Consider the following 119,132-nt stretch of genomic DNA (forward strand, 5'->3'; position numbering starts at 1 on the left):
ATTTAAATCAATAATGTCAACAGCAAAATTATATTGGGGTGGCCAAAGGGGTGGCCAGAGTTTACCGAGGGGTGGCCGTGGCCACCCCTGGCCACCCCTTGGGGGCGCCCCTGATTTAAAGTAGTAAATCCTGTTTTGGAAATATTAGATTTAGTTCAAATAATTATCTATTGTTTGCCATGATATGTCCCAAGTTAATCTCAATATTCTTTAAGAAATCTTAATACCATATACAGTATTTTATTTAAAAAAAATCTTAATTCATACTAAGATGTTGATGTGAAAACATTAGCTTGTGAAATGATTTGCAGATAAGTCATGCGATAAGAGTATTAGATGAATAATATGAAGCTTTGCAGCAGGTAAACCAGTGGCAGCATGTTTAATCTAAGCAGATGTTCTTTATAGCGCAGATAAGACTGTCTTATTTCATCAATCCCTCAGTAATTGTAGCCTAGCCTCTTTCTGCTGGTGCTCCTGATGACCTGCTTGTTTATCAAGCACCTGCATAGCATTTCCGTTGCGTAAGGGATTTCACATGTAATCCTCGTCCCAGGACAGCTATTCCAGGTTACAGCCGAGGGGAATGTGGAGAAAACAAAATTAAGTCCTTCAGGAGATCTTCTGAAGTGACTTCCTTGATGCTACTACAATTCAAATGTACAGTTAAAATTATTAGCTCTCCTGTTCATATTTCCCAAACAATGTTTAGCAGATTAAGGAATTTTTTCACAGTATTTCCTATAATATTTTTTCTTCTGGAGAAAGTCTTATTTGTTTTATTTCGACTACAGTAAAAGCAGTTTTTAATTTTATTTAAAGCCATTTTAAAGTCAATATTATTAGCCCTCATAAGCAATATTATTTTTTCTACAGAACAAACCATCGTTATACAATGACTTGCCTAATTACTCTAAGTACTCTAAATAACCCAGTTAAGCCTTTAAATGTCACTTTTGCTGTCTTGAAAAATATTTAGTCAACTATGATGTGCTGTCATCATGGCAAAGATAAAAGAAATCAGTTATTACACTGGAAAAAAAGCTTTTATTCATTCAATGAAAAAAATAGGGTAATGATCTAAATCTAAATTTTATTACTTGACCTAATGAAAAATAAATAATTTGCTTTAAACATTATTTCATTATATCTCCATGAGAACAATTTAAAAAACCTAATACAAAGCGTATTTGTCATGTTGAAGAAAGTCAATTAATTTAAAGTCTCTTTTTATACTAAACGAGAAGAAATAGCTTTCAATTAAAACAACAATTTCCATAAAATGTTCATTCATCCAATTAAAAAAATGTAGAATGATGATTTCACATCTACATTTGATCACTTGAGCCAATGAAAACTAAATAATTTGCCTTAATCGATATTTAAGTCTATGAAAGTTCAAAGCATATTGAGTTTCTGTTTAATACGCATACACTTGTCTTGCTTGTGTGAATAACCTTAAAATTTTACATTGGCTTATTCATTCGTTTTCTTTTTGGCTTAGTCCCTTTATTAATCTGTGGTTGCCACAGTGGAATGAACCGCCAACTTATCCAGCAAATGTTTTACACAGTGGATGCCCTTCCAGCTGCAACCCATCACTGGGAAACACCCATACACTCTCATTCACATGCATATACTATGGTCAATTTAGCCTACCCAATCAGCGCATGTCTTTAGACTGTGGGGGAAACTGGAGGAAACCCACATGAACATGGGGAGAACATGCTAACACATGAGAAATGCCAACTGACCCAGCCAAGGCTTGAACTAGCGACCTTCTTGCTGTGAGGAGACATCACTACTCACTCAGCCACCATGCCACCCAAATTTTACATTGATCAAAGCAAATATTTCTTAGTTGAGCTCTTAATTAAAAACATTTATTAACTATATTTTGAACTTAAAATAAACAGAAATATATAGTGGGTGTTGTCTGATTAAACACTGGGGGGTGTTTGTGGTGGTGATAAATTTACTATGGACAGGGTTTCGGGTGATGGCAGCAGCAATTGGATACTATCCGCTTGTTAAGTGGTGACGTATAGAATACTGTTTCTGGATCCGAGCCGCTACTCATTTGAATTGAGAAAATATTTGTTTATGGCCACTTTTTAGTCCTGTCACAAATTAAAGTGAAGTTTTTTAAATAAAATAATAGTGTACACAACAGTATCTGGGCTTGCTGCATCACAAATACCACAATTTAAACAATTTATAAAAAAAAAATTATCACTTTCTAGCCATCGAATATTAGGCATATATATATATATATATATATATATATATATATATATATATATATATATATATATATATATATATATATAGCGATCATGATTTTTCAAAAGTGTTACATCACTTTGTAAACATTTATTATTACTATTTAATGAGTCTCCCCATTCAGTTTGATAGAGCGCTTGGACCCGGAAGCCACGTCACATTTAACAAGCGGATACTAAAGATGATGAACGAGGTGGGTTGGGAGTAAGGTGTTGGAGACTGTACCAAAAAGATAGTAGGACCAAGAATTGCAAGAGTTTTCCAGGAGAAATAACAAACGGGAGGTTGGCGGGAGGAAATACTGGAGACTCCGGGGAAAAACAGGAGTGTATGGTTGTTTTTAAATAGTTGCTGAACGATCTGAGAGTTATTGTTGTAAGTATAAAAATATATATGCTCATTGAAAGAAAGTTAAAATTAAATCAAATGAAAAGATAAACTGAATGAAAAATGTAAACGTTGCCGAAGTTTATACACAAAGATTTTTAAGACATTTCTAAAGATAATGGTTTTAATAACTCATTTCTATTAACTGATTTCTTTTATCTTTGCTAAGAAAACGGTACATAATATTTGACTAGATATTTTATACTAGTATTCAGCTTAAAGTGACATTTAAAGGCATAACTAGGTTAATTAGGCAAGTTAAAGTAATCAGGCATGTCATTGTTTAATGATGGTTTGTTCTGTAGACAATCAAAAAATAAATATAGCTTAAAGGGGCTATTAATATTGACCTTAAAATGGTCTTAAAATTTTAAAAACTGCTTTTATTTTAGCCAAAATAAAACAAATAAGACTTTCTCCACAAAAAAAAAATATCATCAGACATACTGTTAAAATTCCCTTTCTCTGTTAATCATCATTTGTGGTCAGCTCCAATAGCCTAGTTGTACTCTGCGCCGAGATATATCACCGACGTGCTCCCGGCGACTTGAATTCAATTCCCGGCTTGAGGTCCTTTGCCGATCTTTCCCCTCTGTCTCTGCTCCCAATGCTTTTCTGTCTGTAATCTCTACTGTCCTATCTTAATAAAGGTGAAAATTCCCTATTTAAAAAAAAATAATAATAAAATAAAATAAAACATAATTTGGGAAATATTTGAAAAATAAAAATCACAGGAGGACGAATAATTTTGACTTCAACTGTATATGAAACAAGCTAAAATAAAACCTGAAAATATAACAGTAATAACAGTCTACAGGATTTTTGAATCTATTATCATATGTGTTTGACTGGTAAAATCAATTACAGTACACTAATATTAATTGTACACACAAATATTCTCCCTGATTCCCCTTTCACACGCTGGCGATGCCACGAGCAGTTCTGGCTCTCATTAAATGTCTCTCTTGCCAGGTGGCATTGAAGGTTTAAAAGGTCACATCCTCACCTTCATTAAAATCTGCTTTAGTCTCAGAGGGAAGAGTCGCATAAACCAGGATCATGCTCTTCCTCAGATCCGCAGATATAAACATAATCCCAGGTAATTGCTGATCTGACCTTCCCCATTCTGCTTTCTCTAGGGGAGCCTTTTCCGAGGTCTTCATGGTGAAGGAGAGGAAAACAGGCAAGCTTTTCGCCATGAAGTGTGTGAAGAAGAAGAACAAAAGAGACATCAACCTTGAGAATGAAATCGCGGTGTTGAGAAAGTAAGACTGAATGAAGCTACAATATCTTTTTATAGCTCTTTTTACTGTTGCCACACAACTGTTTAAACCCCTTAAAAAAGTCACTTTTGCATGATAGCTCCCCTTTAAAACAACAAAAGTCTTCATCTAATTCTTCTAACTTCTTATTCATTGGCTTTTCCTCAGGATCAAACATGAAAACGTGGTTTGCCTGGAGGACTTCTATGAAAGTCGGACACATTATTACCTCGTCATGCAGCTGTAAGCTCCTCTATTTATATACACTCTTTGGGTTTTGTCTTTAAAGCATGGTTTTGAACTGCTGCGGTCTCATCAGAGTTTCAGGCGGTGAGCTGTTTGATCGTATCCTGGACCGCGGCATGTACTCAGAGATGGATGCTAGTTCGGTTATCAGACAGGTGCTTGAGGCTGTCAGCTACCTGCACAATAACGGCATCGTCCACCGAGACCTCAAGGTACAGACGCACCACTTTCACAGTGCCAATTCACTAATATTGATGTTTGATGATGTTTAAGAGGGCAGGGAATTTTTTTTAGAGTATTTCCTATAATTTATTTCTTCTGGAGAAAGTCTTATTTGTTTTATTTCGGCTAGAATAAAAGCAGTTTTTATTTTTTTAAAAACCATTTTAAGGTCAAAATTTGTAGCCCCCTTAAGCTATATATTTTTCTGATTGTCTATAGCAGTGGTTCTCAAAGTGGGGGTCGGGACCCCTTGAGGGGTCGCGGATCAATGAAGGGGGGTCGCCTGGTGATTTCCAAAAATCTACTTATTATTATTAGACCATACGAATTACCATATTTTATCCATAACCAACTGAAGAGAAAAAAACAGCCGTTTATAGTTACTATAGTAGCTTATTTACTTGTTCTATTGTATTGCGACCACTGGGGTAAATACATTATTTCAAAAACAGCAATAGCGTCAGATGCAGCAGATTGATTTTATAACACCAGGTTAAACTTTCTGGCCCATTTACAGCACTGAAATACATTTAAAAAATTAAACGAAGAATAGACTTTGGTCTATTGGTGTGTGTGTGCGCCATTGCATGCAAGTTTTCTGTATTTATAACCACCTCAGGGGATATTGGGGGTCGCGAGTCACTGGCATTGTTATTTTAGGGGTTGCGTGCTGAAAAGTTTGGGAACCCCTGGTCTACAGAACCATTGTTAAACAATGAATTGCCTAATTACACTAACCTGCCTAATTAACTTTAAATTGCCTAGTTAAGCCTTTAAATGTCTCATTAAGCTGAATATTAGTATTTTGAAATATATCCAGTAAAATATTATTGGTATGGCCCTGGTCTAGGATCAAGAACATAACATAAAAGAACACTGGACAATTAAATAATTTTTATGAACCCTCATGGTTGGTTTTTTTTTCTTTTTTTTCTTTTTTTTAAATACCCAAAACGTGAAGCATTTTTCTATGTTTCATGAGTTCACACTTAGCTGATGATTGGTTATAAACCTTGTTTGGCATGCTGTCCTGGGAGAGAGCCCTAAGCTTATGAGATCCTTGAGCCCGGGGCTCCCTCCCGTTGCAAGGCGGGAGGGGAGTTTGAGCTCAGGTAGATCTCGAGAACTCCCCTGCTGTAGTAACCAGTGAACAGTAAGTGATTGCTCTTGGAGATAACTATATACTAGGAGCATGTCTATGGTGCCGATTTGGATTAGTCAATTAACTTGCATGCTTTTGGACAGTGGGAGGAAACCGGGGAATCCGGGGGAAACCCACGTGAGCAGGGGGAGAAAGTGCAAACTCCACACAGAATTGTCTGCTGGTTTGGTAAAGCTTAAAACCACAGACATTCTTGCTGTGAGGCAACAGTGCTACGCACTGGGCCACCGTGTCACCCATTTAGGAAGGAGGAGGAGTAGGGGTGGAAGGGGGTACTCTTCAACACGAAGATAGCAGTGGAATGAAGCCCAGGGTATTTATAGAAGTTTAGGAGTCGTCTGATTGGAGCATTGTGAATTGGATAATGCAGATCCAGCCGCTAGCAATCAAGCACGTGATCCTCTCGAAATTAATTTATACATAAACTTCATTCATTCATTCATTTTCTTGTTGGCTTAGTCCCTTTATTAATCCGGGGTCACCACAGCGGAATGAACCGCCAACTTATCCAGCAAGTTTTTACGCAGCCCTTCCAGCCGCAACCCATCTCTGGGAAACTTATACATAAACTTCAGTTAGCAAAATAATAAACAAGAATATCCGCTTGTTAAGTGTGACGTCACGCGAAGCGGCTTCCGGGTCCAAGCGCTCTATTCAACTGAACGGGGAGACTCGTGAAATGGTAATAATAAACGTTTACAAAGCGATTTGATACTTTCGCAAGTTATGATTGCAATATATATGTCCATGCCTAATATCCAATGGCCAGAAATAATTCATTTTTTTATAAATTGTTAGAATGTTGGTATGTGTAATACAGCAAGCCCAGAGATTGTTGTGTACACTATGACTTTATATAAAATTAACTTTAATGTGTGATATGAATAAAAAGTGAGCATAAACAAATGATTTCTCAACTCAAATGAGTGGCGGCTTGGACCCGGAATCAGTATTACATACGTCATCAACACATCACCACTTAACAAGCGGATATCCCCTACCTAAACACCCTAATAAAACTAAATACACCTAACAAAATAACAGAAATACAAATACAAAATCTACTCCTACCTCCCTGACTATATATAAAAAAACAGGAGAAAATATTTACAAATCTAAATTTATACACACACCAAAATGGGAAAAAATGTTTTTTTATATTTACCAAATGATGTTTAACAGAGCAAGGAAATTTTCACAGTATGTCTGATAATATTTTTTCTTCTAGAGAAAGTCTTATTTGTTTTATTTTGGCTAGAATAAAATCAGTTTTACATTTTTTAAACACAATTTTAAGGTCAATATTATCACCCCCCTTAGCTAAATTTTTTAATAGTCTAAAAAACAAACCATCATTATATAAAAACTTGCCTAATTACCCTATCCTGCCTAGTCAACCTAGTTAAGCCTTCAAATGTCACTTTAAGCTGTATAGAAGTGTCTTGAAAAATATCTAGTCAAATATTATTTACTGTCATCATGGCAAACATAAAAGAAATCAGTTATTAGAGATGAGTTATTAAAACTGTTATGTTTAGAAATGTGTTGAAAAAATAATCTCCTTACTGTTAAAAAGAAATTGGGGAACAAAATATACAAGGAGGCTGATAATTCAGGGTGGCTTCTAATTCTGACTTCAACTCTATATTCATGAACAACTGCTCACAGATGATTGATATTAGGTTATGTAGAGTCATCTGAATAAGCTTTTCTCTCTGCAGCCAGAAAATCTGCTCTACTACAGCCCTGATGAAAACTCCAAGATCATGATCAGTGATTTCGGCCTGTCCAAGATGGAGGATAACGGGGTCATGTCTACAGCCTGTGGGACGCCAGGATATGTGGGTAAGAATGAGCTCAAATCTTGTTCTCTTTACATGCATGTGATTCTGGTCTGGTGAAATGTATTGTGGTTTTTATATGAGTGACACTCAGTATTTGGTTCATTTTATCTATTGAGGTTTGTTTAATGATGAGAAGCGTACTGTAATTTGATTGGTTAATGTTATTTTATAATATTGCTACAGTTTCATTAGCAGAATTGTTGTGTATTAAATGTGTATTACAATGGTTGGAAGATTACTGTATTTTATTATCAAAAAAGAGTTTTAATTTTTTTATATTTATTAAATCAGTATTTCATGAAAATGTGAACATGCTTTTGTTCTTATATTTTCAATGTCATTTTAATTTTCGGTTACATTTATAAAAACATTTGTGCTTTTGTTCTTATAAATTGCTTTATATAAATAGTTTTATTTAAAATACTTTTTCATTTATTTTAAATGTAAAAAATAAATAAATAAATAAGATGTAGAAATGTAGAATGGCACTTTTTACTTAAAAGTATAAAAAATAAATAAATAAAAGATGTATATATATATATATATATATATATATATATATATATATATATATATATAGAGAGAGAGAGAGAGAGAGAGAGAGAGAGAGAGAGAGAGATACACACACACACACACACACACACAAACTGGCCACTTTATTAGGTATACCTTACTAGTATGGTGTTGGACCCCCTTTAGCCTTCAGAACTGCTTTAATCCTTCGTTGCATAGATTCAACAAGGTACTGGAAATATTCCTCAGAGATTTTGGTCCATATTGACATGATAGCATCAAGCAGTTGCTGCAGATTTGTCGGCCTCACATTCATAATGCGAATCTCCTGTTCCATCACATCCCAAAAGTGCTCTATTGGTTTGAGATCTGGTAATTGTGGAGGCCACTTGAGTGCAGTGAACTCATTGTCATGTTCAAGAAACCAGTCTGAGATGATTTTCGCTTTATGATCAGAAGATGGGTACACTGTGGTCATAAAGGGATGGACATGGTCAGCAACAATACTCCGGTAGGCTGTGGTGTTGACACAATTGGTACTAATGGACCCAAAGTGTGCCAAGAAAAAATCCCCAACACCATTACACCACCACCACCAGCCTGAACCATTGAAACAAGGCAGGATGGATCCAAGCTTTCATGGCTGATTAGAAGTTTGCGGTAACGAGCAGTTGGACAGGTGTACCTAATAAAGTGGCCAGAGAGTGTATATTTATATTAAACTTTACTTCAACTACAGTTTAAACTATTTTAGTACTTAACATTTTTTTTTTGGTTTTGTTTTTGTTTCAAGTTTAAGGCATTCATATCTATAAGATATTCATATTTCATTTGTCTAGTTGGTTATTGTTAAATGATAATATTGCTATAGTTTCATCAGCAAGACTGATGTTTCTGAGGGTTAAACGGTTACACAATTACTATTTTATTATAGTAGAAAATGTTTCATATTTCTTACAATAGTCTTTCCTAATATATGAATAACCTTTTGTTTTCATTTTTTTTGTGTGTCACTTTGATATTCGGGCACATTTTACATTTTTTGTGCTTTTGTTATTATATTTAGCTTTTTATAATACGTTTTTTTTAGAATACTTACAGTTTTATTTCACTTATTTTGAAATAAAAAAAAAATGCAAAAAAAAAAGTAGATTTTGAAATTGTATTTAAACCAGAATTTAATTGACACACTTGTTGTTGTTTTATATATATATATATATATATATATATATATAATTTATTTTACTGCTCGTATTTAGCTTTTATTTCAAATATAGCTTGTATCTTGTTAGGCATTCAAAAGTTTTTTTTTCAAATTTAAGTCTGTATTTCATATTTCATTTAATTAACAATTAATTAACAAACTTTTTAGCATTTAGTACTATTTTACATAAATTTACAAAAGCACTATTTTAAACCGAATGCATTAATGAACCACAATAAGCAAGCTCTATATTAATATCATGCTGTGTCTTTGCCCACAGCTCCTGAAGTGTTGGCTCAGAAACCCTACAGTAAAGCTGTTGACTGCTGGTCTATTGGAGTCATCACTTATATCCTGTAAGTCACTCTCTAGTGCACATGACTTTCGCAAGAATCTGATTCTGACCCTAAAGCGCTCCACATCACTGAGTGAACTGGACTGTAAACATCACTGTTGTTTACAGAGGGAGATACACAGATACCAAGTTCTTAATTTAGAAACCTTAAGCTTACTGTTTGTCAAAACCAACAGATTAGCAATTGAGTCAGAACTTGTCACTGGTTAAACAAACACCAATTGGCATTTCTGTTAAAGTCCACTGGAAATCTGAATTCACCATGTTTTTTTGGTAACACTTTATTTTGATGGCCTATTTGAGTATTAGTTGTATGCTTAATATCTGTTGATGCTAAACAGATATTTTACTGACTATAAGAAACTTTGCAAGTACATGTCAACTTACCCTAACCCTAACCCCAACCCTTACCCAAAAGTCTAAAAATAATCTAATGAGAATTAGTTGGCATGTAGATGCAATGTAACTTAAATTCCATAAACACACCATCAAAAGAAAGTGTGACTGTTTTTTCTGTAACGCACATTGTTAGACTTGATTTTAACAATTAATCTGAGCACTGTTTTGATAATCTTCTATCAAAATCTCTCAATTTTCTACCTACACGGTAGAACGAGTGATCATGACATAATGGTGGATGTACTACATTTATGTTACGTTCGAGTTCCATTTATACTACTAGCTTTCAAGTAGTAAATATAAATTCAAACGCTGTACCTACTGAGTAGTCGGCAAATTCCGACATAGTCTATATTAAATTTCAGTCACAAAAACTGCCATAACTTATGCAGGAAATGTGACCTCTGGAGGACAGTAGCATAAGACGCAGATTCATATAAAACTCTACAAGAGGTGGCTTTTATTTTGCTAACAATACAAATATGACATTGTAAACATTAGCAGAGCTCAACGTGTGCGTGAAGCTGAAAAAAAAAACCTTTCTAATATTTTGAAGTTGGACCGCAATACCTAATTCAACCACTAGCTGACCATCCTACAAAGTCCACCTTTACATACCTAGAATAAGCTGAAGTCTGTCAAATAAACAGCGCCCTCTCCTGGATGACTGTGTTTTTTTTTCATTCATTTGTTTTTGCTTTTTTTTCTCTTCAGTCTCTGTGGTTATCCTCCTTTCTATGAAGAAACTGAGACGCGTCTGTTTTCTAAGATCATGAAGGGGCAGTATGAGTTTGATTCACCCTTCTGGGACGACATCTCTGAGTCTGGTGAGCACAAACATTCAGTTCTTCCCTAAATCTCTGTGTAAACACATCTGTAAGCAGAGTTCCTGAGGCTTATGTATTGTGCAATCGATGTGTCTCTAGCAAAGGACTTCATTCGCAACATGATGCAGAAAAATCCTAAGATGCGTTTTAACACCGAACAGGCCCTCAGACACCCCTGGTGAGTCACAGGGTTCATTTGCATACTGTATAAATAAAAAAATAAAAAGGTTGACGCAGTAATATTTCATACAATATGCAGTGAGTGAAATGTGCTATAAGGCACATATATTTCTAAGTGTCATATCTGCATACAAAATCTTAATCAATTAAAGAAAACACTTTATGTCTATGTATATAATGTGTATAGGCTATATACATATACGAGTTCAAATGCAAAAACTTCTAAGTGCCGTCTGAAATTTCCATCAAAAATTTTAATTTTTCTCAGCCTCCTTTGTTTATGTTGATATATTTCACTTTAAAGACCAGGAAAAGGACTTATTCCTTGCCATAAAAGTGATATTACTGAACATGCACAGTAGCCTGATAAAAATGCTCATTTTAGAGGAAAATTTCAGACAGCATTAAGAGGTTTTTGCATCTAAACTCTTCATATAAAAATGTTTAAAGCAAATTAAAATAAAAATTTAAATTCAAAAGAAGTAAATAAAATAAAAATATTAGAGAACAAGTGTAGACATAAAATACTTATTGTAAAACTGTTTATGAAAAATTATTTTAGCTATATATAAAAAAACTATTAACTGAAATTAAATATAAATATTAGATGAAAATGTACATTTAAACATTAGATTTCATATTCAGATTTAAAATAAACAAATTATAAATTTTTAAAAATATAATTATTATAAAATGTAATTATAAATAAATATAATAAATAATATAAATAAATTACTATTAAATGTTAAATATTAAATATACATTTTTTAAAAATGTAAACGTTAATGAAATATTTATTAGAAAAAAATTATTATATTATTAGAAACTGAAATACAGTGAAAAAATTATGAATTAAGTTTAAAATTAGAAATGTTTATTTAACAACTAACTGTAAATAAGTTATTTAAAAATAGGTTTAAGTCAAATTAATAAAACTGAAATGAAATAAAGCTAAAAATAATAAAAACATTACCTAAAACTTAAATAAAACTGATCAAATTAAAAACAAAGCAAATTACAATTATCAAGAAATACTATAATATTCATTCAATCATTTTCTTGTCGGCTTAGTCCCTTTATTAATCTGGGGTCACCACAGCGGAATGAACCGCCAACTTATCCAGCATATGTTTTACGCAGTGGATGCCCTTCCAGCTGCAACCCATCACTGGCAAACATCCATACACTCTCGTTCACACACAAGCACTACGGCCAATTTAGCTTACAGAATTCAGCTAAAGCACATGTCTTTGGACTGTGGGGGAAACCCGAGCACCCGGAGGAAACCCACAACAGCACGGGGAGAACATGCAAACTCCACACAGAAATGCCAACTGACCCAGCCTAGACTCAAACCAGCGACCTTCTTGCTGTAAGGCGATCGTGCTACCCGCTGCGCCACGTGAAATAAGAAGCAAATTAAATATAAATATTAGAGAACAAGTGTAGCGATTAAAATACTTCAAGTAAAACTATTCATGAGATGAAAATCCTAAACTTAAAATAATTTAAAACTATATTAGTTAACAATTAAAATTAATTATAAATATTAGATGAAAAATGTACACTTAAATATTAGATTTAATATTCAGATTTTAAAAAAATAAATTGAAAAAAAAAACTAAGAAAATTATTCAATTTAGAAAATAGAATTATTATTAAATCTAATTTATGATGTAATATTAAATCTAATGTATACAAATTACTAGTAAATGTTAAATATTAAATATACATAAAAATAAATACAAAAATTTGATTAAATATTTAATTAGAAAGATTCATTATAATGTTTTATCAAATTAAATAAAGAGGGGGGTGACACGGTGGCTCAGTGGTTAGCACGTTCGCCTCACAGCAAGAAAGTTGCTGGTTCGAGTCCCGGGTGGATGCTTTCTGTGTGGAGTTTGCATGTTCTCCCTTTGTTCGCGTGGGTTTCCTGCTCCAAGCTAAATTGACCATAGTGTATGAGTTTGTGTGAATGAAAGTGTATGGGTGTTTCCCAGTACTGGGTTGCAGCTGGGACGGCATACGCTGTGTAAAATAAAAGCTGGATAAGTTGGCGGTTCATTCCGCTGTGGCGACCCCTGATGAATAAATGGACTAAGCTGAAGAAAAATGAATAGATTAATGAATGAAATAAAATGGAAAAAAAATAATGAATTAAAAACTCCAAATTAGACATGTTGCCTTGGCAACAAAACGTAAATAAGTTTATTTTAAAATAAGTTTACGTAAAACAAATGAAGAGGAAATTAAACAAAGCTAAATAGAATAAAAATTAAAAATAGCTAAAAATAAAGCTAATCAAAAATATTAAGAAGTACTATAACGGTATAAAAATAATATAAAATAACACAAGTTCATAAAGTTCAAATTAAAAATCTTTAGCTTGTCATTTTAGTAAATGTGAGCCCAGTTTAAGACTATATGTTAGGGTCACTGCAGCTCTTTTTTTGTCAGGTTTAACCTTTTGCTCTCCATTTAATCCTATTGTTATGTGGGAGAAGCGAAATCCCAAATTGTTAGATTAACCAAGATTAAAGTTCTCGCTGTCTAAATCCCAGTGTTTTCCTGCAGGATTATCGGGAAGACGGCACGCAGTCAGGACATCTACCACTCGGTCAGCGAGCAGATGCAGAAAAACTTCGCCAAGTCCAAGTGGAAGGTAAGGTCCCGTTTCATAACTCGCTATATTCTCGGCTCAGGGTGGTTTAGTCTCACTTGGGTTTTCAGATGATCTCTGGCCCGTTTGCTCAATCCAGCTGTAAAGAGGAGTCACTGATTTGCTCATCCGTCTTGCCTGTAATTGCTTCATCTGAGTCGATTTCTGGAACAGACCAGTTTTGATTAGATTTAGATATCTGCTTCATGCTTTGAGAGAGAACTGCACAATATTCATGATTCGCGAATGTTCATTAGACCTTTTTACGATCACAACTGTGTGCTGTTATCTACAGTTGAAGAATTATTAGCCTTAGGCCCCGTTTACACTAATGCGTTTTAGTTTGAAAAAGTTTTCCTACGGTTCCACCATCCGTCCACACTGCGCCGGAGTTTTCGAGCGCCGAAAACGGAGCGTTTTGAAAACGCCCGTTTTCAAACTGAAATGCTGCTGCTCTGTCTCAGTGTGGATGGGGGAAAACAGAGACATCTGAAAACGGAGGCGGGGCTGCTGAGATTCACTACCTGATTGGGGCTTTTTGTGTCATTGCGTATCCTTCCCTTATTCGTCAAGCCCCTATCACATGACAATAACACATGGCTTTAACGCTACCAAAAGGCAGACCAGCCTTCACTTTAAACAACAACATGGACACAGAAAAGGGAGCATTGTTTGCACTATTGTCTGTTTTAGGTGCCATTGTGCAGTTATTCATTTGTTACATTTAGTAACAACTAGACCTCGTCATCTGTCCACAAAAATACCTGTCTTGCTTTCTTTGCCATCGCGTTCATTGTTCAACCGGCGTTTGTTGACTAACAGTAACCAAATGCCGAGCGAGACACATGCTTCCTGTTTATACTTGAACATGCATGTCCAGAGTACGCGAATGGTCACGTGATATACGTTTTTGGTGGCGTAGTGTGGAGGAAGATAGTTCAGAAACGCTAGTGTGGGCGCGGATCGTTTTTGATCTAAAACGCACTAGTGTAAACAGGGCCTCAGTATCTTGCAAATGTAAAAAAAGATACCAAGTATCTTAATTATTAGTATCTTGAAAAATATCTAGTAAAATATTCTTTACTGTCATCATGGCAAAGGTAAAATATATCAGTTATTAGAAATGAGTTCATTAAACTATGATGTTTACAAATGTGTTGAAAAATCTTCTCTTCGTTAAACAGAAATATAGTGGAGGGGCTAATAATACTGACTTCAACTGTATCAGATTTCTACATGGACAAATTGTCTCTTTGTTGGTAGCTTCATTCCTGCAGTAATACTAATACTAACGAAACCCTGATCTGATCTCTCCAGCAAGCCTTCAACGCCACAGTGGCCATTAACCACATGAAGAAGCTCCAGCAGGCTCATTCTGAGGCCTGTGTGCGCCTCAAAGACAGCCCTCGAGATGTGCCCGAAATCAAAGTCATCGCCTCCTCCACACCTGAATCCGTCCGCAAGAAGCTGCTCTCTGAGACCCCCGAGCCCAACGGCAGCATGAACGTCCCATGTGGATCCACAGAGGCCAAGAGTCAGTATCACCCAATGCGGGTCAGTCACAGCGAGACCACTCACGTTGGCACCCTCACCATAGCGGAGAAGGGCAAACACGTGTACCACTCGGAGCCAGCCGATCTCAATGGGTACGTGAAATGAAATCAAAACTAACCACGTTGATTTTGTAAGCCCACATTGCTAGTTTTGTGGTGAACCATTCATCTGTGCATGATATTAAGAAAAAAGATACTTTTCCCCTGTGATCTTTAATTGAAAGCTGAAAATGTACTTCCTGTTTGTTTTCAGTTAAATTTTCAGATTAGGTCTGTCTGAGGTAAAGGGCGTGGCTAACATACTTAACCACGCCCCTCCAGCTGTCAGTTTTGAGAACAAAAGAAATGTTGAGGAGGCGGCGTCTGTTACGTTGTGATAATTCTCCTGAAACCCTCCTCCCAATCTTTCCGAATGAAATGCCTACATTCCAACAATCCAATCAGCTCACAGTAGAAAAAAACAAGCCACACCCACTGTTTACTCATTTTATTATAATAATTAATAATAAAAGAAAAAAATAGAGTGGGAGAGTTTAGCTGATGCGATTAACACAGTTGGGTCTGAACATCGCAGAGTGGATTAAAAAAGAAATAGTGCGATGTAAAGGTGTAAAATTTTATAGTGTCTTTAACAGCATGAGTGGCGTAGCTTGTAAAGTGCATAGCCACATGTTTTGACACATTCGAAGGTAACCTGGGTTTGAATCCAGCACCTGATGAAGACGTTCTTCTTTTTTTTCCCCACTACATATCAGATTTTGGCTACTCCTCATCACGAGGAAGACAAGTAGGAATCATTAATAAGTGTGTGCATCATATATTATTTGCACATTTATTAAATGGAAATGTTTCTAATTCACGTATACAATTTCATCTTCAGATGGTGCCTTTATAGCAATGTGCGTGCAGTCAATCGCTCCGATTACACTGGACAAACTGGCGATCGCTGCGAATTGCGCTTTAATGTTTGGCTGGTCAACTGCATGGTATGGAAACCTTGTATACCTGCTAGACATGCAGATGATCCCGTCCCATACAGCTGCCCTTACACGGCTCAAAGACTTTTTGAATTGTGCAATTTAACACAATTGCCTCTAGGAGTCGCCAATAGAAATAAAACAGACACACACAAGAAATGCACGTAGGCATGAAGTTGGCTTGGACCAACGCACATTCTCACATTCATTTCATCGTTAGTAAATCCAAACGTGAGCATGAAATCTGGCGTACGCAAAGTTTTTGTGCATACGCAGCGTTTATACATGAGACTCCAGCTTTTTGTTTAGAGCACCTCAGTTGGAGTTTCTAATTTCACATTTGTTAAGTTAAGCCAATCAAAATCAAGGTCATTTACATCTTAAAGATACAGAAGCAAAATTTTTATATAAAGAGAGAGAGAGAGAGAGAGAGAGAGAGAGATGCATACATACAGAAGGCTTGTAGAAATGACAAGCAAATCACAAAACTAATACTAAAACAAAAAACTTAATTTGAAATATTATTAAATACAATCATGGTACATAAACAGTACTATAAATATGGGCAAAAATTTTATTAAACAGCAATTTGTACGTGAAATAATGTAAACAGAAAATAAAATGAAATAAATAAATAATCAAAAAATCAAATATATAATAAAAACTAAAATAAAAAATATAATAAAAAATAAATAATATGACAATAGAGAAATAGTACTAAAATATCACTGCTGTTTGTTTCTGTAATGTTAAAGGGAACAATGCTAGGGACTTTTCTGTGTTTATTCTAATTCCACCAATGCACCTATGAATTTGAAAATAAACGAATAAGTTAAAAAAACTGTACTTTACCAAAGGAAAAAAAAATATCATACTAACTGTTCCTACTTCTTGCTTTTTTCCTCTCCTTTAAGTTGTTTTAGATAAAATTGTCTGCTAAATACATTCATGTAGCCTACATTTACTTATTCACTTTAACATCTTCTTCAGGTATGCAAAAAGAAGCTCCAATCGTCCTGGGCAGAACCTGCAGACTGGTGTTTGCTCTGTCATGTGATCGGCTGCACTGTAAAAGCATGATTTTTGACAGGTAGAGATGATCTATTGATTGTTTCATAATACAAACACAATTGAAGTCAAAATTATTAGCCATCCTGTGATTTATTTTATTTTATTTATTTATTAAATTTTTTTTATTTTGTAAAATATTTTCCAGACAATGTTTAACAGATTCAGGAAATTTTTACAGTATTTCCTATAATATTTTTTCTTCTGGAGAAAGTCTTGTTTGTTTTATTTCGGCTAGAATAAAAGCAGCTTTAACTAAATAAAAGCTGACTTTAACTGTACTTGCAAATGTGCAAATGCTGAATGTCTGTTTCTCTTGTTCGCCGCAGGTCTGTGACCTCTTACCGGCCGCTGGCTGCTTTCTGTGGGCAGATCCCGCTGCTCTGCCCCGGTCAAAAGTGTTGTCAGGACAGTTGGCCACCGGCCCGCACCGTCCTCCAATCCTGAAGTTTAGGAGAGTGCCTCCAAATTCTGCAAACAGAGCACAAATACAGCCCTTCACACACTCACAAACAATGCAGTATCCTTGTACCATGATTGGTGCCGAACATCAAAACTCTGTATTTTTCATTTGACGAAGCAGTTTTACATGATCAAGGTCAATTAATCTCTCTGTATTACCACACATTTGGAGCAGGGGTCCGTGTTACTGGACTCTTGAGTATTATTTTGTGCTTTTGTACATATTATTCTCCGTGATGCATGGCTAGTTGGTAAAATGTGCAATAATGTGTCATTTTAGTGTGTAAAAACCTCAGTACACTTCACTGTAAGACATATTAGATTGTAGGGCTGCACAATATTGGGCAAAAAAATAAATATTATCTCTATTTCGGACAATTTAGATTATTTTGGATTGGGATTATTCTGTAGGGCAATGAATCTGCATAAAATATAATAAACAATCTACAAGCATGGATAAATTCGATATAAAAAAAAGATACAAATGAAATAAACAATGCTTTACGGGTTTTCTGAGGAGTCCAACAGTATTCTGGTGTACAGTAACTGAATGAGCAAATGTCAAATAATACTGTGTAGTCTTCGTTGTATAATTAATTTTATCAAATTAATCATTATGAAAGTTACAAACAGTAAAATAAAATCTTTTTAAAATCCTCATGCAATCACAGCCCTAAAAAAAACGCATGCAAACTATAATCCAGACTCCACATTGCATATATTGCGATGTGAGTATTGCAAATGGTCACATTGAAATATCCATGATGAACTGATATATTGTGCAGCTCTACTAGGGGCCGATCACACCGAACGTGCTTTTTGCAATGAGAGGCACCTTTTTTGAATGGTTTTCTAATGGGGCGTTCACATCTGATGCGGCTTGCATAAATAAAATTGCACTATTCGCGCATGATGCATGATCATTTTGATTTTATTCGCCTCATTCACGCATCAAATTCGCTTTATTCATGTATCAAATTCATTTCACAATACTTCTGTGTGCCCAGTGACTCTAGTTTCTTTGCTAAATGGCTACTATGGATGTTATTGAGAGAGTAGCTGTGCTTCAGGTGCTTTAGTAAGGCTGAAAAACAGCGTAGATTTATTTGGTGCTATATCTGAGTCCACTAGATCCTTTCACATGTGCACCCATCTCTGTAAGTTTACCACTCCTCCAGAAACTATACCTAGATGATAGAAGCTTTCAGGGGTACTTCGGACTGAGCCGAGCCCAGTTTGATGAGCTGTTGTCCGGTGTCAGCAGCAGGATTTCCCCTCGGGACACGCATTACAGGCACTGCGTTATAATCATACCCATACTAGAACAAGCTTCTGTTTGATTGACACGTCGTGAATGTCTGCTAAAGTTCAGATTTTCCAACTTGAGTGATTTGTGTGTTAAGCGCATTAAACCGTTCAATTTGCACCGCTTCATTCAAATGAATCGCATCATTTGTACCGTTTTATTCGCACCAATTGCGTTATTTTATTGCATTTATTTGTGCAAATAGTGTCATTTGTACCGCTTTGTTTGTGCGAATTGCGTCATTTGCAACACTTCATATGTATGAATCGTGACATTTGCAACGATTCATTCGCACGAATCACGTCATTTGCACCGCTTCGTTTGCACGAATCGCATCATTTGCACAGCTTCATTCGCACGAACCGCATCATTTGCACCAATTTATTCTCACATATCCCGTCATTTGCACAGCTTCATTCACACAAATCGCGTCATTTGCACCGGGTCATTTGCACCGCTTCATTGGTGCGAATCATGTCATTCACACCGCTTCATTAACGCGAACCATTGCCACTGTTTTATTCGCACGAATTGCATCATTGGTATTGCTTCATACATGCGAATCGTGTCATTGGCATTGCTCCATTCACATGAATCGTTTCATTGGCATTGCTTCATTCGCGCGAGTCGTTTTATTGACATTGCTTCATTCACACGAATCGTGTCATTGGCATTGCTTCATTCACGCAAATTATTTTATTGGCATTGCTTCATTCGCGTGAATCGTTTTATTGACATTGCTTCGTTCACGCAAATTATTTTATTGGCATTGCTTCATTCGCGTGAATCGTTTTATTGACATTGCTTCATTCACGCAAATTATTTTATTGGCATTGCTTCATTCGCGTGAATCGTTTTATTGGCATTGCTTCATTCACGCAAATTATTTTATTGGCATTGCTTCATTCGCGTGAATCGTTTTATTGACATTGCTTCATTCACTCGAATCGTATCATTGGCATTGCTTCATTCACGCGAATTGTGTAATTTGCTCCACGTCATTTGCACCGCTTCATTCGCACGAATCATGTCGTTTGCACAGCTTTATTCACACGAATAGCAACGCAGGATGTCTATTTGTGTCTTTGCTTTGACAACATATGAATCACTTGTGCTTGGCGCTTTGAATGAGGTGACGTGAATGATGTAATTGAAGCAGTGCAAATGACGTGATACGTGCAAATGACGCATTCAGGATGTCTATTCGCATCTTTCCTTTGACTTTACATTTAAATCACTCGCGCATGACGCTTAATCCGCATCTGATGTGAAGGCATAATAATGCTCTCACATATATGCCATTGCATTCTGTGCGCCTGCAGTTGAAAAATAGGCAACTGAGAGGAAAAAGCCAGCTACGTTAGTCGCATCTTTTTTCATTCTCAAATGAAAGCAGAGGCAAAGGTTTTGTTGAGGTGACAGCAGTGTTTGTGTTGTCAAGATGACTAAAGAGTAAATACTGTATAAGCTTATATGAAAGTATACACAAGCTGCACAATACCAATGTCCCTTTCAGGCAAGTCGTTTCACTCAGGGGCCACCTTTTTTAATGCTTCTCAGGCTTGAATGGGGAAACATCAAATTCTCCAAAATTGCTTGCTTAATATTAAATTTCATATCAGGAATCACCAATAGAGTTAAACAACAGCTGTCGCTTTTGTCTAATTTCTAAACGTTCGAATCACAAAAAATCTGCAGAAATTTGCATCTAGTCCGAGCCCCTTCCACGGAGAATCCTCAGTCTATAGCGATCGCTGATTGGCTTCTGTACTTGAAGGCGGGGCTTCATTTGCTATATTGACGTTAAACTTTTCCCCATTCAAAACGATATGAGTGACATGTCTTGTGTATTCTATAGTCTGTGACAATACACAACTGATTGAGTAGTTGCCTAGCAACAAAAAAAGCGCAGCACACTACTTTTTTCTAGTCAACAATAAAAGGCAGCGCCTTGCTTTCTCAGATCAAAAAAGCGAATTGGGTATGATTGGCCCCTAAGCTGGAAGTTATTCGATAATTAGTTTTCTCTTTTTTCGGGTACTTTAACTAGAAAGGTTTATTTTTGTAATGTGTTTATCAATTATATATTTTTTTCGTAATGAAATGGATACAAATTGTTTATTGCCTTCTTCCACCACCATAGTTGTTTTGTGCACTGTAATGCAGTACTAATACCCGACACACATGAACTTTACTGTTAGAAATACGGTATTGTTACTAATTATCGTGTAAGAAACTGAAAATGAAGTGTCTTCTGAACTAGAGGAGGTTTATGTTTGTGTAGACAGCTATACTGTCAGTGCTTTGTGTGATATTTTTACTAATAAACCCTCATATGTAAATTTTTTGGTTTTCTTGTTGGTCTGATCCCACATGAAAAAAAAATACTGTATGAATTTATAGCAAGTACTAGGAATACTATAGGACATACATACGCCAATTATGACCCATTTAAAAGCTGCAATTTTCAGATAAACATGCACTTTAGGCAAGGTAAGTTTATTTATATAGCACATTTCATACACAATGGTAATTCAAAGTGCTTTACATAAACAGGAATAAAAGAAACAAGAAAATAAAAATAATTAAAAGCATTAAAATAAATTATTAAAATAAAATAAATAAAAATGATTAAAAATAGATTAAAATGTGTTAAAACATGTTTTAAAGGAAGGAAAAAGAAAAGAAAGACATAGTGCGATCTGTGGGACGCAGCACAGTGCTCATTCGGTAAAGGCACAGCTAAACAGATGTGTTTTCAGGCTTGATTTGAACGTGCCTAATGTTGGAGCACATCTGATCATTTCTGGAAGCTGATTTCTGCAGCAGGGGGCGCAGTAGCTGAAGGCGGATTCACCCTTTGTGTTCAGTGAGCATATCAGTAATGTATTGAGCAGTGGCGGAGCCAAAGGGGTGTCCGGGGTGGCACTGGACACCCCTGACATCTGATTGGCCACCCCAGGTGCCACCCCAAAATTTTATTTGCTGCTGGCAGGTCCTAAAGGCGATTGGCATCTCATTTGTCTAAAGACGTTACTGAACGCACAAGCAGTGTTGCCAGATTGGGCGGTTTTGATTTAGATTGTTTTTGCATTTCGGCGGGTTTTGGATAGTTTTTGGGCTGTAATCAGTCAGCTCTATCTGGCAACACTATTTTTAAATCAAAGCTATTTTTAAATCAAAGACGAGCCGAAGATAAGATCTTTGTTTTAAGTAAGACGAATAATAACACATCATAACATTACACTTGAAATATGTTTTATAGTTTAGCATAAGGTTTGTTTGCTTAGGAACCTTTATTATCCGCTCTGTAAGTTAATGAGGCACCGACGACATGAGTTAACTTAATGAGAAGGAGATCAGTACGCTCTTTAAACAGTTAACGCTATACTTAATCTATGCTAGTATTACATGCACATTCCATGTATGCAAGTTATTATGTACTATTATTATGTATTATTTATGCTCAAATATTTAGCTAATATGGGAAAGTGATGTTAGGCTAGCTGTTTGTGAGTTAAATTTGTTTGAAATGGATTAGCCACCTCATATACTTTGATTTTATGATGCTGATTTAGATGTGCAGGTATGATAATGGATATTTTTCATTAGGATATATGTGTTTCTAACTGGATCAGATGTAACCAGACTGTACTATTTTTGCACAGGGACAATTAAACATGAAAAGAAAGGTTGAAATGTCAGACTTCTTAATAAAGAAGCACAAACAGGAGGCAGATCAGGTTCAAACATACCCTAGCCTTTGCACTGGATCCCACAGCAGCTCCATACCTGAGACTAGTCAGAGTCAGAGTGGTCAGACTTCAGGTCCACCAGCAGGTCAGAGCATATACTGGGCATTTACATGTTTCAATCAATGTTAGAATTTAAGCTGAGCTTCAGGAATGCTCCACCCAAAAAATCAAATCCTGTCATTACTTATTAATTCACAAATAGTGAGTAGATGATGAGTAAATAATTATGTTTTCATATTTTGAATTATTTGTTGCTAATGAAATAGATTTTAGTTTTCTAAACACTTTCGTGTGAGTGTGTGTGTGTGGACCCCTTAAAATAGCAGTGGCCACCCTCTGGCCACCCATGTAAAAAATTCTGGCTCTGCAACTGGTATTGAGGTTATAAGCCATTTAGTGATTTATAGACCAGTAATAATGCTTCAAAATGTATTCTCAGTGTAACTGGGAGCCAGTGTAAAGACCTGAGGACAGGTGTGATGTGCTTTGATTTTTAGGCTCTGGTCAGAATCCTAGCAGCAGCGATCTGGATGAGCTGCAACTGTCTGACTATCTTTATGGGAAGGCCAGTGAGGAGTACATTACAGTAATCCACCCTGCTGCTGATAAAAGCATGAACAAGTTTCTCTAAATCCTCACTGGAAACAAAGCATCTGATTCTTGTGACCATTTTGTGGTATGCCTACTTTGTGTTTTAATTGTTTTTAAACTTATTTTTATTGTTCATTCATTTATTTTTAATAGTTTCAAGATCGTCCCAGTTGACAAATTCTGACCGGCTGACCTGAATACAGCGTCTGACCTGGACTGGTGACCGGAGAGTGGACGCTATGCAGGTCAGTCACCTGAGCTCAGATTAACACCAGACTCTTTAGTCATCATCACTACTGAGTGCAAACTAATGCCTGAAGGACGTGTTGATGTCATCGTAAGAGTCACTTCCTGTTTACTCATCATCTGCTGACTCATAACAAGGAAATCATTATTGGTAAAGTCTAGAAGACACATGCGATCGGAAGTTATTGATAATTATTGATATTATTACAACAATAAACTCACTGACAACAATCATTACTGTTTTTACTTTACTGTGAGGGTTGGTTTTAGTGTAGGGTAGATGTTAATAAAATACAATTAACGGGTAATTGATAAATAATGTAAATTATTCTCTGCATAATTACTGTTTTTACAATTACTGTAAGGGTTTTTTTAGGTTGTGGTAGGAATCAGGGTTAATAAAATGCAATTTAATTGTTAATTTAATAAATAATATGAATAATACTTTACATCATTACCGTTTTTACATTACAGTAAGGGTTGAGGTAGGGGTTTGGGTTAATAACACAGTTTAATGGGTAATTTAATACAAATTATGAATAATACTCTGTTTAATTACTTTAAGGATTGGGGTAGGCGTTTGGGTTAATAGCATACAATTTAATGGGTAATATAATACATAATATGAGTAATGCTTGGTATAATCACATGCTTCATGTGCATGCAGTAGTCTGGGTGGTGCACTTCTTTGGGGCTTCTCCACACTGTAATTCTTCTGGATGTGTGAAGATGGGCTCATCAGAGAACAATACAAGTTTCACATTATTCACAGCCTGAGATTTCACTGCTGGCACCATTTAAACTGACCTTTAGCATTGGTACGAGTGACTATGAGGCACAGGCTAGGCATTTAAAAAAAAATTAAACCTAAGGCACTTTGAACAGTATTTCCTTTGTTTGTGATAATAATCACAAGCTATTTTGCCGAAAAAAGACAAGTAACCAAATTTAATGTTATTTGGGCTAGAAGAAGGTTACACATCGCCAGACTAGATCTGGTCGATAGGCAACTTCGCCGAGACAGTGAAATGACAGAGGAAAATCTGATTACGAGCTAAATCAAGGCTAAGGTCAGGCTATGAATATAACATATTTTTAAAAATACTAAAACAAACACCTTATAAGCCCTATGGGCTTTGCTTATATGAAGGAATGCTCATTCATTCATTCATTTTCTTGTCGGCTTAGTCCCTTTATTAATCTGGGGTCACCACAGCGGAATGAACCGCCAACTTATCCAGCAAGTTTTTACGCAGCGGATGCCCTTCCAGCCGCAACCCATCTCTGGGAAGCATCCACACATACACACACACTCATACACTACGGACAATTTAGCCTACCCAATTTACCTGTACTGCATGTCTTTGGACTGTGGGGGAAACCGGAGAACCCGGAGGAAACCCATAGAAACGCCAACTAAGCCGAGGATCGAACCAGCGACCCAGTGACCTTCTTGCTGTGAGGTAAACGTGCTGCCCACTGTGCCACTGCGTCGCCAAGGAATGCTATACCACAAAATATTTAGCCAAAAAAGACAGGTAACCAAATTTAGATTTTTTTGGGCTAAAGATTGGTTACACATAACTGGACTAGATTGGGTCTATACTTCACAGAGAAAAGTGAAACTACGTCTATTACTTGCAGGTACGTCATAAACGTTTTTCACTTTGCTTACATGATGGAGTATCATACATATCATAAGCTTTATTTAGCCAAAAACAACATGCAACCTAATTTAAGGTTTTTCGAGCTAAAATTTGAATTACACTTAGCCGGACTAGATCTGGTCTATACTTCACCGAGAAACTGAAACTACGTCTATTACTTGCAGGTACGTCATAAACGTTATTCACTTCGCTTACATAATGGAGTATAATTCATATCATAAGCTTTATTTTGCAAAAAAAAAAATATGCAACCAAATTTAAGGTTATTCTGGCTAAAATTGGGTTACACATAGCCGGGCTAGATCTGGTCTATACTTCACCTAGCCAGTGAAATGACGGCTATTGCTTGCTGGGTAAGGTTTGACTATACCAGCCCAGCCATGTATATTGACCCCTTGGTATATATCTTAATATAATATCTTTTTTTTTTTTTTTTTACTTTTCGATCTGAATGAAACTATTTACCAAGTAAAACTAATTCATTTAAAAAAATCACCAAATAAAACTAATTAATTTTTTTAAATAGATAAAAAACAAGAAAAAGACCCAAAAACAAGCCATTAAGTTATTAAATTTAGCTTATAATGTCATTATTATATATTTATTTATTTAATTTTTTAATTTATTTTTATTTTATAGATTTTTTATTTAATTATAATATATTATATTGAATGATATATTATTATTATATATATTATATATTATTTTATTATTATATCATTGAGAAAAAAAAATCCAATTAAAAGCAATTAATTTACACTCAAACCCAAAACAAGTCACCTCACCGGTCTGATGAGTAGCAGTGCTAATGTGCAGTATATGTGATGATTGTGCATGGTGTTCTTGTCTAGTGAGTGTGTTCTGTGTACAGTGTGAACCGTCACGTCTGCTGCTTCAGCTGGGTTTCTCAACAGTGTCTGTGCATGTAGAGAAAAGAGCATTAGGACACACACACCAGAGCGAAGCGGGTCAGAAGTCCTCAATCAGCAGCACTACAGCCTGTGAATCTACAGTGAGTCCTTTAGCCAACATTCATCCGGCCTCTCACCTCATACGCAAACAGCCTCTCCAGAGACGCAGCAATCAGCCTTTTTACTCCAGTTTAAAGGATGTGCTTCTGAATGGCTGCTAAAGTGAAAGGTCAGCATGTTTGCTGTTTACGAACTCATTTAATGAACAATCACCGACTCGTGCAATGCTTTTAACCTGCTGATGAAAGTGCTTAATACTGTTGATCATATTTTAACATTATATACATCTACAGTTAAAGTCAGAATTATTCGCTCTCCCTTGAATTTTTGTTTTCTTTTTTGAATATTTCCCAAATGATGTTTAACAGAGCAAGGACATTTTCACAGTATGTCTGATAATATTTTTTCTTCTGGACAAAGTCTGATTTGTTTTAATTTGGCTAGAAAAAAAGCAGTTTTAAATTTTTTAAATGCCATTTTAAGATGAAATAAATCAGTTATTAGAGTTGAGTTATTAAAGCTATTATGTTTAGAAATGTGCTGAAAAAAAATCTTCCCTACGTTAAACAGAAATTGGGGAAAAAAATAATTCAGGGGGGTTAATAATTCTGACCAACTCAATATTAATGAAAAGCATAATAATTTAAAAATGTTATTTTTATTTGAAAGACTTCTTAAAGCAATGCTGTAATATAATAATAAGATAATAATAATATAAATGTGTGTGTGTTTAATTTTTAAAGCGTATATATTATTATTATTATTTTTACTATTATTATTCATTCTTTCATTTTCTTTTCGACATAGTCCCTTTATTAATCAGGGGACTAAGTCGAAGTGGAATGAACCGCTAACTTATCCAGCATATGTTTTATACAGCGGATGCTCTTCCAGCTGCAACCCATCACTGGGAAACATACAGACACACTCTTTCACACACACTGTACCACATGTTTTTATTTTTGGACTTGTGGGGGAAACCGGAGCACCCAGAAGAAACCCACGCAAACACGAGGAGAACATGCAAACTCCACACAGAAACGCCAACTGACCCAGTTGAGGCTTGAACCAGCGACCTTCTTGCTGTGAAGCGAACGTGCTACCCAATGCGCCATCGTGCAGCCCCAATCTTATTATTATTATTATTATAGAGATAATATATAGAGATGTTAATTAGTGTTATTAAAAAAATCTAATTAATTTGCCGTTAATATTTTATATAATACCCAATTTTTTTTTACTAACATTTTATATTAGCTTATATTATTATTATTATTATTATTATTATTATTATTATTATTATTATATGTATCTATTGTTATTTTTATTTTTATTATTATTATTATATGTATCTATTGTTATTTTTATTTTTATTATTATTATATGTATCTATTGTTGTTGTTGTTATTATTATTATTATATGTATCTATTGTTGTTGTTATTATTATTATTGTTATTATTATTATTATTATTATTATTATTATTATTATTATTATGGAGTTTGCATCTTCTCCCTGTGTTGGCGTGCTCTGGTTTCTCCCACAAGTCTAAAAAATATGCAGTACAGGTGAATTGGGTAGGCTAAATTGTCCATGGTGTATGTGTGTAAATGGGTGTGTATGGATGTTTCCCAGTGATGGGTTGCAGCTGGAAGAGCATCTGCTGCATAAAACATATGCCGGATAAGTTGGCGGTTCATTCCGCTGTAGCAAATCCAGATTAATAAACTGACATAGCGGAAAAGAAAATTAATTATTGAATGAATATTAATATAAAATGTACAAAAAATCATAAACTTCATTTTTGAGAGATTTAGTATTCATAAATATAAAACCTGCAAATAATATAACATGTAAATATTTTCTATAATGCCAAATTGTATTTAATTTGTTTATTTTATTCAAATTTAAAATGATCTCATTATTACTGTTATGATTATTATTAATAACAAGGATAATAATTTTCCTATTCACTGCTTTAAAGTACAACAAACATACAAAATGACAGAATATTCGATATAATATAAATTTTGTTCTTTATAATTTTCATTAAATATCTAGTGAAGGAGTAAAGGTCTGCAGTGAAGGTCTGCTGTGTGATTGCATGGTTCTCTAATTCAGCAGGTTGATGATGAGCAGAGGCCAGTGGAGGAAAGGTCATCAGTGATGTGGCAGAGTCTCCTGTCAGAGTCTCATTTGCTGTATAAACAAAAGAAACAATGGGATTTCCCATATTTATATATATAGAATAAAAGAAAAATACAGTCAAAATGATTCGCCCTCCTGTGAATTTTCTTTTTCAATTATTTTCCAAATGTTTTTTTTTACAGAGCAAGGAATTTTTAACCGTATTTCCAATAATATTTTTTTTTCTGGAGAAATTATTTGTTTTATTTCGGCTAGAATGAAAGCAGTTTTTTATTTTTAACATCAATATTATTAGCCCTCTTAAACTATTTTCGACTGTCTACAGAACAAACCATAGTTAAAATGACTTGCCTAATTACCCTAACTTACCTAATAATCTAGTTTAAACTTTGATGACAAGTATACATATTTTTGCAACTGTGAGACGCAACAACATATATAATTAAAAGCAAAAATATATTTATTTTTACTCTCTTATAATAAAATAATTTTTTTAAATGTATAAAAATCTTTTTTTTCCAGTGCCTTGGACTAATTTTTGCTGTTTGACCTGATGAATCTTTTACCCAAAGAGCACTGACATTATTTAAGCTACCCCTGAGCACTTTTTGTTTGATTTAGGATATTTTAAAATGTATTTCGGGGTAAATACTGTATATATAATCAATTTAATTTTTTACAGAAATTGCAATAATAAGTACCCGTTTTATTTGACACCATGGTATTATTCTTTTAACCCAAAAGCTCGATTTAGCCCAAGTCAACATACTATGTACAGTATGAGGTTTAGTAGTACCACCACAGTATATATTACTTCAGATTGCAGGTTCCTCACGTCTTGTTTACATATCATATCACGTCTTCATCTGAATAAATCAGCATTTGTTGTTAAACACGGCACTGTAAAGTGTTTCACCTCTCCTTATCACGCCATAAAACCGATCGGTGAACTGTGAAGCTGTAGATTTAGTATTAACCATATCGACTGTGTCATCGCGTCCTTAATAATAATAAAAACATATATCATACACGCTCCTCACGTACGGTGCGTTTATGGCGTCACGTGATCATAACACTGGCTTCGTCTGCTTTTTTTTTTTTTTTTTTTTTTTGGCTGACGGAGATTTTAATTTCGCCAGCAGCACTGAAATCACTCAGCGTTCACATGAAGCAAAAGGGGCAAAAGTTGCATCTGCTTTCCAGCCTCATTAATATTCATGAGGTGTGGGCGGAGTCAGAAGATCGCCAGCTTTAAAAAAGCAGAGTCTGAATGTTCGACACCCACAGAAACTCTGAGGATAACCACCGACAAACAAGGAATTATCATCCGAGCGGGTTCTTTAACCTTCGACAAGTGAGTATATGTACTTTATCTGAGTATAAATGAGTATATTTAACTGTTACACTATTATATCCGACATCGTGCTGTACTGTCTTTATTCAGACTTGCAAATTATACACCACAGGCTATTAGAAAGGGAATGATATTCAATTTTAACGTCTGTAGTGTTGTACGTATTTTATTGTGACAATTTCTTATTTTTATTTTATTATAACCTATATTTAAGGCTGAAAAATGTAGTTCTGTTTCCCTGAATCCTCTTTTGATGCATGAAGAGCCTTTTCTGTGTTTATGTTGAATTGATTTTCCACCTAATCATGCAAATGTTTGAGAAGGGAAAATTATGATCAGATATTCTCTGTATACTCAAAACAATATGAATAAATGAATATAAAAATATCAAAACTTAGTGTGATAGGGATTAAAATGCACTGCAAGTGCACTAAATATGGAAAACATTTTTTATGTATAATAATAATAACTATTATTACTGTTATAATAATAACTATTATTATTATTATTATTGTTATTATCATTATTATTAATTAGAAAAAAAATTAGTTTAATATTTTTATGAATTATTGTATTATTTTAATGATAAAATCTATGAATTTTTAAATAAATATGTAAATAAATATAAATAAAATAAAATAAATACAAAAATTTAGTTTTCTAAACAGCACATCAATTTTTTTCTTTTATATTTATATATAATTTACTACAGCGTATCAAACTAATTTAGTTTTATCTTCACATACTTACTTTTCCTTGCTTTCTCCCTTAGACAAAACTCCAGAATGGACACCATGCATGAGCTCATCCCTTTCGCCAAGGAAATGCTGAGCGCTGGTCCCTCAAAAGGCTCTCTGAAGATCTACCTGGTGGGCGGCACATTTGCGGTCCTGGGAATGGTGAGCGGAGTGGTCCAGGTGGCATCTTCCCTCTTCCCGGACCACGAGGAACCAGACTTTGACATGCTGAAGGTGCGGGAGGTCCTGCCAGTAAAGCAGCAGGTCCAGGAACCGCAGACCAGCATTCCTGAAGATGAAGAAATGGATGCGGTGATGGAGGCAAAAGCCAAGGAGCTTCCCTCAAACAGACAGCGGAGGATGAGCTTCAGAGCTCACGCGTCATAAAGCTCATGCATTTATGAAGGAAGTTGAACCGGAATGGAGGTCTGCTTGTGCACTGACTGGTGAAGCATGTCATTGAGGAACAACTGATGAACTGGGATAAATGACTTGATCGATTAGGACTGTTACGTATGTCTGCTCTGATGGTGTAATGATGTATTTTTTGTATGATAAAACAGATGATGTATTATTTATAAAGGATGTATAGAGTCGTGTGTAGAGTGTGCTAGATTTCACTGCTGTGAAATAAAGCTATATTTGCTCGATCTGTGTGGTCTGGGGTGGTCGTTTAATGCTATGATTTGTGTATTTTATTTGAATATGCACACACTAATGGTTACAGTTTTTCTCAGTCGCTTTGGTGCGTTTTATCGCAACACTATTTACATTTGCACAACAGTTAATGCATTTCTCAAAACAATTAGTCATTTGTGCACATCACAGTAGCAGTTTCTCATTCCTTCCAACACATTGCAAATGCTATTGGTCATGCATCAACTGCTTTCATACAACTCTCTGCTGTCTTAACATTATCATCTGCTTATGTCATGTCAGTCAAAATTAACTAAACTTGTAAATGCTGAATAGTCATTCCATATAAAAATAAAAGTCCTATTTTCATTAATTGAGAGATTACATACAAAAATGTTGAACTAGTTGTCAAAATCTGTCAAGCTAATTTTATTAACAAAAAATCTTTTTTTTTTCTCGAAAATGTCTTCTGAATTGAACAATTTAATAAATGATATACAGATCATTGTATGTTGTAGGTTCAGTTCCGATATGTATTGCACTATTGTTTACAGTTGTGCACAGCTCTACTCAAAGGAGGTTTGTGTTTGTTGTACAGTTTTTCTCAGTCGCTTTGGTGCATTTCTAACTGCACTATTTACATTTGCACAACAGTTAATGCATTTCTCAAAACAATTAGTCATTTGTGCACATCACAGTAGCAGTTTTTCATTCCTTCCAACACATTGCAAATGCTTTTGGACATGCATCAGTTGCTTTCATACAATTCTCTGATATTTATAGCATTCTCATTTGCTTATTTCATGTCAGTCAAAATGAACTAAACTTGTGAATGCTGAATAGTCATGCCATATAAAACTAATAGTACTCATTTCATTATTTGAGTCTTTACATACAAAAATGTTGAACTAGTTGTCAAAATCTGTCTAGCAAATTTTATCAAAAAAAATAAAAATCTTTATTTTACTGAAAATGTATGTTAAATTGAACAATTTCATGAATGATTTAGACCTACAGTTAAAGTCAGAATTATTAGCCCCGTTTATTTTTTTCCCCAATTTCTTTTTAAGGGAGAGTAGATGTATTCAACACATTTCTAAACATAATAGTTTTAATAACTCATTTCTAATAACTGATTTATCACGATGACAGTAAATAATATTTGACTAGATATTTTTCAAGACACTTCTATACAGCTTAAAGTGACATTTAAAGGCTAAACTAGGTTAATTAGGGAAACAGGTTAGGATAATTAAGCAAGTTAATGTATAATGATGGTTTGTTCAGACTATCAGAAAAAAATATTGCTTAAAGGAGCTAATAATTTTGTCCTTAAAATGGCTTTTAAAAAATTCCACTCCAGCCATAACTCACCTTATATCTGTTGTCAAGCATCTAAAAATACAGCTCCTGAGATGAAGAGCATCTGACAGTCAGGGCTAATGATGAAACTTCTGCTCAGACAATGATCTGAGGACAGCAGCGATGTTTACGAGCGAGCTAAATGCTGCATTGTGTAACTCAATGGTGGAGACGCCACTGTTACTTCATATGTGCTTTAATATATCTCTGAAATCACGCAAAGACTTTTAAAGTGCGTAAAAGAGTATTAAGAGTTGAGCATGATACGACGTAAATACTAGTTAGCGCCCATAGCTATATACATTAGATGTGAAAAAAAAAACAAAAAAAAAAACATTAGATGTCGCCTACCCTGATGTTGTCTATTGGAAGGAATGCGTCAATAGAGTCGCCATTTTAGTACAGGGTAGCGCTCCTTTGAAACGAACGCCATCTAGCGGTCACATAATCGAATGACTAAATATTATGACAACTTGATAAATATATATAACTCGACATTACTTTTTTTCCTCACCACCACACTGGTCTTTTTCACAAGACAAAATTTTGTTGTTGGAAACTGTATTTTATATACCTAAATGTGACTTTTGCATGCTAAAAGTACTTGAGTAAGAGACGTTTTACTTGATTTGGGTCATTAAATACTCCCTATGATGTATGTAGCCTATACCTGCTGAAGTCAACCTAAAACCTACAGTAGGTTGACATAAAACCTAAACAACACCTATTCTTGTCTTAGGACATTTTATTTGGCAAATTTTAAAATAACAGTAAGTTTATGACATGTTAAATATATAGTATAATTTGCTGTTTTTTAACATACAGAATAATAATAATAAAAACAGTTATGAAACAACCATAACATAACACCAAATGTTGACTAATGAAGATACATTTATAACAACTATTTATTTGTTAGACTACTGTATTGTCAAACCATGTTGCATACAAATGCATTCAACAGACTTATATGACAGTGCATTGCTGTAGAGGACAAATAAAACACGAGACAGGTGTTTAGAAAGAGTATAGTTTATTTAGTTTGATATGCAAACTTATCTAAACAAGACACACTTTCAGAAAACAGCCCCGAAACATTATAATGCGCGCGCTTGTGAATAGAACCCGCGGTAGTCTTCAACTGATGTCTTCAATAGTCCTTCTTTGCTCAACAGCTCAGCTGAAAAACAAAGCAAAACATTACAACAGTCAGACATAGAGCAAAGAGCATAGAATTACCAAGAGGCGACACTCTACAATTTGGAGAAACAATTACGCGCTTTTAGAATAAATTAAACAAAAACAAAGCAGCTGCTTTCCATCGCGACAGCAATGACGATCGATCGCGATCACTTCAAAATGGCGGAATCCGGGTCTGTTGCTCTTGGTCATTCTAAGCTCTTTTCACAAAGTTAAATAATAACAGTTACCATGGTTTCTATTTCAACTATAGTAAACTAAAGTTTGAAACTATAGTTTAAAAAAGAAGATGAGTGGGCCTCGCTACTCCCACCCACCATAACCCTCGCAGCGAGGTCCCACTACCGGCCCCCCGTGTTTCCCTGAGGGTCCTCAGGGGTTGTTTGCTCCCTGCCTAGGGCTCAAAGGCCGCCTCGCCCCAGGGAGTGCACGAGAAGACCGGGCGCCAGGCCGTGCCAGTATTCACTGGATGTTGCTCGGCGGCACATTTCGAGCAACAAACACGTAATGTTCTTCGCGATATTGCGTTTATGTACGCAAACCGCAAGGAACTACAGCACAGACGGGCCCGGGTGAAGCTTCACGAAGCGGACTTCGTGAGATTGGCGTGGCTCCACTCGTACCGTCGGTATTGAACTCACCTTGGTCAAGTACAAACTGCTACACCGGGCGAACTGACACCGCTGACTGAGAGCACACAAGCTTTATAGGAATACATATGCAAATTTTTACAAGGCACGTCACTGTTGTCTCGTTGTCATGGCGAGCGCTGAAGAGGGCTCACCTGATTGGAGGACACAGACTCGGGAATCTGCGTCACGGGGAGTTGCCGTCTGCTGTGGATAAAAATATAGTTTAGACTACAGCAAACCCTCCACTCACTGACAAACAGCCTCTTTCATAAAGATTTATTCCACAGGTCTGTCATAATCAGGCAAATATACATTACCATACAGAATATCGGCCTCTTCTGATGCGCCACACGTTAAATAACGCAATAGTTCAAGACACACGTTTGCTTTTTTTAACGCCCATTCAATCGATAACATTCGAATCAGCTGGTCCAGTCTACTGTGAGAAAAATCATGACATCTCAGTTATGAAGGCGTTATCCGTGTTACTGACAGAAATGAAAACTATTATTAAAATATAAGTACTAGATAAAATATTACCTGTTAAAAGTGACAAAAAATAAAAAATAAAAAATTATACAAAATTAAAATTAAATGAAAAAAAAAAATATATATATATATATATATATATATATATATATATATATATCTATATATATATATATATATATATATATATATATATATATATATATATATATATATATATATATATATATATATATATAATAGTAAATTAATAGTAATAGTAAAATAATAACACATATTAGTACAATAAAAGTAGAAAACCACCAACTTCAAACGTTCTATCACGACTGCACGACTGATCCGTGACTTTTATTTTAAAATCAAAGCCGGAACAGGAACTGAGGGCCGGGTTCTTCAGGGAAGTAAACAAACCCGAGTTTCTCAGGCTGAGTGAGATTCACCGGAGTGAGTGCTCAGATTGGCGAAACATACATTGTTCGTGTTTCTTACCGTCAGCAGAGAATGTGAGTACAACTGTTTGACAGACTTTAACTGTGTTTTTTCTTCATCAAACCTCTTTATTATGTCGTAAAAATGCTGACAAACAGTTTATGACGAGGTTTCTGACACATAACGCAGCTGTTTTTTATCACCGTTTGTCCGTTTGATATTTACGGTACGTTACTTTCAACCACGCATTGTTATTACTGTTTTTAAAAAGTGACCGACTGAAAACAAACAACGAGTTCACATTTGAAAACCTAATTCTTTTTTCTATCTATCTATCTATCTATCTATCTATCTATCTATCTATCTATCTATCTATCTATCTATCTATCTATCTTAAATGTATTCATTGCTTGATCAGCATCTTTCTAAATAACTAGTTTTGAGACTGTACATCCATGTAAAGTTTGTTTCCATCCATCCATCCATCCATCCATCCATCCATCTAGGTTTAACTTATCATCATTTTAATAATAGCTAGTTTTGAGACTGTACACTCATGTAAGGTATCTATCTATCTATCTATCTATCTATCTATCTATCTATCTATCTATCTATCTATCTATCTATCTATCTATCTGTCTATCTATCTGTCTGTGTGTCTGTGTTTCTATCATAATAATACCTTTTATTTATTTGCGCCTTTCAAAGCACTCAAGGACACCTTACAGCAGATCACAAGCACATCATAAAAATGCAAGTGAATGTGCAAAGGCAGAGAATTCCATAACTTTTGTGCTGCACAACTGAAAGCCCTGCCACGAAATGACTGTAACTAGTTTCTGTAAAAATTACTTTGTATTATGTGACCTCTTGTATTTTGTTAATCATGAACAATTTCATTTATTTACTTCTAAAGCACAAATAAACATCAATAGTTGGCCACCGTATGATATAAATGTATAGCAGAAACATACAAATGTATGTAAAATAAAAATAGATGCATGTCAAGACCGTGTACTGTAGGTTTGTGAATTAAAAAGTAATTAAGTTATTATCGTAATTGTCTGTTTACCGTAATTGTCATTAATAATAATAATAAAAAAAAAATAAGACAAAAGCTTTTTAAATATTTTGGATGATCACTGATCACACTATAATGTTCACAGATTTAATTGTAATTATTTTGAACCGTAATAATTGTTGGTTTATTTATTTATTTATTTATTAGTACCACTTAGAACAAAATAGCCGTTTCTTTTTATAACTTTTCAATGTGATTCATTTTTTGTTATATTCAAATTTTTTATAATAATAATAACAATTATAATTATATTATTAATATTTGATTACTTTTACAGAAATAGTAAGTAATACTATTATAATAAATAAAATAAATTTTTATAAAGTATTACTTTTGCCATTTATTTAGTCAGTTTCTCTTTTAATAGGTATACACTTACAGTAAACACTTATTTTAGAACAAAAAAACTTTAATATTCTGCACTCTTACATTTTTGACTTCTATTTTATTGAATTGTTTTTAACATAAGAGCCTTTAAGAATTAATTAATTTATTTATTTATTATTTTTTTTGCTTTGAGCCCTTAAGCTGCATATGTATCAGTAAATTAGATCTATGGATCAGCATTTCTTGAATACAATCTACTAACATAATGGCCCCTTAGGTAGGAGTCATACAGTAGATACATATGTATATCTTTGGGTTGGATTTATGTAATTTTGAGGATACTATGCATTGTTTGTTATCAAAAGATAACTCAGAGCTATAGTCGAGGATATGTTTAGACTGAACACCCTCTTCGGTGGACTTTGTAACATTACATAATCAACATTGCACACTAATTGAAGCTGAAGGTGTAATACCACTACAGAACCCATTTAATGGGACAGTTCACTTAGTCACCCTTTAGTTGTTCCAAACCTATTTGACTTTTTCCTGTTGAACTCAAAAGAAGATATTTTGCAGAATACTGTAAGTCTGTAGCCATTGACTTCCATAGTAGGTAAAGCAAATACGATGGAAATCATTGGTTACAGGTTTTCAGCTTACTTCAAAATATCTCCTTCACTTGTTCCAGGCCTTTTCTCTGTTGAACACAAAAAAAGATATTTTGAAGAAAGCTGGAAACATGTGACCCTTGACTTCCATAGAAGGAAAAGCAAATACTATGTAAGTCAATGGTTAGTTTTCCAGCTTACTTCAAAATATCTCCTTCACTTGTTCCAAACCTGTTTGACTTTCTTTCTTCTGTATGTTCAAAAGAAGATATTTTGAAGAAAGCTGAAAATCTATAACCATTGACTTCCATAGTATTTGCTTTTGCTACTATGGAAATCAATGGATGGTTACAGGTTTCCAGCTTTTTTTCCAAAATATTTCCTTCGCTTGTTCAAAACCTTTTTGACTTTCTTTTGTCTCTTTAATTTAAAAGAAGATATTTTGAAGAATGTTGTAAACATTTAACCACTGATTTCCATAGTAGTAAAAAATACAATGGAAATCAATGGTTACAGGTTACCAGCTTTCTTCAATATATGTCCTTCACTTGTTCCAAACCTGTTTGACTTTCTTCCGTAAGCTCAAAAAAAGACATTTGGAAGAATCCTAAAAACCTTTAACCATTGACTTTCACAGTATTTGCTTTTCCTACTATGGAAGTCAATAGTTACATTATCTCTTCTTCACTTGTTCCAAACCTGTTTGACTTTCTCTCTTTTAAACTTAAAAAAGATCTTTTAAGGAAAGTTGAAAACCTGTTGACTTCCGTAATACGAAAATTACTATAGAGGTCGATGGATGGTTACTGGTTTCCAGCTTTCTTCAAAATATCACTTTCGTTTGATCCAAACATGTTTGACTTTCTTCTGTTGAACACAAAAGAAGATATTTTGAAGAATGCTTGAAACATGTAACCACTGATATCCATAGTAGGAAAAAGCGAATACTATGGAAGTCAATGGTTACAGGTTTCCAGCTTACTTTAAAATAACTTCCTCACTTGTTCCAAACCTGTTTGACTTTCCTCTTTAAGCTCAAAAGAAGATATTTACAAAAAAGCTCTAAACCTGTAGCCATTGACTTCCATAGTATTTCCTTTTCCTTCCTACGGAAGTCCAAACCTGTTTGACTTACTTTCTTCTGTTGAACTCAAAAGTAGATATTTTGAAGAATGCTGGAAACCTGTAACCATTGACTTCCATAGAAGGAAAAACAAACACTGTGGAAGTCAACGGTTACAGGTTTCCAGGTTCCTTCAAAATATCTCCTTCACTTGTTCCAAACCTATTTGACTTTCTTTTGTAAGCTCTAAAGAAGATATTTTGAAGAATGTTGGAAATCTGTAACCATTAACTTCCATAAAAGGAAAAGCAAATCCTCTGGAATTCAGTGGTTGCAGGTTTCCAGCTTTCTTTAAAATATCTCCTTTGCTTGTTCAAAACCAATTTGGCTTTCTTTTTTTTCTGTTGAACTCAAAAGAAGATTTTTTGAAGAATGTTGGAAATCTGTAACCATTAATTTTCATAGAAGGAAAAGCAAATACTATTGAAGTCAACGGTTACAGGTTTCCAGCTTTCTTCAAAATATCTTCTTTTGTGTTTAACAGAAGATTTGTAACAAGGAGAAATTTTGAAGTACGCTGAAAACCTGTAACCATTGACTTCCATAGTAGGAAAAGCAAATACTATTGAAGTCAATGGTTACAGGTTTCCAGCTTACTTTAAAATACCTCCTTCGCTTGTTCCAAACCTGTTTGGCCTGCTTGAAACTCTTAAAGATTTATAATCCATTGAGGGTGATTAAAAATAACGAGGTATATTTACATTTTTGGGTGAACTATTCTTCAATCAGTTTCTCGTCATAACTAACTTATGATGTGGTGTTTTTTTCAGGTTAGAGTTTCGCGTGTGTGAAAGATAATCGTATGAACTGTCACACTGCATCACCACCGAGTGTAAAACAGCAGCATGTCCAGGAAGCAGTCTGGGAAGCCCATCAAAGGGAACAGAAAGTATGACCTAGAGAGGAAGAGGGATGAGAGAGCGGCCCGTCGAGCTCTGGCTAAAGACAAGAAGAACAGGCCTCCAGGAGACGATGGAGAGGAGTTTGTCAGCTTCTCCAATCAGCTGCAGGCTCTGGGGCTCAAGCTGCGGGAGGTGCCTGGAGACGGGTATGAGCTTTAGAAAATAATCTATTTATTATGAGCCTGGACCATAAAACTGTCTTAAGTTATATAGAGCTAAGGTATGTTTGTAGAAATAGCCATCTATGCATTGTAGAAGTCCAAATTACCAATCTGTATTTAATGCCAAAAATCATTAGAATATTAAATTACAAATTGTAAAAACAGTCAAAAATTGCAAATTGTACCCCTTCCCAACATAGAAAACCATCAACAATAAAAAAAAAAGTGTAATTATTTGGTGTCATGGCATTGCAATCAAAAAATGTCATTATTATAATGGAAGTCAATAAGGCCAAAACAGCTTTTTCAAAAGCATTTTCTCAAAATATGTGTCAGAATAAGATTTGTCACTGAAAATCATCTACAGGCATCACTGCTTTTCAGTTACAAAAATAGTAATAGTTTTTCATCAACAAAAATCAGTAATAGTTTGTTTAAACTGAAGAATACTGTGTGCACAGCCACTAGATGGCGCTGTTAGCTCATACTGTTCACAAACATGCGTTCAAAGGTAAAGGTACATAAGAAAAGATCAGTTACATGCATTTAAAAAAAAAATGGATAAATTAAAATTATTGCTTAGTTACAATTTCCTGTTTGAAGGGTCAGTGTATCTTTTGGACATTGGATTTTCATTTTAGAAACATATTGAAAAAAGAAAAACGAGTCTTTTTTTAAAATTTTTGTTTTAAAATTAAAAAACTAAAATTGAAATACAATGTGCTTTTTTTGATTTTCGTTTTTGAATTTTGTGCGTAGAGTTGCTGAAGTTTGCCCTGCGCTTTTGTGTTTTTTTTTTTTAAGAAACTCATTTGGTGCATCAATCTTGTCAATGCTATTATTCCAAAAGGTAATGATTCGCACTCAAGTAGTTGCTTTGTACTGTTTTGATTTTTCTTCTTACATTCTTCGGGTGATTCAAAGACCCAAGTTCATTTAAAGCAGTATGTCAGTAACCATTGACTTCCGTAATACGAAAATTACTATGGAGGTCGATGGATAGTTACTGGTTTCCAGCTTTCTTCAAAATATCACTTTCGTTTGATCCAAACATGTTTGACTTTCTTCTGTTGAACACAAAAGAAGATATTTTGAAGAATGCTGGAAACATGTAACCACTGACATCCATAGTAGGAAAAAGCGAATACTATGGATACTGTGTGCACAGCCACTAGATGGCGCTGTTAGCTCATACTGTTCACAAACATGCGTTCAAAGGTAAAGGTACATAATTTGGTTAGAACAAAAACTCCTTTAATATGGAAAATATTTCTTCTATCGCGTGCCGTTGCATTTATATAGAACACTCGCTTCTGTTGTCGTCAATCTGTCAACCTGGGGTTCGTTCTTCGTACGTGGATTACTCAGTTAGCTGGATTTGGATATTGACAATTTGACACGATCCAGGATCATTTCGTTCTTCAAAGCTAATCCGAGACTTTGTGTCATAGCAACAGTTCTGCAAGCTCAAACCTGATCGGAAGCAGGTTCAATTCATATAAACAGGATTAGATCGGGTCAGTTCATGCAAAGAAAATACTGAAAGTATGTACCAAATGCTGATATTTTCTTACAGTAATAGTTATATACACTTGGGAAAATAGTAACTATTTTTAACTATATATAAAGTTATATATTAATAAAACTTAGGCAATCTGCACTCCGAAATGAAAGTACAAAGACTGCCACCTTGTGGTGCAAAGCAAAAACTTATTGATATGAACTTTTTAGATTTGTGTATAATAGAAATGCACAATATGTGACTTTTTAAAAAGCAATAATACATTTATGCAGTCATAAACATGTTTTGACAGCTAATATTACAGTGATTTGATGCTTCACAAAAGTTGCAGACGCCTTTACCAATATCAAAATGCTTTTGTAAACATCCAGTTATTCTTTACACCGATTAAAAAACTATTTTTACTACTATTATAAAGAAAATCTAAATGTAGAACTAAATACATTGATATGCATTGAAATACATGATGAATACTCTTGACATATGAAAAGCCTGCAGCTCACAACAAATATGGAAAGTTATTGCGTATCATATTTAACAAACCGTTTACTGCTAATTTGATGTAATTTTGCTCGCACGGATAATTGAATATTAATCAGATGATGTCATTACGCTGCTGTGCAGTCAGCCAATCGTTGCATTGCTGATCATGATTTCGAGGATCGATAGATCTGTCCTTCACAACACACGCAGCGATCTCAGATCAGTTTATCCAGACATTCTAATCTGATTCGCGAACTTGTTTGAAGAACCAAATTATCGAGAGATCAGTCATCAAGATTGAAAGATCCAGGATCTGCCAAATCATCTTAGATCATTTAAGCGAGGTACGAAGAACGGACCCCAGCTCTTGCGTTTGTTTGATCTTGGAATGCAATAGCTAGTTCAACCACTGGGCATCAAACTTACATACTACACCTTTGAAGTGAATCCATAACAAATGCAGGATATTTACCAGTCAGATCAGTCAGAGTTCATATGTAATTATCGGAGTATGTTCAATTGTTGGCATAGCACTTATCAGTTTTGAGGAAATGAAGAAAAGGTTGCCATACAGTCTGAAATTGGTGTTGAGGTTTCAGTTCCAAGGAGAGTATCATCCGTTTGAGCTGAATGACTTGAAACAATTCATCCATCCATGCTTTATAACATTGAGGCTCATGAATTGTGTTTTCTAATATGGCGATATGCAATTAATCGTAATGGATAACTGTGATGGTCATATTTATATGCTGATCATTTAAGGAGTTATGTTATGTTCTCCTTCAGGAACTGTTTGTTTCGGGCTCTTGGAGATCAGCTGGAAGGTCATTCGCGGGGTCATCTGCATCTGCGGCAGGAGACCGTACACTACATGAGGACTCACAGGAACGACTTCGAGCCCTTCGTTGAAGATGATGTGCCTTTCGAGAAGCATTGTAAGAGAAAGCTAAATATGCTTCTGGTTAAAATGAACAGGGCTGAAATATGCTGCAAACTGACATGCAAATGATTGTATTTTATTTCCCCCTTTTTATTTCTTGTAAGTATTTGGAAAAAGGAGTGCTCTGGTATTCATTGCACTTTTGCATTCTACATTATTTTATTGTTAATATATAAAACATTCTTAAAAAATCACTTAAACTAAAATGTAGTGCTGGGCAGAGATTATTTGTTATTAATAACATTCAAAATAAAAGTTTTTTTTGACATCATATATATCTATATCTATATATATCTTGTCACATTAGAATTATAAGGTTCTATCTGACATTTTTATCAAAATTGATTTATTGACATATTCTACTGTATATGTTTACATTATGGGATTTTTTATAAGTTGTTTACATTTTAAGACTTTTTATTTTTAAACAAATGTTACACACATACTGTTTGCTGTGGAATGCAAAAACTTTAAAGCTTATTATCTCAAAATCATTCAGAATTCAGATAGAACCTTATAATTCCAAGGTGACTATATATATTTATATATATAATATTATGTATTATTATGTACTTGTGATACATACACAACCCGTCAAAAGTTTGGGGTGAGTATGATTTTTAAATGTTTTTAAATAAGCTTCTGCTCACCAAGGATGCATTTATTTAATCAAAAACACAGTACAAATTGTAAAATAGTGAAATGTTATTATTATTCCACTGATTTTTAAAGATTAATTTTCAGCTCCAGTCTTCACTGTCACATGATCCTTCAGAAATTACTCTAATATTCATAATTCTTGTTGTTGTTGTTGCTGTTGTTGTTATTATTATTAATGGTAATATTAATAAAAGCAATAATGACTGGAGTAATAATTTCATTTGAAACTACATACAATAAGTAAGAAATAAATATTTCAATAACTAATTTAAATATATTCATAATTTAATTAATAATTATTAATTAATTAATAATTTAAATAAATATATATATATATTTTTTTTTACATTTAATAAATGCCGCCTTGATGAACAGAATAAAAAAAAATGACCCTACTCTTTTGACCGGTAGTGTACATGGAAATAAATCTGTACAAAACAATTTTGTTGCATAGATATTAAAGTGTATATATAATTTGTGTCGTATACATATAGATTCATCCATTCATTTTTCTTTGGCTTTGTCCTTTATTTATCAGGGGTCATAGTACACACACTTAAATTTTATCAAAACAAACGTTTAATTTGGATGAGATTAACCATGATGATTTTTTGCCTAGCACTACTAAAATGTTAATTTAAATATTTTTAAAATATCCTTAAATAGTGTAATGCCAAATTAATAGTACTAACAAAACACAAAAAAACTTACTAAAAGCAAAGTATTCAAGTGCATTACTGCAGAAAAACCTATTATCACTGAAATCACTTTTATAATTCATATAAAATTTAACCACAATAAACTAAACTGAACTTAAACTTTCATTTTAGTATTATCGTCTATGTTAAACTACTTTGACACAATCTACATTGTAAAAGCGCTATAGAAATAAAGATAAATTCAATTTAATTTAATTTAAACAGTCATGAGGCAACAATCTGTGAATATAACCAGCTTCTAAATGGTAAAAAATATAATTAATTAATTTTTTTAATAATCACATTTGATAAAAACAGTCAGCTGAAACACTTTGATTGACATTCTCCCTTTGTACGTATTATCAGAGTGGGAAAGCCCCACCCATCAGTGACCACCTCTCCCTCATTAGCATAGGACGTTAGTCTTGTTTTTGAATCTGCCACTGTACATACATACATGCAGTTGTAGCTCTGCCCTCTTTTCAAAAGAGCACAATCTCATTTGAATTTAAAGTGACAGTCACCAAAACGGTACAATTAGGATCAAAGCCGAAAAGCGGCAGTTATTAAACATTATTTGTGTTATTTAGAGCTGAAACTTCACATATACACTCTCTAGGCACATCAGAGACTTATTTAACATCTTGTAAATAGGGGCATACTAGGCCCCCAATAAATAATTCTTGTCATTTAAAGAATGCTTTGTGTTTTTTGTTTTCCCAGTGACAAACCTCTCGCAGCAGGGCACGTTTGCTGGAAATGACGCCATCGTGGCCTTCGCTCGCAGCCAGCAGCTGAAAGTGGTTATTCATCAGCTGAACGCTCCTTTGTGGGAGGTGATGGAGCATTTGTTCGTTTCATATTCATGTGAATCTGAAGTGCTTTTTCATTCATGCCTCATTTTTGTTGTTGCTTTGTTTAGATTAAGGGTACAGAGAAGCCATCATGCCGAGAGCTACACATCGCATATCGATATGGTGATCATTACGACAGCGTCCGCAAAACTGGAGACAATTCAGAGAATCCAGCACATCTACGCATAGAGGTAAAATACACATCCGAAAAAACACACTGATTTTCTGGAGTCCTCCGTGAGAGTTTTGGAGAATGTACTGTATATTGAAAGACTTTTTTTATTTTTATTTTTTGTTAATTTTACCCTTCACAATATATTTGAATTACTAGCCCATGGACCATGTATAATTAGGGCTAGACATGAACTTCTTTTGATCACCAGCAACTGCGGCTAGTAGTTTTCCAACATTAATAGCCACTCACCATTTTCACTAGCCACAATTTTGTTGTTGGGAAAATATATTTCATACACATAAATTTGACTTTAACATGCTAAAATTACTTGCTTTAGATTTTGTGTATGAGCTCAATTATCATGAGCAACTGGGTCATGGTTTCATAGTGTTGGAATATCTAGCCAATTCCATGCGTGTTCAATAAGAAAAGGTCTGGAGAGGGTTTTCTTCAATGCCAAAAATATTAGTAATTTATTAATTACAAATGAATAATTCGATGACAGAGCTCTGGGTTATATTACCCCAATGCAATACAAGAATTGCATTCAAGAGGTTCGCAACTAACATAAATTTCCTGCCTCCAGCATATATACACAACTGATCTTAACAGGTGGAGTTTTGGTGTAACGTCACTTGTCAGTCATTGTTCAGTCCTCCATTGGCCGCACCTTCGACATACTTCCTCTTTTTCTACGAATTCTCTGCACAACAATAAAAGCATCAACTGTCTGTGCTCTGTGTTCAGTTTTAACACCTCTCTTCAGACAGGAAGTTTCTGCTGAGCTGAATTCAATTTTGGACCCGCATCTATCTACTTCTGCAAAAATGCTAATTAGTATGCACAGCACTCACCCACAACGGTAGAAGTTCAGTTAATAAATGACCCTTACATGACCAATACAAATAATTGTTGATTAAAAGAATAAGAGACAAAAATAATAAAAATGATTCCTATTTTACAACAATAGCATTACAATTAGTTTTTATTTCACATGAATTTTCAGAGCTCAAAATGAAGGATTTACCAAATTTATATCTGACCACATTAAATGTAAATAATTAATTATTTCTAAACCACAACATTTAAATGCGTCAAAACAAGCATAATAAAAAATTAATAGCTGCATATTATACTATTAACATATGCACAGTAATCTGTCCTGGCTAAAGGTCTCAGATCACCAGTTAACTACACCTAAATGGGGAGTTAATCTCCCATTAAAGCAATGTTGTTGTAAAGAATATAAGTAGGCTAGGCTATAGCCCCGACTGGTTACTAAATTCTAATAATATTTAGCACTATAATCTTCTGTGACACTGCTTTGACACAATCTACATTGTAAAAGTGCTATACAAGTAAAGATGAATAGAATTGAATTAAATCTTCTCCTGTTTTCCTTTAACAGAGTCTGAATAATTCCAGGCGGTTTGGCGAGGGTCAGAAGGAAAGGTCGAGAGGCGCATCTCCGTCACGCTCTCTGTCTGAAGATGAAGAGCTGATCTTGAGTGTCCTCTGCGCTGACAGTCAGTCTGCCTTTAATATCACTGTTTTCAACCTTTAAACTCTCTCAACATGCTCCAACCAGTTGTTTTGTGTGTGCTCAGGTCTGTCAGACAGTTTATGTCAATCAAGTGCCACATCAGAAGCAAGCCACAGTGATTGGCAAGAGCCTGAACTCAACAACCAATCATCACAGGGAGATTCGGCTGCAGGAACACAGCCTTCATGTCAAGGCCTGCAGGCTGAATGTAGTGAAAACACGTCGCCAGCAGAGGGCGCCGTGTCACATAAAACAAAGGTAACTTATTTTCATTGATCAAATGTTGGATATTTCAGAGTTATTTTTATTATTATTTAGATACTGGTAAAGTTTTTTGTTATTTATTGTTATTAATTTATTCATATGTTATTGAAATTTAAGTATTTAAAGTTAAACTAAAATAAAATAGGAAATAATTCATTGGCTGCTTTTTTGTATTTATTTTATATAAGGTTATATTTTCTAAGTGTAAGGTTTTTGTAATTTTATATTATTTGCATGTTTTTTTATTAGTTATTTTTTGTTTTAGTACATTAAATTTCAATAAATAAAAACAAGAAACTAGTCTCACATAAAGTCAAGGTAACAGATTTCAAATAATAAAAATGTTAATTTTGGACGTTTTTAATATCATTGAGGTACTTTTATAGTATTCATGATGTATTATTTTATTTATATATAATTATATTTTTTATTATTTATTTTAATAACATATTATTTTGTTTTAAATTTAATTAGTTGTTTTTAAACAAAAATGTGTTAATTATTTTTTTCTCTATATGATTTATTATATTATTATTATTATTATTGTTATTATTATTATTATTATTATTATATTTCAGTATGTTAAGTTAAACCAAATTAAAGTAAATTGTTAACTGGCGGTTTTTTTCTATTTATTTTATACAAGGTTATATTTTGTTATTGTAATGTTTTTGTAATTAGATATAATTTACATTTTTTTAATAGTTATCTTTTGTTTTAGTACATGAAATGTCAATGAATAAAAACAAAAAAGTAGTATTACATAAAGTCAAGGTAGCTGAGTTTTAAAAAATAACATTTAAAATGGATAAAACAAAATAAAATGGATTTTGGACGTTTTTAATATCATTGAAATACTTTTATAGTATTTATGATGTATTATTTTATTTATATATAATTGTATTATTTATTTATTTATTTTAATTGCATATTTAGTTGTTTTTAAGAATTTTTTTTAAATATAAATTATTTAATATATTACTGTTATTATTTCATTTTAATATGGTAAGTTAAACTAAATTAATGTAATTTGTAATTGGCAGCTTTTTTGTATTTATTTTATTTGACGTTATGTTTTGTAGTTTGGATAAAAAGGTATCTTTTTTATTAATAATTTTTTTATTAATAATTTTTTATTAATAATTTTTTTAGTACATTAAGTTATTGTTTTGTTTTATTTAAATCTGTTGTTTTTCAGTAAAACATTTCACTAAATGCAAACACAAAACTAGCACTAATTGAATCGATATACTTTTTTTATACAGTATTTTATTTCAGTTGAAATTTATTTATGATTTTTTGTTTTAGTTACAGTTGAAGTCAGAGATATTAGCCCCCTGTTTATTTTTTTCCCCAATTTCTGTTTAACGGAGAGCAGTATTTTTCAACACATTTCTAAACATAATAGTTTTAATAACTCATCTCTAATAACTGATTTATTTTATCTTTGCCATAATGCCAGTAAATAATATTTGACTAGATATTTTTTAAGACACTTCTATACAGCTTAAAGTGACATTTAAAGGCTTAACTAGGTTAATTAGGTTAACTAGACAGGTTAAGACAATTGGACGAGTATTGTAGAACGATGGTTTGTTCTGTAGACTATCAGAAAATATATAGCTTAAAGGGGCTAATAATTTTGACCTTAAAATGGTGTTTAAAAAATTAAAAACTGCTTTTATTCTAGCCGAAATAAAACAAATAAGACTTTCTCCAGAAGAAAAAATACTATCAGACATACTGTGAAAATTTCCTTGCTCTGTTAAACATAATTTGGGAAATATTTGAAAAAGGAAAACAAATTCAAAGGGGGCTAATAATTCTGACTTCAACTGTATTCTTTTTTTTTTTTTTTTTTTTTTTTTAGCTTTTTATGTTCGCATACCTTATATATTAAAAATTTTGCTTTTAGTTTTAGCACATTAAGTTGTAGTAAATAAATATAAGAAATGCTGATTTTGTAATTACGGGAAATTATACATTTGATTTAATCTATTTGTTTATTTATTTTTTAATAATATATTATATTTATTATTATTAATTATATATGTATTTGTAATTACTATTATTACTTTTTTTCAGTTAAAGTTAAGTTTTGTTGTGTTTTTGTTCATTTCTCAATATAATTATGTAAGTTTTATTTATTATTATTATTATTAATAATATTAAGTGTTTGTTGTTTTATTTTAGTTAAAGATTAAACTTGTTGTGTATTTTTGTTCATTTCTCAGTATAATTGTGTACATATTTATTTCAGTTTAGTTTGGAAATGAAAACAAAATTTGGGCTTGGCACCAAACTGAAATAAAATAGTTTTTTATATAATACTCATTCATTTTCTTTTCCGCTTGGTCCCTTTATTAATCCGGAGTCGCCACAGTGGAAAGAATCGCCAACTTATCCAGCACATGTTTCATGTAGCGGATGCCCTTCCAGCTGCAACCCATCTCTGGGAAACATCCATATACACTCATTCACTACAGACAATCTTAGCCTACCCAATTCACCTGTAGCGCATGTCTTTGGACAGTGAGGGAAACCGGAGCACCTGGAGGAAACCCTGAGAACATGCAAACTCCTTACAGAAACGCCAACTGACCCAGCCAAGGCTCAAACCAGGAACCTTCTTGCCATAAGGCGACAGCACTACCAACTGCGCCACTGCATCACCCTTTATATAATATAATTATTAATATTATATTTTGTGCAATAATGCACTTTTTAACTGTTGTGTATTTTCATCCATATTTATTTCCGTTCAGAAATGGAAATAAAAATATTAAAATAATATAGGTTTTATATAATATAATTCATTATATTACATTTTGTGCAATAATGCAATTTTTAATAATATTATAACTAACATTATGTTTATTTTTTAATATGTCTACAAAGTCCTTTTTTTATTCAGGTTATTTTAGTTCATCACTTCTTTAAACTACAATTTTGGCAAAAATTTTGTTTAAATTAACAAATGTTTTCAAGTTGGTTGGTTTGTTTGGTTGTTTGTTTTTTGTTCAAGTAAAATAACACTAAATAAGAAAAAAAGAATGAAACTAAAACTATTATTTGTTGTGTTTCCTAGCTCTCTAATAAACAAAGGAAAGAGCAGCAGCGGCTGGAGAAGAAGAAGCGTCAAGAGGAGAGACACAGACAGAAGGTTTTACAGAGCAGAGGGTCAGAACCAAAACACGATCAGAATCAAAACACAGCCGACACGGTCACCATTGTGCCAGCGCTCAACACGCTGAGCATCTGAACACACACCTAAACAAACCCGCAGACTCTCTCCTCTAACTCCACAGGAGCCGTAGCGTGTTTTTCTTTAGCATGGACGCGATGCCAGGATCAAGTCACACAATAATCCTGCTTCATTTCAGTCTAACCATCTGCACTCCGCCAAAGATCTCTGGGAAAGGGAACTAAAATATTCGAGAAGGGTTTAATTAATGATGGACCACCACAGGGGGCTTTTTATTAGTTCACGAAGCGTTCAGTGCTCTCCTTAGGAAATAATCATGCTTTCACTTTTCACGTTCAGACGGCTGGGTATCTTCGTGTTCGTTGAAAGTCTCCAAATAAACCTTTCAAACGGGTTTTCAGTTGTTTGTTAAATGTTATTTGCTGAAACACAGAAAAACTTGTATTGGGTGTTTTTTTTAATCTAATATAAATGATACTTTGTTTAATATGTGTATATACCTTTTTTGCTTTTATGCCAAGGAAGCACTTTCATTATTTCTTTAATGGTAAGTAAATATGAATATTTTTTAAATGTTTTTTTAATTAATGTAAACTTAACGGCCACTTTATTAGGTACACCTTTCAAACTGATGGTTAACACAAATTTCTAATCAGCCAATCACATGGCTGCAGCTCGATGCATTTAGGCATGTAGATATGGTCAAGAGGTTACAACTGAGGTCTGCAGAAGAGCATCTTTGAACGCACAGCACGTCCAACCTTGAGGCGGATGGGCTACAGCAGCAGAAGACCACACCGGGTGCCACTCCTGTCAGCTAAGAACAGGAAACTGAGGCTACAATTTGCACAGGCTCACCAAAATTGGACAATAGATGATTGGATAAACGTTGCCTGGTCTGATGAGTCTCGATTTCTGCTGCAACATTTAGATGGTAGGGTCAGAATTTGGCATCAACAACATGAAAGCATGGATCCATCCTGCCTTGTATTTTCTTGGCACACTTTGGGCCCATTAGTACCAATTGTGCATCGTGTCAATGCCACAGCCTACCTGAGTACTGTTGCTGACCATGTCCAACCCTTTATGACCACAGTGTACTCCACTTCTGATGGCTACTTCCAGCAAGATAACTCGCCATGTCATAAAGCGCAAATCATCTCAGACTGGTTTCTTGAACATGACAATGAGTTCACTGTACTCAAATGGCCTCCAAAGTCACCAGTTCTCAATCCAATAGAGCACCTTTGGGATGTGGTGGAACGGGAGATTCGCATCATGGATGTGTAGCTGACAATGTCAATATAGACTAAAATCTCATTGGAATATTTCCAGTACCTTGTTGAATCTATGCCACAAAGGATTAAGGCAGTTCTGAAGGCAAAAGGGGGTCCAGTTCCCGGTGGCTAGTGAGTGTATAGTGCTGGGCAAGTATTAATCGCATCGAAAAAAAAGTTTGTTTTGATGTAATGTTTGTGTGTGTCAAAACATTTAATAACAATTTAATAAGAACAGTCTCAAGTATATGCATGCATGTGTGCCTTTATAATACATATACAGAGTACACACACTTAAATTATGTCAAAACAAACTTTTATTAATCGTGATAAATATTTGCCCAGCGCTTATATTCATTATATTTAATAATATATATTTATATACATACATAAAATATAGCCCTCCTGTGAAATTTTAAGTCCTTTTCAAATGTTTCCCAAGTGATGTTCAACAAAGTAAGGACATTTTTCAAAGTATCTCTTATTCTATTTTGTCTTCATGAGAAAGCCTTTTTTTTTGCTCTTTTAATTTGGCTGAAAGATTTATTAATTTTTTAAAATCATTTTAGAGGTGAATATTATTCTCTAACTTGCCTAATTAACCCAGATAAGCCTTTAAATAACACTTCAAGCTGAATACTAGTGTATCGCAAAATATCTAGTTAATTATTATGAACCGTCATGATGGCAAAAGACAAAAGAAATTAGTTATTAAAACTATTATGTTTAAAATGTGTTGGAAAAAAAGTCTTTGTTAAACTGAAATTTGGATATGTTAGAAAAAGATGTAAAATTTCACAGGAGGGCTAATAATTTTGCATTCGATTGTATTACTGTTATTAGAAGCTAATTAGACTAGTAAATAATGTTAATATCCATCCAGAAAAACATGCAGAATAAAATGTAATATTAATTTCACAGAAATGCATTTATTTGTGTGCTAATTATCCCTAATTATCACAAAAGATGACTATATTAACAAAAAAAAAATTTTATTTAAAAAACCTGGCAAATATATTACTCCCCAGTAAATAAATGTTACTCCGAGACATGAACTGAATTAGTTCCTGTTTATTCAGTAATTTAAATCGGTAACATGTGGCCAACCTGCCATAATGTTGCAATAAACAGACACACAAAGTATCAGAAGCTGAATTTTTGGAATAGCTTTTTCAAAAGAGAGAGAGAAAAAGCATGACACATTCTTCCAAAATGACCCTGAAATAATAATGGATGAAGCTTTTTCTGGTATGTCTTGATGAGTAGTGATTTTTTATAAACAAATTTCAGGAGAGACACAATCAGTTTTGACGAGGCTAATTCAGTATTATTGACAATCATTCTAGTATCCGATCAACTTAAGCCCAAACCCCTATAAATAGTCAAAAACGTCGTAGCCCTGTTTTCTCTCAACTTCAGCATCCCTCCACCACCCCAACTACTAACTATTAAACCCGATACCTACTTAAATCTGAGGTGGGAGCGTTCTGGAGCCAGGCTAGACACTGTGCTCGGACCCTTTCTCTCTCTTTGGCTATCCTGATAAGAGGAATAACACAAGTTAGGGTGTCTTTTTGACGTCAGTATTACAATACAAAAATTGATACAATATTCTATTCAGTCAAATATCTGTAAGTGTGAACTTGTGAAATATGTGTGGTGGTTTATATTTGATATTTGAATGACTAATATGCACAAATTGATTCACATTAGAAGAAGTCTGTAAGAACAAATTGTAGATTCACTATTTGTAGAATTGTAAAAACAACCCCTGACGTCAATAGTAGAAACAAAAAATACTTTGGAAGTCAATGGCTGTTTTTTCCAACATTTTTAAAAGTATCTTCTTTTGTGTTTTACAGAAGGAAGAAACTCAAATATGTTTGGAACAAGTGAAAGATGAGTTAATGATGACAGAATTTTCATTTTTGGATGAACTGTCTCTTTAAGACCTTAAAAAACACCTGTCTGCGAACAAATATGCAAAACAAACCGGAAATATGAACAGATGAAGCCGTTGATTTATATTTGAAGTGCTTCTAAACTTTTATGGATTTGTTTCTTCTGTTTAAAACAAAACAATATACTCTTAAGAATGTTGGTGAAACAGCCACCTTTGACATTCATAGAATTAACAAAATACTATGGAAGTTTTCCAACATTTTTCAAAGTATCTTTTTTTTGTGTTCTACAGAAGAAAGAAACTCAAATATGTTTGGAACAAATGAAGTGTGAGTAAATGGACCGATTTTTCATTTTTGGCTGAACTGTCTCTTTAAGACCTGAAAAAACACCTGTCTGCAAACAAATATGCAAAACAAACCTGAAATATTGATGAAAAATGTGCAACAAACTTATCAGGAGAAGGCGGTTGACTTATATTTGATATTTGAAGTGCTTCTAAACTTTGATAAATGTCTTTCTTCTGTTGAAAACAAAACAGTTATGCTCTCAAGAATGTTGGTGGAAAATAACCATTGACATCCATAGAATGAACAAAATACTATGGAAGTTTTCCAACATTTTTCAAAGTATCTTTTTTGTGTTTTACAGAAGGAAGAAACTCAAATATGTTTGGAACAAATGAAAGATGAGTTAATGATGAGAGAATTTTCATTTTTGGGTGAACTGTCTCTTTAAGACCTTAAAAAAACACCTGTCTGCAAACAAATATGCAAAATGACCCTAAAATATGAACAGATGAAGCTTTTTCTGGTTTGTCTTGGTAAATAATGTGCAACAAAATTATCAAGTATAGGGCGTTGACCTATATTTGAAGTGCTTCTAAACTTTTATGGATTTGTTTCTTCTGTTGAAAACAAAACAATATACTCTTGAGAATGTTGGGGGAAAAACAACCATTGATATCCATAGAAGGAACAAAACACTATGGAAGTTTTCCAACATTTTTCAAAGTATCTTCTTTTGTGTTCTACAGAAGAAGGAAACTCAAATATGTTTGGAACAAGTGGAAGATGAGTTAATGATGACAGAATTTTCATTTTGGGACCTTTAAAACGCCTGTCTGTGAACAAATTTGCAAAATGACCCTGAAATATGAACAGATGAAGCTTTTTCTGGTTTGTCTTGATGAATAATGTGCAACAAACTTTTTAGGAAAAGGCAGTTGACTTATTTTTGATATTTGAAGTGCTTCTAAACATTGATAAATGTCTTTCTTCTGTTGAAAACAAAATAAATATGCTCTTAAGAATGTTGAGGGGGAGAGAAATAACCATTGACATCTATAGTAGGAAAAATAAAAATACTTTGGAAGTCAATGGCTGTTTTTTTTTCAACATTTTTCAAAGTGTCTTCTTTTGTGTTTTACAGAAGAAATAAACTCCAACTTGTTTGGAACAAATGAAGTGTGAGTAAATGATGAGGGAATTTTCATTTTTGGGTGAACTGTTCCTTTAAGACCTTAAAAATACGTGCCTGTGAACAAATATTTACTTTGTTAATACACAACTACAGAGGAAATCTTTAATCTGCTGAATGATAAATCCAAGCCTGACCCTTGAAAGAGTCCCTGTTCTTCAAACAAACCAAGCGTGGCCCTTTCGAACCACAAAACATCTGCAGCCAACATCTGCAAAGTCTTAATTCTTCAGCCACAGAGATTAAGACCTGTGCCAGAGTTTCAGGATCTGCAGTTATGGAAATGACTGTAGCTTAAAATGAGTTATAAAACGCTGACCTTGAAGAAAAAACAGTGGTGGAGCTCATTTAGATTTGCCCTAAAATATCCATATCGCCAACACGGGGATAACATCCAAACTCCACACAGAAATGCCAACTGACCCAGCTGGGGCTTGATCCAGCAACCTTCTTGCTGTGAGGCCACAGTGCTAACCACTGAGCCACCGTGAAAAAAGTTACAAATTATACAAATTATACAAATTATAAATTCCCATTTTCTCTGAATTTATAATGTGTAATAATTTTTTCTTTAGTCTATAAACTGATGACATTTTACTGAACCTAAATAAACAGATTTGAAGTAATTTAAAAGTTTTAAAATTTAAGTGCCATGTTTTCAGGATTATATTCAGCTTGAAACAACACGTTATTAACTAATAAAAAAATCAAATAAATAAATAAATTATATATATATATATATATATATATATATATATATATATATATATATATAATTTATTATTTTATTTTTTAGTATATGTCAAATAAATATATATGGGAATTTTGTGTGTGCGTGTGTGTGTTATTATTTAAAAAAATAAGTATTTATTTTTTTTAGCTGCAAGAAATCTTATCAGACAATAAAAGCATCAAATATATGGAAAAAAATAAATTTAACAAAAACAAAATAAATAAATAATAAAAATAATTTAAAAAAATATTTTTTAATAAAAAATAAGTGTATATATATTTTATTTTTATTATTATTATTTTAAATTTGGAAGAAATTTTATCAGACCTTTATAGAAAAAAATAATAAATATAAATTCAACACAAACAAATCCCCAATAAATCCAGACTTTTTACAATATGTAAAATAAATATATATGAAAAAAATTAAATAAAATAAAAAAAAATATTAAAAAAATTAATTAAATAAAAAAGAGATATTTTTTAAATAAAAAAGTGTGTGTGTGTGTGTGTGTGTATATATATATATATATATATATATATATATATATATATATATATATATATATATATATATATATATATATTGTATTATTATTATTATTTTTTAATAAAATATTTGAAAGAAATCTTATCAGACCTTTATAGAATTAAATAATAAATATAAACATTCAATGCAAACAAATTCCTAATAAATCCAGACTGAGAATTATATTATAAATTCCCCATATATATTAAATATTTATATGTATGTGTATATATATATATATATATATATATATATATATATATATATATATATATATATATATATATATATATATATATATCTGATATATAACTATATAGTCAAATGCAAAATAATTCCTAATAATCCAGAGAAATATATTAATTGCCCATACATATTTTTTCCATAGATGTACAGTGTTGTCCTTTAATAAATATATGTAATAAAATATTAGTCACAAATGATTGAATACTCAGGATAAAATCAATAAAATCTCCTTTTATCATCCATTTGAAACCGTTACAGACCTTTTACATTCACAAACAGCAATATTACACACATAATATATGAAAAAGCAGCTTAAAGCCACTTAAAGCTCTCGACCCATAGTCTTCTGCTATGAATCCAATACTGTAATGTGCATTTTTTTTTTGCTTGTTTACAAAATGAAGGCTGAATTAATATGCTGTGCGGTAATGGACAGTGGTGCGGTCAATATCACTGAACTCAAACCAATCCCCAAACATTCCTTTAAAAGTCTCGTTCTTCAGAAATCCTCTTGAGTTCAGACTCATTTAGTGTGGTTTTGTGGTTTGTGTGTCAGTGCATGTTGTGTTGCTGTGTTTAAAGATCACCATCTATGGCTGATGAGTGTTCAAACAGCTCCATCTGTCCATTTGTGGAAAGTTTCTGCTGTTCATCGCTCAGTCCTGCGTGTTTGGCAGATCCACAGCTTCAGGTCAGCACTGCTGTGGGGTAAAGCAAATAAGAGGTGTGTATGTTCAAACTTTTTTTGTCTGATTGAATAATGAATTCAAGGTAATGTTTGGAAGAGATCACACACTTTAAGCCCTTAAAGTCAAACATATATAAACAGTTGAAGTCAGAATTATTCGCCCTCTTATGAATTTGAATTTTTTTAATCAAATATTTCCGAAATGATGTTTAACAGATTAGAAATTTCCTGTAATAATTTTTCTTCTGAAGAAAGTCTTATTTGTTTTATTTCGACTAGAATAAAAGCAGTTTTAAAATTTTTTACAACCATTTTAAGGTCAGTATTATTAGCCCCCTAAAGCAATATATTTTTAAGATTCTTTACAGAACAAACCACTGTTATGCAATCACTTGCCTAATTACCCAAATTACCTAATTAACCTAAATTAGCCTTTAAATATCACTAAGCTTAATACTATCACGCGGTCCACATTTCGCGACCTCAAAGTTTTGCAGATTTATTTGTGTGTAATTTCACATGCTTTATTTATTTATTTATTTATTTTTTACAGCACATTGTTTTCTGCATCCTGATTGGCTGTAAACTATTGTCACATGTATGCATCACTATATGAAGCATAAGAATAGGAAGTGTTTGGATAAGACTCAGTTTTTTGACAACACTTAATTATTATTGTTCATTTATTAATTTGCTGAAAATTAGGACTGAATTTAGAAATAGTTTTGAAATAAGTATTTGCGCTTAACAAACTTAATTAAATATGTAGGCTAATGGATGTCTTCAGTGGAGTGAGTACAACATCGTTTGGCCGAATGGAGGAGGCTCGTTCTTTATCCTCGCGCTGCAGATGCTCTGTTTAACTATTTCCTCGCTAATGAAGTGCTCAGTTTTTCCACTTACAAAGTCCATTATGTTAATAGCAAATGCGCCATGGTGTGATGCAACTGACTCTTAAAGGGAATGGGAGACGAGACTCTGATTGGTTTGATGCTGGTTTTATGGGTATGCTCAAGACACACCCATAACTCATGAGAATAAGCACAACCCTGTTAGACCATGTGCCGGGGCGCAGATTGTATTTTTCAATCCTTAAAAGTCTGAATTTGGACATGACCTTAATGCTTAGACTTTGCAGCTAATAGTTAAAATAGAGCCCAGAGTCTGCTTTCGATTTGTGGATGAGTGACTGCAGGATTAAGAACATTACGCTGGATGCTAACATTATTCACACAGAAGCTAAAAAGCTTCATAAACCTTTTGCTGACAGCGATGGATGTTTGTGTTTGACAACAGGTTTGGATCTTTGGTTTGATTCTAATGCTGGACTTCTTTTTCTATGAAGGTTTAAACTTTGATAGTGTTTAAACAAGAGAGAAAAGAATGAAATATTAAAGGGCACCTAGGTTACCCCTTTTTTCAGATTTAATATAAGTCTTTTGCGTCTCTAGAATGTGTATATAAAGTTTCAGATCAAAATACCCATCAGAGTTTTCATTATACCTTTTACAGGATGCTGTTCTATACTGATTTCCAGCAGGGGGTGGTTTTGTCGTACTGCGCCTTCAAGCCGAGTTCTGCCCGCCTACTGTTTCTATATGCCTTCCCACGTGCTTTAATCTCCTCCCTCAGCTGCGTCAGACAACAGACAGACTTAAAGGAAGAAGGTCTCACGTAGCGTTTGTGAGATACTACAGTAAGAACTAACCTTTACTAATCAGTATTGTGAAGTTGCATTGATGAGTCACACACAATATCGTTACAAAGTTAACGCACGCACGCACACACACACAGATACACACGCAGACAGACAGAGCGCGCTTAGCTTAGTTAAGGCTAACCTCAAATACTGTGTGGATATCTGTTATGCTAATGTACAAAATAAACTTGATTTAACTTCCACAAACCGGGATTGAAGCGTCTTCTTTTATAATTGTTCTGACGCGCGGCTGTGCTGATGAAGTAAAGCTGAAGTAAAACGCTGTAATTAATAACACACATACTCTGTTTTAAAACACTTTAAACATGTGAAACTTACTCTTAATCACATTTGATGATGATTGCTGATCCTAGCGAACAGAACAGACCTTTTATTCCCGGTTGCTTTGCGTATGTCTGTCTGGTCTTGTTGACATACACACGTGACTACCGGAACATGTTAATGCGCGCAGCTGTCAATCAATTCGGTGGGCGGGGGGATCGCACGCCTACGTAATGGTGCGATCGATTTGAAAACAGCTCCAATTGGCCGACCCTTTTTTTTGTAGTTAAATTAAAAAAAAAGGACTGGATGTGTTCATATCACCCCAGTATGACGGTCTATACACTATACCAACACACAGATCTGTCCAAACAGATGGAAAAGTAGATTTTTTACCATAGGTGCCCTTTAAAGCCTGTCTGAGAAAAATGTATAAAGTGTGTAGTGCGGGGTTTTACGAACTTAAAACATAATAATTGTAAAAAATAAAGCTGACTACTTTGTGGATTTCCACTACTGCGGGTTATTTTTAGAACGTAACTACCAGGAATATCGACGGACCACTGTATCTTAAAAAATATCTAGTCAAATATTTTGTGCTGTCATCATGGCAAAGATAAAATAAATCAGTTATTAGAAATGAGTTTTTTAAACTATTATGTTTAGAAATGTGTTGAAAAAAAATGATCTCCATTCTCTCTTTAAAAAAATAATAAAAATGTAATTGATAAATATTGAATCTCTATATTTTTATCAATAAATATGCAGTAATCAACTGTATCTCTGATAAGTCAAAAGCAATAAATAAGATGTGATGTTTTTCAGACAGACCGTCTCAAGCCGTGCAGCAGAGTCCCTCTCCGCGGGCCGTCCTGTACACCGGCGAGACACAGACTCGGGCTCTGGAGGGCACGTGGTTGAGGGTGGTGGACAGGCGGTTGGGTGGTAAGTACAGGGTGGAGCGCTGGCTGTGTCCTCGCTCCCAAGTGACCCAGTATCCACGAAGCCCGTCGAAACTTCCCTTCCAGCGCAGCTGCACTGTCTCATCGCCCACTGAGGAGAGCTGCAGATCGGACAGAGCCGGCAACACTGAGAGACAAACAGGACAGAGGTCAAACTTCCCGCTTCTTGCTGGGAAACAGAAGGAGGTGAGAGGATGTGGTGGAAAACACTCAGTTCTGTGGTCTGACTGGAAAAAGAGCAATTCTGACTAATGTTCCCGTGACATTCAGCTGCTAATGAATTAAAGGAGACCTATTATGCCCCTTTTTACAAGATGTAAAATAAGTCTCTGATGTATTTATATGAATGGATGCATTTTCAAATTTATTTTTTTTGTACAATTAAATGTGTATTAATCAGGCGAATAATATTAGATGTCTTCAGTGGAGTGCGAACAACACTTGTTTCCTTATCTATGAGAGTAAAGAGAAAGGCTAATTGGAGGAGGCTCGTTCTTTATCCTCGCGCTGCAGATGCTCTGTTTAACTGTTTTCTTTAGTGAAGCGATACATTTTTCCACCTAAAAAGTCCACCAAGTAAATAGCGAATGCACCATGGTGTGATGCAACTGACTTTTAAAGGGAATGGGAGACGAGACTCTGATTGGTTTAATGCAGGTTATGCTCAAAACAAACCCATAACGCATTAAGCGAATAAGCACAACCCTGTTAGACCATGCGCCAGGGCGCGGAGTGTGTTTTTCTGTCCTTTAAAATAGCAAAAAGCGAATTCGGACACGACCTTAATGCTTAGACTTTGCAGCTAATAGTTAAAATAGAGCCCAGAGTCTGCTTTCGATTTGTGGATGAGTGACTGCAGGATTAAGAACATTACGCTGGATGCTAACATTATTCACACAGAAGCTAAAAAGCTTCATGAACCTTTTGCTGACAGTGATGAATGTTTGTGTCTGACAACAGCTTTGGATCTTTGGTTTGATTCTAAGGCGAATAATATTAGATGATATAGAGAAACGCATTTAAAGGGGACCTCTTACGCCCCTTTTTACAAGATGTAAAATAAGTCTCTGATGTGCCAAGAGTGTGTATGTGAAGCTTCAACTCAAAATACCTCACAAATAATGTTTTATAACTTGACACTGCCCTTTTTAGGCTTTGATCCAAATTGTGTGGTTTTGGTGACTCTCGCTTTAAATTCAAATGAGATTTTAGGACCGGTGGGGATACACCTAGAGTGTGTGTGAAGTTTCAGCTCAAAATAAATCACAAATAATGTTTTATAACGCTTTGAAATCGACCCTTTTAGGCTTTGATCCTAATTGCGCAATTTTGGTGACTGTTGCTTTAAATTCAAATGAGATTGTGCTCTTTTCAAAAGAGGGCGGAGCTACAAATGCCTGTGTGTCAGCATAGTGGCAGATTCAAAACAAAGACTAACATCCTATGCTAATGAGGGAAAGATTGTGATTAATGGGCGGGGCCTTCCCCCTCTGATGACACGTACAAAGGGAGAATGTGATTCTGCAGACTGTTGATTTTCAAAGTGATTCTGCAGACTGTTTTTAGCAAGTGTGATTATAAAAAATATGAATAATTATAATATTAAAGACTAGCTATTTTCACTATAAAAGTGATTTTTTTGCATAATAGATCCCCTTTAAATTGAGTGGTTTATTTATAAACTAATTTCGAGAGGATCACCTGCTTATGCTTGCTTGTGGCTGGTCCCACATTATTCAGTTTATGATCCACTGATCAGACGATTCCTAAGTCACTATAAATACCCTAAGTTCCATATAACAGCCATCTTCGTCCCCCCCTTCCACCCCTACTCCACCTTTCTTAGTGGCTCAGTGGTTAGCACTGTTGCCTCATAGCAAGAACGTCACTGATTCTAGCCCTTACCAAGCCAGCCGATGTTTCTGTGTGGAGTTTACACGTTCTTTCCGTACTCGCGTGGGTTTCCTCCTGGTTCCCCGGTTTCCATCCAAAAACATGCAACTTAAGTCAATTGACTAATCCAAATCAGCACCATAGATATGCTCCTAGTAACTAGTTATCTCTTAAGAGCAGTCACTATCTGTTCATTAGCTACAACAGCAGGGGAGTTCTTGAGGTCTACCTGAGCTCAAACTCCCCTCTCACCTTGCAAATGGGAGGGAGCCCCGGGCTCGAGAATGTTATGAGCTCAGGGCTCTCTCCTGGGACAGCATGCCAAACAAGCTTTATAATCAACCATCAGCTAAGTGTGAAGTCTTGAAACTAAAAAGTGTATTAATGTGAACTCTCCTCACCCTCTTGCGTGCAGACTTTGACTGTCATGGCTCTCTCTTTGCCTGAAGTTTGTTTTGCGCTGACAGTGAGCAGATACTGTGTGTCGGGCTGCAGGTCAGTGATGACAGTGGAGTTGTGTGTGTTGCTGACTCGGAGCACTCGAAGCGGGCCACTGGGAAGAGCCGAGTACTCCAGCTGGTACTCCTGGATGAGCCGCGGCAGAAGCGGAGCCCAGCTGACGCGCACACTGTTAGAGCTCGACTCTGACACCGACAAAGAGGACAACAGCTGGATCTGCGGCTCTGGAGGATTCACTGAAATGCAACACAGAGGTGCACAAGCAGGAGAATATGAGCACAGTTACATGTTTGATTTTAAAGTACAAATTAAATCTAAACCCAGCATGATGTAGCTAGCTCACATTGCTAGTTTTGTGGTGAACAATGCATCTGTGCAAAAAAACAGTCACAGCTTCTGGTTCATGCGGACTTTAAATTTATTTGTTTATTAAGTCAAGGGAATCGTGTATCAATTCATGTAATTTAAATGTGATTTTTATACAATTTTTATTCAACTAATTAATTCTGATGAAAATAACATTATTTCATTATAATCATTATTATGTCAACAATCATTTAATAATAGTATTTTTTATGATTGTTATCAGTGATAAGAGTTACGGTTGTTATTATATCAATTAAATGCTTAATTAATGAATTAATTAATTGCAAAACAAACTAGTATCAGTCAAAAATAATCAAACCGTTTAGTATAATATTTATTTGTTATTATTATTATTATTATTATTATTATTTTTATTATTATTACACATGTTAATAATAGTGATAATAATAATAATAATAATAATAATAATAATGCATTTAATTTTCATTTTTAATCAGACTTGCTTAATTGTTAATAATTAAAGGAGTTTCAATAAATGAATATTAAATGCATTTTAATAATAATAATAATAATAATATTCATAATCATAATAATGCATTTAATATTTAAATTAATAGGACCCATTTCATTATTAATATCATCAACAACAATAACATCAATGTATGTGCTCACCATCAACATCAATGCTTTATTATTATTATTATTATTATTATTATTATAATGAATTTAATATTCATAATTTATTAAACTAGTTTAATTGCTAATAATTGAGTCTCAGTAAATATCTAATGGCATTTTTAAATAATAACAATAACAATGCATTTAATATTCATATTTAATTACACTTGTTTAAATATTAATTAATTGAGTCTCATTAAATCAAGATTAAATGTATTTTTAAATAAGAATGATAATAGTGCATATGATATTGATACATTATATATATATAAAGCAAGATTAAGTGCATTTTTATGACAAAATGAAGCATTTAATATTCATATTCAATTAGACTTGTTTAATTGTTAATGCTAAAACGAGTCGCATTAAATCAATATTAAATGCATTTAAAATAATAAGAATAATAATGCATTTAATATTTATAATTAATAAGACCCATTTCATTTTTAATTATTTGGTCTTATTATAATAAATAATAAATAATTATATTAAATAATTAATATCATCTACAACAATAACATTGGTGCATGTGCTCATTAACATCAATGCAATTTTTATTAATAAATATTAAATATGCTTTTAATTTTCATATTTAATTAGACTTGTTTAATTATTAAAAATTAAATGAGCCTCTTTAAATTAATATTAAATGTATTTTTTTAAATAATAATGATAATGATAATAGTGCATATAATATTCATATTTAATTAGGCTTGTTTAGCTGCTAATAATTAAATGAGTCTCAATAAATCAAGATAAAGTGCATTTTTATGAAAAAATAAGGAATTTAATATTTATATTTAGTGAAACTTGTTTAATTCTTAATAATTACATGAATCTCATTAAATAAATATTAAACACATTTTTTAAATAATAATAATAATAAGAATAATAATGAACTTATTAATCATATTTAATTAGACTTGTTTAATTTTTGATAATTAAACGGGTCACATTAAATCAATATTAAATGGATTTAAAAAATAAATGAATAAATAATAATAATAATAATAATAATAATAATAATACTGCGTTTAATATTTATAATTAACAAGACCCATTTCATTATTAATATCATCAACAATAACATCAGTGCATGTGCTCATTAACATCAATGCATTTTTAATTAATAATTATAATAATAATACATTTAATATTCGTATTATATTTAACTTGTTTAATTGTTAATAGTCTTAATAAATAAATATTAAATGCATTTTAAATAATAATGCATTTAATAATCATATTTAATTAGTCTCGTTTAATTGTTAATAATTAAATAAGTCTCATTAAATCAATATTAAATGCATCTTAAATAATAATAACAAGAGTAATAACAATGCATATAATCTTCATATTTAATTAGATAATTAACATCTATGCATTTTTTAATAACTATAATAATGCATTTCAGATTCATATTTAATTATATTTGTTAAATTGTTAAGAATTGAGTGTTAATAAATAATTATCGAATGCATTTATAAATAATAATAATAATAATAATATGCATTTAATATTAATATTTAATTAGAATTGTTTAACTTTTAATAATTAAATGAGTCTCATTGAATCAATATTAAATGCATTTTATGAAAAATTAAGGCATTAAACATTCACATTTATTTAGACTTAATTCTTGATAATTATATCAGTTTCAATAAATAAATATTAAATGCATTTTTAATAATAATAATAGTGATGATGATGCATTTAATATTTATAATTTATAAGACCCATTTCATTATCAATATCATCAACAACAATAGCATCAATACATGTGCTCATCATCAGCATTAATGCATTTTTATTAATCATTTTAATAATACTGAATTTAATTTTCATACTTAATCAGAATTTTTAATTATGAATATTTAAACAAGTCTCATTAAATGAATATTAAATGCATTTTTTTAAATAATAATGATAATAATAATAATGCATATAATATTCATACTGTATTAAGTCAGGCTTGTTTAGCTGTTGTTACTTAAAAGAGTGCCAATAAATCAAGATTAAATGCATTTGTATGAAAAAATAAGGCATTTAATATTCATATTTATTTAGACTTGTTTAATTGTTAATGAATAAATAAATAATTTAAATAAAACTAACAATTAATACAAAAATAACAATTAGTCTCACAAATTAATATTAAATGCATTTTTTAAAATAATGATAATAATAATGCATGTTATATTTATATTTAGTAAGACTTTTCAATTGGTAATATTTAAACAAGTCTCATTAAATTAATATTTAATGCATTTTTAGATAATAAAAGTATTTTTATTAATAATAATAATAATAATAATAATGCATCAACAACAATAACGTCACTGCATGTGTTTTGTTGTGTATGTGCTACTCACCTGTTTGTGTGGTGAAGCTGGTTTGCAGTGTGTTGAGCACCTGCTGGTTGTTTTTGGGTGTGAGTGTGACAGTGTATGTGGTGTCGGGACGCAGGCCGGTCAACTGGGCAGAGCTGGAGTCTGCGGGTCTCGTGATCCTCTGAAATGACCCAGGGTCTGTGCTTGCACCGCCGGGGACTCCGGGGATCTGTCCCGTCCTCATGGGGCCGAATTTAATGTCGTAATATCCAGAGCCGGAGCCGGACAGCACAGGCCTCCATTCCAGCTGAGCTGAGGTGGAGGAGACCGACTTCACCTGCAGTCTCTCAGCGCGGATGATCTCTGCATTTCAGGAGACACAAGTTAGCAGAAATGAAGGTTACTTTTTATTATTAAATACTGAATTTGTCTCTCAGCACAGATGATCTCTGGCTTTCAGAAGACAGAAAATACAGAAATGACATTTACAGTATACAAAATCAAAACACCACCTGGTAAGAATGACGCTGTCTTAGATGTTTAAGTTTGTGTCTGGAATAATTAATTTTATTATTATATATTTGAATTCAAGTAAATGGTAAATAATAATAATAATAATAAATAGTAAATTATTTTGCAAAGTATTAATAAGTATATACTGATAAAATACTTTAATTTATTTTACAAAGGTTCATTTAAAAGCAAATAACAGTCATAATAATTATTAAATTATATGAATGAATACAAAAGTAACAAATTTAAAAATCTACTTAAAATCTAATTAATTCAAAAACCTTATTATAATTAATATGGTTTATTTAATTCTTTAATAATAATTTATTATAATTATACTTAAACTAAAATATAATAGGTCATTTTAAAGCAAATAATGGTCATAACTATTAAGGTAATATGAATGAATTAATAACAAATTAAATATTTAATTAATCTAATTAAGTCTAAAACCTTATTATAACTAATATGGTTTATTTAATCTCTTATAATTATACTTATGTATTACTTAAACTAAAATGTTAAGGGTTGCAAATAATCGTCTTATTAATTATTAAAAATGATGTGAATGAATAAATTAATACTTAAAAATGTCATATTTAAATAAAATCTAATCTTAAGGTCTAAAACATTATTATGATTAATATGGTTTGTTTAATTCCTTAATATTAATTAATTATAATTATACTTACAAATGTCATATTTGATTAAAATCTAATTAAGTCTAAAACTTTATCATAATTAACATGGTTTATTTATTTCCTTATGGTTTAATTATACTTCTATATTACTTAAACTAAAATATTAAGGGTCGTTTTAAAGCAAATAATCATCATAATAATGATAAAAAATTATATGAATTAATAAATAACAAATGTAATAATTAAATTCTAATATTAGTCTAAAACTTTATTATGATTAATATGGTTTATTTAATTCATTAATAATAATTTATAATAATTATACATTAATAAAACACAAATATTAAGGATAATTTTAAAGCACATATTAGTCATAACAATTATTATTAACAATAATATAACTAAATAAATAACAATTGTAACATTTATTTAATCTAATTAAGTCTAAAACCTTATTATAACGAATATGATTTATTTATTTCCTTATAATTATACTTATGAATTACTTAAACTAAAATATTAAGGGACGTTTTAAAGCAAATAAGTCATAATAATGACTAAAAATGATATGAATTAATAAATTAATAAATAACAAATGTAATATTTATTTAAAATTTTATCTTAAAGTCTAAAACTTTATTATAATTAATATGGTTTAATTCATTAATAATAATTTATTATAATTATACTTAATCATACATTAATTAAACACAAATATTAAAGATCGTTTTAAAGAAAATATTAGTCTTAACAATTATTAAAAATTATAAATGAATAAATAACAATTGTAATATTTAATTAATCTAATTAAGTCTAAAACTGTATCATAACAAATATGGTTTATTTATTGCCGAATTATTGCCTTATTTAATACTTAAACTAAAATATTAAGGGTCGTTTTAAAGCAAATAATAGTCTAATAATGATAAAAAAAATTATATGAATTCATAAATAACAAATTAAATTAATATCTAATCTTAGTCTAAAACTTTCATTATGGTTAATATGATTTATTTAATTTTATTCTCATTTAATTTAATTCTTTATAATTATAATTATACTTAATTATGTATTACTTTAACATATTAGGCTCATAAAATGTATTTTCTCTATAAGAAAAAAATATATATATATACTGAATTTCTGTTGTTTTCAGAATAACCTCTGCAATTGATTATCAAGAAAGTGAAATCAGAGATGGCAGAAATTAAATTAGACCCTAAATCCACCCTTAGAACGACCCAGCAGCAGCAGCAGCACCTGGTCTGAGTTACTGCGTGCCATCAATGCGTTTGTTTATGTAAGTGTCTGGAAGTTGCACATATGTAACTCCTTATATATGTGTGTGAAGGAACGGCCACTAATAATAACCGTCCTAAATAATTTGTGTATATAAATAACCCTCATCTCTCATTACAGTGTCTGCCTGTTTCCTCCTGGCTCTTCTTTTCTTTGGATCCGTCTCAGGCTATTTGTGTCTATTAGAGATTGGAGATATGAGATTCACACCCACATCAGATCACAATCCGCATTTAGAAAACACACTCACTAGACTGAGTGCGTTTCTATTTGATTTACATGCACTTCAGATTAAATGCAAGGGTTTTTCAATGCAACTTTTGAGACTGCACTTTATTAATGTGTGTGCGTGCGTTAAAGAAAGTTTTCTTTAAAAGGGACCTACTATGTGATCAACTATCACTTTTATAGGGGGTTTAAGCAGAGTTGTGTGGCATCAGTATGTAAATATAGCCAGGCTATAAAGGTAAAAATATATTAATTCTATTTTTTATAATAACACTTGATAAAAGTCTGCAGAAACACTTTGATTGACATTCTCCCATTGTACTTATCATCTGAGGGGCAAAGCTCCGCCCATTAGTGACGATCTCTCCTTCATTAGCATAGGACATTAATCTTGTTTTTAAACCTGCCACTATGCTGACGCACAGGCATTTGTAGCTCCGCCCTCTTTTGAAAAGAGCACAATCTCATTTGAATTTAAAGGAACAGTCACCAAAATTGCGCAATTAGGATCAAAGCCTAAAAGGGTCAATTTCAAAGCGTTATAAAACATTATTTGAGATTTATTTTGAGCTGAAACTTCACATACACACTCTAGGTGTAACCGCGCCAGTCCTACGCCAACCAACCCGCTCCAAGCTGGTATCGAACTGGCAACCTTCCGCATAGGAGTCGGTTGCTCTAACAAGGAGGCTAAAGACCATGGCCTCTAGCGTCTGTCGTTAGGAGTGAGGTTCAACTGCACAGCACCTACTAGCTGGCCTCCATTACACTCACCACCCTAAACCTCACTCCAATCCGGGTCACGGCACCAATGTAACCCCGCTGGTCCTTTTTCTATATATTCTCGAATATTATGAGCCTGATTTATTCACATTTAATTCTACAAAAGAAATGCCTTAATTCCTGACTGTTTGCAGTATTTTCTGAATTATACCATGATGATCAAAACTATTTCTCTATTATGTCCTAAATTTTGAACCTGACTTTATACAGGTTTCAGATTTCTGTGCTAGAAATGTGTGATAATTAAATTAGTGCAGATTTAATTAATGCATGTACATTTAAATGTAACTTTTTGGAACGTTTGCAATACAAAAAAAAAAAAATGTTAGCACTTCTTACTGTAACCAATAAAGTGAAGACGTTTGCTGATAACTAAATTAAAAAATTGGCTTAAAAACTAACATTTTGATCTCATTTTTTAAAAATAATTTTGAATAAAATATATGGCATCAGTTTCACTATTTTTACTCTTGTCTGTTCCTTGCATAAATCTATCATATGACTTCTAACAAATATGAAATATCTACAATAGTCACATGGATCACTCATGGTATTTTGATGGTGTGTGGCGTATATATATATATATATATATATATATATATATATATATATATATATATATATATATATATATATATATATATATATATAAATTCTGAAATATGATGAATTTTCTAAATATATGATGTAATAGAAGGCATAAATACAATAAGATTAAAAAAGTGCTCTAAAAAGTATTCATTAGAATCTTATTATTAGCCGTTTATTTTTTGTATGTAAGTGTATGTTCATTTATATAATAATAATAATCGTATGTAATTTTTTTAGTAATTGTCTGCCCTTATTCTTTCATTCATTCATTCATTCATTCATTTTATTTTCAGCTTAGTCCCTTTGTTAATCAGGGGTCACCACAGCAGAATGAACCGCCAACTTATCTAGCACGTTTTGCACAGTGGATGCCTTTATAGCCGCAACCCAATACTGGGAAACACCCATATACCTTTGCACACACTCACATACACTATGGCCAATTTAGCATATCCAATTCACCTATAGTGCCTGTCTTTGGATTGTGGGGGAAACTACAGTATATGGAGCATATGAATATGAACACGGGGAGAACATGCAAACTCCACACAGAAATGCCAACTGACCCAGCCGGGGCTGGAACCAGCGACTTTCTTGCTGTGAGGTGATTGTGCTACCCACTGCGTCACCGTGCTTCCCTCTTTCATAAGTACTGTTTATTATTTTTATGGAACAGAATTGTACCTTAAGACAAAGAAACTAATTTGTACCATTGCAGTTTGTACCTTTAAGGACACGATTTGTACCATGGGAAATCAAAATGTACTTTTGGTTGTTAAAACCTGCAGATATAAAATTGTACCTTCATCAAAGGTACAAATCTGATCCATTAAGGTACCACGACAGTGGCAAGACACTTTGTACCTTAACAGAGTCAAATACGTTCCTTCAAGAACTATTTAAAGACATTTTGCTTCCGAAATGCGTCAATAAATTTTCAGTAAATATAAAACATCAAATATATTTTTTAAACCATGTTTTTTTTTTACGTTTCCTTTTGTGTAAATGCACCTTTTCCATTTACAATAAAGAATAAAAATACTTTAACATAAACCAAAAGATCTATTTTTTGCTTAACATTTCACAACACTTTTCACAAAAACGCAACAGAAACACATTCTCCCATCTCAATATAAAACATTTTTTCTCCTATTTTCACACAATACCTAAGTAATCACTTAAAGTTCATTTAATATACTTAATTTTAAAATAGAGATATAATCATGCAAAAGTATTGGAACGAAATATGCACAATGTTTGATTCATTTTACAATAGTAAAATGTCTGCATAAGCACTTTGCATATGCAGGACGTTTGCCAGCTCATGTGTGCAGTGGAAAGCAAACGACAAAAGGTGCGGATATCAATAATGAAACTGTATTTATCAGAAATTGCTTACCAAATGTTTATTAAAATGCCTTAAATGTTTAGTTTACAATACCTATAGTTTTGTTTTACTAGGTGTTTTGTATTATAGAACTTAATAATGAATGTTTATGAGTTTCTTTAAGCATATGCTTTTAAATGATGATTCATGTTTTAATATGGAAATTTATTATAAAATTATAAACTTTGCCTTTCCTGTATTATTTATTTTCATAGACATTGTAATAAAGGAGGAGCTGTCCACCACTTTTGTAACTTTTTATGAGAATAATTGTGTACTTTCATTTCAATTGAACCATAAAAGGTACAGAACAGCATCATAACTGCATCATTTTTCTGAACCATATAAAGTACAACTTTTACAAAGATACAAAACTGTCCCTTAAGGAACATTATTTGTACAACCGTGTAGATTTTTTTCTGAGAGTGTGGAGAATTATATATTTATAATCTAAAATAGCTTTTTTTTTATCTATAGTCAATATTTGTTTAACTAGGTAAAAGATTTAACTAGCATTATTTTAGGTAAGACAGAGTTTAGATAGAGGTAAAACTACTTCAATTACAAGTTAGAATATGAGACCCGCCCGTTGACTTGTGTCCTCTGTAGTGGACATTATGTTTTTATGAATTTTCTTTTAATTTTTTGAACTACTCTGTCAAGTCCTGTTGTACTGTTCAGAGGACATCCCAGGCTTTCTAGTGATGTGTCATTTGATTGGCTGGCATGCTAGCAACCACTTCTTACACTGCATCCAATAAGGCCGGCATACAAACAAGCACATTTTGTGGAAAGGAGAGAAGTATGTAAAATTTAGCTTTTTAAATGTTTTTTTACTAATATTATTACATGTATATGTTTGTTAAATTGTCGGGAACAATACATTTAGCTTTCAAAGCTGTTAACTTGTTTGTGTTTCAAAATATCATCCTTTTTTAAATGTCCACTATAGTGGACACCAGGACCATCTTAATGTAATTAATGACTGAATGCTGTATGAGGCATAACTGAAGCAGAGAGGATTCTTTATAAAATAGTTAAGGGAGATTCTCATTTTGAGTCTGAAAATCAGACAAGTAGAGACAATTAGAGAATGAAAATCAGTTTTAAATTTGTTTTGGATTAACATCACTTCTTTTTTTCTTGTTTTTTGAGTACAACTCTCTTTCAGACTAAACTCTTTTTTAGGAATTTCAATACAAAAGGAAGAAATGGCTTTTGTTTAGTTTTTGTTAAAATAATAATGGATTAATATCCCTTTACAGCCATATCCTGTACAGTTTTGTTGTCTGAGGGTGCTTTCACACCTACAATTTTGTTTCAGAATGTGTCTCGATTGCCCAGTTAGCGCAGTTTGTTCCGCGCCAAAGTAATCGCTCCGAGATCGCTTGAATGAGGTGGTCTGGGCTCGATTGAAACGAATCCTGGAGCGGTTCGATTGCAGTGAGAAAGCGATCCGATCCGAGCGCGGTTATATCACTGTGTTTTATGGATATGTAATAGGCTTACGGCTATATGAAGAGAGAATTATGAGTAGGGCGGGAAGTTTCGCGAGTCTCCGGATGCCCGCAAACGAGTGATGATCTCCCGGTAAACTCGCGTCTCCCTCCCGGTCCTCAAATAGGCATCGTCGCGCACCCTTCTCACCCCTCCCCACCCCGTCTCTCCTCAGACATGTCGCGCGCACACCCTGTCAATCACCACCAAACCACCACCTCTCCTGACAGCTGAGCGGGACGCTGCAAAATAAACCCTGACACTCTGACCAATGTAAGGAGAGTTTATTCACACGTGACTTGTTTTAGCTCTTTTGGTCCGATTTGAAACTTTGCAGTGTGAAAGCGAACTGCTCCAAGAGCAAAGAGCAACAATGTAACAATTGTAATCTCTGTTTCGGAACAACTGAATCGATTCACAGGTGTGAAAGCACCCTGAGTGGCGGTTGTTTTGAACTATGGTGGTCCACTACAGTGGGCATGCTGTAAAATTAAAAATAAAAACAAAATCTAAAAACTCTAAATTGTAGATTTTTTTTTTCAACCCAAAGGATCTCATCACAGAACAAATAAAATAAAAATGATTTGGGTCTCAGGAGGATATGCAATCAAGAACTTCTAAACATAATTTGAAATCTTTATCAGTCAATAAATCATAATTTGTCATTAGAATCTCATTATTAATTAATTTGAGTAAACCACCCACCAATGATTGAGTTCCTCAGGTCTTCGCCGATGATGCTGATGTCGTCGATGTCCACGAAGAACAGATGCTCCTCAGTAGGCGGACTCACGACCTCCCTCAGCACCTGATAGTTCCCATGTCCAGTGGAGACGACCAGCACGGCGACTCCCTCGTCCCTCAACCTGGCCATGGGCTCCTGCACGTTTCCTGGATCCACTCCATCCGTCAGCCACACCAGAACGCGGGGCAGATCTGGCCTGGCTCCTCCCGGGACACCCACCCTCAAAACCTGCGCCCTGGCCATCAGAAGAGCCTCCACTGTGTTGGTGTCGCCCTTCAGCTGTTTAGTCCTCTCCAGTGCCGCCTGCAGCCCTTGCTGGGAGCTGTAGGCATCAAAGCCGAACTCCAGATGAGGCTCGGTCCCGACCTGCAGCAGGCCCACCCTCACATGATCTGGGCCCAGGGAGAACGGCAGGAGGAGTTCGGAGAGGAAATCCACCATGCGGGAGAACTCGTAGGAGGCCACGCTGCCAGAGGAGTCCAGGAGGAAGAGGACATCGCCTTCACAGCAATTCAACACTGCAGGTGGAACAACAACACTACATTTAGAGTCACCATTATACACGTTATACTTTCACACAGTAAAGCCGAGGTTAAACTATACTGTTAAAACACTTTTTGTCAACTTACATCAGTCATTCATTTATTCATTCATTTTCTTTTCGGCTTAGTCCCTTTATTAATCTGGGGTCGCCACAGCGGAATGAACCGCCAACTTATTCAGCATGTGTTTTAACACAGCGGATGCCCTTCCAGCCGCAACCCATGTCTAGGCAACATTCATAAACACTCGTTCACACTCATACACTATGGACAATTTAGCCTACCTAATTCACCTGTACCGCATGTCTTTGGACTGTGGGGGAAACCGGAGCACCCGGAGGAAACCCACGTGAACGCAGGGAGAACATGCAAACTCCACACAGACACGCCAACTGACCCTGCGATAGCTCGAACCAGCGACCTTCTTGCTGTGAGGCGACAGCACTACCTACCTATAATAAATATATTAGGCATGCACAGATATCGGTAACTGATATCTCTTAAAATTTAAAGGCTGATAATTGATATACTAGAGCCGATAATTATAAATATTTAAAAATTTTATATTTTTATACAGTGAACTAAAACTTAAAAACTTCATAAAAGTTTGATCTAATCTTGTGAACTAAATAGCCTACTCTAAGCAAAAAAAGCTATTTCTTGCAAGGGTATTAATTGCAAGGTGATTATATACACCTATATTCGCGATTTCACATAAATCAGCATGCCAAGAATAAATTATTTCATTTGCTTCACATAGCAGTTACTGCAGTTTGTCCTGCGCGCTTGCGGTTCTTTTTTAGTTACTTCTTTGGTTTGGTGCGTTAATCTGATCGTTACTATTATTCAAAAGAAGGTAATGATTCGCACTCAATTGCTTCATAGTGTTTTTATTTTCAAACAGACGTTTCGGCACAAAGCCTTCCTCAGTGTGAGACACACTGAGGAAGGCTTTGTGCCGAAACGTCTGTTTGTCTGTTATCACCCGTAAAATGTCAGAAAAAGTAAAAATATAAACAGTATGAAGCACTTGAGTGCGAATCATTACCTTCTTTTGAATTTTCTTCACATAGAAAATTACCATGCAATTTGACTGTTGCGTAAAAATAAGTTAATAGGTTGAATAACAAAATGGGATTTAATTAACAGACAAGTAAAATAAATATATTTTTTAAATAAAATGAAAACGAAAGAACTGAGAACTGAAACCGGCTCAAATGTTCATGAAAAAAAACATGTTACTGTAATGTACATAAGTAGAAATATGTAATGTCCGAAAAATTTATATGTACAGTTAAGATCAAAATTATTAGCCCCCCCCCCCTTATTCTAGCTGAAATAAAACAAATGAGACTTTCTCCAGAAGAAAAAATATTATCAGACATACTGTGAAAATTTCCTTGCTCTGTTAAACATCATTCATTAATTAATTTTCTTGTCGGCTTAGTCCCTTTATTAATCCGGGGTCGCCACAGCGGAATGAACCACCAACTTATCCAGCAAGTTTTTACGCAGCGGATGCCCTTCCAGCCGCAACCCATCTCTGGGAAACATCCACACACACATTCACACACTATGGACAATTTAGCCTACCCAATTCACCTGTATCGCATGTCTTTGGACTGTGGGGGAAACCGGAGCACCCGGAGAAAACCCACACGAAGGCAGGGAGAACATGCAAACTCCACACAGAAACACCAACTGAGCCGAGGTTCGAACCAGTGACCTTCTTGCTGTAGGGTGACAGCGTTACCTACTGCGCCACTGCCTCACACTGTTAAACATCATTTGGGAAATATTTAAAATAGAAAAAATAAATAAAGAAATCAAAGGGGGGCTAATGATTGACTTCAACTGTATATGTATTACTACATGTAAAGGACTATTTCTTTTTTCATATTTAAACTAACTTATTGAATTTACAGAAATGGTACTACATCACGATATTGCTGTCACGATATGAGATGGCTTATATAGTGATTTTCGATTTTTTCATATCGCCTAGCCCTAAGTAGCACAGTGCAAAGTTTAGGAGCACAGACAATTTATTTACATGGTCTGTGCCATTACAGTTTTAGCCTTACTCCGGCAACAGCAAACAAAACATCTAAATAGGGTTTTAAAGCCTGGTCAGTTTAAACTCTTGATCTATTGTAAATACTGTAGTACATTGCTCTACACTGTGACCACTTTGTTAATGCGGGGTCGCCACAGCGGAATGAACCGCCAACTTATCCAACACGTTTTTACGCAGCGCATGCCCTTCCAGCTACAACCCATCTCTGGGAAACTGTGACCACTTAATGTGACTAAAAAAATACTGTTCAATGCTCAGCCATAAAGGAGCAGCTCATTTGCATTTAAAGAGACACACACAAAGCAGTGTGTTTTTGCTTCCCCAAAAAGAGACATTTGCAGTTTTATTAAAAATTGCTTATATTTTACTTTCTTTCATACATATCAGACAATAACACGCAAAATATTTCCCTTTTTAAATTCGTATTATTAATATCATTGTAATACTTAATGAAAATAACTTGCTCTAATGATAGACTAGCAAAGTCCCATTGGACAAAATCAAGTCCTGGCTTTTATTTGTTCTCTTTCCATAAGCTTTTTTCACTTTATCTCTGGTTTAGCATCTCAAGAGCGAGTTAGATGAGTGTTTATTTAGCACACAGAAGCACTAAAACATCCCAGACTTTCCAGAGCTCGAGGAGAAAGAGGCCATGTGAGTATATATGCACACTACTTGAGATCCCTTTGGTCGTATAATATCTGCCCATGGGACTTCTTTATTTTGGTTGCCCATTTTATTGTCCAGCTGTAAATCGTAATTCTTTTGGTTAAGCAAGTACAAAGACAGAGGTGAATGTCTTACACAATTTTTTGAAACAAAACCAAAAATTGTTTGCAATAGTATGCAATAATAATCATTTTATTTTAAATCATTAATTTGTTTAGTAGAGGGCCCCACAGTGGCTCAGTGGTTAGCCCTGTTGTCCCACATCAAGAAGGTTGCTGGTTTGAGTCCTGGCTGGGTCAGTTGGCATTTCTATGTGGAGCATGTTCCCCTCATGTTGGTGTGGGTTTCTTCCGGGCTTTCCAGTTTGAATCCAGAAATGGATGTTTTTAAAATTTCAGTGCCGATTGGTATCCTATTCCAGCATTGTGACAACACTATTATCAAGACAACAAAACTTGCCATAAATCTGTAATAAACATGATTGCCATGAAGCCATTATAAATGTGTCATTAATTTTATAAGAGCGTAATTTATATATATATATATATATATATATATATATATATATATATATATATATATATATATATATATAAAAATGAAGAACATCTCAAATAATGTTTAACAGAGCAAAGAAATTTTTACAGTATGTCTGATAATATTTTATTTTCTGGAGAAAGTCTTATTTGTTTTATTTCGGCTAGAATAAAAGCAGTTTTACATTTTTTGAAACCCATTTAAAGGTCAAAACTATTAGCCCCTTTAAGATATATAATTATTTGCTTGTCTACAGAATAAACCATTGTTAGACAATAACTTGCCTAATTACCCTAACCTGCCTAGCTAACCTAATTAACCTAGTTAAGCCTTTAAGTCACTTTAAGCTGTATAGAAGTGTCTTAAAAAATATCAAGTTAAATATTATTTACTGTCATCATGGCAAAGATAAAATAAATCAGTTATTAGAAATAACAATAAATAAATAATAGTAATAAATAACAATTATAGAATTTATTAAAACTATTGTGTTTAGAAATGTGTTAAAAAATCTGCTCTGTTAGACAGAAATCAGGGAAAAAATAAACAGGGGGGCTAATAATTCTGACTTACATATTCAACTGTGTGTGTGCGTGTGTGTGTGTGTGTGTGTGTGTATATATTTATACAACAGTTCTGTCTGGTTCTCAAATCTGATTAGCTGATAGCCGTTCTATTCGTATTGATTCTGCAATTTCAGAACTCCTACAGCCTCTGTACCGTTTGTGTATTACTCCGCCCACATACAACCAGCTAAAAGCAGACACTACAGATCTAAAGTTTAAAAGATGCTTGCTCAACTGTTTAACTGTCAGCTTATGATTTGAATCCAACGCGGAAGAAAGTAGTTCCTCATACAAAAGGGTTTTTTAAACTCTCTGTGTTTGATTTTGTTTTTATATACACAATTATGCCGTCAAACTGTTGTATAAACGCAATATCACACGAGTAGCAGTGCGATATGGCTGTATATCGGCACTAGAGGGGGAACTAAGGCACTCGGCCTGCGGCTGCTACTCGTGTGATATTGCTCATATATATATACCGCAACTACAGTGGTACAAGTTTAATTTGCCATTGAAATGTCATTACATATTAACAATGCTGTAAAAAAGATTTGACAGAGTTTTGAAACTTTCAATAAGGCATTTTAATGAAAACGTGAGAAAATATTTATGACACAATTATCATGCCTCATGACAACCATGTCTCAATCGCCCACTGAAGTCCCGTTGAACAGATCTGGAGGCGTCGAGTGTGATTAAATTACAGAAGAATCTTTGAAATCTGGTTCTTTGTTGCATCTTCTTTAGTTTTACAACTGGAACCATTGAGCATTTGATAGTTTGCAGGCCAAGGTTTTTATTTGAGCTAGTTTAAAATGTTGAGAAAAAGTCAATTCAAGTGGTTATCAAACTGTAGTAATCCTCTAAATTGTCCCTTCAAAAAAAGGGTTTTATTTTAGAAATAAGTTTTGCTTTTCGTTTAATGCAAGGAAGAAGTTAGTCACTGAGTGTAACTTTTATTACTGATATTATTTTATTTGTTTTGTTTTTTTTTTTACAAATTTTTGACTATGGAGATGTAGTGTATCAGTATGCTCCTTATCTTTATTCCTTGCTGGATGCTGTGTATCATCATGGTGCCTCAAGATTTATTGCAGACTGTAAATTTTACACACTTTACTGTGCATTGCATAATATAACTGTTTGGTCTCCTCATGCTGTTTGAAGAAAAATGCATTGGTACAAGCTAAATTTGTCATTAACATGTTATCAAATAATAATGATGCTGTTAAAAATGATTTGACAAGAGTAATGACAAATGTAATGAGACAATTTAATGACAAATACAGTTTGTTCCTCTGAAAACGTGATCAGAAAAAATATTCATGACAAAATTATAATGCCTCATAGGCACGGGACAATAACCGTTGTCAAGGTATACCCAGTTTGGAAAGGTCAGGGTTAGAAAAAGAAATCCAAAGATGCTGTTTTAAACTATAAAGAAATCTGTGAAACAAATGAAGACGCCAGAAGTCAACGATTCATTTGAATAATTTAGCCTGACATGTTTACTATTCCAAACGTTTCTCAAAATAAAATATATTGGCTGCATCCGAACTTGTGTAACCGTACACAAGTTTGAGTCTCTAACAGAGAATGTTATTATGTTTGAGACAAATCACCAGCCTCAGCTTATACCATTAAACGTACAGGAAAAAAAGGGAGAGAGCTAACAGCGGAAGGACGCGATATAGAAATTAATAAAGATAAATAACTCTGTATAATTACCAAAACCAGCATGTGTCATGTCATGATTATAAAAAAAAAAATTCTGCTCAGTAGCACACTATATTCTCCATCCAGTTTGCACTATTAATGCATACAATTGCACTCAATCTGCTCAGGCCATTATACTGTTTGGTTGCAAATAATCCAATTGCACTAGGCACCTTTTGCATAATAAGCACAATTTTATAAACTACAATACATTGCTTACATCTGTTTACATTACTGCACAAGAAGTATTATATATTGTTTACATTCATAGATATTTAAATATTTACAATTTACAGTTATACTTCTGTCACTTCTGTGTATATACACGTACAGTTGAAGTCAGAATTATTAGCCTCCCTGAATTATTAGCCCCTGTTTATTTTTTCCCCAATTTCTGTTTAACGGAGAGATTTTTCTTAACACATTTCTAAACATAATAGTTTTAATAACTCATTTCTAATAACTGATTTTTTTTATCTTTGCCATGATGACAGTAAATAATATTTTACTACACATTTTTAAGACACTTCTATACAACTTAAAGTGAAATTTAAAGGGCCATGACACCCCCCATTTTCGGTTAAAGTCTACTTCAGAATTTTTTCAAAAGATGCATGATTAATGGGCGTGGAGCTCCGCGAGCATCGGGCAGGAGTGGGCGTGGCCAGCAGGGGAGAACGTGAGCGAACAACTGTTGTTGTCAGTTAGCTCACAAAATGAGACAAACCGTGAGGAGACGCATGAGTTTATAGTTTACAAAGTTAAAATGCAAACAAATGAACAGTGATTTAATGCCCTGCTACATTTGTTATTCGTAATTTCATATACACACAACCACTATTTATATCATTATAAAGATAATCGTGTTCATAAAAACACTATAAATGAGGACTTCTCCCTCAATCCCCATATCCAGCAGACTCAGTGCAGTTTTACTCAGTTTTAACCATTAGTCCTGCTGGTAATCTGGAGGATTTAGGCAAACACAGCAGCACAGTGATGTGTCTAAATGTGAACGAACTCCTGATAAAAGACAGGGTCCGCCATTCTCAAATTCTCGTGCTGCTCTCCCGACAAAAATGCTTGCAGCACACACACAGCTTTGCTGTATGATCGGCCCTGACAAGATCGCGGGGGAAAACATGCAACAAACCCCGTGGATCATGGAAACAAACACATATGAGTCTTCATGAACGGTTAAATATTGTGTGCCCATGCCGTGGGTCCTTGTCTCACAGCTCGGGCTTGACTCTGGCAGGTCTCATGAATAATTAAGCAGCCGGCTCTTCTCATAGGATAAGAAAACTCCGCTATGAATAATAATGAGAAACCGACGCGTCATCTTTGCACTTGCAGTACTGCGCTACATCGCCGATTTTGATCCCGCCCCAAAAATCATTTTAAACCCGGAAGCTGAAATTAGCTGACAAAAGCTCAAAATTATCCAGTTTTCCCCACAATTAAAGCTGACAGGTGCTAACATTGTCTTAACTGATGCTCAACACACACAAATCTGTTAATATAAAAAAAAGTTCTCCAGGGTGTCCTGAACCTTTAAAGGCTTAACTAGGTTAATTAGGTTAACTAGGCAGGTTAGGACAATTAGGTGAGTTTTTATATAATGATGGTTTGTTCTGTAGACTATCGAAAAAACAATTAGCTTAAAGGGGCTAACAATTTTTACCTTAAAATGGTGTTTAAAAAATTAAAAACTGCTTTTATTTAAGCCAAAATTAAACAAATGAGACTTTCTCCAGAAGAAAAAATATTATCAGACATACTGTGAAAATTTCCTTGCTCTGTTAAACATCATTTGGGAAATATTCGAAAAAAGAAAACAAAATAAATAAAAACATAAAAAAAGGGGGGGGGGGGCTAATGATTTTGACTTCAACTGTATGTGTATTCATGTGTATGTCGTGTATGATGTGTAAGTAAAAATTTCATTGTACAGGGAAAGTGTTTCTTTTCTGTGCACATGACAATAAACACATTGAACTGAATTGAAATGAATGATTATAAAGGTTCCTTGTGTCTTATGAACACCCCTTCAAGTAAAGTTTTACCAAAAAGTCATTCATTCATTCTCCTTCAACTTAGTCTCTGTTTCAGAGGTCACTGGCCGCCACGGGCCCTCTGACAAGTGTGAAATGAAGGGCCCTGGAAGTGAAGGGTTCGCGGATGAAACTGAAATATTTTTCATTTAATATTTAGGCTTTTAATTCTTAACCTGGTCTTGCAGTTTTCATAATTCAGTCAAATCAAATGTAAATGTCAAATAAAAAATAATCAATCAAATAAATTACACCTTTAAATAAATACATGAAGAATTCTTAATATCGGTTAATAAATAAACAAAAAGTAAACAGCAAACAAACAAACAAATGAAATATCACTTAAATAATTGTCAGTCAATTAAAAAAATTATACTATAAAATAAGTGTCAAATAAATCATAATATGCACTTAAACATTTGTCAAATTAACTAAATAACAAACAAACCACCTAACTAATAACTAAATATCACTCAAATAAGTGTCACTCAAATAAACAAATACAATAAGTGAATGCAACAAATGAATGAATGAATGAATGAATGGATGAATGAATAAATGAATGAATGAATGAATGAATGAATGAATGAATGAATGAATGAATGAATGAATGAATGAATGAATGGATAAATTAATAAATGAATGAATGAATGAATTTATGAATTAATGAAGTAATGAATGAATGAATGAATAACACAGTGGCTCACTGATTAGCACCTCACCGCAAGAAGGTTGCTGGTTTCCCCCAACAGTCTACAGATATGTGCTATAGGTGAATTGGATGGACGAAAATTGGCCATAGTGTATGAATGTTCGAGCACATGTATTATGCAGCAGATGCTCTTCAAGCGGCAACCCAGTGCTGGAAAGCACCTAGAGGAAACCCACGGCAACATCGGTAGAACATGTAAACTCCTCACGGAAATGCCAACTGGCCCAGCTGGGACTCGAACCAGCAACATTCTTGCTGAGAGGCGACAGTTACCAAAAAGTTTGTATTTTTTTTCTCTATATTCTGAAGTTCCAACAAAGTCCATTGTATATATTTTGGGGGAAAAATAAGATAACAAGATAAAATGGGAAGAATCCCTGAGAACGAAACAGAGATAAGTGTGAAAGCGAGTGAGGAAATTAGTCATTTGCCAAGGAAGTAGGGTGGAACAGTAGATGCTAAAAATAAGGATATTTATTGGGATAAGGAAGAACTGTATTTTCTAAGAGATGGAACATTTGATTTGGCCGTTACAGGAATTTCCTGGCAGAGGAGCCTCTAACCTGGAGCTGCGTGATAAACATAAACAGATGGGGGAGGAACTGCACTGCTACTGGATGCTGGAGGACAAACTGACGGACGGCGTGGAAGAAAGAAGGGGGAGGTGAGAATGGCCTGTTTCATATGAAGTAAAAGCAGGAATGTAGAGGCCTTTCCAGAAGCCCCTGAAGAGGCAGAAATAGTGTGTGCAGAAATGAGCAAAAGAGAGAGTAGGAGAAACTAACGAAAGGCTGCCAAGTGTTTTGCCACCCATGACAATACAAAATCGCCCACTGAAGTCCTGTTGAACAGATCTGGAGGCGTCGAGTGTGATCAAATTATAGAAGAATCTTTGAAATCTGGTTGTTTGTTGCATCTTCCTTAGCTTTACAACTGGAACCATTGAGCATTTGTCAAGGCTTTTATTTTATTTAATCGAAAAGTAAATTCAAGTGGTTTTCATATAATCTTTCATATTGGGGCTGTGCAACTAATCGAAATTCAGTTTCGATTTCGGCTTCCAACGATTGTAAAAAAAAACATTTATCTAGATTAAATGTTTATTGCAGCTGTAGCAGAGGCCAGCTAGTAAGTGCTGTGCAGGTAAACCTCACTCCTCTGACCTATAAAGGTGCTCTAGCGACATTTGTTAGAGGCCATGGTCTTTAGCCTCCTTGTTAGAGCAATCGACTCCCATGCGGAAGGTTGCCAGTTCGATACCTGCTCGGAGCGGGTTAGGTGGCGTAGGACCAACAGGTTTACACAGCGATCAGTAATTACTCACATTAACCCTGTTTGTTATGAAGCAATAACTGAACATAAAGAGCACATGAAAGTGAAAATATAAACGAAACTGCGGCTCTTAAAGTAACAGTACACTATATTTATTTTCCTTCCGCTTAGTCCCTATATTAATCAGGGGTCGCCACAGTGGAATGTACTGCCAACTTATCCAGCATATGCTGGATGCCCTTCCAGCTGCAACCCAACACTGGGAAAAATTCACAAACACACACACACACACACACACACACACACTCAAACACTACTGCCAATTTAGTTTGGTCAATTCACTCATAGCGCATGTCTTTAGACTGTGGGGGAAACCGGAGCACCTGGAGGAAACCCATGCCAACATGAGGAGAACAAGCAAACTCCACCAAGCCGCCCAACTGTTTTTTATCATTATTAATCAGTTAATAATCAACAAAAGACAAGCATGAAATCACTTATTTTTTAGCCACATGGCCCACTGATAATCATTTTAAATAATTGTGATTATGATTTTTCCCTACTTTAAATAAATAGGATTTTATATTAGAAGTGAGTTTTGCTTTTCATTTAATGCAAGGAAGAATTTGTGTCTGCCACCAATTATTATTATTATTTTTTCACAATTTTTTGACTATGGGAATGTAGTGTATTGGTATGCTATCTTCCCACCCAGGCTCATTATTGATGCATACTCCAATATACATCTCTGGAGAGCGCCAAAGTTTTTTTTTTTTGCAGTTTTTGTTTTCGCGAATCCACCAGAGGCCTCTGTGTGCGCTTTTTAAGATCACAAATTTCTCTCGCGAGTGCCATTCGCGCCTGCTGTTCTCACATTAACCCATCAGAGGGCGCTGTCAACTGACTGACCACCAGACCAATGCCCCCCACCCACCCCCTATCCCTAAACCCAACGTCAAGCATTTGTTTACATTGAAAACAATAGAAAAGTATCTTGTTGGAAAGTAGAAACGCATTCTGTGTGAACGGCCCTCTAATAAAACACACAACATACTGTATTAAAGCATTTTTCCTGTTTACCCGTTTTCTATAAAACCAAATCAGAAGAGTGTGTGTGACATTATTAGCGTAAACACACAGCATCTCACTAGTTAAAACTGCTTATTTCTCTGAATTTGAATATTCTTCAAAATATTTGGGATAGCGGCACTGCGGCTTAATGGTGACCACTGTCACCTCACAGAAGCAAGGTCACTGGTTCGAGTCTCGGCTGGGTCAGTTGGCATTTCTGTGTGGAGTTTGCATGTCGCGGGGGCGGGGGCACTTCAGATCATTTTGGAAGGGCACTTTCCATCCAAGACTAAAAAGGGCATATGCACTGCACAGGTTGAGCCCTATGTGTGCACGTGCCTGGTCGTGTGTATAACTGGGCCACTTAAAGTATATCGGACAGGACGATACTTTTAAACAAATGTATCTTCGCCGATTAATTATAGACTTAATACTTACAGTATGGTCACACTTTACAATAAGGTTTCATCAGTTAATGTAAATTACTAACATGAGCAACACTTGTACAGCATTTATTAATCATAGTTTTATTAAAAAATCCAAATTCATGCACTGAGTTAACATGAACTAACAATGAACGACTGTATTTTTATGTTTACTAACATGAACAAAACTGTAATAAATCTAATGTTCATTGTTTGTTCCTGTTAGTAAATGCATTAACTGACATTAACTAATGCAACCTTAATTGTAAAGCCGTACCATAACAATTATAAACTCTTAAAGCATCATAGTGCTCATACGATAGTTCTCATAGTTTGCTTGAAGATACGAGCCCAATTGGTCATTTGAACTGGTGAGTGCTATGTAGATGCCCTTTGCCAGACCGCTTGGAAGCAGGGTGCGGTGGCACTTTGCACAGACACTCCTGTAATCAAAGCCAAAACGCTCAAGGCTCTTCCAGATTTACTCCCTGTGAGTCACTGTCGGTGTCTTTACGGTTTTGTTCAGACAGGCAGCAATAATTAATTTTTGGCGGGGGGGGGCATACTAGATTCAATCTCTTTAATTTTGTAGTCTGAACCGCCCAAAAAAAATGATGATAATAATAAATGATGCTTGATGTTTGCATATCTGTACATCCAAAGTATAGTTTGTTTTGATCTGTAGTCAGAACAGAAAATATCACAGAACTGGATTTCAATCGCATACTATATGCAGTTTGAAATCGGATCATGATATGTTTGTTTTGACTTTAAAATCAGAAGAGAAATAAAATCACCACATATGCAGTTAGAAAAATGTTCAAGTGAGCTGTTTGTTGTGTATCAAACCTGATCTAAATCACATGCTATTTTAAATCAGATTTGAAAATATTGATTCAAATTGAGTTACTATGCATAATAGTCGTTATTAATTAGTATTTTTGTTGCAATATGAACAGCTAAAAAAACAGCAGGAAACCACACATGCAGAAATTGGACTAAATCCAAATTAAATAAACATTTGACGTGTATATTTTGTGGAAAATTATATTCATTTCAAATTGTAGTTTAAGTAGCACAACATTCTGAAATCTAATCTAAAACTATTTGAAATCAGATTTAAAATTTTTGTGCAAAATCTTATCAAGGGGTCAACGAGTATAAAAGTCACATGCTGACAATTTGAAATCAGATTTCAAAATATAAATTTAAATTGAATTACTATGAATTATTAGTGTTAGTACTTGTTGCAATCAAACTCGACACTTGTAAACACTCGCTTCATCTGACTCGCGGCTCTCAGCACCGCCCACGCTCGTTACCTGTACCAAGGCGACCAATCACAGAGCTTGCGCTATATGGAATCAGATTAGTCTCAAAAGAAATTTACGCAAAAGACATGATGTACACATGCGTAGCCAAATTCATGTGCATAAAACCAAATTCACGTGCGTAAAATATTTATTTATATTTTACAAAAAAATTTCACGTGCACAAAATAAAAATACATTTTCATAAAATGCGTTTCACAAATGAAAAACACCATTTGCAAATGTATAAGAGTGTACAAAAAGTTTGTTCAGAAACTGAATGAAACTGAAAAAAAAGATATTTACTTTATTTTTTTTCAGCTTCATTAAGTTTCTAATGACACTATCACGTCTTTTTCAAGAAAACAGCTGCTTTAGAACTTCAAATGTTCAACAACCTTACAGTTTTATATGTCTTAACAATAAAAATGAAAAAAAAGATATCAACTTAGGTGAGGTTCGAACACGGGTCTAAGGGCATGGTAACCCAACATGCTGACCACTGGAAAAGCTGAGCTGCGACAAAATAACAGATAAAAAGAGTGAGGATATGGTCAAATAAATAAATAAATTTAAAAAAGGCCGACTGCTGCTTTCTCCGTTCGCCATGCTGGAGAGGAACAGTCTGCGCAAAAGAAGCGCAGAGTTGGTGTCATTGACTACAGCTCTCATCTGATTGGCTGAAAGGTACGAGCAGCCCTGACTCTGGCAGGAAAGTCTCAAAAATACACACACACGTATCCAGTGTGAGTCGTACGTGAAAGAGGATTTGCACATTCTCATTCAGGATGAACTCACAAGTTTTAAACATTCAGAACTTTTTGTACACTCTTATACATTTGCAAATGGTGTTTTTCATTTGTGAAACGCATTTTATGAAAATGTATTATTATTTTGTGCACGTGAAATTTTTTTGTGAAAATAAATAAATATTTTACGCACATGAATTTGGCTACGCATGTGTACATCGTGTCTTTTGCGTGAATTATTATTGAGTCTATTCTGACTCCATAGCGCTACATGTTGTTGCGAAGTGTAATTACATTTTGTGCGATGGCAGCACCAGAGTATACGCGTGCGCTTGACACAGAAGTATAAATCAGCCTTAAGTGCCTTTATTTATCACAGGTCACCACAACTGAATGAACCGACAACTTATCCAGCAAATGTTTTGCACAGCGGATACCCTTCAAACCACAACCCAGCACTGGGAAACACCCATACACTCTTTCATTCACACACACACTCATACACTACGGCCAATTTAGTTAATTCAATTCACCTAAAGCACATGTCTTTGGACAGTGGGGGAAACCGGAGCACCCAGAGAAACCTATGCCAACATGGGGAGAACATGCAAACTCCACACAGAAACGTCAACTGACCCAGCCAGAGCTCGACCTTCTTGCTGTGAGCCGACAGTGTTAACCACTGAGCCACCGCGCCGCCCTATGGATTACCATATATCATACTTTTAATACAACATGTAATCTCAAAATACACATCTCATTCCTCACACAGCAAACTATACGACCCTCACACACTATGTAGTGAATGAGTCAGTGGTTGTTGGATACAGTGCATGCATGAATGCCTCTGTCGCTTATCTATCTTGTGCTTCAGTGGGATGTCATGACAGGCATCAGATGACAGGCGAAATGTACACAATACCCCTACTTTCCACTATTTAATTGGTATTTCACAATGCAAGAGCGATCGGTATCCTTACATTTATTGAGTGACAGGAAAAATCCTTTCATTCACATGCCTGCGCTGTGCTGACAACGAGTTATTTCTATTCTATTCATACAGCAAATACTCCCTGTCAGATGTAAATCCTGACAATTTATGGCAGTCACTACAGTTCTAGAATTGTTATGCCAGGCCTAATTGTGTATGGATATAATTATTTTTAACATATTGAAATAGTTCACTTATACTTCTGCCATGAGAAGCACACTCTTCTGATAAAACGAAATACTTCTAGACACATGTTTTCCTTCTAGCTCACATGTTTATAATGCATTTCTGCTGGTGCTCCTTTGTGTTTATTAGATTTCATTCAGATGCTTTGTTGTCTTAAGGGCTTTGAGATCTTCATGATTGAGAATACAATAGAAAACTATAGAAAAGAAAAGAATAGAGGTGGAAATAAGATTGCAGTTATCTAAGTGTAACTTGGGAGCTGTCTGTGATTAACATTAGTAATAATTATTTCGAGACCTTAAGCTCACATGCACGTCTGTTTTTGACTAATGAAAACACTTTAGGGTTCTATATTTTTAGTATTATCATTATTAGTTATGATTTATTAGTTATTTGGTTCCTTCAATTAATTATGAATGTTCAAACTACTTCATACTAAGCCCAGCAAACACATAACGTTCCCCTAATGTTCCCAATTGGTTATTTTTTTGGGGGGAACTAAACTATAAAATGTTCTGGGAACATTGCCTATTGGTTTTTTCTTTCCTATCTAAAACAGAACACAGGCTGCTTATGTTCTACATATGTTCGTGAATAACCAACAGAAAACATTCTGGGAACCAAAAGTAGTTATCTACGACTATTCATTTAATGCAGTTTAGTGCTAGCCTATGTAAAGTTATTTGTGTTTTGTCTTATAATTGAATATCTCTTTTGAATCAGCTATTTACTGATATGACTCACCTGAATCATGTACTGACCCTCATGACTCACCTGTCCGGAGACATAACTCAACCAAATCAAATAGAGTCCTGCCTTTAGCAATGTGATTCCTGAATCAGGTAGGCTTTTGAACCGTAGTAATTTATCATAATCACGTACAGTTTTCAATATGTTAATATTATGTTAATGCTTGACCATTAATTACACACAAGAACAGGTCGTTTTGAGTCCTGAGAAGATTCTTGACTCAAATGACTCGGTTGAATCACACACAAGCTTCCTAATTAAAACATGATTCGTATGAATTACTGTATAGCCTACCGAGTCCTGAATTATAGAACATGATTAGTCAAAATCTCAAATTGAGATCCGAATTAAAACATGAACAAAACGACTCACCTGAATCATGACTGACCCTGACTCACCTGTCCTGAGACATACCTCAACCGAATCAATTAAAGTCCTGCATTTAGCAATGTGATTCCTGAATCAGGTAGGCGTTTAAACTAATAATTTATCCAAATCACCTACAGTCTTTAATGTTAATGTTATGATGATGCTTGACCATTATTTACACACAAGAAAATTTAGTTTTGAAAAGGTTCTTGACTCAAAAGACTCGGTTAAATTACGCACAGAGTTCCTAATCTGATTGGTGAGAATTACTGTAGCCCGAGTCCTGAATTACAGATGATTCGTCAAAATCTGACATCCGAATTGAAACATGACCAAAACGCCTCACCTGAATCATGCACTGATCTCATGACTCACCTGTCCTGAGACATCATCAAACTCAAATAAAGTCCTGCATTTAGCAATGTGATTCTTGAATCAGGTAGGCATTTGAATCGTAATAATTTATCCAAATAACGTACAGTCTTCAATATGTTAATGTTATGTTGATTCTTGACCATTACTTACACACAAGAACAGGTCGATTTGAAAAGATTCTTGACTCAAATGACTCGGTTGAATCTCGCACAGAGTTCCTAATTAAAACTCGATTCCCATGAATTATATAGCCTGTCGAATCCTTAATTCTAGAACATGATTCGTCAAAATCTCACGCTGAGCTCCGAATTAAAACATGACCAAAACGACTCACCTGAATCAGTTACCGAGTCCTGAGCGTCTCCAGAACACAGAAACACGGTGAGGAAAACACACGTGAGCGCCTTTCGGACCTCCATGACGGGACTAAATTACAGTCAAATCCTCCAGTTTAACCTCTTCTACATCGCCTAGCACAGTTTCTATCAAAATATCTTCACGCACGCTTCACTTTAAAAGTCGCATTAAAGTCACTGAATCTCTTTATATAACTGCAATAAAATCGCAGCTGCAGCACCTGCGCGCCTTCTCTACATGATTTACGCGCTGGGAACGAAATAAACTCGAAACGCTTTGCTCCCTCGTTAGGTGCTCGGTGTTGGTCAGAAACAGTCACGGATTGAAAGTGTTTCTCGGCTACTGAATACAGCAGGTTCCCTCCCGCCCCTATGCTCTGCACGCCTCCTTCATTACTTTAGACGGGTACCAGCGTCACCATCTTGAACCTGTGCCCGGTTTCTGGTCCTTCTGATCTTTCAGTTACTCTTATATTCTTGTTAGGGAACTGGGCATTTATTATGTATCATTATGGGCAGGGCCAGACGGAATCTGCGGACGTTTTTTGCTATTTCTGCGAAGAATTTAGGTAAAAATCAGCGGATTTCTGCAGATTTTTTTTGGGAGTATCATAACTTAAACCTAAATATATGAAATTAAAAGTGATACCTTTTTAGCTATTATTTAATGTTTAAAATGCAAATCCAATTAGATTCACTTCATTTGGTAAATAAAGCAAGTCTCTCATATAATATCTCTACTAAAAGACAAAAAATATTACTTAACAAACTGTGTTGTACATAAATCAGATGAACATTAGTCAATAATATTACTGTAATTAATTAAAAAACTGAAGAAATTTAGATTTACACATTTAATTAAATAAATAAACAATTAATCATTGGCTAAAAATCTGCGGAAAATATGCAGAAAAACTGCAGATTCCGTGTTGGCCTAATTATGGATAACTAGAACTGGCATTATGGGTCAGTATTTAGTCAGTAGGCATCTTGGGTCAGTATTTTTATTTTTTTCTACCATGTAGTTTTGTTTTTACATATTCCAAAGTTATATATAGTTTTTTTCATGCCGTTTGTGACTATGACATATTTATTACGAACAAATAACATTTTAATATTATAAAATCAAATCACACATAGAAAAATCCTTCATAAAATGCTTAAAGAATGTACATTTTGAAGCTAAGTTATTTAATTTAAATAAAATGATGGGAAAATGACTGGAATTTTTTTCACTTTTCATTTTATTTTATTTTTTGTACCATTTTTTACAACAACTCCGGCAATATATTACTTTAAACCACTGGTGTTAAATCCAAGCCTGGAGGGCCGCAGCTCTGCACAGTTTAGCTTTATCCCTAATTAAACACGCCTGATCAGATTAATTAAGTCCTTCAGACTTGTTTGAAACCTACAGGTAAGTGTGTTGAAGCAGGGTTGGATCTAAAGTGTGCAGAGCTGCGGCCCTCCAGGAACTGGATTTGTCATCTGTGCTTTAAACCAGTGGTTCTCAGACTGCGGTACGTGTACCACTATTGGTACTCAGGCTTACTTCTAGTGGTACGCAGAGGAATCACTGAGTAATGAAAGAAAAAAATGATTAAAATTGTAATCATTTGATGCATAAGATAACACTAATGTGATCAGCATTGGCTGCTCACTAAAGGCTACGATCAAAGCGATGTGCTTGAAATGTTTACTTCAGTGCATCATGTCAGCAGCTGCTCAATCCACTTGGTGTAGAATTAGAGAAAGAGGTGCGTGCTGCTTGCAGAGCAGATAAGCGCTAGAGCAGTGGTCCCCCAACCCTCGGGCCACAGACCAGCACCGGTCTATAGATCAATTGGTACCGGGCCGCACAAAAAAGCATGAATTATTTCTGTTTTATTTATTATCTGATTCGGAACGATCATTTATTTAGAAAAAAATTTATTTTGAAAAATGACCGTATTTTCTTGTTACATCTCGGTCACTTTAGAGCAAAAATTTAACCCAGAGGCTAGCAAAATGAGTAAGAACTGCAGCACGATGCGCTTGCGTATTCCAGGCGCACACAGTTGAAAACATCTCAACTTTTCAGAATGCCGCACAGCGAGTCACATGACATGAACCGACTGATCAGCTTCATATTTTGTATGGAATATAATTTCGTTAGACTAATTATCTCAGACAAACACAGAACACCCAAATTTCTCCATAAATAAAACGTGTATCAGAGTGCAGTAATGTTTCGTCAGCTTGACATCCTCTGAGAAAAACCTATCTACATACAAGTTAATGTTTAGATTTCAAAAAGTTTCACAAATATGTCATATGTACATGCTATATATATTTCAAAATCAAAAACTGTATAAATATGAATATGATTCTTCCTCGTTTTCGAACTGTGCAGTGCTGTAGCTGCTTAATTTGGCCAACTACTTTACAACTACTTTATTTCAATACTGGTCATTATGGTGGTACTTGTAGAGACAATTTGTTTCTGAGGTGATACTTGGTGAAAAAAGTTTGAGAACCACTGCTTTAAACTATTAAAAAATGTCAATAAAGGTACATTTTTTTAAACTTTTCAACTTGAAATGTACCATGAAAATGTACCAGCGTCACCATCTTGAACCTGTGCCTGGTTTCTGGTCCCTCTGAACTTTATGTTACACGTATATTCTTGTTAGGGCATTTATTATGTATCATTGTGGGTAACTAGAACTGGTGTCTTGGGTCAGTAGTAGTCAGTAGGTGCCTTAAGTCAGTTTGTTTTCTTTGTACCATTGTATTATAGCAGTTTTGTTTTTACATATTCTAAGATTATTATGTAATGTTTTTTCCCATGACATTTGTGATGATGTCATATTTATTATATGACCAGGTCTCACTGGAAGAAGAGACAGTACTGTCTCAATGTGATCTCCTGGCTAAATAAAGGAAATAATAATAATTATGAATGCATAACATTCAATACAACGTTTTATCATCAAGTTAGCATCAAGATGACTTAAGATTATCTATAATGTATGAATTAGATTTTAAAGAATGCTTGAAGCGGACTGCACGGTGGTGCAGTGGGTAGCACATTCGCCTCACAGCAAGAAAGCTGTTGGTTTGAGCCTCGGCTGGGTCAGTCGGCGTTTCTGTGCGGAGTTTGCATGTTCTCCCCGTGTTGGCATAGGTTTCCTCCGGGTGCTCCGGTTTCTCCCACAAGTTCAAAGACATGTGGTACAGGTGAATTTGGAAGACTGTCCTTAGTGTATGTGTGTGAATGAGTGTGTATGGGTGTTTCAATCCACTGCGTAAAACATTTGCTGTATAAGTTGGCGGTTCATTCCACTGTGGCGACCCCAGATTAATAAAGGGACTAAGCCGAAAAAAAAATTATTGATTGAATGAATGAAAATACATATTTTCTGTTTCTTTATTGCAACCAATGCAAAGGTTGATGGGTTTGTTATTTAAATAACATTGTCTGCATGCTTTCGTTTAAACATGATTGTGTTTGCCTTACAGGTATGCATTTCCAGCAACACCTAATAATAGGCACACGTGAAGGACTTTAAACACGTGAGAAGCTGAGATAAAGACTTATACAGACTGTGAGTATATAAGGAAGTACTAAAAGCAGATTTCGACCAGTGATTGTATTGAACCGCTTGTGACATATTTCCTATAGAGATCCCCAAAGCTGCCTCCACCATTACACACCTACTAAAGCAAACAGATATGACACTCCGTCTGTGCTGTTGAATTGACATTCAGTAACTTAACCGCAGATTCCCCTTTGAACGATCCCTGGGCAAACCATGTGGAGAGTACAGAAACTGTACTGCAGAGATTGTAAAATCAGTGACTGGATATTGTTGTTGCATTATATATAAACATGATTGCGTGAAACACTGGTGTTGTGCATTGCTAAATCCAACCAGTCTAGACACGCAGCGCACCAGCCCTCATACTGTATGACCTCATTCACAGGCTGTGCTGTAAATAACAAATTACAAATACTTAGATTGCTGTAATCGAGTAGTTGTACTCAGGAGTTGTACTTTATTAAGTAGTTTTAGTAAGTAGTCAAAAGGTGTACTTTTAGTACCGTGTCTGGACTTTTACTCCACTATTTTCCAACCTGCAGTCACTAAATTATGTTTATTTTGTTTTGTCTGGGGTGTATTGGTTATGTAAGGCTTGAAGCTTACGCTGCTTTTCTGATCCAATAGTCGGAAACAGAAAGCAGTTTAAGGATGGCATGTTTAAATCCATTATTTATCTGACTCGATTGTAATTAATCTGACTTCATTAAAGTTGTTATTATCAATGATAAAGAGAAAGAATCTCAACACCTTAATGAAGGCCAAGTTTATTAAGTTACATGTTTAAATATACAGACAGTAGAATGAAACAAAAAATCCACGGAAAAATCCGCTTTGCGCTGTAGCGCATGGTCTAACAGGGTTGAGCTTATTCTCTTAATGAGTTATAGGTGTGTTTTGAGAATAAACCAGTCAGAGTCTCATCTCCCATTCCCTTTAAGAGTTAGTTGTGTTGCGCCGTAGCGCATTTGCTATTTACATGGTGGACTTTGTAAGTGGAAAAACTGAACGCTTTACTAGCGAGGAAACAGTTAAACAGAATATCTGCAGCGAGAGAATGAGATATAAGCCTCCTCATTATTTACTTTCACTTTCACTCTCGTGGATAATGAAACGTGTTCAATTAGACATCAATTAGCCTACATAATTAATTTTGTTTGTTAAGTGCAAAAATTTGTTTAAAAACTATTTCTAAATTCAGTTCTAATTTCCAGCAAACGAATAAATGAACAATAATAACGAAATGTGGTCAAAAACCTGAGTTATATCCTAAAACACATGCTGTGCCCCATATGGTCTTAAACCTGACAGGTGGGCAAATCTAAGCTTGTTTTTAATAAAACAAATATAAATATGCATATAATAAATAATACTGCTAATAATTATAACATTATACATTTATGTAGGCTAGAAAATAATAATTTTTGTAATATGACTCCATTAAAGTTGTTGTCTCCATTAAAGTTAATGACTCCATTAAAGTTGTTATCATCATTGATAAAGAGAAAGAATCTCAACACCTTAAGGGCCTACTCACACTATGCCATCCGTACCGTGCCCAGGCCCGTTTCCCGGATCGCTTGAGAAGTGTGAGTGCGCTGAATCGAGCTCAAGCACGGTTCACTTGGCCGGCCCTGGCCGGTTGGAAGAGGTGGGCCTGAGCGCAGTTCACTTGGGCTTTGGCGCGGTACACTTGTAGTGTGAGTGCAAAGCGCGCCTGAGCCCGAAACTGAAAGCGAGACGTGACTTTTAAGGGACTGTTTCATATGGATTTATAATTCATTCTTATTGTTCAGTGAATGCAAACTCCTCACTGCACGACAGCTGCGCGCCTTCAGCAGACCTCCTCATTCCTGCAGCACGAGGGCTTTATGATTGTTTATGAGCGCCAAAAGAGGTGGATCTGTTCGGCGAAATATCTGACTGCGTGTCACCGCATCCCTAAGGACTGTTTGGCGAAATATTTGACTCCATGTCACTGCATATCAAACGACTGAAAAGATATAACTAGAGAAATCTCCACTGTGCTGCTGAGTGAGAGAGTGCTTCTCACTGAACAGCCCAGCAGCGATGACGTTATAGTGCCGAGGCCTGATTGTGGTGTAAGTGCGGGCCGTCGGGGTAGACGGGAGGGGGGACAAGCGTGCTTTGGCCTGGTTCGGGCAACTGTACCTAGTGTGAGTACGGCCTTAAAGCAGGCAAAGTTGTTTATTAAGTTACATGTTTAAATATACAGACAGTAGAATGAAACAAAGAAAAATCCACGATAAAATACAATTTGCGCTGTAGCGCATGGTCTAACAGGGTTGAGCTTATTCTCTTAATGATTTATAGGTGTGTTTTGAGAATAAACCAATCAGAGTCTCATCTCCCATTCCCTTTAAGAGTTAGTTGTGTTGCGCCGTAGCGCATTTGCTATTTACATGGTGGACTTTGTAAGTGGAAAAACTGAACGCTTTACTAGCGAGGAAACAGTTAAACAGAATATCTGCAGCGAGAGAATGAGATATAAGCCTCCTCGTTATTTACTTTCACTTTCACTCTCGTGGATAAGGAAACGTGTTGTACGCACAGACATCCATTAGCCTACATAATTAATTTTGTTTGTTAAGCGCAAAAATTTGTTTCAAAACTATTTCTAAATTCAGTTCTAATTTCCAGCAAACCAATAAATGAACAATAATAACAAAGTGTGCTCAAAAAACTGAGTTTTATCCAAATACACATGCTGTGCCCCATATGGTCTAAAACCTGCAGGTGGGCAAATCTAAGCTTGTTTTTTATAAAACAAATATAAATATGGATATAATAAATAATACTGCTAATAATTATAACATTATACAAAAAGCAAATTGTTATGAATAAACTAAAAAAGCCCCTCGAGGTGAAAAAGGAATGAAAGTATGGTTTTTATATTTATGTAGGCTAGAAAATAATAATTTTTGTAATATTTTAATCCTTTAATTCTTTTTCATCTGTAAAGATATTTGCGTATTGCTGTACATCCTGTGTGTATTAAGCAGTGTGTAAGCGAGGTGCACAACTAACGCGCTCTGCGCTGGACAATAGACCAGCTTTGATCTGATCTATTGAACCGTCTTAGTTCTTTAAAATAGTAACGCACAAGCAAAACGCCTCAACACGCCTCCATTTTTAGACTAGAACACCTATGGGCGCACATATGAGCGCAAATGCATTTGCTATTTAAACAGCGTAGCGCAAAACGTCAAAACGACTCTTGCACCAAGCTGAAACTAGCAGTCAACAATTGCGTCACGCCTTGCGCCGCATAGCTATGTGTGTATAATAGGGCCCTAAAGGTGCAACAAATAGCAAAAATAAATAAATAAACACATGCATTTTTTCATGTTGACGGTCATAGAACAGATCCGATCTGCGTCACATATGAGCAAAAAATCGTAATTGGTTCACATTTAACTAGCAGTGTAAACAGGGCCAAAGTCCACCATGTAAATAGCAAATGCGCCATGGCGTGACACAACTGACTCTTAAAGGGAATAGGAGATAAGACTCTGATTGGTTTAATGCACATTATGCTTAAAACACATCCATAACTCATTAAGAGAATAAGCACAACCCTGTTAGACCATGCGCCAAGGCGCAGAGCGTAATTTTCCATCCTTTAAATAGTAAAAGTGAATTCGGACACGATCTTACTGATTTTGCACCATGCGCTTTAGACTTTGCGCCTAGATTTTATTATCCACAATAAAAACAAAAACAAAAAAAAACACCATTAAATAACAAGAAACATTTGATTTTACGGATTGCATTCACATCAATGCTTAATAATAATCATAGGTCTAATAAAAACATGCAAGTGATCAACTTACACTACATTATTTCAAGAGTTCACACTTAGCTCATGATTTATACATAGCTTGTTTGGCTTGCTGTCCCGGGAGAGAGCCCTGAGCTCGAGAGATCCTCGAGGCCAGAGCTCCCCTCTTTCGCAGGGTGAGGGGAGATTGAGCTCAAGGTTGAAGTTGAGGCCAAGGTGAACTTCATGAGAGTAAGACATTAGAAAAAAGATTTAGGCTTATTTATCTATAATATGCACATTTGGATGATGGGAGGAAACCGGGGAACACAGGAAGAACATTCAAACTCCGCACAGAAATACCACATGGCCCAGCGAGGACCCAGCGCCATTGGTATTCTAGCTGTTAGGCAACGGTGCTAGTCACTAAGCCACCGTGCCGCCCGTTTTGGATAAAGGTGGAAGAAGAGGAGGTGGGGGGTTTCTTCCAGAAGATAGTTGTAGAAAGGAAATGAGGATATATATATATATATATATATATATATATATATATATATATATATATATATATATATATATATATATATATATATATAGTGACTTAGGATCATCTGATTGGAGGACCATGATTAGTTAATGTGGTCCAGCTGGGTCAATCATGAGCACATGCTCCTCTTGAAATTAGTGTAAAATTAAACTTCACAAAGAAAACTTTACAATGACAAACTATTGTACCTGATCAACTATAATCACAACAGGACATTGTGAGATTAGATTAGATTAGATTCAACTTTATTGTCATTACACATGTACAAGTACAATGCAACGAAATGCAGTTTAGGTCTAACCAGCAGTGCAATAGCAGCAAGTGCAGGATACAGGTATAAGTTATAAAGTGCAGTTATAGAAAAACTATGGTGATATTTACAGATGGATGTACTATCAACATTATTTACAGGTTGGATAAGCTATGAACAGATTTACAATATATGAATATATGTGCAGGTTGCTATTAATAATCAGTAGTGTGCAGATAAATAAACATGATTACAAGTGTATATGTTACAATATATGAATATATGTACAGGTTGCTATTAATAATCAGTAGTATGCAGATAAATAAGCATGATTACAAGTGTATATTTATAGTGGGTGTCTACATAATTACAAATGTCCATATGCAGTGGGTATGTACAGTTCAAACTGTTGTGCATGCAACAGTTTGACTATTGCAGATTTTGTGCTATAGATTCTAAAATGACAGATTGTGCAGCCCTAATAGTGATACTTATAGTATCTCAGAATTATTATTTGTTTTTTTTTTTATCAACCACATGTCAGCAATACCAATTCTATTCTTCTTTATATCTGTAGCGCTTTTACAATGTTGATTGTGTCAAAACCGCTTAACATAGAAGTTCTAGTGAAGTCCAGTTTTTTAGAGTTGAAGTTCAGTTTAGTGTGTTTTAAATTTCACTGCTGAAAGTTCAAACACGGAAAAGCAAATCCATCGATGCGCAGCTACACAAGTCATAATCCAAGCAAGCCAGTGGCAAGACAAAAAAAAATACCCTATACTTTTACTCACACTACATTCTTTTTGCAATGATACTCTTTTTCCAGTACTTTATCCCCCACTGTTCATACATTGTCAGGCATTGTCTTTCAAACCATTCATCCGAGAAATCAGCTGCACCTGGAAAAATGTTGATATGGAATGTGTGCGAATGGCTTTTATATTCCCACGCAGAGCAAACAGCGCAGTGACACTCTGCTATGCTCATTGACCATGAGGTAATATCATTCCAGAGGGTGTCGAGAGTGGAAATAAAGCTCCAAGAGAGTGATTTGAATATCAAATAGCACTGTATAATGCTTTTTTTAATCAATGAGTACTAAAAAAAGCATAGACTTTCCACTTAAGGTGTGTTGAGTTTCAAGAGGGCTTCATGAAAACTGAAATAGGTGTCTGACTTCTCTGCCAAAACGGTTAATAGCATGTCGAAGCGAGAGTGGTTTTGAGAATTGCGAGGTCATGTGATCTACGCAGGGCTTATATTAGGTGTATTGTGAGTCAGTGGATGTGAGTGGGTATGAGGGAAGGGTACAGGCATGGTACTCAGAAATAGTGGAGATGTGAGCACGCATACGGAAGCTCCTCTGAGACGGATCTGCTTTCAGAAAACAGCCAACTGGACCAACAACAACAACAACATATGCTGTTGTCACTATCAAGCTTCACAAATCAACTTCACTGATTAGCTAGATAAAATACAATCAAGTAATATAAATAAATAATAATGAATATTTTTGTGTGGTTAATATGGTGTTATTGCTTAGATGTGGTTTTCAGAAATGATCGCAGTTATGGCTGCACAATATAATGTTTCAGCGTATGATATCACAATATCTGCAATAGTCACATTGCTGCATGCACAATGTCCAGTTATGATTATAATTGATCAGGTACAATAGTTTTTCATAGCAAAGTTTATGCTATAATGTTGTGAAAGTTTATCATTTGCATGTTTTTAGTACAAATTGCTTTGATGCTGGAATCTAGGGGCCCTATTATACCTCGGTGCAATACGACGTGTTTGGCGTGATTTGTTGCTATTTTCAGACCAGCGCAACCCTTTTTTTCACATTTTGCACCACGTTGTTCACTCATTCATTTTCTTTTCGGCTTAGTCCCTTTATTAATCCAACATTTCAGCAAACTGTAAAAACCTGTCATATTTACCTAATGAAACAAGTATATTTTGATAAAATATTACTGAAAGTTCAAAATACTTATTAGAAAAATGTACACATACTTAATAACTCGTTTAAATAGGAGGAACTCAAACAGGAGTTACTGCTAATTTGTAGTAACGTTCTACTTTTAGAATAATAAAGTGTGGACGATTGCAACGGTGCAATATTTTCACCATTTGTTGGTTGTGTAAGACATGATGTGGCAAACGAGCGCAATATATCATGACAAATGTTGAACTGACATACTTGTTTTGCATCTGGGTCTGGTTTTACTTAGGGTCTTCAAGAGTTCAAGACTTGCATGAACCAGGCTGGACCACCATTGATTTCATACGTGCACGAACTGGTCTATTTACTGTTGTAAACCATTCTTTAAAGCCCACATAAAGAGTTTCAGTATGCCATTGTAGATAATACTAGTTTTTCAGTAAATCAAAAGCTGCCTTTTCAGATTTGCCTCTATAATTCAGCTGTCAAATGAAGTCTTCAGGATAAAAGCAGTGTTTTTATCGCAGGCATGAGAATAAACAAAGCTGTAATCTGATTCTGTTATATATCTGCCAGCAGAGATCTGCAGGCACGGTAGGTTAAACGCGGTGATGATAATCAGAAGGAGCCTCTGCGGCCCATTTGTTAATGAAGACCAGACAGAAGGCATAAATAAAGACCTTCAACGCAGAAACCAAAAATATAGTTGGAATGTGAAGAGTTTTCCCATCCCGTATTTGTTAAGAACTGCCTTCCTGACTCTGAATGTGACTTTTCAATACCTGCGTCACGTTGACTTCCCTCTTTGTGTCTGAATGACCTGACTTCCACTCCACTTTCCATGCTCCAGGTTTGTCACGAGTGTTGTTTGTGCACATTTTATGGCTTCCCATATGGGCCCCACATGTCGGTATGCATCTCTGCCTGTAAAAAAAAAGAAAAAAAAAAAGACTGGAAATCTGTGATTGTTTAACATCGTTGTACATCATGTGATTGAATGTTTTCTATATATACAAGTAGCTTTATTAGCATTAGTGTTCATCCACATTTTATTAATCATATTTAAAATACTGCATAATTACATGCTGAATGAAATTGCCATGAGCTGGATAAAAAAAACGGCAATGTATTATGTATTAGAAAATGTTTCCAGTTTTTCTGTAGAGAACAATATGATTCCATTTTACATGGATTCACGAAGATGCTATATTATATGGAGAGCCATTTTAAAGTTAAATCTTTATTCTTCAACATTCACTAGGGCAGCATAAACCACGGCGATTGAAGTTCTGCACAAGACTTTTGGCCAGCGGAGAAATTAAAATGGTCGTGCCCAACTGAGTCTGGTTCTCTCAAGGTTTTTTTTCTTCACTCCCATCAGGTGAAGTTTTTTTTCCCTCTCCGCTGTCGCCACTGCCTCGCATGGTTCAGGATTGGTAGAGCTACGCATCGATGAATTTGCTCTTCAGTGTTTGAACTCTCAGTAATGATTAAATCACACTGAACTGAGCTAAACTGAACTGAACTGAACTTAAACACTAAAACCTGAACCACACTGTTCCAGTTACTATGACCATTTATGTGAAGCTGCTTTGACACAATCTACATTGTAAAAGCGCTATACAAATAAAGCTGAATTGAATTGAATTGAACTGTTTGCTGCTGAGTGTGATGCGGCTGGGATGAGAATCAGCTCCTCCAAGGCCATGGCGCTTCACCAGAAAAGGTGGTGCGCCAACTCCAGGTTGGAGTAAAGTCCTTACCCCAAGTGGAGGAGTTCAAGTATCTTGGGGCTTTGTTCACAAGTGAGGGAAGCATGTAACGAAGGATTGACACATGGATCGGTGCAGCGGAAGCAGTAGTGCGGTCCGTTGTGGTAAAGAAGGAGCTGAGCCGAAAGGCAAAGCTCTCTATTTACCAGTCAATCTACCTTCCTACTCTCACCTATAGTCATGAGCTTTAGGTCATGACAGAAACGACAAGATCTCAGATCCAAGCAGCCGAAATCAGTTGCCTTCGCAGGGTGGCAGGGCGTACCTTTATAGATAGAGTGAGGAGCTCTGTTACCCGAGAGGAGCTCTAAGTAGAGCCGCTGCTCCTCCACATCGAGAGAAGTCCGCTGAGGTGACTCGGGCATCTGTTTCAAATGCCTCCGGGATGCCTACCTAGGGAGGTGTTCCAAGCATGTCCCACCAGAAGGAGGTCTTAAGGAAGATCCTGGACATGCTGAGGGACTATGTCTCTCGACTTTCCTGGGAACGCCTCGGGATCCACCCGGAGGAGCTGGAGGAAGTGTCTGGGGAGAAGGAGGTCTGGGGTGCTCTTCTGAGACTGCTGCCCTCATGACCTAGCCCTGGAAAAGCAGAGGAAAATGAATGTAAGAAAATGACACCTACATAGGGAAGTGTTCCAGACATGTCCCACCAGGAGGAGGCCTTGGGGAAGATCCAGGACATGGTGAGGGACTATGTCTCTGGGCTTGCCTGGGAACGCCTCAGGATCCACACCCGGAGGAGCTGGAGAAAGTGTCTGGGGAAAGGGAGGCCTGGGTGCTCTTCTGAGACTGCTGCCCCCACGACATAGCCCTGGAAAAGTGAAAAAGTCATCTATTTTTACGTAGCATATTTACCATTAAGTACTATTACTCATTTAGTAGCTACTAGTGTTTGTTTTTCAAAGGTACTAGTATTTATGAATTAGATACTAGTTCTTATTAATTAGACACTGGTATTCATTCATTAGGGCTGTCAAAAATCTTTGGCTGTGACCAATGTAAAAACATGTATTGTAATGAGTCCACCTGTCTTTCCCACATCCGGGAGAGTTACAGTGTGGAGAAGCTATGTGTTAGAAGTTATGCGACGCATTGTGTATATGACAAGTCTTTAATCTAGTTATAAACTCAGTGAGTATGTCTGAGCCTCGGACATTATCAGGAAAGCTATTCCAAAGTTTAGGAGCCATAAATGAAAAGACTCAACCTCCTTTAGTAGACTTTGCCATTATGGGTTCTACCAGAAGCCCTGAGTTTTGAGATCTAGTACTGGTATGTTAATAAAAAAGTACATGTAGCATGAAAACAGATGCTTTTAAATATAAAAAGTCATGTGGTGTTATTATGCATGCCAGGCCAGAATTCACTTTGAAGTAGTCTGAGCCTCGGACATTATCAAAAAGGCTATTCTAGAGTTTGGGAGCCATAGATGAGACGAATCAACCTCCTTTTGTGGACTTTGCCAATCTGAGTCCTACCAGAAGCCCTGAGTTTTGAGATCTAGTACTAGTATCCTTATAAAAAAGCACTTGTACACATGAAAACAGATGCTTTTGAATATTATAAGTCTTGCCGTAGTATGTTTAACAGGCCAGAAGTCACATTGCAAACAAACACTGTTGTTATTTATCACATAAACATTTCATGAGACTTTGCCTGAGGATGCCCATGTGATTGTATTAGCTGCACCAGCTAATTGATCGGTCTCAGTGTTCTCTCAGATCATGTTTTCTGAAGGGCCTGGGGCAAAGTCTCCAATTGAAATGGTTTGGTTTAAAGATCAAAAAATGGTTTGATCTTCTATTGGTCTCACGTAATCATCTGATGCGATTTCAGAGTTCACCAAGCTTGAATATTGAAATGCAGCAACATGAGAAACTTATCGCTTGGGATAGCATATCTGGTCTGTCACATTCGCATAAGTATAAATATCCGCTTGTTAAGTGTGACGTCACGTGAAGCGGCTTCCGGGTCCAAGCGCTCTATTCAACTGAATGGGGAGACTAATGAAATGGTAATAATAAACGTTTACAAAGCGATTTAATACATTCGAAAATCATGATCGCAGTATATATGTCCATGCCTAATATCCGATGGCCAGAAAGTGATACATTTTTGCATAAATTGTTACATTTTTGGTATTTGTTATGCAGCAAGCCCAGAGATTGTTGTGTACACTATGATTATATATAAAATTAACTTTAATGTGTGATAGGAATAAAACGTTATCATACATGAATGATTTCTCCACTCAAATGAATGGCAGCTTGGACCCGGAAACAGTATAACATACGTCACAAACACGTCGCCACTTAACAAGCGGATAAGTCTATGGGGGGAAAAGTGCACAGTGACCAATGCTTTACTCAGAGCAAAATTTTAGCAGTCCTAAATAGGTTTGTCATGAAAGTGGAATTCTGTACCAATCGATACTGTAATTTTAAAAACGTCCATTTCACAAGAACATATGAGTGCAGCATTAAACAGAACTGATTTGTCATTGTGGTCACATGCTCAACAGAAATGACTGTGATTGGCCTTGAATGTCATCAGTTTACCAAACTCACTGCTGTTTACTGAGTTTAACTACAGATACAGGGACACTGGAACGTTTTAAAGCTGCGATGCATCTGTGGATCGCTCGTACGTCATTGTATAGACAAATAAGTTGTTCGAAGTGACTTTGGCACACTCCAGTGTCCTTGTATCTGTAGTTACACTTAGTAAACAGCGGGGGGTTTGTTAAACTGATGACCTTCACTGCCAATCGCAGTCACTTCTGTTGAGCGCGTAAACACAATGGCAAATCAACGCAGTTTAGGAAAGCGCTCATATGTTAGCGGGAAATGTTTTTAAATTTTCTTTATTTTTTTCAGTACCAAAATTCAGTATCATGACAAGTCTAATATGAAATGATACATTTGTGCCACTTTCTTTTCGCTGATAAGATGTACTGCCAGGTATACAATGTTCCTGCGTGACTTCAGGCGATTCTTCTGGGTTTCTTCCCACCGCAGCCTCGATTTGGCTTTTAAAATGTTGGCCATGTGAAATTATTCTATTAATGCCAGTTTTCCATTGAAGTTGTGATTTTGCTTTCCTCAAAACATGGGTTGGAAACAGTGTTTAATGATTTATGATTTATCCACATCAGTTTTTTTTAATGTGCAACTTTGAATGGAAAATCACTATTGGCTTTAGAGGTAAATTGGAAAGCTGATTTTCCATCCCTATAGGTTTTAAGGAGGAGAAAACAAGCAGCACGGTTTCATCATTCAGAGTTTCCCAATTTTAACAGCGCCAACACCCTCTTTACAAGTTTTCCGTGCAGCGCTCCCAAACGCTTCTCCCTGCCAGCGATACTTGAGGAATCAATCCATCACATCCATCTCAAATTGCGACAGCATTTGTGAAACTAAGCTACTAACTGTGAACGAACATCCCTGATGTATTTACAGCATTCTGAAAAGCTAGGAAAGAATTTCTCAGTGGAAGAGGAATTTCCCAAAAAAATTATATCCAGACAAATACAATGAGGCCCTTGTGTCCTCTTCTGCTGTCTGCTGAAAGATCCTTTATTAGAGCGTGTTTGCACTAGAATTGATCGTTTTGAATGGAAACCACATAGTGTCTGGGGTTAAACCTAGTAAACGCCCGTGATCTCTTTCATTCAGCTCAGATTTAGTCATCAGTAAGCTAAAGGGCACTAGGCGGGCTCACTTGCTGACTAAATGTCAGTGGGTGACAGCTTATTTTCCCATGAGAAGAAACAGAGTCCGAAGTCAAAAGAGTTTTTATTCAGAGGGCTGTTTATGAATGCCTGAGGATGTCCTGAACACTTGTGCTACGTCCAGAGGAATTATAGGGCCATTATGGTGTTCATTTAATAGTGTTTACTGCTATTAGGGTATTCTGGATTCAGTACAGATGAAGCGTATACAGCAGCATTTGTGGTAAAAAGTTGGAAACCACAAACTTTAATTTGCTCTCTTAAAGAAGGGTGCCACTTTATTTTAGAAATAGGCTCATTTTACAACTCCTAGAGGTGTACAGTACATTTACGCTTTACTATTTTTGAATCCATTCAATCGATCTCTGAATTTGGCGGGAACACTTTTAGCTTAGCTTAGCATAGATCATTGAACCGGATCATAGATATATACACTAGATATCGCATAGGGACCCTGAGCATGCGTCAATAGCGCCGCCACATTGGTACAGTGCTCCCAGGACAAATTTCATTCAACCGCACTAGTCAAGACTGTTATTACATGAAGATAAGGGACTTTAGCGCTGTCTATGGGTGTAGTAATGAGCAAACAAAGAAAGCAAAGCACAAAGGCAGAACATTTCATAGGTAATATTATGTATTTTTTTCTGTTTTTGTATGTTACAAACTTTTGTGCTAATTAGTTAACGTTATTGAGGATAACAGTCACTTACTGCATTCACCATAAGGCAAAGCAGCTCCAACTCGCACTAAATACTCGCTTATGCAAGTTTTGTTGAATAAAATCAGCAAACAATGCAAAAGAAATATGACAACGAGATGCTGCGCTGCCAGAAACTTGTATTATTGTTGGCTAACGTTAGTGAAAGAGTCGTTCGGGGGATTCATTCACAAACGAATCGCTCCCTCCGTCAGTATGAGAAGTGAAAGCAGGAGAGGAGCTGTGTTTCAGGACATGATTAGACTAAATTAAACAGGGAGGGGGAATAGTACATTTCTGTACACACAAACACAAGCTTTTTGTCAGGAATGCCCCTGCGGTCACTGATCCATCAATGTAGAAAAGTGATGGAAAATTATAATTTTCGTAATTAGAAAATAAAAATTACATACTAACATCCAGGAAAACTCCCGATCATAGATATATGTGTATATGTGTATATCTCTGGCTTTGGATGGCCACAATCCTCCACTGTACCTTGGTCCCGCATTCATTTCAAAGGAGCGCTACCCTGTAGCAAGATGGCGGCGCTATTGACGCATTCCGTCCAATAGACAACAATAGGCCAGGCGACATCTAGTGTTTGGAATCGGATTAGACAGTTAGCATCTCGCTCAAAACATATCAAAAGTTTTGATAATCTTCCCATTTAAATCTGGACTTCTGTACTGTACCCCCCCCCCCCACATTTTTTGTTTGAATTGTAATTTAATTAATTTACTTTGTAGTTTTAGTTTAGTTTTTTTAGTTTTAATAACTAATTTCCAGAGTTGGGTGTATTGCGTTCCACAGTAAGCAGTGTTGCCAACTTAGCAATTCTATTGCTAGATTTAGCAACTTTTCGTACTACCCTAGCAACTTTTTTTTTTCCAAAAAGCACCTAGCAACAAATTTACCAACTTTTAACATTCATTTGGCTACTTTTAGCAATTTTTAAAAGTGACTCAAAAGAGCAGTGGCTGCAGGCTTCACTGAGTAGAGTAAATTGCTAGCTCAGACTGTTTTTCATAACTGTTAATTTACTGATATGTGTTAACATGTATAATTGTTGGTAATTTAGGTAGCAATCAATTCCAATAGTGCTATAATTGTTGTCACTTTTACAAATGTGTTAATTTCACAAGTTAAAAAGTGCACAAGCTGTGATTGTTTAAAAAAACGTATGTTGTTTACTACATAAAGATGTAGTTTTTAGTTGCGATTACACAATGATGGCATCACGCAAAGTAATATATTAATAAGAACCTATTTATTGTGCATCTGCATGAAATGTTTTAATATAATATAATACATGGCGCCTCAGAGACATGATAGGCTTAAGCTTGACAGATACTACATGATGACAACACTGACATGCAAATTAGTTTGTGTCATCATCTGGCAACATTCAGCTACTTTTCGGGCAGGCTTTAGCTACTTTTCATTGGAAATAGTTGGCAACACTGACAGTAAGGCGTAATTATTATAACTGCATTTTTGTGGAATGCAGTAATGTAATTTGTGTAATTTGAGTACAGTTACTAAAGTCAGTGTAATTGTGTTACTTACAGTGCACATATAGTTTATATCACGTTTCTTTTAAATCACGTTTTCCGATGCAACTTCAGTTAAAAGATATGGAATTTTAAATTGCTGGAAAACGCGAGCTGAAATAGCTGTTAATTTAGCTCCAACCCTAATCAAACACACCTGAACAAGCTAATCAAGGTCTTACTTGGTATACTTGAAACACCCAGGCAGGTGTGTTGAGGCAAGTTGGAGCTAAACCCTGCAGGGACACCGGCCCTCCAGGACCAAGATTGGTGAGCCCTGGTTTAGACTAATAACAGATGAATCAATCTTTTTCTATTGTATTATAACACATCTTGATCAGACACACTTCCCCTTTTTTACTGTGCTGCATACTTTTAAAAAAAACTGCTGACAAGTAGAAAAAGCAGAATATAAGAATAAATTTAAGGTGGGGGCGTTTGTTCCAGAACTGCTGTCTAGACATGTCACAAGCTGTCATGATGCTTGTAGTTGTTGTGAGATATATTAGTTGTGAAATATATAAAAGATGTACGTAATTGTTCAGTTCTGATATGCTGTGAAGGGTTGCAGAAGGAGGAAGTATGTCTTGGGTACAAGAGCCAAAGGACTGCAGAATGACTAAAATGTGACGTTAAACCAAAACTCCACCTGTTAATATCAGTTGTGTATATATGCTGGAGACAGGAAATGTAAGTGAGTTGCGAACCTCTTGAATGTAATTCTTGTATTGCATTGGGGTAACGTAATCCAGAGCTCTGTCATCTAATTATTCATTTGTATCTAATAAATGACTAATATTTTTGGCTTTGAAGAAAACACTCTCCAAACCTTTTCTTATTGAACACGCATGGAATTGACTTGATATTCCAACAATATAAAAAAAACTTTTGAGGATTTAAGATGCTGATGACCGTTAAACACATCATAACAGGCTTGTAAAAAGGGTCCCTTGAATAGAAAGCATTCTATGACAGCCCTCGTCACCAAGAAGGACAAAAACGCCCAAAAACATGGCGGTTCAAACAGGCTAAATTAGATTTTTGTGCAGGATCGGGAGTGAAGGTATCTTTTGAATGTAAAGCCGTTCACCTATTGCAGGGGTGTCAAACTCAATTCCTGGAGGGCCGAAGCCCTGCACAGTTTAGTTCCAACCCTGCTCCAACACACCTACCTGTAGGTTTCAAACAAACCTGAAGGACTCAATTAGTTTGATCAGGTGTGTTTAATTAGGGTTGGAACTAAACTGTGCAGAGCTGCAGCCCTTTTGGAACTGAGTTTGACACCTGTGACCTATTGTGTCTTTTGAGGCGTGCGGCTTGCGCACACATACGTAGTTACATCATGTAGTAAGAATGACGGAAAATAAAAAGTTGTTATTTTCTAGGCTGATATGTCTGTTCTTTCTTTCTCCTGGAGGATCTGCAGCATCGTTTCAGCAGACGCAATCATATTACACATCGCTTGAAAATAATCCACAGCACTAAGCACTACACTTGCATCCCCAGTCAGTCTGTGTAATAACATTGGGCCTGCAGCACCCATAGTATGGTAGTTCCCTTACTATTGTGTCAGCATGTGTAACAATTACACTTTTTAACAGTTGTTTTTGTCTGTATTTGACCCAACATTGAGTTAAAATAACCCAGCAAGCATGTACATATGATAGCAACATTATATTATTATTATTATTATTATTATTATTATTATTATTATTATTATTATTATTATATATATTCAACACTAAGGTTTTTTCTACTGGCCCAATCGGCCCCACCAAAAAAGAAGTTAATAACTATTTCTTAGCCACATATTTTAAATAATGTGTCAAAAGCCAAGCATAACTACAGCATGACTTTTCTTTAAATACAACTGACTATTTAAAAAAAATACATTTGGAAATATATGTATTATAGGCTTAAATTATAGAGGGAAATAACAGATGAACTGATATATTGATATTCAATATTTAATATTAATCTTTCTTTCCAGATGTCAGTGCAGAAATGAACAAAACAATAGGCCTAATTACAAACATATTCAATTATAAATCATAGACATTGTTGAGTTGCTTTGTGATGCTTATTCAGTGTTGTGCAAAGAATCCTTTATTTATTGATGATATAGTCCTGTACGCATCATTAGTGTGAAAAGGAACACAAGCTGTGGTTGTTATACTGCCCCCTAGTGTTTATTTAACCTAAAAACTGTAGTCAAACGTGTGTTGAGTTACGGTTTCACAAAAAATATGGGCTAAAGCACGTACATCTTGTGTTTAATGAAGTATTTGTATATGTGATATAAATATGCATAAACACAAACATTGAATTAATTTGTGAGGATTCCAGAATACATACATAATTATATTGGTTTGTAAGTAATGCATTGTTTCGATGTGTGCGATGTCAGTGTTATGACATTATATGTCATCTTTACAGGTACAGTGTAAATTGGTGCCAATTCTTAGCGTGATTAGATTTCACTTGTTTGTTTGATGACTTCTGTCTCTAAATGCCCGCCATAATTTCTCTCTAACAGACATTTGAGAAGGAACAAATCTTCATCTATCCTCACTGTGACTCTGAGAAAAAACTGACACATTAAAACAACCAAATTTGCGATGGGAACCCCTTTTTTCCACTCTGTTCTGCATTTTTCCCATTTCCTCAAGTCATTGTTAGTTCCTCACATGCTTTCATGCGTTTCAATGCAATTCTGCCTTTTTTGGCCGCAGTTTTATACAGCTGCGGTTTTCCTTTATATCTCTCCTTAGACATATCATGACCCATTCTTCCACTCTCCACCCCCGTCCTTCCCAAAAGACTGTCCAGCAGCTGCCTGCTTTTCCATAGAAACACACATATACACAGTCACACACAGAAAAAAACACTCTTTCTTCAAGTGCACGAAAATGTAGACGTTCTCTAGAAACTAAAAACAAAATAAATATATAATACAAACAACTTAAAGATGGATGTAATATTTTTTTATTCCGTTTACCTTCATAAAACTAAATACTCAAAATGATGAAATATAGCTTAGTCGCTTTATTCATCAGGGGTCGCCACAGCGGAATAACCGCCAACTATTCTGGCATGTTTTACACAGTGGATCTCCTATCAGCTGCAACCCAGTACTGGGAAACATCCATACACACTCATTCCCACTCATACACTACGGCCAATTTAGTTTATTCAATTCGCCTATAGCACATGTCTTTGGACTGTGGGGGAAACCGGAGCACCGGAGGAAAGCCACACCAACACAGGGAGAACATGCAAACTCCACACAGAATTGCCAACTAGCCCAGCCAGGACTGCGACCTTCTTGCTGTGAGGCAACAGCGCTACCCACTGCAGCACCGTGTCGTAACACAAAACAATTAAGTTGTCCCAAAAAAACTCTCAAGAATTGTTGATTCAGCTCAATTTAATTTGAAGCTGCAAAAATTGCCGCTTTTTTTGAGTTTGTTTAAAAGAAAAAAATTCTTCATTTTAATTTATCATGCACCGAATTGCTAAATTGTTGCAAACAATTGATATGGGCTGAATTAAAACAAACAATTTTCTAATGTTCAATTCAATTTGTTTAAATTCAGCCCATATCAATTGTTTGCAGTGGCTAAGTGGTAAGCACTGTTGCCTCACAGAAAGAAGGTCGCTGGTTCGAGTCCTGACTGGGTCAGTTGGCGTTTCTGTGTGGAGTTTGCATGTTCTCCCCGTGTAGGTGTGGGTTTCCTCCGGGTGCGCCGGTTTCATCCACAAGTCCTAAGACATACGGTACAATTGAATTGAATAAGCTAAATTGGCCGTAGTGTACGTGTGTGTGTGTGTGTGTGTGTGTGTGTGTGTGTGTGTGTGTGTGTGTGTGTGTGTGTGTGTGTGTGTGTGTGTGTGTGTGTGAATGTGTATGGGTGTTTTCCAGTACTGGGTTGCAGCTGGAAGGTCATCTGCTGCGTAAAACGTATGCTGGAATAGTTGGCGGTTCATTCCACTGTGGCAACCCCTGATAAATAAGGGACTAAGCCGAAGAAAAATAAATGAATGAATGAATGCTTCTTGTTTTACCAATTTTTAGATATTTGGATTTGAAACGAGACATAATCTCTAATTAGGCATTACTTTTTGTTTGTTTGTTTGTTTGTTTGTTTGTTTGTTTGTTTGTTTGCAGTGTATACAGTATATGCAGTTTTGGATGTGGAAGTTATTTTGAGCACATGTTTGTGATCTTTATTTTCATGTGTTTACTTTATCTGCCTAAGCGGATGTCAAGAGGGTGTATTTAGTTTATATTGGCTTTGATTGGGCGCCAAATTCCCCAAGAATCCCCCTTTGCTGTGAAGACCTGTCTCGACAGATTCGGCTGCGGATGTGCTGAAAACACACACTTACTGAAGAACAATGGTTGCTAAAGCAGATTTTCATAAGTGTGTGTGTGCCTGTGTGTGTGAGTGTGTGTGTGCTCTGTTATCTCTCAGCAGATGTCAGGATCTCTTGATGACAGGTCGATGACTGTAAACCCGCTGCACTTTTAGCTTTGAACAAACAGTTTTAGCACCGTTCTTGTGTTTTTCTGTTCTGTTTAAGGGTAAATCAGTGTGTGTTTGTGTGTGCGATTGAGCGTGGAAAAGGTGATTGTTCGCCACTGACCCAGATCTAAACAGATGTGCTTGAAAATCTGAGAAAAAATGATAAGCACTCAACTATAAGCTCATAAACAGTAAGCAAAGATCAACAAACAGTAATGAAGTGAGTCAACATGACAGACTCCAGAGATAACAGAGATACATAAAAATAAATCCAGTCTTTCTCATTAACTCTTTCTTTCTTAATTTTTTTAATGAAATGCCATCAGAGATTTCCCAGTGTTTCTCTGCTGCAATCAGATCACAGTAATTAACCCCGAAAAAGCCAATGCAAAGCAAACACTACCAACTTATTACGGTATAAATACAGCATTACAACAAACAAAAGAGAGAGATCGACTTAGAAAGTCATTTACCTGTTCTGTAATGATTTGTTCAGCTGTAGTTTGAAACGTACACTGAAAAATGCTGTTTTTCATCCCAAAGGGCTTATTATGCGGCCTCTGCCGCCATCAGGTCGCCATCTGAATCTTCGATATTGTAAATATTTAAAATAGGCACCAAAGGTGGGTAGAGTATCTAAAATCTATATTCAAATAAAAGTACAAGCACTTGCGGAATTTTTTACTCAATTAAAAGTATCAATCTTAAAAGTTACTCGAGTAAAAGTAAAAAGTATCTGATAAAAAAAATTGCTCCATTATCAAGTAATGTGTATGTGTATATATATATATATATATATATATATATATATATATATACATATATATATATATATACATATATATATATATATATATATATATATATATATATATATATATATATATTTTTTTTTTCTTCTGGAGAAAGTCTTGTTTTATATAAATTAGAATAAAAGCAGTTTTGGTTGTTTTAAAAACAATTTTAAGGTGCCTTATTATACCCTAACTTGCCAAATTAACCTGGTTAAGCCTTTAAAAAAAATCGCTTTAAGCTGAATACTAGTATCATGAAAAATATCTAGTAAAATATAATGTGCTGTCATTACGGCAAAGATAAATGAAATCAGTTATTAAAACTATAGAAATGGGTTGATAAAATCTTTCTGTTAAAAAGAAATTGGGGAAAAATAAAATAATAATAAGCTAAAAATTCTGACTATATATATTTACGGATTAAATTATGATAATTGTGACACTTACCACCATGTGATTTTTCAGGTTGGAGCTGTAGTTCATGTATATGTTGCTATGTCAGTTCGATGTTGCCATCTTGGAGTGAAAACATAGACTGAACTTGAGGCTGCGGTGAGGTGGTCCAATAAACTCACTGCACAGACAGTGTGACCGTCCTCTCGGAACCGCAGATGACTATGGCGTAACCATAGTATCATATTTATTATCATTTGACAGTAATGGAGGAACGCCACCAAATGTTGCGAAGTAAGAGTAATGATTTTTCTCTAATAATTTACTTGAGTAAGAGAAAAAGTACACATCTCTAAATATACTCAAAAAGTACACGTTACCCAATCATTTTACTGAAGTAAATACAACGAAGTAAATGGAATTCGCTACTACCCACCTCTGATAGGCACTATCCTTATAAACAAACTGCATAGCTGCAATCAAAACAACTACATTCTCGCCTAAAAAAAACTAAACCTTAAAAGCACATTATATTGTCCAACAGCTGCAAAATTTGTCAGACTGTAGAGCAGGGGTGTCCAAACTCAGTTCTGGAGGGCTGATATCCTGGAGAGTTTAACTATAACCCTAATTGAACACACCTGAACCAGCTAATCAAGCTCTTATTAGATAAAAACTTCCAGGCAGGTGTGTTGAAGCAAGTTGGAGCTAAACTCAGCAGGACACCAGCCCTCCAGGACCGAAATTGGACACCCCTCCTGAAGAGTGTCCTCTGCTTGTTGCTGTGTGTGGGCAGAGTAATACACTAGGGTGAATAGAATACACAAGGGTGAATAGGCTTTACAGGTGTTGATATTTTTCAAATATTTACCAAATGATGTTTAACAAAGCAAGGAATTTTTCACAGTATTTCCTATTATTTTTTTTTCTTCTGGAGAAAGCCTTGTTTTATATAAATTACAATAAAAGCAGTTTTTAATGTTTTAAAAAACAATTTTAGGGTGCCTTATTATACCCTTACTTGCCGAATTAACCTGGTTAAGCCTTTAAAAAAATCGCTTTAAGCTGAATACTAGTATCATGAAAAATATCTAGTAAAATATAATGTGCTGTCATTATGGCAAAGATAAATGAAATCAGTTATTAAAACTATAGAAATGTGTTGATAAAAGACACATTTATATATATATATATATATATATATATATATATATATATATATATATATATATATATATATATATATATATACACCATTTTTATGTTAAAAAATAATGTTTAAATGTTTTATTTTTAATGCTTAACAGTGTGAATGACTTGTATGTGCAGGGCTAATCAGTTATTCCATTATACAGTTTTTTTTTAGTTATCCCATAGTTATCATTTGGACATTGGATATTGCTTTAATATCTTACGTCTATCAGCCAATCAGATTTGAGAACCAGACAAAATAATAATCATTTATTATTATTAATAATAATAATATTATTATTATTATTAATAATAACAACAACAACAACAACAATAATAATAATAATAATTATTATTATTATTATTATTATATCTAATCTGCTGTAATATAATTAACTGTAATAAGTTATTGCATCATTTAACAGTTGATAATAGATTGAATAAATTTGTATTTGTATTATTTATTTTAAAAACACCAATAAAATAAATTGAAATCACAAAAAATACATTTATAATAATTATGTTTATAAATATAGGCGTCATGGTGGCGTAGTGGGTAGCACGATTGCCTCACAGCAAGAAGGTTGCTGGTGCATGGGCTTCCTCCGGTTGCTCTGGTTTCCCCAACAGTCCAAAGACATGCGCCATAGGTGAACTGAATAAACTAATTTGTCCGTAGTGTATGTGTGTAATTGAGAGTGTGTGTGCGTTTCACAGTATTTGGTTGCAGCTGGAAGGGCGTCCGCTGTGTAAAACATATGCTGGATAAGTGAGCAGTTCATTCCGCTGTGGTGACCCCTGATTAGGGAAGGGACTGGCTGAAAAGAAAATGAATGAATTTAATAATGATAATAATATTTATTTATTTATTATTGTTATGTATTTAATGTATAATCTATATTGTGCATGCTTGTAATGAATATAACTACACTATCTTTATCTTTTCAGTTTCTAGGCTGTGGATGAAAATGTTGTGGCAGAATTTTTCATTAAATAATAATGAATAAACAAAATGACATGCATTAAAAAAACGATCTGTCAACATTAATGATATTTGTTTGCTCTTTATCTCTCTCGCACACAGATTACAAGCAGACATCTCAAGTGGAAATGGAGAAAAACGTATAAATAAAGATGTCTGTAATGCACACCAGTGTATAAACAGGATGTTTGGAGCTCACATGCACACGTAAGATTCTTCGCTGACATTTATTAGTGTAAATGAAAGAGCAGGGCTTACCAGTGATCTTAACATCTAGTTTTTCCTTCTTTTTTTCTTTGCGTCTTAACTTCTCATCTCTGTAAAAGAGGACACATACCAGACACACAGAGAGAGAGAAAACAGACATGAGAGAAAATGCAGACGTGACGCATTATAGAAGTGCATATTAGAAACACACATTCATATCACTTTCAGCTGTTACAGGTAGGTGTAATGGAGAGAATATGAATAGACACGTCCATAAAGCTGTAATGACACATTTGTATTATTGTTTTTTGTGTTTGAGTTTAATATACAGGTTGAATAAAATACAAAGGATTATTTATTTATTACATTTAGCTTCATAAAGTAACATAGTTTTGTATTATTAATTTTTGTAGTATTTTGTAGCTGTGGATAGTGGATAGAAATGTTGTGCGGCAGAAGGTTTTATTAAAAAAAAAAATGGGAACACTAAAATGACATGAATTGAAAATGAAGCACAGTCTGTCAGTGTTGATGATGATGTAGTATTTTTGTAGTATTTTGTAGTACTTTAGCAGTATTAATCAATTCATGGTGACGATAACAGAAATGTTTGTAGTAATGTGGAATTTATAATAATTGTATGTTTATTTGTTTGTTTGGTGTAGCATCATATTACAGCTGATTATGAATTAAAAATAATAGCTGATAGTGATAAATATCTAAATTAATACTCACAATGCATGTAACATGATTAAATATAATAATAATAATTATCATAATAATTATTAATAATAATAATAATGGTAATATTGTAATAATTGTAAAATAATATATCATAATAGTAATATATTATCATTGTTATTATTATTGTTGATGTTGTTAATAATAATAATAATAATAATAATAATAATGATCATTATTAATAATAATAATAATAATAATAGTTATATATTATTGTAGTTATTATTATTATTATTAATATTAATAATAATAATCATCATCATCATTATTGATAATAATAATAATTATTATCATCATCATCATCATCAGGATCATCATAATTATTATTAATAATAATAGTTATATATTATTGTAGTTATTATTCATAATAGTAATAATAATAATAATAATAATAATCATCTTTATTGATAATAATAATAATCATTATCATCATTATTAATAATAAAAATAGTTATATATTACTGTAGTAATTATTAATAATAGTAATACAAATAATAATAATAATAATCATCATTATTATTGATAATAATAATTATATATTATTGTAGTTATTATTAATAATTGTAATAATAATCATCATTATCATCATCATCATCATCATTAATAATAATAATCATAATATAGTAATATAGTAATAATCATAAAATAATAATATATCATAATAGTAATATATTATTATTATTATTATTATTAATATTGTTATTATTATTGTTGTTGTTGCTAATAACAATAACAATGATCATTATTATTAATAATAGTAGTTATATAATATTGCAGTTATAATAATAATAATAATAATAATAATAATAATAATAATAATAAAAATAATAATAATAATATATTACTATTATGATATATTATTATTTTATGATTATTACTATATTACGATTATTATTATAATGATAATCGTAATCATAATAATAATAATAATAATAATGATTTATATGAATACAGATAGATTTTCAAACTTTCAAACCTGAACACTTTCATATACAGTAATTTCTCTGGGCTTTGTTCATACAGTAGTTTTGCTTTTTTATTTTGACTTTTAGAAGATTATGTAATCTTGTATTTCACAAACTCTTCTCATCATTCTCTGGATCATCCCAAATATGGGCTTTTAATAAAAACAGCAACAAGAAACAGAGCTTATATAACGGCAGCCGTCAAGATAATAATACAGCGGATAAGAATCTCAATTCATCTTAAAATATGCAAGAGGTGTCATAAAGAGAGTTATTACAGGCTGCGTTATTATGCAACTCGGACAAATTGCTATAATCAATCATGTTTCATTTCAAAAAGAAGTGTAACTACAAATAAAATAAACAATAAAACATGAATGCATTGTGTATATGTATATATATGTAATGTATATGTGTGTGTGTTAGGTAGAATTATATGTAATATATTTATTAGATAATGATAATAGTAATGGTAAATGTTCCCAAGACCTGACAAAGGTCCAAAATTGGTCCCATACACAAGCTCATTTGTCCTATTTTGACCACTATGCCATAATGAATTGTAAAAATAACTATCGAATAAGGCTTTAAGACCAAGGAGAATCCTCTTTTGGCTGTTGCTTCAGCATAACTGAGGGAAGTTGAATGTGGTGCCTAGTTTGTGTTTGTCTAATAAATAACAATAGGCTAGTTTTTAATGTAAAAAGTTGAACAGCATAACTGTTTCTAATGATATATGATGTTATAAATTTGTATTTGAAAAATAAGTATTATTATCATGTTTTTTTTTCTTCTAACTCTTTAGGAAATGTTTTTGATACATCAAAAAGTGTGGTTGATGGCCACCCCACAAGCAAATCCAGCAAAAACTGTGCTTAAAAAGTATGTAAACCTCATAATTTAATAGAAAACGAGGCTAACAACTGTAAAAAGATCCATATTTTAAAAGGGAAAAAAACATCCCTTTCAACAGGCTAGCTGGGCCTGGTTTATATTACAATTATAACAAAGCATTATAGTAACAACAATAGTATTATGGTATATAGTTTACTACTTCCTCTATTAATAATTAACATTATGTTTACATCATAGAACAGTATGTTGTCTAAGAAAAAGCATAAAATAGGTTTACATTTAATAAACTGATATATAATTCTAAAAAAAATATCCACCGTTTTGGATAAGAATAAAGGAGAGAAACGTTTCCTCCCTCCAAACATGACTTACACTTTTTTAATTATCACATTAATCAACAATACAAATAAATTGAATTAAATTTGTGTATCTTGAAAGTTATTTAAACTTCTAAATCTCTTTAAAAATCGTCATGTTGGCAGTTTTGTTTTATTTAGACCTGTAGCGCCTTCTGCTGGACACAAGTGGACTTTTATTTGGAAATGTATATTTCTGGAGGGCATCTTAATGTATTTATAATCATTCTGCGTACAAAATAAAGAGATAATAGCTAATTATATTCATAAACCACAAATTCGCCTTCAATTAATAACAGAAATCTTAATTGAATCATCAAATAAACCTAATTCTAAACTTTTTCGAGCTTCGATAAGTCACTAAACTTAATATGTGATAATTCCTGTCAGCGGAAAATGGCTGTTAATTTAACCGAGTGTGTAATTAAGCAATAAAAGCAATTTAATTATATTTATCAGGTAAAACGTGAACATTTCAGAGCATCAATTATTAATTTGTTTTCTTGTAACGTTTTAAATGAATCAAAATTAGTCGGTTTTCACTTGTTTAGGTTTCTTTGAAACATTCTGATACTGCCCAGTCACGTTATTTCATTACTACTCATTAATATTCTTAATCTAGTTTGTTCTCGTCTGCATTTCAAGCCAATCGCTTTAGCCAGCTGGACAAACGTGTCGTTACGTAAT

At 34.5% G+C, this 119,132-nt stretch overlaps 4 protein-coding genes and 1 long non-coding RNA gene across 13 annotated transcripts in view; 3 read left to right on the forward strand and 2 right to left on the reverse strand.

The window, feature by feature from the left end:
- camk1gb (calcium/calmodulin-dependent protein kinase IGb) overlaps window positions 1-21,254 on the forward strand; it is a 39,438-nt gene extending 18,184 nt beyond the window's left edge. For 2 of the 3 annotated variants that reach the window (XM_087305398.1, XM_087305397.1), the window contains exons 3-13: window positions 3,810-3,935; window positions 4,101-4,175; window positions 4,252-4,390; window positions 7,284-7,407; window positions 9,404-9,479; window positions 10,592-10,704; window positions 10,804-10,882; window positions 13,462-13,549; window positions 14,864-15,192; window positions 17,067-17,166; window positions 17,474-21,254. In XM_087305398.1, the coding sequence (XP_087161524.1) occupies window positions 3,810-3,935; window positions 4,101-4,175; window positions 4,252-4,390; window positions 7,284-7,407; window positions 9,404-9,479; window positions 10,592-10,704; window positions 10,804-10,882; window positions 13,462-13,549; window positions 14,864-15,192; window positions 17,067-17,133 (1,216 nt within the window). In that variant the 3' untranslated portion in view covers window positions 17,134-17,166; window positions 17,474-21,254. 3 annotated transcript variants of the gene reach the window in all.
- A 6,848-nt stretch (window positions 21,255-28,102) lies between these two features.
- On the reverse strand, window positions 28,103-30,530 carry LOC147838274 (uncharacterized). The gene is made up of 2 exons (XR_015524103.1): window positions 30,394-30,530; window positions 28,103-28,340 (listed from the first exon to the last, which is right to left on the reverse strand). It is a non-coding gene; the product is annotated as an uncharacterized LOC147838274 (long non-coding RNA).
- On the forward strand, window positions 28,343-31,030 carry g0s2 (G0/G1 switch 2). Of its 2 annotated transcripts, XM_087306057.1 has the most exons (3): window positions 28,343-28,606; window positions 28,690-29,643; window positions 30,416-31,030. In XM_087306057.1, exons 2-3 carry the CDS (start codon window positions 29,507-29,509, stop codon window positions 30,765-30,767), a joined length of 489 nt encoding a protein of 162 aa, XP_087162183.1. In that variant the 5' UTR covers window positions 28,343-28,606; window positions 28,690-29,506; the 3' UTR covers window positions 30,768-31,030. The 2 variants fall into 2 exon arrangements, with proteins under 2 accessions (XP_087162183.1, NP_001122215.1); NM_001128743.1 differs by lacking the exon at window positions 28,343-28,606 and having other exon boundaries at window positions 29,458-29,643; window positions 30,416-30,828.
- A 3,304-nt stretch (window positions 31,031-34,334) lies between these two features.
- otud3 (OTU deubiquitinase 3) lies at window positions 34,335-50,071 on the forward strand. 4 transcript variants are annotated; one of them, XM_087305452.1, is made up of 8 exons: window positions 34,335-34,431; window positions 38,943-39,318; window positions 42,125-42,273; window positions 44,360-44,472; window positions 44,559-44,681; window positions 46,074-46,191; window positions 46,273-46,466; window positions 49,561-50,071. In XM_087305452.1, exons 2-8 carry the CDS (start codon window positions 39,116-39,118, stop codon window positions 49,732-49,734), a joined length of 1,074 nt encoding a protein of 357 aa, XP_087161578.1. In that variant the 5' UTR covers window positions 34,335-34,431; window positions 38,943-39,115; the 3' UTR covers window positions 49,735-50,071.
- A 5,982-nt stretch (window positions 50,072-56,053) lies between these two features.
- On the reverse strand, window positions 56,054-89,902 carry vwa1 (von Willebrand factor A domain containing 1). Of its 3 annotated transcripts, none has more exons than XR_015522935.1 (6): window positions 89,550-89,902; window positions 72,805-73,362; window positions 65,203-65,523; window positions 61,768-62,061; window positions 58,927-59,600; window positions 56,054-57,932 (listed from the first exon to the last, which is right to left on the reverse strand). XR_015522935.1 is itself a non-coding variant. In XM_087306055.1 (6 exons), exons 1-5 carry the CDS (start codon window positions 89,632-89,634, stop codon window positions 59,347-59,349), a joined length of 1,512 nt encoding a protein of 503 aa, XP_087162181.1. In that variant the 5' UTR covers window positions 89,635-89,902; the 3' UTR covers window positions 56,054-56,543; window positions 59,343-59,346.
- Window positions 89,903-119,132: the final 29,230 nt, after the last annotated feature.

This window comes from Danio rerio, chromosome 23 (assembly GCF_052040795.2).
Source record: "Danio rerio strain M-AB ecotype USA chromosome 23, GRCz13ab, whole genome shotgun sequence".
NCBI lineage: Eukaryota > Metazoa > Chordata > Actinopteri > Cypriniformes > Danionidae > Danio > Danio rerio.

Excerpts from the sequence above, each read along its gene's own strand:
- g0s2 (XM_087306057.1), top strand. The coding sequence starts at position 29,507 with ATGAGGTGTGGGCGGAGTCAGAAGATCGCCAGCTTTAAAAAAGCAGAG. Across the intron at positions 29,644-30,415 it reads GGTTCTTTAACCTTCGACAA|ACAAAACTCCAGAATGGACA; the intron begins GTGAGTATATGT and ends TTTCTCCCTTAG.
- otud3 (XM_087305452.1), top strand. The coding sequence starts at position 39,116 with ATGTCCAGGAAGCAGTCTGGGAAGCCCATCAAAGGGAACAGAAAGTAT. Across the intron at positions 39,319-42,124 it reads CGGGAGGTGCCTGGAGACGG|GAACTGTTTGTTTCGGGCTC; the intron begins GTATGAGCTTTA and ends GTTCTCCTTCAG. Across the intron at positions 44,682-46,073 it reads CAGCACATCTACGCATAGAG|AGTCTGAATAATTCCAGGCG; the intron begins GTAAAATACACA and ends TTCCTTTAACAG.
- vwa1 (XM_087306055.1), bottom strand. The coding sequence starts at position 89,634 with ATGGAGGTCCGAAAGGCGCTCACGTGTGTTTTCCTCACCGTGTTTCTG. Across the intron at positions 62,062-65,202 it reads CAGCTTCACCACACAAACAG|TGAATCCTCCAGAGCCGCAG; the intron begins GTGAGTAGCACA and ends GTTGCATTTCAG. Across the intron at positions 59,601-61,767 it reads CAAAGTCTGCACGCAAGAGG|TGTTGCCGGCTCTGTCCGAT; the intron begins GTGAGGAGAGTT and ends TTTGTCTCTCAG.